At 39.1% G+C, this 144,179-nt stretch overlaps 1 protein-coding gene across 1 annotated transcript; it reads left to right on the plus strand.

The window, feature by feature from the left end:
* Nucleotides 1-23,546: 23,546 nt before the first annotated feature.
* On the plus strand, nucleotides 23,547-107,041 carry LOC137021260 (spermatogenesis-associated protein 16-like). The gene is made up of 10 exons (XM_067387540.1): nucleotides 23,547-24,065; nucleotides 25,457-25,602; nucleotides 54,535-54,624; nucleotides 80,824-80,908; nucleotides 85,151-85,298; nucleotides 94,876-95,025; nucleotides 96,593-96,705; nucleotides 101,030-101,194; nucleotides 106,153-106,236; nucleotides 106,913-107,041. The coding sequence occupies exons 1-10, from the start codon at nucleotides 23,547-23,549 to the stop codon at nucleotides 107,039-107,041; spliced, it is 1,629 nt and encodes a 542-aa protein (XP_067243641.1).
* The last annotated feature ends 37,138 nt before the right edge of the window (nucleotides 107,042-144,179 follow it).

Here is a 144,179-nt window from a genome sequence, read left to right on the forward strand (position 1 = left end):
CTTTTATTCCTCACCAAGGTCTATTAATCTGGGGAGCAGATACTTATCCTCCTCTGATTTATCCGCTTATAAATGAGCTGACATATGGATGAGATTAAGCATTGGCATGGTGTAAGGTTTATAGTTAAGGTTTATGATTTAAGCCGGGCCTATGAGATTCCAGTGGCATAATGAGAGTCCACTAGTGTAATGCGAAGCTCAGCCCAGTGGATTTTAGCCTTCAGGCCTGAATGAGGATAAACATAAGAAAGAAATAAAAGTCAGAGTTTGAATGAGCTCATGCAATTTCTTTAAACATAAAACTAACAAAATCCATGGATTTTGCATTTCATTTTTCATCCACAAACTCACACACACAACAGAGTGCATCAGTAGAAAACTCCCTCAGGGTTTATGAACTTCACCTTTAAACCAGACCATTGTGTGCAGTAATGATCTCCAGATAGTTACATAATTTATCAGTTCTTTTACATTTCCTTCTCAGGAAATATTCTTTATATTTTTTCTTTCTCCCCTCCACTACCTTCATTTATTTCTTTTATGATTTTAAAGAGTCGAGAACCCTTTAATTAACAGACACACAATGGCAAGAACGCTTTGATAGAGCAACTCTCTCTGTGAACCAACAATGTATTATGACAGTTGGCCTGTTTAACTAATGCAAATCCTAAAGCGCTTCACATCATTGGGCCGTAGCCTGGTACAGAAACAAAAACGGAATCCTGTCAGCCTGTGCATTCGACGAACAAATCATCCAATTACAAAAGCCAAATGAGACAAATACCTTGAAACTCACTGGTAGACACAGTGATGACAGTGTCAAGACTTCTCACTTAATCATAAATGTCTTTCTTCAACCCAAGCCTTATTTCAGCCACAAAACAATCTATTTATTCATGTTTTTCTTCTTTTTATTTTTTACTCCCCAGCACTGCCTCTCTATTCCATTTTCACTTTGAACCAGCCAAGAGTAAACAGGCTCTCAAGGTTCCGGAAATAATCTGGATTAATATGGATGAGACATCTCATTAACAGCGAAAGATGGGGGGAACATTAAAGCGGTCCTTAAAAACACTGGTGCAGTATCTCCATGCTTTTCCTTAAAGTGTGGTGCATGACAGCAGGACTGTTTGTAATAGCAGCCTTTCTGAAAATTCTACGTGTTCTTAAAAAGAAGAAAAAATGTGCTTAGAGAAGAGGGCTGAGTTGCTCAATGAGAGTATTTCTTACAAATGTTCCACTTTACTGTGGTCACATTGAAGCTATTCAAAACGTCCTTTAGTGGAAGACTAATAACTCAGGTCTGCGGTCTTCATAAATTGTTGACGACACCGTGTGGAATCACTGTCTGCCGAGAAAAGCAGAAGTGGTACATGATGGATAAACGAATAAGCAGCTATTTATATGCATCAAGGGTGAAAAGGAGAGAGTGTGTTTGTCATCCAGTGCTGATTGTCCAGGCCAGACGCTGAGACAACATGCACTGATGTCTGTACAGTTTATTGCAGGAGAACCCAATAAATTGAAAGGTGCTGGCTTTGCCTTAGAGTGTGCGATTGTGTGTGTGTGTGTGTGTGTGTGTGTGTGTGTGTGTGTTGGTTTTTGTGGTTTACGAGGACTTTTGACCTGAATACGCACCGGCATTACGGGGACATTTGGGTTTATGAGGACACAGGCCATGTCCTTGTAATTCCGGCAATGTAGATGCCTTTCTCTATGTCCCAGAAGCACCCTCTCCAATTTTCGCGGCATGTCCTTATATACCACAAAAACCTGATTTTATACCATACACTGTGTATCCTCTGTGTACGAGAGTGCGCCCCTGCAGCCGGGTCCTGGTACTGTACCGGCGTCATCGAAAATTTGCATTTTTCACACAAGTGTAAGTATTGAGGCCTGTGACTGGTCAGATCGGTACTGGTAGGCGGGAAATCACGAAAACAAGATGGCGCCGACGGGCGGAGCCTAATTCTGCAGCTCCTATTGGTTGCATACGCAATGAACAACAGCGAGACAAGATGGCGCCGGTGGGCGGAGCTTCATTCAGCTTCAGCTGTATAACTGCGAGTTAATGCAAAATACTAATTATTTAAGTGTTATTGCCTATAATTTTTTATTTGTGAATTAAATATATGAATAAATAGTGATCCTCGATTAAAAATATCCCTTAAATGTCATGTAATAAAGTATAAAAATAACTTGAATGCTGTTTACTCAGTATTTATACAGTTTATTTAGCTCGTTAGCATATGCTATTCATGTAAACACAACCACACATTAACTCGTGCGCTCACATCACATATATTTATTATTATTATTTTAATCCCGCGTATATTATATTAAGTATGGTTTATAATAAGAGTCTTCGCGTTCATTTCCTGTTTGGGCCGGATAGAAGCTGCACCTGAGAAGACATCTGAGCACCTGATGGAGGCTACTATTATTTTAAAGGTAAGTTGTTCTGCTTTTTAAATGCTTGTGGGTCCGTTTGGCTTGTTTGTTCATGTTTTGTAAGCTCTTTGCAGCTCGTTTTACAGTTATAAAACAGCTAGCTCGCGATGCTAACGGCGCTAGCGAGATTGTGATTGTGTTTAAAGACTGTCAGGAGGGAATCAGCGATGCTTGTCATTTAAAGCTGGTTTTCGATTAAACTATAATTGTAACTGCATCATTTTCTGATCGCATGCAATAACCTAGCCAAGCCATCATAATAAGGCGTTGTCATGACTACAGTCTGAAGGGGACGGCATTTCACCCAGTACAGTATCCTCACATACCAGCCTACTGTAAATATTACTACAGTTCTGCTTGATTTAAAGACATTAAGAAACAAAGATTTACTGGCTATGATAAGATGTATCAGAACTGTCAGTCTTATTCAGTCAAATTAATGCTGTCAGTATTATTGTCTATAATTTATCAATTGTGAAAATTTATGAAGGAATATTGATCCTCAATTATACATAATTCTTAAATATCATACAATAAAGTATGAAAATAACTTGCTGTTTACTATAATTTATCTTTTGACGTTTATACTAAAAACAGAAGATGACAGAAGACACATCAGATCATGCTGAAGTGAAACAGTGATGGAGAAAGCCCAATCTCAGGAGGAAGACATACAGTATTCACAAAGATTCATCAGTGATTTCACCTGTGTCAGGTATATTATATGTTATTTACAGTCATGATTTTACTTGCTTTATTATTAAAGGTTAAATGTTACTCAGGGAAATAGGGCTACACAATATTGCAGAAAAACTGACATTGCAATATTTAGTTTTTCTGCAATTTATATATTGCGATATGAAAACAATTCCACCAGATGAATTGAATAGCACTATTTGAAAATAATTAATCATTCTAGGATGATTGGGATCATTTTGTAGGGTAGTGCATCTGCTTAGAGAATAATAAACGAATTACAAGCTTAGATAAACACAATAAAAATAAGATACAAATTAAAATAAGCAGTGCTTTATGTTTTTCAGGTTAATCTAACTGTATTGAGGTACACACATTGAGGAAAGCATGTATGGGTCCAATATTATATGCATCCGTTTTCTTAATTGTTTACAACACAGAACCAACTGTTTTCGCTGAGAGTGTTTGTTCAAGCTCAAAGATAAGAGAAAGAGAACTGAACTCTGTGTTCACGTGCTATCTGTCTGTCAGAAAACAGCGCGAGTTCCAGTCATAGTGCGTTTGATGTTTAAATTGACAGGACTTAAAAACACAAGCAAATGACATTTGTAAAAGTCACATGCGCTCTTAACCGGGGGCAGCTGGACCGTTCGGATCAACTACGATCCCTACACTTGACATTGCACATCCTGTGATGTGACTTTTGTGGATGCACACATCGGGATACAATGCTAAAACCATACATCGTGCAGCCGTAGTCCGTATGGATCGCAGATCAACTATGATCCCTATAGCCTACTTGACTTCATTTGTACTGCAATGTCACACCCACAGATAGGTATCAGTGACAAAACTATATATTGTGCAGCCCTACATGGCTTTATATATGCATTAGGGCTGCACGATATATCGCATGCTTTTGTCACGCGCATTTCTTCAGTAAAGCCGGTTCCCTGATTACCGCTAAATCACCATCACCTGCTTTCAAATGGAGCGCCATTTAATAGACAGAGCCGTAGATCACTGAAAAGCCACGCAATATCGCGTTCATTATCGAAGGCGATTCATCTGCGATATGAACGCGATATTGCGTAGCTTGTCAGTGATCTACGGCTCTGTCTATTAAATTTGAAAGCAGGTGATGGCGATTTAGCGGCAATCAGGGAACCGGCTTTACTGACGAAATGCGCGTGACAATCACATGCGATATATCGCCCAGCCCTAATATGCATCACATTACATGCATGTTCATGGCAGTATGTGAGGTGGTGTGTAGCTTTACACCTGTTTTATGAGGACACGTGTTTTATGAGGACATCATGCGAACATGTTCTTCATGTTTGACTTGACTGAAGAATCTCTGTGTGTTGTTAGATTGACACAAGCCTGGTCTATGAGGACACTCGTTTTACCGGGACTCTGGGGTGCACCCATATGGAAGATTGGGATTGATACTGATAACCCATAATTCACAGCTCACTGTAGCAAATGTCAATATTGAAAACTCATTATTGTGTTTGTTAGATTAGATATAATCATTTTAGAAGTAGGTAAAAAGAAGCACCCTCAGTTGAAATTGACTTTCAATGAGTAATACTGCAATGAATAATTGTTTTTTTTTTTATTTTGATTTGATTTTTATTTGCTTTTCTTTCTTATTTTCAGATGGTAACTGAGAAGAATCAGATTCAGAAGAATAAGACACAGCAACAATAAAGGTATCAAATAAAAGTAAAGTAATAATTGAGTTAGTCCTTAAAGGTGGTAAAGAGGATGTTTTGTTTTATACATTTTTGCAATATTACTTGAAACTGTGTTTACTAACTGATAAAAGACTATTTATTAGGTGCACTGAAAGTAATAATATTAATATACATAATCTGTGCACGAGGTAGGGCCTTAAAAACATCAGCCAATCGCGTAAACGGTTGGCCCTCTGGCTTGTCAATCACTGCCGTGACGTTCCTTGTGAGAGACGAGCGCGGCTGCGCTCCAGTAACTTTCCAAACTCCACAGGCGCCGCATGCAATGTTTTTGTCAGAACACAGGAGTAACAGCTGCAGATTATGAGTTACCTGCGGTGAGTCCGACATAATGAATCCACTAACACGACACAGCGAATGCCGGTGGTAAACACTCGTGATCTAATACTTGTGCAGGAGTTTTGGGAGGCGTTCCCGTGAAATGAGCTGTGAAGGAGGGGGCTGTTCTTACGCATGCGCTCATTTCAAAAACTCAGTAACAGTCTTTGGTTTCTCAGTCGACGAAAAGATCCTCTTTAGCACCTTTTAAAGAATAGAACAGATTTCAGTGTTTCTAAGAAGCAGATTGTTTGCCACAGTTATCAGTCACTGAATTATGATTGTGTGTGTGAAAAGTGAGTCATGATCACTTACTGTACAACTAGCACACCTCGTTTCACCACTATCACTCTCATACATACCCCTAACCTAACCCTAACCCTAACCCTGAACTCAGGGCGCCATCCAAATGTATCTAGTTATCAGTGTCCCGTTAAAACTAGTGTCCTCATAGAACAGGCTTCTGTCAATCTAACAACACACTGAGATTCTTCAGTCAAGTCAAACATGAAGAACATGTTCTCATGATGTCCTCATAAAACACGTGTCCTCATAAAACAGGTGTAAAGCTACACACAACCTGACATACTGTGATGAACACACACACATAATGTAATGCATATATAAAGCCATGAACATTACCATGGGTTTTTAAATATTGAAATATTGATTTGAAATGGATCTATTATGTGATCTTGTATATGATCTTAAATCAATATTTCATGTGCACATATTTATTGATCGGAAGCTGTGAATGGTTGACACTGATCATCCTGTCCATGTTTAATTTGCATTAATTACTGTCTAACTGTACATTACCCCTTTGATATATTTCATATATACTGAAGGTTTGCAACTCTTAGTTGAAGTGATTGTATATAAAGCTTTATTTCTTATTTTCAGATAAGCCGTGAGACCCCGCTGTCATCAGTGACGATTGTGCTGCTCTTACTGTGGGCCTACACCAGGTAAGTGAGAGTTGTGCTGTAAGAGAATGAGCAAATGTAGCAGAGACTCTTGTGAGATCTAGGCTGTTAACATATTCAGACCAGTGTTTATGTCTAATTTGATGTTTGCAGACTCTCAGTGAGGTTGGACCCTCTGCTCTCAAAATGAACACTCTGTCCCAGTCAGAAGTCAGAGATGTACAGAAGGTATTGTTCTTTTGGAAATCAAATTAGGCATGTGCTGACAGGAAAATTTGGGCCAATTTTGATAACCAATAATTTTTTATATTTGAAAGGTGATAAATGATACATTGGCAGATAAATCTAAATCCAAATTCTAATATACTTTGAGAGCCTGATTACAAAAACAATAGACCGTGTCCCAAACACTTCAGCATAAATCAAACATATACAGTACAGCAGTCTAGTTTGATCCAGTATAAGATTCCTTTACTTTTACAATTATTTTGACACTACCATTCAAAAGTTTGGGGTCAGTAAGAATTTTTAATGTTTTAAAAGAAGTATCTTCTGCTCACCAAGTCTGCATTTATTTGATTAAAAATACAAACAAAAACAGTAATATTGTGAAATATTATTCCAATTTAAAACGGCTGTTTTCTTTGTCAGTATACAGTAAAGTGTAATTTATTCCTGTGATCAAAGCTGCATTTTCAGCATCATTACTCCAGTCTTCAATGTCACATGATCCTTCAGAAATCAATCTAATATGATGATGCGATGCTCAAGAAACATTTATTATTATTATCAATGTTGAAAACGGTTGTGTACAATTTTTTTTCAAAATTCTTCGATGAATAGAAAGTTCAAAAGAACAGCATTTATTTAAAATAGAATATTTTCTAACATTATAATTGTCTTTACTGCCACTTTTGATCAGTTTAACTTATCCTTGATGAATAAAAGTATTGATTAATTTTATTTCTATCCCCCAAAAATAAAATTAAAATTCTTACTGACCCCAAACTTTTGAACGGTAGTGTTTAATGTTACAAAAGATGTAGATTTCAGACAAATGCTGTTCTTTTGGACTTTCTATTCACCACAGCATCATAAAAAAAATGTAAATAACTGTTTTCAACATTAATAATAATCATAAATGTTTCTTGAGCAGCAAATCATCATATTAGAATGATTTCTGAAGGATCATGTGACACTGAAGACTGGAGTAACGATGCTGAAAATTCAGCTTTGATCACAGAAATAAATTACACTTTACTGTATATTGACATAGAAAACAACTGTTTTAATTTGGAATAATATTTCATAATATTACTGTTTTGTTTGTATTTTTAATCAAATAAATGCAGGCTAGGTGAGCAGAAGATACTTCTTTTAAAACATTAAAAAAAATCATACTGACCCCAAACTTTTGAACGGTAGTGTACATTCATATGGCCAATTTTCTTTATTTAAAAAAAGTGTCAACACTTTACAGTAAAGTTTATTGTTAGTATTAGTTAACATGAGCTAACAATGAATGGACAAATCCTGTCGAAGTTTTATTAATCTTAGCTAAGGTTAATCTCAACATTTCCCAAGACATTTTAGGATCCAGTGTTTTATCTGTTAACCTAAAATATGCGTGTTCATGTTAGTTCACAGTGCATTATTAACTCACATTTACAAGGGTTTTGCTCAGTTGATTCACGTTAGTTAATACAATAACAAATGAGACCTTATTGTAAAGTTGCAAAAAATATATATATTGCCTCACTACTACTACTACTAATAATAAATAAAATTAAATAAAAATGCAAACAAGTTATTGGTCAACATTACTTAGGCTACATAAAAAGAAACACAATACATGTGCTATGGATGAATAAAATGAAAGCCTGTTGGGAAATGATTTACTCAAACCATATTGTTGATGAAAATAAGAACAATACAAGTTGTAATGTTTTTGAAAAAAAAAAGTGTATATAAACATCTTTATTAAACATCTTTAGCATTACTGTTTCAAATAACACTGTTTTAGCATGAACCTGAAGAGCTGAATGAACACCCATAAACCAAAGCGCTTTGTTAGATGGTTTTCGCTCAACGGGATGCAACTTATATATGATAAAGTAGATATTTATACAAAAAAATTACAACTTATACCTGCACAAAATCATGCACAGATGTACATGAATTAAGTCACAAAGTGTTCTGGATACGCTCCCCACAACAACACACTAAAAAACGGCAACTAATCCAAAATAATTCACAGCGTTTTATTACAGTCGTGTTCTCATTATAATGTTATGTATATATGACAGTCCCAGCTATAGTTATTAATGTTATCCATTGCTGTTTGAGTGCGCATGCTGAAGAGATGATCACCGGTAGGCCTACAATGAAGCGCTTTCCTGCCGCGTTCATTAACTCAACCAAATGCATCCTATATGAGTTTAATCAGATATATACACAAAATAAAAAAATTCAACTTATAATTCCACAAAAGGCTGCGAATGCACAAGCAAACTGACTGTGCTAGTCATAAAGGTGTAACTCCGCAGATGTGCTCTTCGTGTAACAACGCTCTGATTTCACAGATTTGTGATTCACCGTAACTGTATCTTCCTTCAAGCAGTTCAATACTATCATGGAGAACAACGCACATCATATAATCCATTATTTATCAGTGTTAAAATATCGGCCTAGTTCGGACTGAGAATGATAACATTAAAATGAGCATTTATCGGCCAGTAAGATATGGTGGCTGATATATCATGAATCCCTGATTGGTTATGGCAGTATATTTATAGAGTTTTAACTATATGCATGATTTTAATGTTAACTTGTCACTGTTTTAAATGTGTAGGTCACTACTATAACGCATTAGTTTGATCACTATTAAAACGGAGTGGTTTAAAATGTACCATCATACCTGAAGACATTTGTGTTGAGCATGTGAACACAATAGCCAATCGGATGCGTTTGTTAGTCTGAGTTTTTGCTTAGCGCGAGTGCTGCATGTTGAATCCTTTCATTATAACCAACAAAGTATTGACACAATGCCAATAAAAGATGCACAACGTAGACAGACACACACACACAACTTCATTTATTATAACGGACGTTTCTGCAGAAGTACAGCTTTGTGTTTCTCGTGTTGTAATCGATAGCTTCAGTGGCTAATATGGCAGCGATCTTTGATTTCTGTAGGCCTATATAACACATTTGTTTATGCTGCTAACTACACATTGCATAGTTTCTGGATTGACAAATGTATTTATATGTGCAATTAAATCCAATTGATGCTGATAACCATAGCAATGGGTGGAACAAAATAATCTTGATGCTGTGTGTCAAATGATCTTTTTATTAAGTATTGGAGTGTAAATGTAAAAAAATAATAGACCTCCCACTTTTGCAATGTAATGTATTATTTTGTTCATTTGTTCAAACTGGCCACTCAGTGACTTTTTACTTTTAAATGTACAGATATTTAAATATAAAATTGTTCTAAGCTCTTTCTTTTGTCATCTGTCCTGACAGAATTAATTATTTCATTTGTGAATGAATAGGATATGTTAAATTCCAAACTTTTTCTTCGCATTTATTGTGGAAAACCCTGTAATGTAAAATAGTTTTCATTGTATGTTTTCAGTTGACAGTGATCAGTCAGTGTTAATCAGTGTTAAGTTTCTGTACTGCTTCATTTGGATCATCTCTGAATCCTTTGTCTGTAGTAGAATGTTTATTTTTCTTTCTTTACCTTGCTTTCAGGTGAGCCCTGAGAAGGACCAGTTATCAATGGACAATCAAGATGGTGTTAGACGGAGAAGGTAATAAAAAGAGCATTGCATCCTTTTAGAAAATGGTAGTCTAGTGAGAACTTTTTCACATAATCTTTGGGCCTGTTAACACCTGGTCATTTCATGTGTTTTTTTACTGATTTGTTCAAACAATTTCATTTACGATTGGCCACATAAATGTGTCTGTACAGAATCAGGGGCCATATTCACAAAACATCTTACGGCTAAAAGTAGCTCCTGACATGCCGATTTATGAGAAACTCTATAATCGGCGTGTCAGTCCTAATTTTTGCTCTTAAGAGTATTTCACAAAACATTTTAGTGCTAAAACTAGCTCCCAAATCTGTAAAAGGTTAGGAGTAGTCAAGAGGACTCCTAAATCACTAAGACCAAATCACAAACAATCCTAATGGCCGTTGATGCCAATCCGCCCAAAGACACTGAACACTATTGAGACAATAGCGATAGAGCCTTGGGTGCTGAACCTTTTCTTCATACATGTAATAAATATTTGGATTTATAGATTTGAATTTATGAAAAAATGCCAAAAATCTATAATAAATAAATAAATAAATAAATAAAGTCCAATTACCTGTAGCAGTTGTTTTCACAAATTCACACTTACAAATAATTGAATAGAGTAAAAAACCAAGTGTAATAAGTGTATTTGGCGTCCTGTTCAAGGCGGTCGAGGGATCAGAGTTTGAAAATTTAGCCCAAATCCATATTACTTCCTCATATCTCCACTGAGAGTAAGGAACGGGGTGGCGACGGGATGCAGAAAACGGTCGAGGAAACTATAGGTGAGATCGGCTCTAGTCAGTGTATATATACCTCCTCTCGAGCCAATTAGACTGCTTGAACACGCTCCTCCCAAATTTTGTTTATAAAACATCATTTGACGCTTGAATTCTGCAATCTCTCGAGACGCAGACATGTAAGAGGCTGACAATTAGCTGAACGTATACTAGTTTAATTGACCCTTCACCAGGAGTTTGATTGACAAACAATCTAACCAATTATAACGCTAAATCCACCATCCAACCAAAGCTGTCAGGAGTTTAAGATTAACCTCGGTGGACTTGGAAAAATGGTGTACTGATGTCTTTCTGTGTTTTAAACAACATTCCTTCTGATGTTCATTCATGTTTATTTGATGCTATAAATGAACTAGTAGGAAGAGATGATCGATTCACGAGCCGCTTGAGCGGAGGCGCTACAGCGATCTGTCTTCAATTCCCGTACTATACGCAGATTTAACAGTATTCACATCATTAAAAGCTACCGCTATGAGCTCCATTTTATTGATCATGAGCAGCATCAGCACTGGTCAAATCATTTATTCTCACATTTTTTTAATGAAGATGATTGTGTGTTGAGCGTTTTCGACTTTTTAAGTTTCATTTGAGGTATTTTGCACGTCAGCTTACTGAAGAGATACTCATCTGTTCATCTGCGCCAACGCATGCTGCAGTAATGCTGTCATATCTTTCTATAACATGCCTATAACACATTCTCACATGTTTATTATTTAGTATTTTTGGGAGGAGTAAAATGTATTATTGTATAAATGTATATACAGCTATGGAAAAAATTAAGAGACCACTTAACATTGATTTCTGAACTTGGAGTGGTCTCTTAATTTTTTCCATAGCTGTATTGTTTTAGACAACGTCCAAAGTGATTTGAGCGATCGGATTTAAATCCGTCTCGAATGCGTTTTGGAGGGCATTTACACCTGGTCTTTCTATTATTGCATAGCAATCCATTCAGAGAAAATGCATGAAGTGAACAGGTGTAAACAGGTTTAAAAAAAACGTTTAAACCAAATGAGCTGAAAATATTTTTATATGCCTCATAATAGTGCTGGGCGGTATGACCAAAAATTTATATCACAGTATTTTTCAAAATTATATCGGTTTCACAGTATATGACGGTGTGTGTGTATATATATATATATATATATATATATATATATATATATATATATATATATATATATATATATATATATATATATATATATATATGACTGGGCGTTAACCACATTTTCTACTGATTGAGAGAGGAAATACTGCAGTAGATTGACTAGAATGCCCTGTTTTACTGTCATGATGAGTGAATATTGTAGAAAAACACACGTAAGTTTAACACAGAAAGCAGTTAAATAAAGCAGTTACATTTTTTTACCATTCTTCTTTGAATTGTCAGTCTATTTCTGTGTTGCAGAATAACCCATCGTGTCATCGCGGTCGTGATCAGACGTACAGTTCAGTGTCCTTTGCATAACGTTACATTTCATTTGAAGAAGACGTGATGAAATATGTGCGAATACACGCTGCTGGCTCATGTTTAGAGCACTAGAGTATATGAAATAGGTCCATAAAAAACGTAAACAGGCTCGCTCCGGTCTATATAATATGATCCGTGTGGAGAAAGTTGTTAATCTCATCACGGCGCTCCGCGCAGAAACCGCTCTATCTCGCGCGCTGGTTGAATTCTCAGCTGTAATCAAGGGCTGAATCCGAAATCGCCCCCTATAACCTCAAATAGGGCATTATTTGAGGCGACAGCCATTTGTAGTGGCGTCCGAAACCATAGTGGACGTTATTGAGTGCACTCGTTCAATCCCACAATGCACCACAATGAGTGTACAGCCGATGCACACACAACGGCTATCCGAATTCACTCATTCGTTTTCATTCATTCTTTCAAGTGAAACGGGACGCTCTCAAACAGTGACGGGCTGCGCCGCGTTCTGAACGTTGGTTAAGCGACACATACCGGTATTGCGGTATCATCAAAATTCATATCATAACAAAAATAAATACCGGTATTCGGTATGAACCGGTATACCACCCAGCACTACCTCAAAATAAGATAAATTTTGGTCTTTGTGTTTTGTTTCATTGCTTTGGCAAAGCATTTCAAACAAACTAAAATCAACAGCACAATGTGGCTTTGTGCCCTTATCAAATTGCAAAAGTAATTTTGATAATTATATTAAGACTGTAGTCCGTTGCGCTCCCCGTTTCAAAGTGGAGATCACACTTTGTTCACTCGATCATCTTGTGATTCGGTGTTTTCCATGTCTCAGTTCACAGGGAATGAATGTAGTGAACTCTATCTCAGCAGTTTAACATGCATTTGGGAACGCAACGAGCACCAGTTACACATTTCACATTCGCATTATTTACAAAATTTGTGTGGCCAGTTGTTTCAAGTATTTCACCTGATTTGTAATAAGATGCATTTATAAACCTGTTTTCACTGAAACAGCTTAAGCGAAGAAATGAAGATAGAAGTATTGTAATGTCGTATTGTAAAATAGTTTTTCATTTACAGTAGTAGTATATTTCTGTCTTGGCAATAATTCTAATAATAGTCATCTAAAAGTATTAGTTATTATTTTTATTATTTTTATTTTTATTTTTATTTATTATTAAACAGCATAAAGTTTCATAAATTACTTTTGAAAACAGGTTAAACTGAAGATGTTCTTGTGTTTTAAAATTCTGTTTTTCTTCAAGATGAGATCAGTATGATGGATCCTAATGCCAGTGATCCTGATGAAAGCGTTTCTCAGGATGTTGTTCCTGCTGGAGCTGCGCAGGCGTCTCCAGTAATGCTGGTATGTGTTAACTAACAGGTTTATGTTTATTATTATTTTAACCCATTATTATTTTAGATTATTGTCATAAATACAATGCATAGATACAATTATATATTTATAGTTCAACTTAACATTTGTATTTTCACAAAAGAAAAATGGTTTTAAGCCAGTTATTTTTATCTATTGCTGTAGTGTGTCAGTAGGAAATATCAGTTTATATTTCCAAACATTCCTTTTGCCATTAATTGTAATAATTAATGAGCAATAATCAGTTATTATATACAGAGATTTTTGCACTTATATAGTGCAACTTTTCTATAAGAATATTATTGGAATCAGGGTTGCACCAACATTGTAAATCTGGTTGATACAAATGAGTTTATCATTTTTGTGTTGGTAAAAGACTTGGAGATTTTTAAAGGGTAGTTCACCCAAAAATGAAAATTTGATGTTTATCTGCTTACCCCCAGCACATCCAAGATGTAGGTGACTTTGTTTCTTCAGTCGAACACAAATGATGATTTTTAACTCCAACCATTGCCATCTGACAGCTGTATAATTGGTGTCAATGGGAGCACAATTTATGAGTCAAAAAACATGCACAGACAAATCCATATTAAACCCTGCGGCTCGTGACGACACATTGATGTCCTAAGACACGAAACTATCGGTTTGTGTGAGAAACCAAACAGTATTTATATCATTTCTTACCTCTAATACACCATGTCCAACTGCGTTCAGCACTCGGTTAGTGAGGTCTGATCGCGCTCTGACAGCGGCAGTGATGTCTCGAGCATATACTTCAATGAGTGCTAGACATTACTTCCACTGTTAGACCGCAATCAGACATCACTGGTGTATTAGAGGTAAAAAATGATATAAATACTGTTTGGTTTCTCGCACAAACCGATCTTTTCGTGTCTTAGGACATAAATGTGCCGTCACAAGCCACAGGGTTTCATTTGAATTTGTCTATGTATATGTTTTGACTCTTATGAATTGTTTCCATTGACACCCATTATACAGCTGACAGACGGCAACGGTTGGAGTTAAAAATCATCATTTGTGTTCGACTGAAGAAACAAAGTCACCTACATCTTGGATGCGCTGGGGGTAAGCAGATAAACATCACATTTTCATTTTGGGGTGAATTATCCCTTTAACAGGCTAATAACATTTAATCTCCAGAATAATATTTTGTGTCACTTGAAATTTTATTTTTAGATATCAGGTGTATAACCAGTTTTAAGTTCTAGGTATTTGAGAGTTAAATCTTAGTTTCCTGATCAGTATGTAACTGATTTCTTGCAGATGTTCAGAAGATGCCCATTTGGAAAACTGCTGAGTTTGTCAAGGTACCTGAGGTTTAAATTAGAGTACGACCATCATTGTAAGTACATGAGCTTTGATAGAGTAGGAGCTTAATAAAGTATGTATCTGTACAGAGAATGAGAGTTCGGCAGAAATTAAAAAACGGAAAGGAAAAGGACAAGACGGAAAGGACAAAAGGTTTGCTGGTCAGATGCTGAAGTTACAGCTGTAATTGATCATTTTAAGGCACATATGACCAAAGGAAAATTGTGGACAAAACACAAGAGATTTTGTAAGAAATCAAGGAATTAGCTTGAAAAAAAAGCACAAAATAAGTGATGTTGCATTGTGTCTCATTTGATGCTGTTGTATAAGGATTATTATTTTAGTTGTTGGTTATGTTAGTTTCATTCTAGAGCATGAATATACTAAGACTTCACTCTGTAAATCTCTAAAGTTTAACTGTTCTTTAAAGCAGTAGTTTGTCACAAAAACATGACAATTTAATATTCAACATTATTATTGATCTGACTGCATTGACACTATTGTATGAGAACTGAACTGAGCTGGACGATGACATGACTGTTGTCTCCAGAGCTGCTGCTGCTGCTGTATAGATGAAGTGAACTAAATTAATAACTGATGAGTTTTACAACGTAATTGAATCAACACTGAACTGACTCTGGCTGAACAATGACACAATACTCTTCTGCTGTACAGCCCAAACAATCTTTGTTGAACAATGTTCCTGTTATGAGGGCTGCTTTGAAACAATATGTAGTTTAAAAAGCGCTTTATAAATAAAGGTGACTTGACTTGACTCAACAATTCTGTTCACATTTTTTCAAAGTTTTGAATGGTTGCCATTTCAATATGTCAAAACATTAATATTGCTGTATGCTTTCTGATTACACAGATTACACAGTTGTCCATGTGTTATTGACCTAGTTTTTTAGTTGTGGATTTCATTTTCCCCTTAAAATGCCATTCCATGATGGTATTACATGGTTAAAACCGGAAAAACTCAATGTTTATGTTGTTATTTTAAGTCATAATTAAAGTACTTCTAATACACACTGGTCCCTGTAATGTTGGAGTGTGTCAGGTGTGTATTGTGTTTAAGATCAGGTACTCATTAATCACCTCAGTCTTGCTAATACACCATATCGTCAGGTTTGTGTGTTGTGTGTGGTCATGTACCATTAAACACACTGGTCCCTGTAATGTTGGAGTGTGTCAGGTGTGTATTGTATTGAGGAACCGGTACTCATTAATCACCTCAGTCTTGCTAATACACCTTATCGTCAGGTTTGTGTGTTGTGTGTGGTCATGTACCATTAAACACACTGGTCCCTGTAATGTTGGAGTGTGTCAGGTGTGTATTGTATTGAGGAACCGGTACTCATTAATCACCTCAGTCTTGCTAATACACCATATCGTCAGGTTTGTGTGTTGTGTGTGGTCATGTACCATTAAACACACTGGTCCCTGTAATGTTGGAGTGTGTCAGTTGTGTATTGTGTTTAAGATCAGGTACTCATTAATCACCTCAGTCTTGCTAATACACCTTATCGTCAGGTTTGTGTGTTGTGTGTGGTCATGTACCATTAAACACACTGGTCCCTGTAATGTTGGAGTGTGTCAGGTGTGTATTGTATTGAGGAACCGGTACTCATTAATCACCTCAGTCTTGCTAATACACCATATCGTCAGGTTTGTGTGTGTGTGTGGTCATGTACCTGTAAAACACACTAGTCCTTGTAATCCAGAGAAATGACATGTTTTGTGTATTGTACAATAGGTGTCCTCATAAATCAGGTTGTACCCAAAAATCACAATTATGTCATAGGCGGGAACATTTTTGGATGGGCGGGAATGTCCTTGTATACCACTGATATGTCATGTTGTCATATTTTCCGTTCTGTTGTGTGTAAAGAAACTTTAAAGCCAGATGTGTGATCTGCAGATCAAAACAAAATTTTTGATAGTTTTATCATCACTGTAGGGCATCGGGAAAGGTGTGTCCCCCTAAACCACAATCCTACTGGTTTGAGCATCAAAGTCCTCGTAAACCACAAAAACCAGTATGTGTGTGTGTGTGTGTGTGTGTGTGTGTGTGTGTGTGTGTGTGTGTGTGTGTGTGTGTGTGTGTGTGTGTGTGCTTTTGTTTATATTACATTGTGGGGACCAAATGTCCCCATGATGTAATATAAACCTGAGTTCACCTACATCGTGGGGACCAGCCAGCGGTCCCCACAATGTAAATGGGTTTATAAATCATATAGAATGAGTTTTTGTGAAAAAGTAAAAGTTTGCACAGTTTCCTGTGAGGGTTAGGTTTAGGGGTAGGGGCAGGGTAGGGGGATAGAATGTACAGTTTGTTCAGTGTAAAATGCATTGAAGTCTATGGAAAGTCCCCACAATTCACAAAAACAAACATGTGTGTGTGTGTGTGTGTGTGTGTGTGTGTGTGTGTGTGTGTGTGTGTGTGTGTGTGTGTGTGTGTGTGTGTGTGTGTGTGTGTGTGTGTGTGTGTGTGTGTGTGTGTGTGTGTGTGTGTGTGTGTGTGTGTGTGTGTGTGTGTGTGTGTGTGTATGATGGATAACGTACACAATTGCAGCAACTCAGACATGTTGGAAAATCAATGCTGGACATTCTAGATATAAAATAAACCCAATTTATACAGCAAAAGACAACTCTCAACCATTCATCTGTATAACAACAGTGAACCGCATCTAAACCTTACCTTCTCTGGGCTAACTTAATTTTTTTTTAAAAGTGCTAAATGTTTACTTAATAGTTTGTGGTGGGTACTTTTTGGTCATTTTTAATGTCAATTATCCCCCTCACATACCTGCTCAGTGCTGGGTAATAACCCTATGTTGGATAGACTTTGCCAAACCGGCTAAAACTGGAACTTAAAGGATTAGTTCACTTTCATATGAAAATCATCCCAAGATTTACTCACCCTCAAGCCATCCTAGGTGTATATGACATTCTTCTTTCTGACAAATACAATCGGAGATATATAAATAAATATCCTGACACATCCAAGCTTTATAATGGCACTGAATGAGATCATCGAGTATGAGCTGAAGAAAGTGATTCCATCCACATCCATCCATCATAAACCAGGGGCATTTCCTCAGAGGAGGCAAAGGAGGCAGTGCCTCCTAAAAAAAAAGTATGATGAGAAAATAATCAATATTACATATAAAACAACACAACTATTACAAATTATGATATTAAAAGATTAGTCCACTTTTGAATACACTTTTCCTGATAAATTTACTCACCCCCATGTCATCCAAGATGTTCATGTCTTTCTTTCGTCAGTCGAAAAGAAATTAAGGTTTTTGATGAAAACATTCCAGGATTATTCTCCTTATAGTTTATTCCAATGGCTACCAACAGATTGAAGGTCCATATTACAGTTTCCGTGCAGCTTTAAACGATACCAGATGAGAAATAAGGGTCTTATCTAGCGAAACGATCGGTCATTTTCGAAAAAAGTACAACCGTTTATGCTCTATAAACAAAATATCGCATTGAACATACTTTCCGCTTCCGCATTCTTCATAACGCTTACGCTGAATGTACTAAGCCTTCCCTATTCTACTTACGGAACGAACGCGGCGCCAGTTTCGCTTTTTCCGTAAGTTGAATAAAGACGGCGTAGGACATTCAGCGTAAGCGTTATGAAGAATGCGGAAGCGGAAAGTATGTTCAATGCGATATTTTGTTTATAGAGCATAAACGGTTGTACTTTTTTCGAAAATGACCGATCGTTTTGTTAGATAAGACCCTTATTTCTCATCAGTATCGTTTAAAGCCCTTGAAACTGCACTGAAACTGTAATATGGACCTTCAACCTGTTGGTAGCCATTGAAATACACTATAAGGAGAATAATCCTGGAACGTTTTCATCAAAAACCTTAAGTTCTTTTCGACTGACGAAAGAAAGACATGAACATCTTGGATGACATGGGGATGAGTAAATTTATCAGGAAAAGTGTATTTAAAAGTGGACTACTCCTTTAAAAAGAGCACAAGCCACTTGTATTTCTTAAAGAACACTGCCCAACAGTGACACCTGCAGGTAAAGTTACAGCAGGAGTCATGCCTCCCTTTGCTCTCATAGAAAACCATAGAAAAGTGGTTAATAAAGGTCTTCTGAAGCGAAGTGATGCGTTTGTGTGAAGAAAAACATATTTAACAAATTATGAAGTAAAATGTCTAGCTTCCAACAGACCACCTTCCATATTCAAATTACAGAAAAAACAGAACTGGCGTTGCGTCAGTTAAGCTTTTTCCGTAAGTTGAATAGAGAAGGCGTATGTGTAAGCTTGATGAACTGCAAGAGTTTTACACTTTCTTCGGAAGTAGAATATGGAAGGCGGTCTGATGAAAGAAGAAAGTCATATACACCTAGGATGGCTTGAGGATGAGTAAAGCTTGGGGTAATTTTCATTTGAAAGTGAACTAATGGTCATTTTTTGTGTTCTGAGAGAAAACCTCCTGAGTGGAAATTCCTGAATGAAATTAAGGTTTGTATTACATTGTATCCTATCAATTTATTAGAGGAAAACATCTGTAGTCTCACATTTTACCTTATTTGAATACATGCTTGGAACACTATCCTTCTACAAACGAAGCATCTACACTCAAAGCGAATGACGCACCGGCGCCACCATGGAAGTTTCACAGCCGACAAAACGAATGCGCGACCAGGGCTGAAACACAACACAACATCACTGTCAAATGTAGCCTAACAAAGTTGCCGTGAGCTCCACTGGCACTGACTATAATAGGAGCGCTGTTGATGTAATGCGCTAGCGTTGCAACTGTGGTCTTGCTATGCGTTTAATGGTTGAAACTTAAATGCCTGACAGATGAAATGGCACAAGGTAGCTATATCCTATATATAAAGCCACTATAGTCTCATTCAAATCTCAACTACAAATATATTTCTTACAGTACTTCCAACCCCTCCCCTGTTTAGTGTTCTGCTGTTTAGTTACTGTATATTTGTATGTGTATATCTATGTACTATATGATGCATACTTATGTTTGATGCGGTGTATGTGTTATCTCCTACAGCGATGCTGTGTATGTGTTATCAAGGTACAGCGACCTTGAGCTTGGGAAAGGCGCTTTATAAATAAAATGTATTATTATTATTATTATTATTATTATTATTAAAAAACTATTGGCCCAACCAACATGCAGAACAAAATATTACAAATTTGACCTTTTTGAAGTCAAGGCAAGGTCATTATTGGTTGTAAAATGTCATGTGGTGCGATGTCCATAATGGACAGTGCATTGGAGAGTGCATAATGGAGAGTGCATTTCTTAAAAAAAACGTGTGCTTTAAACTGGATCTTTAAAAAGATTTTCCCTTTTCTTTACCATTGACAACTGTAATCATATGAGCTTTGGGCTCTGTTGAATACCCTGTAAACTCTGAAATAGAAAAGCATTATGAGCATTATGTGATTTCTTTTAGCACTTCCACTCATGGTTTTTCTTTCTTTTCTTTTCTTTTGAACATATGAAGTCCCTTCTAGGTTTATCATCTTCTAGCACATCCGCAGACACAGTTTATTTCCCCCCTGGCTGTAAAAAACACACACACACACTGAAGCCCATACACACAGTCTTATTTTATAAAGTTGACATTCCAATAGGGACTGCTGTCCTCCTCACGGAGTATGAGAGACAAGTATTTTATTGTCAGAAGAAAACATTACCTCATCGTCACCTTACCAGCAATTGACATACTGTTTGAGCGATGCTCATTGTCAAGGTTAATCGAAACAGACAGTCTTATGAAGATTTAGCACAGCAAAACAAGAGCATGGCTATTCGTCTGGCCACCGGGGGAGAAAAGAAATGATTAATGATTAGGATATATATAACTATATAGTGAGTCCATACCTAACTGTAGAGGGAATCTGTGTGCAACTGTTGGTAAATTAATCACTATTTTGCTTTTATTCCAATGGCATATGTCTAGTTCATATAAGAGAAAGAAAGGAGAAAGAAAAATGAAACCCATACGGGCGATCTTATGAAAATGACACATTTTTGTAATTTAATTGGGACTAGGTGTCACAACACCTACAGTATGAGCATGTGAGCATTTGAAAGCAAACTGCTTTAAGACTATCGTTATATATTTAGTATCAACTTGGTCCTGAGGTACCAGTTCTTTTGGCATCACATTAAACATAGAAACATATTTCGTAGCTGAGAGATATTAACTGAAAAGACAACAGTAGGCACTAAATATGTCAATATACTATACTGTAAATGTAATGTATATATTAGACTATACTATAAATTAATTTATGCAACGTTTTAAGCAACTGGCGGACTATCCTTTGAGACAGCGCTCTTCATCCGTTGGCAAGCTGTCAGTGATGGTATAGAGTTGTGTTCAACTTATTATCAGTAATGAGAAATGCATGAAGTTGAGAACCATCTTCACACATCATAATAACAAGCTTCATTTTAAACTGTGCGGACATCTGTAGTTGGGCAAGAACTGATTCAAATGTTGACACTACACATATATCTGAATGTCTCTCTGGCTAATTATTTCAACCAGCCAAAGCACAAAATTTTTATGTTTATGTTACAGAGTGCAACAGTGGGGTTCCAGATGTAAAAAAAAAAAAATCCAAAGTGATTTTTAACGATAACTTATAAACCCTAAAAAGCAGACCAACTGCACTGTAAAAAAAATTATTTTCATGATTTACATTTACATTTATGGATTTGGCAGACGCTTTTATCCAAAGCGACTTACATTGCATTATACTATACATTTGTATCTGAGTATGTGCAATCCCTGGGATCAAACCCATGACCTTGGCATTGTTAGTGCCATGCTCTAACCACTGAGCTACAGGAAAGCCTTATTATTTACTTAATAAATCAGGAAAGATTTATTATCAGAACTTTTTTTTTTTCTTTTGTCAAATCAACTTAGATAATTATTGTGGTTCAGATAACATAATATTTTGAGTTTCTGTTGATTAGACCAGTTGCATTCATTGTATTACCTTAAATTTTTAATTTCAATGAACTCAACATTTTAAGGCAAACAGGTTTTTATTTTTTTTAGCTAAACCAACAATTCTTTTTTACAGTTTGTGATGTATAAAGTTGTTAATTGATTACATTTGCCATCAGCCCACATAATTTTTATCAATTGTTTATCAGTGGAATTCCTGGTAGAAAAAATACTTTACTTGTGATTCTTCAAAAAAAAAAAAAAAACTCTCCACCAATCAGAGAAGAGAACAAACAAATATTGGCCAAAGACCTCTTTCCCATGAATGACATAATATCATTCTCTACACTCTCAAACTACTTCAATATTTGTTCAAGTTGAATGATTTTTAAGGATATGAACTTTTTGATAAATAACGTGACTCTATTAGGTTAACATTTTATTAAAAGAAGCAGGTTAAGCACCATTTCAATGGAACGAAGAAGGAACTGAAGCTATTTTCAAAATGAAGTAGTATGACAAAAAAGTACTTTTTTTTCAATTAAAAAAGAATTTAAATATTTGTATGCATGCATATTTAAGATAACAAACATACATATATACATACATGATATATAGTTTCTGCATACATACTCAGCACATTTAAAATCAGTAGTTTGGTTCATGGCATATAACTCTAACAAAGGCTTTTTAAAAAATCCTAATGGAAAAAATACTTCCGAAACCAAGGCAGCTGAAAAAGTGGGCGGGCACTGTTGCACTCTATAATAACAGTCAGTCCCAATGCTCTAATCTGATTGGACAACACAGTTCCATAAGTTGTGTGGTGATGTCAGAGTGAGAATGTTTTTCTTCAAGCATTCAAAAGGACACATTTCTCTATGAAAACTGAAAGGTAAGTGTAGCTTGGCATAATCAAAGATTATTTAACAGAAATATATTTACTTTATTCTGAGATACTGTAGTTGCAGTCATCCTTATTTCCTCCAGTCGAGGCATCAAATATACAGGATGCATCAATAGTTACTGTTTAAAAATGATTTCATATATAAACTTATTTATTGCCACCTAGTGGGCACTACAGTGAATCCTTATCAAGTGCCTACATCTCATCCTTTATTTTAGCCTCTTATACCAAAAATGTATTTAAAAGAAGAAGAAGAAGAAAAAAACCTCTCTTTCTCCCCACAGTAGTAACACACACACACACACACAAAGATAGCAGAATTTGCAGTCTACTCTTAAAGCAAGAGCTCGGCCCATTGCCAACAGGTGTATATGTCACAGTGACCTTTTCCTAAGCACATCTCAAGAGTGGCAGTGAATCAGCACCCCGGCCCTCTACATTATTTAAGTGACTTCTCTAACAGTACACTAACAGCAGCGCTCTTACAGAAGAATAATAGCAGCGAATGTATTAAAGTTTCAGCCCGCTTAGAGAATTGAGAACTTGTCTGAACTCTGTCTGTATGCGGCGAGCGGGCCTTCATTGGGATGTAAAATGCATATTTCCAGGGCTGTTTGAATTCATGGGGAGTAACCCATATGAATAGGATGTCCTGCGTCTCAGGTGTCCGTTATTTCCAAATTTTCTTTGATTGCTTTTTGAATGCTTTATGAAAAGCATAGCATTAATTTGAAATCTCTTTCAGGCGCATCATGGCAAATTCAACTGGAAGCCCAGAGCTCCAGGGACTACAGCAGCCTGTTTTCCCTGAGTACACAGAACATCCAACGCCTGCCACCGTCCGGTCAAACCTGCCTGAGGAAAAGGGCCAAAACAAGAGAAAAGGGAAAAGGACAGGCAGCGGTGTCCCAAAGAGGAGCAAGAACAATGACACCCAAAGAAAAGATGGATCGCTGGATGACCGTGCAGAGGCAAATAATGAACGAAGCCCCCTTTCTGCACCCCCTCGCATTTCTCTAAGAGACCTGATGGAGGCTGAGACAAAGTTAGTGTTCGGTGACGAACAGGACATTACCCACAAGTCCCTGGCCTGCACCGCCACACAATTAATGTGTCAAGTGGCTGAAATAGGAGGGCCTCCGAGTGGACCTAATCTCAGCTTTCTGCCTCAAATTGACAAATGGCTCGATGTAGCTTTACAGGACGCCAACTCGTACTACCAACTGAAGAAATATGCCACTGCAGCCAGCCGTTTCACTGCTGCACTAGAGGTACTCGATATTCAAATTTTACCACACGTTTTCCGACCTACAGACCATTATATGTTGATTTAACACACTATAATTTTTGGAAAATGTGAGTGTGCATGCACTGTTATTGGGATCCTAAGGTGTTTTTGAAGTCATGTTTGCTATATGGAGCTGCTTGGATGTACAAGAAGCATAAATCTTAAGATTGCTTAAGAAAGTAATAGCACACCTATTTTCAACTAAATACAAGAATTGAGGTATCATTCAAAGGGCAAATTAAATGCCTAAAAACTAAACTATGAGAGTACCATAATAAATCTAATTAAGGTAATCATTCAGTACCATGGTATTTATCAAAGTACTGTGATAGTGCCATCTGGTACCATTATACTGTCCCTTTAAGTCTTGTTAAACTAGACTAGACTAGGGATATACAATATTAAAATTGGCCAAAAATGATAAATGAAAAATAAAATCAATCATTTTAAATGTTACAAGTGAATATTATAAATGTACAGACTGAAAAATGTGGTAAAAACTGTATTTAATAGTGTTCTTAATTAATAAAATGATTTAATTGAGTGTTAGATGGTGGCAAAGGTAGGACTAATCTAAATGGAAAAATAAGGGAAATATGTATGCACAATTAAATGAATTAAAATAAATTAATACAATGATTTCTGACTCTGCTGCTCTCTACAATCACCTTAACAAAATGTTATTGAAGGTATTCCGAGGCACAGAGCAGAGCTTTAATTAATGTTTACAAACTGTTGGAGCTCAGAGGCTCTTTAAATCATAATTCTAGATCTGCTACTGCCATTACCTGATCCCACATTACCAGACTCTCAATGTGTTTATGGGGATCAGCAGAATCTTAAACGTCACAAATAACCTCTCTTTTTAATTTCTCTCCACTGAGATAAATACGAATTGTTGTCATACAAAACATGAGGTCAAATGAGGTAAAGGCCAAAATATTTATGTATGCTTTGTTGTAAAGTGGAAAGTAAATAGAATGTTTTGCTTTTAATTAAGCTGTATGTTCATCACTGAGCAGACAGTACATTCAAAAAATCCAGTGCTCAAGGTGAAATTCTTTGTATTTGGATTTTTACATTGCATTCATGTTTAAACTATCTGAGCTCAGGTCACAGAAGTGCATGAGTCTTGAAATGTGACAGTGATGTTATGTGGCTGAGCTCAAATGGACTTGTGACACTTGCCACTCTCTTTCATAAAAACAAAAAAAACAAAAATCGAAAATTTAATTAGAAAATTGATCAACTATGTTATAAGCAGCATTATAACCTGTAGCACTACTCAAATATAATCTGTGCTTCATTTATTCAATTATATTTCTCAGTTAATGCAGGCTACCTTGAATTTCTACTTCCCTTTCTCTCTCTCAGCTGTGTTCCAAAGGTGCTGTGTTTGAGAAACATTTTAATGCTGATTATGAAGACATTTGTAAAGTTGCCAGCTTCATTGAGTCCAGGATTGTTGCCTGCTATCTCCAAATGAAAACGCCAAACCCAGCATTGTTACATTCGTACAGGTACATCACAGACATGACAAACCGCACACACCATGAAAATCTTTAAACCCCTGAGACTTTTTTTTAAAAAACACATTAAAATATATTTGACCCAAAACTTATGAATGGTAGTGCAAGTGTATACAGTAGTTATGTATTATTTATTTGTGTTAAACCATAGTAGTATTGATCTATTAAAAATAATATTATAAAATACAAAAAAACAGAAGTATTATAAAAAAAATACTAGGATAATAGGAATGCACAATATTGAAATTGTGGACAATATTGATGAGATTTTTTAAAATTATTTTTTGGCCAATAACCAATAAACAGCCCTTATTGCAAATCTAAACTACTTTGTTAAAAAAAAGAAAAGAAAATAATTAAAACACAATAAAAACTATCATTACATGCACACATCAACTCGTTTCGGCATTCGCTCTTAAGTAGAAACTGCTCATCAAGTGATACTACTCTTAAAAAGGACAAAACGTCTTTGGGTTACTTATGTAATCCGGTTCACAAAGAAGGGAATGAGATGCTGCATCAGTTGTTGATGCTATGGGGAAAACTTAAAGTGTGCATCTGTGTACACTCATGCCAATTCGCTACGACAGTCATAACACGTCCCTGGCGCACCATATGTCTATAAACGGGTGCTTGCTTAAAACATCATCAATTTTGATTTATCTGAATGTCTTAACCCTAAGACATTCGCTTTCAAAGAAAACTTGACACTGCATCAGTTGCTGATACTATGGGAATGTGAATACCCACAACACCATACTGAACAAATGCCTGCTCACCAGCTGTGACTTGAAAAAATTGCCACAAGCTAAGCATAGTCCAGCCCGAGACTGCTTCAGTTTGCCATACATAGACACATACCAAGGGGCAACTCTGATGTCCTTGAAAACAGAACCAGGGGCAGAGCTGACCAGGGACAACAACTTCCCTCTTGAAGAGGGGGGAGGATAACGTTCCACTAGATTAGCCATACCTCGGCTTAATGGTTACTTATTCTTATCTTGGTTCCAGTATGGAAGCATGAAGACGCTGCACCTTCATGGATTACCCATTCCTCATGAACCTCCAGGAAGTGTGCTAACAGTTACATGTCCACAGCATCACCTCCAGACTTACTGTGCTTGGAGGGGGCAACAGATAAGTAGTGGGACGCTAATAGCAATAAGTCCACTCATCTTCTCTGTCAATACCCATTCCTGGTGAGCCTTCAGGAAGTGTGCTAATGTGCATAACCATGCCTGCACTATCATCTCTAGACTCATTGTGCTGGAGGGGGAACAGAAAAGAAAGTGGGAGGCTAATGGTGATTAAGTCCACTCTTCTCCTCTGAATAATAATCCATTCCTGGTGAAACATACAAGAAGCCTACCATAGAGGGTGAATTCTCATGGCAAAACCATCTATCCCTACTTGGCTAAGCCTTCACCCCTTTACCCTCTGGAGTCTGAGGCTGATTTGGGGCTTGGAGAAGTTTTGACATGCCCTGACATTTGTGCTTTTTTCAGTTGTTCATAAACATATAAATGACAAAAGTGTCATTACACTGTATTCAGCACAAACTAGGCTACCATAATATGTGAGGAACATGTATGCATGTTTGTGTTTTGAAGGAATAACGTTTATGCGTGGTTATTGAAAAAAACAAAAAACTTAAGTCACTGAAATAAGGCCAAAAAAAAGTATATTAAATCTGTGTTCACAAGACTTCTGGGTATTGGAGGTTGTAGACTAGAGTTTTTGCTTCAGAATTATGTAAAAAAAAATATGCTGCCTACTCCTTCATATAAAACAATATATTGATTTAGTTTTTGTAAGACACTTTTTGTCAAGAAACACAGTACACGTGGAGGCGTGAATCATCATGAATAATGGGCCATTTACACCTGGGAAGGCAAAAGAATCACATAATAATGACCTGAAATGACTTGCATATTAATGAGGCCTTTCAGTCAGGTAGGCTGTGAAAAAAACCCTCTGTAATAATGTCTCAGCTCATCATAAACAGCAATATTGTGAAATATTATTACAATTTAAAATAATGGTATTCTATTATATTCTTTAAAATATAATGTGTTTCTGTGATGCAAAGTGTCTGAAGAATTATGTTACCTCTATGGCATTTCATATAGGCTTTTAGCTTAAAAGCATGCACATTTTGAGAAATATTGATGGATTCTTATATATTTATGTCAATTTTCTATACTGAAAAGTAATATTTATTGTCATCACTATGAGTGCTGGATACTGTGTTTTCAATTCATACTTGCAGCCGGAGGGCGCGCTGTACACCTTTAGGCCACAAATTCATATAAAGAAGAAAAGGAACTCGGAACTAACGGCATGTCTTCTAGAGATCGCTAACCATGGCTTTAACATCCAAATAAACACTTTTCGAGACAATGAATACACGATTGAGACGCTGTATGCATGTATTGCCTCTGAATTTGCGTCTGAATAGCGCTGGCTCCGTGGGTGTGGCCACATTACAGGGTAATGAGCTGAATAACAGACTTCTGACATGGCTCTTTTTTCATACAGATTACATAAACACAGAATGTTTGTTTTCGATTTGACTTGCACGATTTAAAACCTGACATTTCAACGTTTCTTTAGACATAAGTGTCATTTTTTTTTGTCATTAGTATTCATAAGTTACAGTTCATTTTCTGAGAACTATCAGATTGGACTTCGTTCAGAGGGAGAGGAGAGATCACGCATCATGTTAGTTTTCTTTATTTTACAAAAAGCACAACATTGTGTTTTTACTCTGAGTATACACAAATAAGAGAAGACATTCTATAGTTTCAATTGATATATTACTTATGTCTCTATGACAAGAAATGACGGTGTATTTTAAGTATGTTTTGCTGCAATGTGAAAAAAATCCTGCAAAACGTGCTGGCGCGTTTTCGGACCTCAGGGAGTTAAAGCTATTTTTCCCTCGCTCAACCACTTGTTATTCTTTTTTTTTAGCTGTAAAACTAATTCAACAGCTTAACCCTGGTCAGGGCCGAAGGCCTAAACAACCTCTTGTACCCCAACACCCTCCATAAAATGAAAAGGGGGGCTACCGTGTCTACAGCAGTGCCAAAGATGCCAGAGGGCGAGACCAGGGAATCAAGGAGGAAGGATTTCTCCTTCTTTATTCACGAGAGGTTCAACCACAGATGTCTCTCTGTGGCAAACATAGCAGCCAAGGGATGTCCAATGGTGCGGGCCATCTGCTTGGAGGAGTGGAGAGCGAGATCCATGACTCTGCAGAGCTTGAGGTCTTCCTCTGGAGGCTGTCCTCCTTGATCCAGGACCTTCAGGAGGTCAGCCTGGAAAGCCTGGAGCACAGTGTGTAGGGCTCCACCAGCCTGACCTGCTGCCATGAAGGCCTTGCCCACAGGCTTAGATGACATGGCTTAGAGGGCAGGATTGGAGCCTTCAGGGAAGACACTGCACTTTGTGAGAGATAGCTCACAAGCGCCTCTTCAACCCAAGATATCTTCTCATAACCGTGCTCACGCAGTCCTTCCACATTTTAATAATTTGAAAAAGTTGAGGTTACCATGCAAGCCAAATATGGTTTCCCTCACAATCTCGATGCCGTACCATGAAGATTGGGGAGAAACAATAGGGGGGAAGCATCAATGACAAGCCAGGAAATGCTCAACAAGTCTGCTTTGAATGACTTCCTGTTTATTCTCTGCTGATCAGTCTAGACTGTGTCTAGCTGTGGCATATCACGAGCTCGACCAGCTCCACATGCGTGGAAATATTGGAGGAGACGGGCTCATTAACAATGTCTGCCTCAACTCCTGTTACTTTCCAACTCCTCAGTGCCAGATGGCAACAACATTCTCTCTGCCAGATCGAAAGAGGTCGCAGAGCGGGCTTCCATATCCGGTGTGAGAGCACTGGAGCTAGTGGGTGAAGCCAGAGAAAGGGATGTGCCCATATCGATCTCCTCTGTGAACTCCATCTGCGACACCCACGATTGAAGTCGGCGTGATGCCTCAGGAGCAGCGGGACCCAAACTGAGAGGTCCCGCACAAGAGAGCCAGGCAGGAGCAGAGCTACCTCACTATGAACAGATCACAGTAAGCGCAGCCAGCTCCCTTGAGAGCTAACTGAGCATGCTCCTCTCCCAAAGAAAATACATAGAGATTGTGTGCATCGTCACCTGTAATAAAGCAGAGTAAAAGTGAAGCACACTTTTTAAATCTATGCATGCTCTCTTGCACTTCCATCTTATCAGATTATTTGTTATTTTGGAGTCACAAGACAATAAATAAGACTCACAAGACACTTATAGCACTTCCTGAAGTCAAAGCAGCTGATGACGTTTTATGCAGGCACCCTTTTATAGTCATTCCAGTGTGCCAGTGACGTCATATGACTGCTGTAGCCAACTGCATTGACGTGAGTGTACATGTGATTTAGACACTGCTGCATGCTGAAGGTGTCCCCATAGCTTCAGCAACTGACACAGCGTCAAGTTCCCGTGAAAGGGAACTGCTCCACAAGTAACCTCAATTAGTGCCGGATGATTATCTAAATCTTAAAATAGGCAGAGGAAATAAAGAATGTTGGCCAATGGAGCCAATAACGGGCAGTACAGATAAAGAATTGCCAATATCGGCTGAAAACTTAAATGGTGCTGAAAATATGTGCATACTTAACTATAATACTGTACTTCATAAAATACAGAACTCATGTACTGCTGAAAAAAGACATCTTAAGGTGGGTCTGTATGACAGTTTCATCTAGGTTCAATCTGCAATGTCTACAAATAATCTTCAACACTCACTCAAAGTAGATGGATGTTGATTGGTGTGTTTGAGTGTAGTGTGACAAGAGTCATTTTTTAAGTGGACGGTGAGAGTAAAGCCTCCTGACCTCCAGTTAACGGAGTCTGCTGTATCCAGTTAGACATGCCCCTGTGCTGTTCTCCTTTGCTCCTCCATTAGCGAGAGAGAAAGAGAGAGAGGGTTTGTGATTTCTCTGAGCAATAACTCATCCTGACTGCATTGTACCCTTGAAAAGTTCTGAACAGCTTAAGAAATGAAATGCAAGCCTTTGCAGCTCCCTCTGCAGACTAGAGGGCAATGAGAACAGACAACGTAAGCTGACGTAATACTAGATATTTATTTATTCTGAATTAAAGCTATTAATGTGAAATAAAAAAAATAAATAAATTGATCAAAATGTAATAATTGATTTCTCACTCATGTCAAGTAGGCAGGTAACACCCACTTTTAATCACCAAATCAATCTCCAATTATAATCAATTCCTGCCCAACATTATTTTTGAATATCCTGATTAATTTCGATATATATATGTGTGTTTGCGTGTGGTTACGGAAGAAAAAAAAGGTTGTAAAAAGAAGTTCACATTGACTTGATTGAAAAATGATTGAGAAATGATTGAAAGCATTCTTTCAATCATTGTCATTCCACACCCGTAAGACCTTTGTTCATCTTCGGAACACAAATTAAGATATTTTTCATAAAATCCGATGGCTCAGTGAGGCCTGCATTGCCAGCAAGATAATTAACACTTTCAGGTGCCCAGAAAGCTACTAAAGACATATTTAAAACAGTTCATGTGACTACAGTGGTCCAACCTTAATGTTATGAAGCAACGAGAATACTTTTTGTGCACCAAAAAAACAAAATAACGACTTTATTCAACAATATCTAGTGATGGCCGATTTCAAAACACTGCTTCATGAAGGTTCGAAGCTTTAGGAATCTTTTGTTTCAAATCAATGGTTTGGAGCATGTATCAAACTGCCAAAGTCATGCCCCCCAGTGGTGAACAATTGAAATTTCGAAACACTTATGATGTAACGAATCCTTGTTTACTGAAATCATGTGACTTTGGCAGTTTGATACACACTCCAAATCACTGATTCGAAACAAAAGATAAGTAAAGATTCAAAGCTTCATGAAGCAGTGTTTTGAAATCGCCCATCACTAGATATTGTTGAATAAAGTCATTATTTTGTTTTGTTTTTTGGCGCACAAAAAGTTTTCTAGTTGCTTCATAACATTAAGGTTCAACCATTGTAGTCACATGAACTGTTTTAAATACATCTTTAGTTCTGGGCATTGAAAGTATTAATTGTCTTGCGGTCAATGCAGACCTCAATGAGCCATCAGATTTTATGAAAAATATCATAATTTGTGTTCCGAAGATGAACTAAGGTCTTACGGGTTTGGAACGACATGAGGGTGAGTAATTAATGACAGAATTTTCATTTTTGGGTGAACTAACCCTTTAATCAAACTTTATTATCAGCAGGTTTTGTCAAGAGGTTGGAATTTGGTAACACGTGCCTGGTTAACATGGAGGCCATGCCTTAGAAATAGAAACACATGCTACAACATGTAATGTCTGCAAATCTTGTCAGCCCGTGTCCCATCTGTCAGTGTTGTTGCTAGCAGTGTGCTATTTATTATATATATAGAAATGCTTTTCAGTGACAGAGCACTGGGAACATTAAAAATAAACCTGACACTCAAAACAGCCTAGAAATGAAATCATAAGCAGGGAAGGTAGAGGCAAAATCACATGTAAAACACATGAATGCATATGTACTGTAGATATATTATTATATATAACGAGTTGAGGTAGGAAATATGATAGGAAATATGCGTTTAATAGAAGCAGATGGGTTGTCGTGGTAACATTATGAGCCATATGTAATGCAACAATTCTCTGGTTGAAATCAGGTTCTCGGTCCACAGCATATCAAAAGCACACAGTCTAAAAGCCAGTTGGAGAACAGTTTGTTGTTCGGGAAAATGTAATTTTGGAGGAAACAACAGCATACACAGCAAAATCCCCAGAGTTAAATGAAGAGTTCATTTGCAAAAACAGTTAACTCAATTTTTATTAATTCTCACAAATCATGTTTTATTGTGCATTCCAAGTAATATCAATCAAACTGCAGTTGGGTTGTTTTGATTAAGTAATAATAACTCCAAAAAATACATGTAAATTAAAATATTTAAGTTCATTGAAAGTATGTTTTTTATATATATTAAAAGTTTGTTTTTTAGCAAAAGCAGATAACTCCAACAGTCGTTTTTGGCAGAAGCAGATAACTCCATATTTCATGATTCAGAGGTAAACACTCAAACACACGTGTGCACACAAACGCACACACTAACAGATCGACACACGCATCTACTCACTGTGTACACACACACACACACACACACACACTAACAGATCAGCGTACATGTACACTCACACACATATCTTTTTGAAGTGACTAGAAGCCTTGTCACCTGACCTGAATACTGTGCACTGATTCGCTAAAACGGACATATCGTTTTCTGTACACAAACAACAAGGGCGCTTGTTGGTTTCTGCTGTAAAACGTGAACTTGCGATGCCTGACAGTGGACAATACCAGCTTTTCTGACAAAACTGATTTAGGGTACAGAATGTGCTATATGCGGAGAATAACGCACAGCAGTTGGTTCATTTTTTGCAAATGAACTCTTCAAATCAGCTCTGCTCAGAGTACATATGGTCCCTCTCTAAATAGTGTTAAAATAACAGTGAAGCAGAGTTAAATTTTATGAGATAATTAAGCAATTAATTAAGTAATGATTATGCATTAATGATGAACACCTGCTGTTAACAAGCAGAATCACTAAAGAAATAAGAAAAAACACAAGAACTACAAGTGACTTAAGTCACAGCCTTATTAATTGCTTAATTATCTCATTAACTTGCTTCAGTAACTCTGCTTTAGTGTTACTTTAACACTATTTTTAGAGAGGGACCATTATCTACTCTGAGCAGAGGTGATTTAACTCTGGGGATTTTGCGGTGTAGAAAATAAACATGTGAACATAATTTGTCCTGCCTCAAACTTGTTCCTTTCTTTTAGGGACAAAATTACTTCTTTTTTTTTCCCCCATGAGGAAAACGGCATATAAATCACACTAAAATTATGTTTTTAAAAACTGTAAAAATTCAGAAAGTTTTCTGTGATGGCTAAGTATTATACAGTTTGTACAGTAAAAAAAAAATCATTATGTCTATATCCCCATGAAAACATGGAAACCCAACATGCGTGTGTACACGTGTACGTGCGTGAAGCCAAGATATACTTAGTAAAATTAAGGTTTCTATTTTAAATCAATGCCGTTTTTTAAAAGTTTTACTTAATCCTTAAAAACAAATGCATAAATGTTAAAGCAGAACTAAGTAACTTTTTTACCTTCATAAATAGTTTTCTAAGTCCTTACAATGGTTAATTGACTTGTAGTGGTGTGTTTGAGGCGTGCACTAACCCCCTCTGGCACGTCTACGCCAGAATACAGCACTTGCAACTTGAGCTGCACCGACCCGAAACAATCTCGTCTCATGTTCACGTTCACGCGAGAGTGACAAAATGCTTTACGGTAATTCAAAAACAATGTATATATTATGTCTTTATAAGACAATTTCGAAAATTACCCACCTCCATCGAGTGTACTGTATTTGCAAATTACCCACCTCCTCTTTCTTGTACTGTATTTGCAAAACTACTGCGCTGGCGAGTGTTGTAGTCGTTGTAGTCCAGAGCTGCGCTTGGAGTATTTATGACAGTGTCATTCACTGAAGGAAACTGTAGGGGGAGCTTCGCGAATCTTGCTTAGTTCTGCTTTACAGTTTTTTTCGATTGCTAAATGACAGTGGGCACAACTGGAGTCACATGTGCAAAACTCTAACTACAGTCTGCACAGCAGCAGTTCATGTGGACCAAACTCTAGTTCGTTTTTCATTGCTTGAACACAGTTTTCAAAACTCTACATACTTATCCCATGACTTTAACCACAACCCGCACAACACTGTGGATTTACAGCACTTTGTTCAAATGCTACACTGCTGTCAAAACTGTGAACCACACAATCAAAACAGAATAGATTTCAGCCTTGTGCCTTTCAAACATTGCAATTTCAGCTGAAAGGCTAAGCAGGTGTCTTGTTTTAGACTTGTTAGTGAACACACACACACACATTATATATATATATAACTCATTACTGTAATTCCGTAAATTACTACAGACTATTGAAGCAAACTGCTAATTTTCATTTACCTTAAAGAATTATGTTCTAAAAATTTAAATAAATCATGTGAAAGAATGTCACTCTTTTCTTTGAAGAAAATATTACTTTGTATGAAGTCACTGAAATTGTTCAAACTGTAAAGATGAAAAGTTTGTATTTTCTGTGTTGGTGTTTGATGCTAGTGTTTTTTCTCTCAGTGTGTTCTGAGTGACAGTGTGTGTTATCTCAGTGAGGGTTGTGCATGTTTGGCTGCACTGAGCCTGTTTTGAGCCATGTGTTAACTGTTTAGCTCAGGTGACTGTTGGTAGTGCAGACTGTAGTTAGAGTTTTGCACATGTAGCTCCAGTTGTGCTCACTGTCGTTTAGCAATCGAAAAAAAACTGTAAAACAAAATATTATGATAAGAAACATTGATGTTAAGAAATGTTAACACCAAATCAACATATAAGAATGATTTCTGAAGGATCCTATGACTGGAGTAATAGCTATACTGAAAATTAACACTTTTGAATAACACTTAAAAAGCATGAGAATAAGATGACACCAAGTTGGAAAAACATGTGACTGTATAATACACACAAACTGTAGCTCACAAGTTTTTTGTTTGCTCATATAATTTAAATTTAATGTTTTGAAGTTATGTTTTGAAATACATAATATGTAAGATATAGACCTTCAGAAAAGGACTCAGCACAGCATTCAGCTGCCCATCCAAAGCCAAGACTGCAACATTGCTGTTTCCATACACACACAAACACTCCTTCACTGTCAACCCAGATGTTTTAGAACAATAAATAAACACATCTTGTACACCTGAATGGTTGCAGACAGGTGAGTTGAATACGGGAGGACATAATATAAAGAAATAGAAACCACGGCTGCAGCTTGCATAAAATCCAATGTTTTTAACACAACACCACATCTGTGATTTGGGCATACAACGCTTGTCAGCCATCCACTATTCTTAAAGGCCTGTGATGGTGATATCTACATATAACTGGTTTGTGGAGAGATCATGCTTACACATGTCCATATTTCAGCTACCATAGTTTATCAAACACAGTTTATGTGCACAAATTTGATTGCAACTTATCTGATCAGATGTGTTTATTCTTTAAATCTAGAATAGAGATGGATACAGGTATGTCAGACTATGTGACCAATGACACAGCAGATTATTTAAAAAACAAATTTGATGATGAAATCAGAACCATTAAACACAAATGGATAAAGCGCTTTATTCCCCCTCCTGCATCTATTCCATTAATTTCTTTTTGCTTCATTGTGTCTTATTTATTGAAAGGCCATAGTGCTCATGAAAAATGATGCGGCGCACCATTGAACAAGCATTCATAAACACATCCTGACTATGTTAGGTTCTACAGTGCAACGCCAAGTCTGCATTCTCTGTCCTGAACATCACCAAATCAAGTTCAAGTTCCATTTAGGCCCATGTTCAAAATATACAAGGGCAAGGAAAAGCTCATTTTTCTGTTCAATATCTCTTATATTTCACTTTATATTTGCATAGAAATGCAAACCTTTTAAAATTAAGTATTTACATGATATCCAAGCATTAGCAAATGTTAAATACCCCAATTATACTGTTCAGTATGTTAATATAATATAAAAAATACAACAAATACACAATTTATATACATACATACAGTATACACTGTCTGTGTCTGTGTCTGTGTCTGTGTCTGTGTGTGTGTGTGTGTGTGTGTGTGTGTGTGTGTGTGTGTGTGTGTGTGTGTGTGTGTGTGTGTGTGTGTGTGTGTGTGTGTGTGTGTGTGTGTGTGTGTGTGTGTGTCTCCCTGGACCACAAAACCGGTCATAAGAGTCAAGTTTTTGAAATTGAGATTTATACATCATATAAATAAGCTTTCCATTGATGTATGGTTTAATAATAAATATAAATAAGCTTTCCATTGGTATATGGTTTGTTAGGAGAGGATATTTGGCCGAGATACAAATATTTGAAAATCTGGAATCTGAGGGTGCAAAAAAAGAAAAAAGAAAAAAAATACTGAGAAAATCGCCTTTAAAATTGTTCAAATGAAGCCCTTAGCAATGCATATCCACTCACAAAAATATAAATATATTTTAAATATTTACAGGAAATGTACTAAATATCTTCATTTAACATGATTTTTGGCATAAAAGTAAAATCGATCATTTTGACCCATACAATGTATTGTTGGCTATGACAAATATACACTACAAATATACCCGTGCGACTTATGCCATGTTTTGTGGCCCTGGGTAATTTTATTTTATATTATATTATATTATATTATATTATATTATATTATATTATATTATATTATATTATATTATATTATATTATATTATATTATATTATATTATATTATATTATATTATATTATATTATATTATATTATATATGCACACACACACACACACACACACACACACACATAATATAAATATATTCCGAATACTTTAAAAGCCTTTTTGGATTACTCCTTGGCTTGTGCATTTATCTGCCTCTTTCAGTGAAAAAAAAATGGAGAGAATACCTTGGATGTCAATTGTTATCTCTCCATTCTCCTCATAGGAACTCGCTTTGAGTTGCCATGAGGATGTGGGTGGAATCCCATCAAAGACAGCTTTGTTGATTCCTGTCGAACAGATTTTGTATATATTAGCTCCGTGCACGACAAGCAGGAATGCAACAGCACAATTCAGATAAAAATACAAAGGTAGCGGCTTTTGTGTTCCGTGTGATGACAGTGTTTCTAAAGCGTTTAAAGTCGTAGGGCTACATGCCTCTTCCTGTCATGTTCTCAGGTTGGAGGTGCAATTTTCGAACAATGTTCCTTTTCAGTCTGTCACCATGCAAAAATAAATTTGTGATCTACAAATAATTATTGTCAGGCTTCTTGAGCAACCTCTAAAAGGAAACTAAGCTAAAGGCAGACAGAGGAACATCAAAACTGCTTCCTCTCATGACAGATTACAGTCTTTTTAACTGTCAATACTACAATGCTAATTATTAATGATGCAAAACTATATTCTATATGTTTTCCTCATTGTACCAAAGATATGTCGCATTACTTTTTGGGTTAGAACTTATTCCATACAACAGTAAAGCAATCACTCTAACCTTTTTACTTTCTTCATGTCACACTTGTGAAGTTTTAGCAGAAGGTTAATAAAGAAGGTTAATAAAGGTCAGTGTTATGCAAAAATGTAATTCAATATGGCAACAGTAGTTTTGGCATGTTAATGTATTTGGTCTAGATCTGCTATGCTGCCGCTTTAGAAAAAGTATGGACTTGCTACTGCCAGTAGATACGCAGACACACCGCTGTGAGCATGTAAGATGGTTTCTCAACTCTGGCCCTCAAGATCCAGGCTGTGTCCAAAGATTTAGGGAGCGGCCTTGTTGCCTCACAGCCTTATCAGGCAATGACTTTGTAGGAAAACCCTTTACACATAAAGGTACACTCTAAAAAATGCTGGGTTAAAAACAACCCAAGTTGGGTTAAATATGGACAAACCCAGCGGCTGGGTTAAATGTTTGCCCAATGTGCTGGGCAGTTTTATTTAACTCAACTATTGTTTAAAAATGACTATATGGCTGCTTTAAAATGAGTGCAAAATATGTTGGAAATTAAAAATCAGACACATAATTACTAGAGGCAACAATAATAATCAAAAGATGAACATTTATTAATAAGCAATTTAATAAATGTTTATTATTTAATTATCATTAATTAAACATATTAATACATGTTATTTTCCAACCTATTGTGGGTTCATTTTAAGTGATCAATAAAGTGATTTTTAAACATCAGTTGAGTTAAATAAAACTACCCAGCAGGTTGGGTTAAAGATTCAACCCAATCGCTGGGTTTGTCCACTTTTAACCCAACTTGGGTTGTTTTTAACCCAGCATTTTTTAGAGTGTACCTCACAAAACGGTTTAATGATCTACAGCAAAATAGAGCTGAAAGTTTTGGTAATAACTAAGCAAATATTTAATTACTACAATAGTAACTTCTCACTAGGAATGACATCAGAAGTGGAAAACGTTGGTTAAAAGTAAATTTTTCCACACAAACTGACCACTAACCACAACTTTCAGATGTCATCTTCATTTTTTAGCTCATCTGTCGCAGAATGGATCGGGAAAGGGTATCTCAGGTATCTCAGGAGACAGGAAGTGAAGCTAACATTGAATTCGGATGCGCCTTGATGCCTTCGGCCCGATAACCAGATTGGCCACTGACCATTACAAGATTAAATCGAGAATGATGCACAATATATCGGTGCCATATTGGTTATTTTACTGGTTGATTTTTTTTTTTATCATATAAGTTGATAGTGTATATTTAATTGTACATGCTAATTTAGATTAACTTTGGCCATGACATGTAAATAATATTATATATTACTCCAACCACTCGAAACAAAATTAGCCTAATATTATTCCTTGGAATGCATTCTCTGAAGGCAGCATTTTTAAGCTATCGGACACAGCCAAACTTTCCAGCAGAGTTTAGCTCCAACCCTAATCAAACACACCTGAACAAGTTAATCAAGGTCTTCAGGACTACTAGAAAGTTACAGGCAGGTTGGAGCCAAACTCTGTAGAAAAGTAGACCTCGAGGTCAAGAGTTGAGAACCTCTAATGTCAGATATACTGATGCTGCATGAGTCCAGTAGCAGATGTAGGCAGGTTGACCTGGGAGAGGTGGAGGATTTCAGAGGAACTCTGAACTTTAACTGTAGCACTAGCCTACAGCAAACAATACACCAGAAAATGTAAATGTTGATCAAGCATTCTCATTTGGTTGCAGAATAAACAGAGGCTAATCAGCTTGTGCCATTTGGTAATGTGTGATTGTTTGCAGAATCTATCAGACTGTGCTATCTAAAGTTTCATGACTGAACATTTGTTCAAATGCCCAAAGACGCCCATTTTATGTTAATAAAAATGGAGGAAATGCTAGAAAAGCTAATGTGAAGAGCAAAGTCAAATTGCACATTGATTGTGAAAGATAAAAGTCTAATTTTGTTTCGAGTGGTTGGAGTAATATATAATATTATTTACATGTCATGGCCAAAGTTAATCTAAATTAGCATGTACAATTAAATATACACTATCAACTTATATGATTAAAAAAAAAAAAAAATCAACCAGTAAAATAACCAATATGGTACCGATATATTGTGCATCATTCTCGATTTAATCTTGTAATGGTCAGTGGCCAATCTGGTTATCGGGTTAATCTATTCACATGATGATATCTTGATGAATATTCAATGTTATAAGAGAAAAATTTGGGTTTGGGTTTTTATAATAAATAATTTTGGTTTTAAATTTAAGAAAATTCTCAAGGTCCAAAAAAAAGTAGCACCCGGAACAAATAAAGCTTTAACCAAAAACTCACCAGTTGTAGACAAACACAACTATGGCTGCGTCCGAAAACTGAAAAATGCTGCCTTCTGAGGACACATTTCAAGGTAAGAAGGCATCAAGGCACGTCCGAATCCAGTGTTAGCTTCACTTCCTCTCTCATGAGATACCTTCCTCAGATCGATTTTTGAAGGAAGCATAGATGTATCCTTAGCTGCCTTTGATATCCCACAATCCTGTGCTTTCCATTCTGTGACAGTTGAGCTAGAAAAATAAAGATGGCATCCAAAGGTTGCGTTTGCTGCTCAGTTTGTGTATAAATGTACGATTTTGATCAACATATTTCAATTTTGATATCATTTCTATCGAGAAATTACTACTGTAGTAATTAAATATTTGTTTAGTTCTCACCAAAGATTGCGCTATATTGCTGTAGATCATTAAACTGTTACACTGCCTCAGAAGTCTGTCCGAAATCAATTTCGTGAGGTACCTTCATGCACAAATGCTGCCGTACAAGTCATTCCCTTATATGATTAGATAGCGAGGCAGCAAGACAGCTACCTAGGTTTTCGGACGCAGCCTATATTTATTAGCTAATTAGGTAACAAGCCACATGTGAATATAATCATGAGGAGCAGAGAAAAACCATACAGAAAAAAAAAAAAGACTTCAAAATTAAAGCCATAACCTGTGATTTCAAAATAGAAGACAAATATGAGACATGAAAATTAAACAAAGATCCTCAAACTTATTTTAAAGCAGCCAATGAAACAAGCACTCCACAACACAGTCCACATTGCAGTGCATCAGAACCACATTTGATATAGTCTGACCTCTCTGCCCTCTGTAACTCAAAGCTATGTTTTCTACTCTCAAAATTCATTATTAAAATAACTTTCTGTCATTGTCTCCCAGCCTTGTCTCATAGGTTGAGGTTAGAAGATCAGCCAGTGAGAAGGTCTCAAAAACAAACAATGCACTGCATTATTTTTCCACTGTCAAGCATAATGCAGGCAACAGCAAAACATTGCTGATATGATTCTGCTCAATGTCTTTTATTATTTATAGGTTCAAGTGTACGATTATGAACCTTTTATCCCCAAACAGAAACTATCTCACCCACAGTGCTCAATCTTTTCACTGACCATCTGACATAGACTATTTCTACATTAATTTTGAGTTTTTTTCCTGCAAAAACTGAGTAGTTTGAAGATGTTCACCCAAGTGGATACATTTGAAATTGTATTTGAATTGCATTGTAGTGTGGACTGTAAAAACATATATATTAGAAAATGATGAGGCATGATACATATATTGTGTCATGTGACACATATTGTACCCATAGATAGGCTATCTGGTTATATTGTCATGTAGGCTACCTCTACTATTCACCCTCAGTGTTGCTAAAGCGCTTATGCAACAACAGTGTACTACAAAATGGAAACATTTTTCCTTTGCTTTTTTCCACGTATGGGTGATAATGTTGTCAAAATTATCACACAGATCCGCAGAACTGTCTAAAACGCTGTATTATGAATGCCAGCCCAGTAGTTGTCGATGTCACAAAAAACAGCAACAACAACAACAACAAAAAAAAAAACCATTACGCACCTACACTACACACAAATTCAGAGATAATAACAGTATCATTTTCAAAAACTTGCACTTTGAATCCCTTTTTGAAAACTGTGGTTACGCCCAATGAGTGGCAGCATTGGTTTTCAGCGTGAATGCCGCGAAAAACACACAAAACACATCCACAATGGGAAAGAGCTTTGCAACCGACTGTACAAAAAGCTTTGACACACAATCTGAGATATATTTTTACAGACTGCTGAAAGCTACAGAAAAAAGAAGCAAATATAGGTCGTTGCAATTCACAGAAACAGCTGGACTCCAGGCAAAGAAACATGCAGTTATCTTTTTTTGTGTCAAAATGTTGGATTTTGGGATAAAATCATACCTTATATATTGTATTGTAATATATTGTGCTGACAACTCATCAATTAAATATTTACCATCTTATATTCTGCATAATTGGGTGTTTTTAAATAAACACTGACAAAGTTTTAGGGCTGGGCGATATGACGAAATACATAACAATAAGTGATCACTCCGACTTAGACTTACCTATTTATATTTATATAAATCGTTCGTTCACACACAGATTTGCTTTATGTATTTCCACGGCGCCGAAATCAGGCACATATAAATGTCTGGAAACACAATTCCTGGCTGCATGCCAATATCCATGGAATAGGTTCCCTTTCGATACTTCACTCGTACTGCGTATGGGGAAAAGTCTCCCTTTTTCCCTGTCACTGAAGCCTTTTTCAATAACGCAGTGTAACTGCATCGTCATTGGTTCACTCATAGACAAGTTGTTGAACCAATGACGGCGTGGCATAGCTGCGCGACCTATGGCGAGAGAGCGCGCAAACTTTCCCGCCGAAATGGGCGGGGCAAAGGGCTATATAAGCAGGCGTTTCGCCATAGGATTTCAGTCCTTTCTCCTTCAGCGACGACATCGCATCTCTTCGCTGATCTCCGCCTGAAGCCTGAGGAAGCTCGCCGCCTTCAAGAAGCTCCTCGCCTTCAAGAAGCTCCTGCCGCCGTCTGAAGAGGCCCCGCAGCGGACCCAGATGAACTCGCCGGTCGGAGACAGCGCCGGCGCCCTCGCTGACTGCCGCCCCGAGCGCCGTCCTCGAGACGCCCGCCTCCCGCTCCCGCTTCCGGCCGCCTTCTCAACGTGTCTCCTGCCGCCATCCGGCGCGCCTTTGAGAGTTTCTCCGCGGCTTATTGCCGCTCTAAAAGAGCGTTTTCCTCAGCGCTTCTACCGCTCTAAAAGAGCTTCCGCGGCCCTCGCCGCTCTAAAAGAGCCCCCCCAATCGCCGTTATAACGGCGGCGGCGTTGCTGCAAATGCCGCGCCACTCTTGTGGCACGTGCAGAGCCCCTCTGCACGATGACGACGGACAAAGCGAGTGCGTCGCGTGCCTGGGCAAGTCCCACGCCGACGGCGCGCTCGCTGGAGCCTCATGCCCGCACTGCGAGAGCATGAGCCTCGGTTCTCTGCGCTCGCGGGTCGCCTTCTTCACTGAAGGCGATCTCGCCACTCGCGCCCTCCCGTCTCCTTCCTCCCGCGAGCCGGCCAGGAAGAGACAGCGGGGTAGAGCGACTCAGCGCCCGGAGTCGTGTGAGCCCACGCCGGCCCAGCCCCCGCGTGCCTCGCCTTCTCCCACTAGAGAACAATCTCCCGTCTTGTTCTCCCGACCAGAGCAGCGTCCCTCTGCAGATGCGAGCGACCTCGTCTCGTTTGGAGGATCTGAAAAAGAGCCCGACGACTCCATGTCTCTTACGGCTTCTAAAGCGGAAGGATGGGCTGGCGAGCTGGATGAACCTGCTCCCCCGCCTCCTCTGGAGCCCATTGAACACGGCCAGGGTATGGATGCCGAGCTCTTCCGCATCCTATCCAGAGCAGTGGAAGAGCTAGACCTTGACTGGGCCCCGCCGGAGGAGCCATCACGCAGCCGCCTGGATGAGTGGTTCCTGCCAGGCCACCGCCAAGCCCCTCGCCAGCGTTCCGCTCCATTTTTTCCCGAGGAGCTTACAAAGTCGTGGCGCGCTCCGTACTCCGCCCGCCTCCACACAACGCACCGTTCTGCCCTCACTGCTGTCGACGGCGCAGAAGAAAAGGGCTATCAGCACTTGCCGCCCCTAGACGAAGCGGTGGCAGCTCACCTTTGTCCTCCCGCGGCTGTGGGGTGGAAAACCAAGAGAGCCCTGCCTTCCAAGCCCTGCAGAACCACCTCTACACTGGCTGGAAGAGCATACACCTCTGCTGGCCAAGCTGCTTCAGCGCTTCACACCATGGCGATCTTCCAGGTGTTCCAGGCCAAACTCCTCCGCTCCTTGGATGAGTCCGGCACTTATGCACCTGCCTTCAAGGATCTCCGCAGCGCCACCGATTTAGCCCTGCGGGCCATGAAGGCCACTGCCCAGGCCATTGGGCGTTCCATGGCCAGCCTGGTTGTGCTTGAGCTCCATCTTTGGCTCAACCTCACGGAAATCAAGGACCTGGATAAGACGGCCTTTCTGGACGCCCCGGTCTCCCCTTCCGGTCTCTTTGGGCCAGCGGTGGATAGCTTCACTGAGCGCTTCACAGCAGCGCAGAAGTCGTCTCAGGCCATGAGACACTTTCTGCTCTGCGTCTGCTCCTAGCCGCCCCAGGACTGCGCCGGCTCAGCAGACCAAGCCTGCCCCATCCACCTCTCAAGCAGCACCGCCTAAGGAGCATCGTCAGTGCCCTCGCCCCGCTAAGCGCCAATCCTCCTTCCCGAGACGCCAGGGAACCCGGCCCAAGATTGTGCTGGACCCGGTGACTCCGAAGACGTCCTGATCCAAAAGCAGGAAGGAAGAGGGTCGGGGAATGTCTCGTTACGACTGGACCACCCCGAAAGCTCCCTCGTGCAGTCTCCCCTCCGCCTCGTTTAAATCCGGGAGTGGGAGAAATGCTCTGTGTTGTAGCTGGGCCCACACTTGTTGCGCCCAAACAAAACGCCGTTTTCACGGCGAACACTATTTTACTTCCTCAAAAAGAGAGCAAATTTCCTCTTCCACCTCCTTCGGTGCACGGCCCCCTTCCCAGCGGCCTGTCACCCGACATCATTCAACCCCTTGTCACTCGGGCCGAGGCCTGGCAGGCCATCCCCGACGTGTCAAGTTGGATCCTCGGGATCATAAAGCAGGGCTACTCGCTCCAATTTGCGCGACGGCCCCCTCGCTTCGGAGGGGTGCTTCAAACCTTGGTGAACCCGGACGACGCCCCTGTCCTCCGGGCTGAGGTCATGACCTTACTGAAGAAAGGGGCTATAGAAATAGTTCCCCCTTCAGAAAGCGAGTCAGGCTTTTACAGCCGTTACTTTCTGGTCCCCAAAAAGGATGGTGGCCTCAGGCCCATCCTAGATCTCAGACTTTTGAATCGCTCCCTCATGAGAAGGAAGTTTAAAATGCTGACGCTGAAGCAGATCCTCGCACAGATTTGTCACGAGGACTGGTTCTGCTCGCTGGATCTAAAATATGCATATTTTCACATCCAGATAGCCCCCCTTCACAGACGATTCTTGAGATTCGCATTCGAGGGAGTGGCATACCAATACACGGTTCTGCCCTTCGGGCTGTCTCTGGCTCCTCGCACTTTCACCAAGTGCATGAACGCGGCGCTTTCCCCTCTGAGACAGATGGGAATCCGGGTTCTGAATTATCTCGACGATTGGCTCATTTTGGCCCATTCGCGAGTCGAGCTGGAACACCACAGATCCGTGCTCCTCAGCCATTTACAATGCCTGGGTCTCAGGGTCAACCTAGCCAAGAGCTCACTGCTCCCCAGCCAACACATTTCGTTTCTGGGGGCAGTCTTCGACTCAGTCCGCATGACGGCAGTAGTCTCGCCAGAGCGCGCCCTGGCGATACAGCAGCTCGCGGCTTCCGTCAAGAACAAAGCCTAACTTCCTCTGAAGCTCTTCCAGAGGCTCTTAGGGCTGATGGCTTCCGCCTCCCCGATTCTGCAGCTCGGTCTTCTTCGGATGCGGCCGGTACAGTTCTGGCTGAAATCCCGGGTCCCCCCACATGCCTGGCGGCACGGCCGCTTGTGTCTCAAGGTCAATCGGGCCTGTCTTTTAGCCCTGAAACCTTGGACGAACCCTGCTTGGTTCAGTCTTGGGGTACCCCTACAGGCGGTGTCACGAAGGACGGTGCTCTCGACGGACGCATCCAACTCAGGTTGGGGGGCTCTGTGCGAGGGCAGACCGGCCTTCGGCTCGTGGTCCCACGAGGAGAGCCATCTCTATATCAACTGCCTCAAATGTTGGCAGTGATTAAAGCCCTGCAAGCCTTCCAGGCTCACTTGACGGGACGCCACGTCTTAGTCCAATCGGACAGCATGACTGTGGTGTCATATATAAATCACCAGGGCGGTCTTTCGTCCAGCCGCCTATGCGCTCTGGCGAAACGTCTTCTGGAGTGGGCAACACCAAAGCTTTGGTCGCTCAGGGCGACTCATATACCTGGCAAAACCAACCTGGGTGCAGATATGTTATCACGGAGCAACGTCCCCTCAGACGAGTGGATGCTCCATCCCCAGATGGTTCTCAGGATTTGGGAGCTCTTCGGGAGAGCAGAGATAGACCTCTTCGCCTCAGAAGACAACTCTCATTGCCCAACATATTTCTCAAAGGAAGTCGATGCGCTGGCCCACACCTGGCCCAGCACACTCCTTTACGCATTTCCCCCGATCGCACTGATCCCGCAGGTCATCAGGCGAGTCAGGGAAGACAGACACAGAGTCCTCCTAGTGGCCCCGCTCTGGAGGAGCCAGACTTGGTCCTCAGAGCTGTTCAGGCTCTCCACGAGAGCCCCATGGCCCATTCCCCTGAGGCGGGACCTCCTCTCTCAGGCGAACAAAACAATCTGGCACCCACAGCCAGAGCTCTGGGCTCTACATCTCTGGTCCCTCGATGGGAGCCGACTAACCTTCCCAGGGACGTACTAGAGACCATATCTCAGGCGAGAGCCCCGTCCACGAGACGCCTCTACGCCCAGAAATGGTTGGTCTTTGTTGATTGGTGTTCCACACGCAACATAGATCCCGTAGAATGTCTCCGATACTGTCCTTCTTACAGGAGCGTTTGGATCTGGGGCGCGTCCCCTCAACGCTCAAGGTATACGTAGCAGCCATCTCAGCGTTTCATGCTCCTATCGCTGGCCAGTCAGTGGGTCGAAACAGCCTTGTGGTTCGTTTCCTAAGGGGTTCTAGGCGGTTAAATCCTCCTCATCCCCTTACTGTTCCCACTTGGGACCTTTCCTTGGTCCTTAGGGCTCTCAAAGGTACCCCCTTTGAGCCGCTGAGTTCAGTTGACCTCAGGCCATTAACCCTGAAAACCGCTCTGCTACTTGCACTAGCATCGGTCAAACGCGTTGGCGACTTGCAGGCCCTCTCTGTGAGCCCTGCTTGCCTCGAATTTGGGCCTAACGACTCTAAAGTCGTGCTGAAACCTAGACATGGCTACGTTCCCAAAGTGCTCTCTACTCCGTTTAGAGCCCAGGTCATTTCGCTCTCTGCTCTTCCTCCCTCCACGGATGAACAGGAGCTGGAGTTACTCTGCCCTGTCAGGGCATTGAGGACCTATGTAGAGCGATCGCAGCCTTTCAGGCAGTCGGATCAGCTCTTTGTCTGTTTTGGTGGCCGCACCAAGGGGTCCTCGGTCTCAAAACAACGTCTCTCGCGTTGGATAGTCGACGCAATTAATCTCTGTTACTCCTCCTTGGACATGCAATGCCCCTTAGGAGTTAGGGCCCATTCCACTAGAGGAATGGCTTCCTCCCGGGCTTGGTCTAATGGAGTTTCCATTAAAGACATCTGTGAGGCGGCCGGCTGGTCCTCGCCGTCCACTTTTATCAGATTTTATCATCTGGACGTTCCGGCCTTACAAGCCCGGGTCCTCTCAGTGTAACTAGGTGGCCTCTTCAAGTTCCACCTCTCACCGGTCAGGAGTTATCTCCTCCTTGTAGTGTAACAAGGGTTTACGACGGCTTTGCCTTCCTACTTGTTCTCTTGGTCCCCCTTCGGTGTCCAAAGCAAGTTATGTCGTTCCCTGCCGTGGCACGGCGCGGTTGAATTCGTTCCCCATACGCAGTACGAGTGAAGTATCGAAAGGGAACGTACTCGGTTACTAACGTAACCTCGGTTCCCTGAGATACGGAACGAGTACTGCGTTACTTGCCGTGCCACGAGGCTGCGGCTTCAGTGTCGTCGCTTCAGTCGATTGGCCTGAAATCCTATGGCGAAACGCCTGCTTATATAGCCCTTTGCCCCGCCCATTTCGGCGGGAAAGTTTGCGCGCTCTCTCGCCATAGGTCGCGCAGCTATGCCGCGCCGTCATTGGTTCAACAACTTGTCTATGAGTGAACCAATGACGATGCAGTTACACTGCGTTATTGAAAAAGGCTTCAGTGACGGGGAAAAAGGGAGACTTTTCCCCATACGCAGTACTCGTTCCGTATCTCAGGGAACCGAGGTTACGTTAGTAACCGAGTACGTTTCTTTGACATGTCGTAAGGAACACTTTCGAGCTCAACCTTTAGTGTAATCGTTAGTTTTACTCGCGTTTTCGCAGTTTCCTCTATTAAATCCAGTCATCCAGCAGGTTCTTTTGCCACTCAGTCCAGCTGAGGGAGCACGTTTCGGCAGGAAAGTGAAGTCTATGCATACCCTCCATAGGCTAGAAACACACACATATATATATATATATATATATATATATATATATATATATATATATATATATATATATATATATATATATATATAATTCTGTCATTACTTGTGCTCCCACTCATGTTGTCTATTGTTGGGAAAACATGCCAACTAAAACAAGGAGTTGGTGAATATAAGAATACTATTAGAAGAAAAGATGTTAATTATCCTGTTAATGTTTCCTCCTTATGTTTTTGTGGTATTGAAAAAGTGAATGTGCGGTTGTGTGGTTGATATAGAAATGCTTTTACAGAGATGTGAGATATTTTGGATTGTTATTCTTCAGACTTTTCACCTATTGGTATGAACAATGGAGCATTGTTCAATGTGATGCTACAAAGTGACTATTTGTGATGTTCCCTTTTTTGTCTCTTTTTATTTGTTTATGTAATATGTACATTTTTGGTGTAACCCTTTTATATGATGATTCGGATACAATGATGTATTACATCACTGATTGTGATTGGTAATGATGGATCATTGCAGTGATTGGTCATGTGTTGATTTTACACAAGATTTATGTTTGAATTATTTGTTTGTATATTGCCTGATGAGGGTCATGGGATTAAAACATTGTGAATGCTATGCTAAAGCTATTTTGATACATGTGCAAGTATTGATGGTGTGCAGGATTTTTTTAATCTGTTCAAATGGTTAAAAAAATCTTTTGAAGATGGCCCCGTCTTGTTTAAATTGACTTTCTTGACCAGAATATGTTGCAATAAGGACCAAGTCATTAACTGGGTTGGCTGTTTTAAAGTGTCATATTCTGACATTCAGACGGTTATGGAGCACAAAGAAGAAGAAAATCCAGTTTTTACAGGTTAATGGGGCTCTAGTTTAATAACTGTGATGTTTCAGCTCTGTAAATTATTAAGGAAATAGATAACAGAGAGAAAGTCTTGGCCAGAGAATGAGTAAGGCCTGGCTTTTTTCACACTCTGTCTCTGTCTGGAGGAAGCGCCGTGGCAATTCATCTGCCTCGTCAAACATACGGCGCCGGCTCTTCAATTACCAGCGACCTCGGCTGTAACCAGCACATGTAAAGCACAATGAACATGCAGTTAATTTCACTAAGCATTAAAAGGCTGAGTGAAAGAGAGCGTGTGTGCAAAGTAACACCCCGCATGTTGCGACAAGTGATGACGGAACGGCAATTAATGGAGCTTCAAAGTTGGCTATGATCGCTGGCAGGCAGCTGTTTTTTTTTTTCTTTTTCCATTTTCCCTTTTTTTAAGGAGGTGTCGCTGCTTCACTGAGGTCTCTACGCCTGTCTTCCTGTCTGTCTGTCTCTCACTGCATGGCACACCTGTCAGAGATGTCTCAGAATTTAATGAATAGTGAGGAAATACCATTTGTTTGTTCCTTAACGGTGAACGGCTGATCAGGACATGAAGCGTTTAGAACACTTATGTTTTTGGTTGTTGTTTGCGGTGCCATTCTTGATTGATTGCAAGGGCATTGGTTTGATTATGACATTGGTGAGGACATAAAAGTGATGCATGCGACATTATTTTAGCATTAAAAATGACACTTTGGGACATTACGGTTGCTGTAGTAAAGAGCAAATCTTTTGCGTGCATCTGACTGACAGATAAACCACATTCAGTGTGATTGTTAATTTTGTAGATACACTATATTGCCAAAAGTATTGGGACACCCCTCCAAATCATTGAATTCAAGTGTTCCTAGGCATGCAGACTGCTTCTACAATGAAAGAATGGGTCGGCCTCTGGAGCTCAGTGAAGCCCAGTGGATGCAGTGGTGTACCACACCACCACTGGACTCTAGAGCCGTGGAGACGTGTTCTCTGGAGTGATGAATCATGCTTCTCTGTCTAGCAATCCGAAGGACGAGTCTGGGTTTCCAGAAGAACGGTACTTGCCTGACTGCATTGTGCCAAGTGTAAAGTTTGGTGGAGGGGGGATTATGGTGTGGGGTTGTTTTTCAGGGGTTGGGCTTGACCCCTTAGTTTCAGTGAAAGGAACTCTTAATGATTCAGCATACCAAGACATTTTGGACAATTTCATGCTCCCAACTTTGTCCAACTTTTATCCATAAAGACATGGATGAGCGAGATTGCTGTGGAGGAACTTGACTGGCCTGCACAGAGTCCTGACCTCAACCCGATAGAACACCTTTGGGATAAATTAGAGTGGAGACTGTGAGCCAGGCCTTCTTGCCAACATCACTGCCTGACCTCACAAATGCACTTCTAGAAGAATGGTCCAAAATTCCCATAAACACATTCCTAAACCTTGTGGAAAGCCTTTCCAGAAGAGTTGAGGCTGTTATAGCTGCAAAGGGTGGACCAATTCTATATTAAACCCTACAGATTAACAATGGGATGTAATTAAAGTTCATGTGCATGTAAAGGCAGGCTCTTTTATTTAGAAGATGGGACTTTTTCCGCCATATAAAGCTTATTCTGCTTTCTATCCTCGTGATTATTTTCTTTTGTCCCTCTGCATGTAACTATGTAATAGTACGAAAAAGGACAACATATACTGCACATTTTTGGTCTGTTCTCCTGATATAATTTATAATATATATCCCATTAATAATTTACTGGAATGCACAAATATATCTTTTGTTCCCTTTCAGTCGGTCACGTTCGACGTACGTCTCCGTTCCCTCCTTCAGGGAACGAGAGTTACATACGTAACCGAGACGTTTTTCTCCTCAAAGCCTCACGTCTCTTTCCAGGTTTGTTTTCAAAGGTAAATACAATTTATTATCTGTAAAAATGATGGAAATCACTTTGAAATAGTATCACGCAATGTTGAAGTTCATAAACATTTTTTATTAAGGCAACGTATATTACATAATACAGATATATATAATTATAGTTCTATTTAACCCGTCCGTTATTGCTGTGGAAAGAATCACGCTTTTTCACGGCCTGTTGAAAGTACCTTGTTGATGCTTTTACACTTTTAAAGGCCCACTGAAGAGTGTTGGAACGCGCAGCATTATTCAATGTGTTGACGTAATTTCAACTGAAACCGGAAGACAGGGTGATATATCGAACAGCCCCGCCCCTTTTTTGAATAGCGAATAGCGTTTCTTTTATGTTACAGCTCGCTAGACTTGTTAGACTCTGTAAAACCTCTGTTTCCTTCTATTCTCTAACCGTTTATCCTCATTATGTCCTTTATATCGCTTATATACAGCATTCTGTGCAGAATTCAAATGGGTCCGATACCTTTTGTGGTCTGTGCCGACTCGCGCATATGATCCTCTCTGTGCTCTCGTGTCCCTGGGCCAGAGCAGACTGTGCTCGCGTTGGGGCAGTTCATGTGACACTAACATGAAAACGGACTTCATTCACGTCAAAGGAAAGCTTATTTACACTGTCTGAATCGTTCCCTATTCTCTATATAGTGCACTATGTTCAATTCACCATGTAAAAACTAGTAAATGTGTGAGCAAATGACAGATTTCAGCCGAGGCTTCAGCATCTGTTACTGTTTGTTCACACCGCCACCGGCGAGAGCATCAAAATTAGCTTTGGCTGCCCTGCCAACAACGCTGTACTTTGCGTTCAAACCGCCGCCGACGGTAGGGTCAAAGTAAATGACAAGTTGTGGCAACCAATCGGAATCGGAGCGTCATAGCTCATTACCACAAAGTTGACCTGACTTCAACTCTCCTCGATGCTATCACCGTCCAAGACACGCCGCGCTGCTCTCGCCGGAGCTCGCCACTGGCTCACATTGAAGATGAATGACTTCCTGTCACTTTGACGCTCTCGCCAGCGGCAATGCGAACGCACGGTAAGAGTGTAGGAGGAGGCTGGACTTCAGATTCTAGAGAGTATTTGATTGGACAGAAGATTTGATGAGAAACTGAAGTGCGATGTGATGTCATGAAAATCTGTGATCCATTTTAGCAGAAGTGAGAGACTAAGTTTTGGATGCTTATATCTCCTAAATGCGAATTTTGTCATTGTTTTGGAACACACCGGCTTATTCATAACCATTATATTATTACTTATTCAAAACAACATATTTAAGGGGGTCGCACACCGGCCGCGAAGCTTGGCGCAGCGCAGCGTCGCGTCCCTGACAACTCACAGGTATCGCACACCGGCCGCGCACATTATATACGCGCGAGCTCAATTTTGACTCGACTCCTGATAGAAGAGCTGCACAATGGGAGTGTTTTACATCAACAGGGAAACGTTACATGCCTATGCTTTAATATTTCGCACTGAGGTTAGTGTACATGGAAAAATGGCACAACAAAGCAAAAGGAAAGAAAATGCTACGTTTATTATACATTTTTAGACTTTATTCAAGCTGTTAAACTAAGAATGTGAAACTGATGTATCTTGCAGCACAGGGTGAAGTCAGTATGTACATTAACGACGATTTGAGAGAAATATAATATACATATAACATAAAACGTTAAATGTACATGGCGCTCTGTGGCTCGGCAGGATTTTAAACAACTTCCTGAGTCGTTGCTGGGCACCGCGGACAGGCGCCGAATGTCGCCGCCGGTGTGCGTACTCTAATAGAAAACAATGCGTTCGAATTTTAAAGACGTGGCGCGACGCTGCGCGGCGCCGAGCTACGCATCCGGTGTGCGACCCCCTTTATACTAAAAGCTAAGAAACTTAAATTTTGATTTCAGGGGGACTTTAAATGTTCTTTTAATGTTTGTTGGTTGAAGGGTGAGTAGAATAATGTCATCTCACTGTACCCAGTTTTTAAAAAAACATATTATTGCTTTCAAAGAGCGAACCTTTCACTGACTGTTTACAGCTTAAAGGTACCCTAGAACCAGTTTTTACAAGATGTAACATAAGTCTAAGGTGTCCCCTGAATGTGTCTGTGAAGTTTCAGCTCAAAATACCTCATAAATTTTTGTTAATGAATTTTTTTAACTGCCTATTTTGGGGCATCATTAACTATGCAACGATTCAGGCTGCGGCCCCTTAAAATCTCACGCTCCCTGCCCTCCGAGCTCTCGACTATAATACAGTGCATTTACAAAGTTCACACAGCTAATATAACCCTCAAATGGAGTTGTGTTTATGAATCATACAGACTGCAAGTGTTTAAAAATTAAAATAGCGACAGCTCTCTTGTCTCCGTGAGTACAGTAATAAACGATGGTAACTTTAACCACATTTAACAGTACATTAGCAACATGCTAACGAAACATTTAGAAAGACAATTTACAAATATCACTAAAAATATCATGTAATCATGGATCATGTCAGTTATTATTGCTCCATCTGCCATTTTTCGCTATTGTTCTTGCTTGCTTACTTAGTCTGTTGATTCGGCTGTGCACAGATCCAGACATTAATACTGCCTGCCCTTGTCTAATGCCTTGAACATTAGCTGGCATATGCAAATATTGGGGGCGTACATATTAATGATCCCGACTGTTACGTAACAGTCGGTGTAATGTTGAGATTTGCCTGTTCTTCAGAGGTCTTTTAAACAAATGAGAAAACAATTGTGTTTGAAACTCACTGTATGTCATTTCCGTACTTAACTCTTGTTATTCAACTATGCCAAGGTAAATTCAATTTTTCATTCTAAGGCACCTTTAACAGAAGTTACACCCATAATTCACACAAAGCGCCATGGGGCATAGGAAAGGTTTAAAAAAAAAAAAACAAGACACTGACAGACAACAGTAGTTAATTTAATTGTTTCATCGGGACAGTTGTTTGTTGCTAGGGACAATTCAGTAGTTGCTGGATATTGATAGAAACATGTCCTAAGCACCCCTATTAAATTCTATGCCCTTGATTGATTGACATTACTGTTGTTGGCTTTTGTTACTTACTATGTTTTTCATTCAAATTAAACTTCAAAACTCCATTCTGACTGATGTTATATATATATTTTTTTTTTGTTGAAGTGTATTCCTTTATTTTTTAATTCTGTTTCATCATCATTCAGAATATGCCATCCATCTCATGCATTTTAAATGACTTAAAATAGGAACAACATTCTGAGGGGATTTTTTTTTTTTGCTAATGGACATCAGTGTCTTACATTTATTATTTATTTTATTTATTTATTTATTCATAAATCCCATTATGGGATATGATTGATCTAGATGTAGTCTGGTTGCAAATTGTTCCTGGAAACATGATTTTACATTTTTCCCCATCTCTCTCCTCTTGATTTGCAGGAGTATCCAGCTAAACCCCATTCGTTTTCAGAACTACCTTCAAAAGGCTATGGCGTATCGACTGCTGGGAAACCCCTGTGAGGCAGCAAGGTAAAATTGGCATTAATGGAGGGCTCAGAAAGGGTCCTTTCCTCAAAATGAAGACAGATTCAGTAGGAGAAAAGCTCCCAGTCATTTAGACAAACCCTGCAAACATGTCTGCCCAGTGGTTTGTTACATCTCCCTCTGTTCTGTCAGCCAGTACTGGAAAAATATGTTCTTGGTGATACATAAATACTGGTGGTTTAGTGGGTTGCGTGTGGAAGAAGACAATTAGAGCTACGATTACATCCACTCCCGCCACTGCCGACTGACAACTTCCCCTGTAGCCTCCACGCATTGATGTTCCATATGTGTTTTAATGATATGGTTATCAAATGCCTATGTTCCCATCATTGGTCTTTTACAGATGACAGCTACCATTAGTTATTGGATGGCAGTGGAATAAATCGTTTAGAAGCGTCGGTTGCGCCAAATGCCATGGCCAACTGGTGGCTGCGGGGGCCATTTATTGCAAGGAAGTCATATTCTGTTTGATCATTATCAAGCCACATTAACCAAGTTGAAATAGATTAGAGCAAGAAACGGATACTTTGGTCTCTTTCTGTCTCACACACTTGTTCTTTCTTTCCACCCCCTCTTGCATTTGAGTTTCTGCAAGCAGAAATAGATCAACTCTGCCACCCTGCCTACAAATTTAGTGCTATACTGTCCCAGTGGGGGAAGAGATGTTTTCTGGGAACATTGCAGAAGTGCATTTATATGAAGTTGGTACGTTACACTGGCACTATTTGATTCAGGCTCTTTTATTGCATGGATAAGATCTGGCCAGCTTTGCTTACTATTGTGCTGGACTGTGGGACTCATTATCTAAAGAAAAATTGTTCTTATAGTGGCCCAAAGAGTATTTGGATACTACAGAACACTTAAATGTCATCGCATTTAGGTGGCAATTATTTTAAAGAAATAGAGCATAAAAATACTTCTTAAAAAAAAGATAATATCACTGTTCAAACATTTGGGGTCGCTGAAATGTTTTAATGTTTTTGAAAGAAGTGCACAAAGGCTTCATTTATTTGCTCAAATGAAGAAAAACAGAAATATTGTGAAATATGATCAAATTTTTTTTCTGTTTTAATATATTTTTAAATGTTATTTATTCCTGTGATGGGAAAGATTTTAGCAGCCATTAGTGTCACATTTACCCTTCAGAAATCATTCTTATATGCTGATTTCTTATAATCAATGTTGAAAACAGATGTCCTTATGGGTAACACTTTATAATAACTGCACGCTATGAAGCATTAGTTAAGCATTAGTAAACAGTCAATTCATCATTTATAAAGCATTAATAGACATAAATAAGTAGTTTATAAATACAGCTATAAATGATTTATTCTTGATTTATAAGCATATCTATAATGTGTTTAATAATTGCATTTTCATACTTTATTAATGATAAATTTATCATTTCTAAATTATGTATTATATTATTTAAAAACCAGTTATTTAGGAGTTGTCAGTGGTTCATAAGATCATTTAGAAAGTGTAAGTAAATGATTAATAAATGATTTAAATGTAAATTTATGCATCTTTTTATTTAGACAGTTACTCAGTGAGGACTATTTATGCCTCATGAAGCTTTTATAAAGGATATTTAAAGGATACAGAACATAGAAATATTTATTTCAAGTGAAAAAAATGAAACTTTACAACAGGTAACTTGAATTAAAATTAAAAATAAACCTCTGCAATGTCACAGAAAATAAAAATTCCTGTACACCTCCAGAAAACATAACTGTGCAGTAAAATTAAACTAAGCCTTTGCAATCTGATATAAAAATATATATAAACTTGAGTGGTCCAAAGAGACATTGGTGGGTGGAGCTAGTGTAAATAGCGTTTGCCAACAAGGGAGACTATAGAGTATCTCAGGGATGACGCATTTTTGTAGGCCAACCCGGAAGTTAGCGGCGCACGGTTGAAAGCCTATTCATTTTTCCCATAGACTTTTGGAAAATCGCAGAAAATAAGCTCTGTGTTTAACAAAGGGTTATGACACTTACACGTTTTGCAACATAAACAACATAAATACATTTTGAAGCCTAAATAAAGTCGTCAGATATAAAAAGCTAACAGTAGGCTATAAACGGACTGCAGCACACCATGGTCACGGATCAACGTCATCACCACCAAGCTTCCTCAAACTGTATTTAAAAAACAACGTTATTTAAAAACATGTTCGCTGATTATGATCTGTGCAGTGTATGAATACTTATCCACTTTTTTCATGAGAAATGCTGTCCAAATGTCCTGTTTGTCATGATGACGTCTAAAGTCCGCCAAGCAATTTGTTAGCAACCGCCGTTTTTAATACACAGTAAAGGTTTAAAAAATCACAAGCGGGTTATAATTGGTGTGTTTTATGTAGATCAAAACGTGAAAATATTTAGAGGCTTTGTCAACCACAGACCTTATTTCAGGTGATTTAGCAAAAATCCATTAAAAAAAAACATTGACTTTACGGCGTTGGAACCGGAAGCCCTAAAATGCTAACTCGCTTCCGGGTTTTGCTAAACGCGTCTTCCCTGAGGTACTCTATTTGCATTAGTGTAAATAGTCACTCCGTTACTTTTAAGCATTTTTTTTTTTTTTTGCATTTATTTCAAAATAATAACTATACCAGTAACAAATTTTAGATTAGATTAATTTTTTGTTTGTGAACTGATGTTCAGCTGTTCTTTTTAATTAAACTTATTTTAGCATCATGAAAGCTTAGTAAACACTGCATGTGTCATGATGGTCACCGATAATTTCACTAAGCTGATTGCTCACAAAAAAAAAAAAAAAAAAAAAAAAAAAAACCCTCACAAGTGTTTTCTAATCATTATAGTATATTTTGACATGACATAAAGTGGTGATGTCAAGTGGGTGAGTTGTTTGCTTACTTTTTAATTAGTCTTTCCATTAACACCATTATTTGTTAATTCAGGCTATGCCTGAAAACAAGAGGTGGGATTTGTCACATGTACAGACAATCACAGTGCAAAGGAGGCATTGCTCTCATATGACTATTCTCCATTAGCATAATTACCTCATAACTCAATTACCACCCACCAAATCCATAGCACACTTTAGTGGGTCTGTTAAAACTCAATAGGTTCAAGGGAGGCATGAGAAATGCTGTCTCCTGCTGTAACTTTAATCGCCGGTGTCGCTGTATGCTGCTTTGCAAAAATTTGTGATTTATATACTTTTTTTTTATGTCATATTTTGAAACATTGAGTTGATTTAATTTTCTCATATACTGTATAACATGTATGTTTTTATTGACTGCGAGCTTTCTCTTATTTAAAAATTAAATTTTTACCTAGTTTACTTTCTCAAAAGTCGACTATTCGATTCCTCTTTATGCTAACCAGGGACTGAAATTATCGAGGGCTTGTGGCAAAAATGCCATCAAAATGAAAAAAAATGTATGGGGAGGAAAAAAAGTAACTTACATTTTAGACACATATTGTCTTTTTCTTTTTTTTTTGCCCCTTCAATGAAAATATTTCCAAACAAAGCACCTTTGCACATCTAAGCAAAATGTTTTGTTCCTGAAATAACCGAGGTTTCTGAATCAACAAATTGATTTGAATGAATGGTTCACTTAGGAGTGCAAGTCTGTAAGGTAGGCACAAGTGTTTATTTATTTATTCATTATTGTTTATTTCCTTTTCCCGTGCAGGCTCGTTTATTGCCTGCAAAAATACCTCAATAGCCTTTTTCTGATATAGTGTATTACAGATACATTCCTTGTTGCATTACGATTGCAAGTATCACTTTGTCCTGTCAAAAATGTACTGTATGTATCCATCTATTTAAACAAGCATTTTAGGGAATTGTTTGTTATGTCTCGTGGCATTGACGTGTATTACATATAGCCTAATAATAATATAAAATCATTATTATTGTTGCATAGGGTTGGACATTTATTTTGTAAGGACAAACTTGATGACTCATGATGTTCATGCCGACTGGCACAGAATTCAAATCTTTCTACATTCCCATCAAATGAATCTCTGCTGACATTGCTCAGTATGGTCCACTCCTTAAACCCCTCATGCTATATTAAGGCAGAGTCCGAGTGCAGTTTGTCAGACCACAATGCATGGTTGTGCATTTTAAAGAAGCGAGCAATGCCATTGAAGCTGGCGCCACTCTTTAACCTAATCACATCCTCCCTCCGGCAAATGCTGCTCAGCCATTTGAGGTCTTTAAGAGGAAACTGCATCTGTGTTTTGAAGTTCACATGCCAGTAAATTTCACAGAGGCAATAGCTCTCCACCACAAAGAAACTAAATTATTCTCCACATTTTCATCATTGTTCAATTTTCTTCCTCATTCGGGTAATGGATACTTAGATCCATCCATGACTCCTTTATTGATACGTCATTTCTTTTGTGAACAGAAAAGCTGTGGCTTCCTTTTTTGTTGTTGTTGTTATTTTCATTTCTGTAAGAAGTATCAAAGTCAGATGACAACACGCACCATCAGAAAACATTAAAAAACAGTAACATCTTCTCCAGGAAATATGTGCATATAGATTCATAAGTTTAGCAGCACAGATTCCTCCCACCGCAATCTTAACTGTCAGACAGTGAGTGACACATCAAGATATTGAACTCGAAAACGGAAATTATTCTAGAAGGCAATATCGTTCCGTTTGTGCTGGAGACAAGCTTTCTCAATGCAGAAATAAAATTAACAGTGTAACCTTTGCTCTTGATGGATTCTGGCAGAATTTGCTTTAGGAAAGTTGTATCCATTGCTCACAGCGAACGCCAGTACAACAGTAAACACTCTTAAATGCGCCGTCAGCATTTAGCACTGGGAAGAAAAAAAATTAATCTTGTGGCTCATTTCCAGAAGTCAGGTTTGTTTTTCAGTCAAGTTTTTGTGCATGATTTGACTGAAAGTTTAAGGGTGTTTATTTAATTATAGGGCACTTTTAGTGACTTTTAGAAAATGAACACACTTCTCAGCTTCACTTGTTTATTTGTCTTCAATCATTGTCAAACTGTGGACACACAAACATTACAGGAGAAATCTGATGTTTTCAGAAGTCATTTTTCTAAACCAACAAATGTCATTTTCATCACATCTTAAAATATATTTTGATGTAATGGAAATTATGGAAATTGAAAAAAAAAATGTTGAAAAAATAAAATTAGCACTGAAAAAGTGTGGACAGTTATTTTTGCGGATGTTTCGCTTTCAGATGAAAAATTTATGGTAGGAGTGTGTCTAAATCAATCATGCAGGGTGATTACTAAGGTTTGCTCTAGTCAATTAACTGGTATTCGCACCATTATTTACCGCCAAAAAAACCTGTCTGAAACCATAGGCTAATTTGCACTGCTCTTGGTAGATTGCCTTGATCCTTATGGAAATCTGCCTGCGTCTGTGTTCTTTAACCTTTAAATGCATGACTGTTTCGCCAATCATTCTTACATATCCGGGTCTTTATCGACCCGGATCTATATCTAACTTGGAAGGATCTCTACCTGTCACGATAATATAAAACTCCTCTGATATTAGAGGAACAATTACAGAAGAATAAAATAAATTGTATTTTGTTACCTTTTGGAGCTTGAAAGGGCTCAGTTTGAGCAGATGTTTTATGCCATCACCACTGTCCTCGTCAAAGCTCATTTCCCAGTAAATTCAGCAAATAATGGGGTAGTTTTATGTTTGAGGTCACGAATATGAGCCCATTTGTGATCTCAAATATATTCTCAAAACTATATAAATTTTCAACCTCTTCAAAATCAATATATTGATCGCTAACAGCTTCACCAGATTCATCCTGTAACAGTTACAGTCATATTTGATTGCGTTCAGTACTTGCTCTGCAGTAAATCGCTGAGCCATTTCATGTTTTTCTTATTATTTGGTTTTCTGTCTGAATGAGTCGTCACTTCAGCATTGTGTATCAGACATCGCCACCTTGTGGAATAAAGGTGAATTGCACTTATTCTGTCATCTAAGATTCAATTATTGTTGTGCAGAAAAAAATATACGTACACTCATACAAACCTCGGGTCTTTTGCGACCCTATACAATTTTTACAAAAAATGAATACAAAAATAGGCATTCTTTTATAATTTTATGATTTTTTTCTTGTTATATTCTTTATAATGAATTGATTGAGGAATACCAAGAAGGTTGATGTCTAACTTTAAAACATGAACGAGGATGAGGGTAGTGAATGACGTCCCGGGTCACTAAAGACCCGAGGTATGGATTTAAGGGTTAATTTGCGCCCCATCTGCACTTTTTTGGAATTGCGTTTTTACGTTAATTTGCCCTGTTTAGTAAATCTGGCCCTATGTATCCTAAATAGACAACCATAAATCCATTTTAAATTTGTGAATGTGAAATTTGTGACTATACACTGCATCATTCCATTGTTCGGAAAAGAAAGTTGTGAGGATTCCAAGCTCCTGCAGTGGTCTTGAGGTCATGCCCAGATGCAGAGCGACTATGTGATGGTTTTGACATTGAGTGCGTTTCCTGTCAATAGCGCCCTATCTAGTGATTTGAATATTACAGGTTGCCACTTTAAAAGACTGAATAAGAATGTTTATTCAACCACCCCTGACAGCTCTCTGGTTAGCCAAGTTGCCTCATTCTCAGTGAAAAGTGCATTTGCGGGTGTATGTCTTTGGACAGCCAAATTAGTCCATTTTGGCTATTATGAGGCCAGATGCGTGCCGTCAGTGAGGCCGTTGACAGAGCCATCAGTCTTGAATGGGAGGTGTGCATAGAGAAAGAAGCTCAATGAGCTAATGTTCTTTTCCAGCCCCATTTACAGCAATGACATCTCCATCTCTGCAAGCTCCAATGGTGTTTATCGCTCTCAAACACGGTCAGTTGTGGCAGCCCTTTACTCAATATTTGTGCGAGACACTTACGTTTTTAATCACAATAACGTTACACACACATGGATTGTTAAAGTGTGTGGGGCTGTCGAGTGTTATGGCACATTTATGAAGCAGTCTGCACCTCTCAAAGAGCCTATACAAGACAGTATAGCCAATACATTTCAAAAGGTTGACCTTAATGCTTAGAGATGTAGAAGGTCTCTAAAGTCGGCATGAAAAGGAAGTTGCGATAGTCTTTTCTTTGCTATTGTGATGTAGCAAATCTGAGTGTAAAAATGTAGGCCAGTACTTGATTTTGTCCATCTGGAATTGATTTGATTGTTGTGGTTTGCTATTACTGTGATCTTATGATGTGAATGACCAACTCTATCTCACTACCAATCTGTACATATTTTATAAGGTGGATAATTCGTATGAATTCATCTGACCTCACTCGTACGAATTCATGTGATTTGTCTAAACCCCAGTGACGGGTAGGTTTAGGGGCAGGGTTAGGGATAGGTCATTCATACAAATTTGGCAACTCGTAAAATATGTACAATTTAGCAAAAATGTACAAATTCGTAGAAGTGAGGTCGTACGAATTCATACAGATTAGCCACCTTATGAAATACGTATGAATTGCCATGAGATTGGGTTGGAATGACAGGTTCATCCTTTAGTGTATCGGATCAATATTGCTTTGTTCTGTTGTGCGACACTTCCACAACATTTAATTTTGTGCTTTTTGTTTTGTGTTTTTTGTTATGCTGGTTGCAACTCTTTTCACATCCTGATAGCAATCAATCACAGAAGAGGTCGAAATATTAAAGGTGCCTAGAATCAAAAATTTAATTTACCTTGGCATAGTTAAATAACAAGAGTTCAGTACATGGAAATGACATACAGTAAGTCTCAAACACCATTGTTTCCTCCTTCTTATGTAAATCTCATTTGTTTAAAAGACCTCAGAAGAACAGGCGAATCTCAACATAACACAGACAGTTACGTAACAGTCGGGATCATTAATATGTACGCCCCCGATATTTGCATATGCCAGCCCATGTTCAAGGCATTACACAAGGGCAGGCAGCATTAATGTCTGGATCTGTGCACAGCTGAATCATCAGATTAGGTAAGCAAGCAAGGACAATAGTGAAAAATGGCAGATGGATTTAAAGGGGCCGCAGCCTGAATCGGTGCATAGTTAAAGATGGCCCAAAATAGGCAGTTAAAAAAATTAATTTAAAAAAATCTATGGGGTATTTTGAGCTGAAAATTCACAGAGACATTCAGGGGACACCTTAGACTTTTATTACATCTTGTAAAAACTGGTTCTAGGGCACCTTTAAAAAATTTACATATATCTTCTGTGGAAGTCTAAGGACCAAAAAACATTCGTACAGTCATTGCATGTAGTCCGAATGCATGAATAGGATGTCCTACCTGCCTGTAAACCTATATATTTGCATACCTTCACGCACTCTGTTCGCGCAGACATTACACATCATCAGCATGTTTCATGAGGCTATGCAGAGTTGTAGACAGACAATCACTGAGCAGCAGCCACCTTTTACAGTTCCTCCAGAACCCCCCCCAAAAAAACAAGCTTATGCTGCATTCATGCCATAATTACCTTAATTAAAAGGTGCCGTAGAACATCTTTTTAAAAGATGTAATATAAGTCTAAGGTGTCCCCTGAATGTGCCTGTGAAGTTTTAGCTCAAAATACCCCATAGATTCTTTTTATTCATTTTTTTAAATGCCTATTTTGGGACATCATTAAATATGAGCCAATTTAGGCTGTGGCCCCTTTAAACGCTCACGCTCCCCGCCCCCGGAGCTCGCGCTTGCCTTAAACAGCATAAGCAAAGTTCACACAGCTAATATAACACTCAAAATGGATCTTTACAAAGTGTTCATCATGCAGCATGTCTAATTGCGTAAGTACAATGTTTATTTGGATGTTTACATTTGATTCTGAATGAGTTTAATAATGCTCCGTGGCTAAAGCTAACATTACACACTGTTTGAGAGATTTATAAAGAATGAAGTTGTGTTTATGAATTATACAGACTGCAAGTGTTTAAAAAATGAAAATAATGACAGCCTTGTCTCCGTGAGTACAGTAATAAACGATGGTAACTTTAACCACATTTAACAGTACATTAGCAACATGCTAACGAAACATTTAGAAAGACAATTTACAAATATCTCTAAAAATATCATGATATCATGGATCATGTCAGTTATTATCACTCCATCTGCCATTTTTCGCTATTGATCTTGCTTGCTTACCTAGTCTGATGATTCAGCTGTGCACACCCAGACGATAATAGTGGCTGCCCTTGTCTAATGCCTTGAACATGAGCTGGCATATGCAAATATTGGGGTCATACATATTAATGATCCCGACTGTTACGTAACAGTCGGTGTAATGTTGAGATTCGCCTGTTCTTCAGAGGCCTTTTAAACAAATGAGAAAACAATTGTGTTTGAGACTCACTGTATGTCATTATTCATCTATGCCGAGGTAAATTCAGTTTTTAATTCCAGGGCACCTTTAAGACATGGCAACCTGTGACATTCTTCTCTGAGTGGTTCACAGCCTCAGACTTGGATTTATGCATGTCTGTGGCAACACTATCAATGCAGAAATGAATCTGCAGCAGTCAGGTGGTACAAGTCAGCACTCTTTAAATTGTTTACTTTCATTATTATTATGTGCTTTGAAACATGAGTTAATTTAACGCTGTCTCTTGTGACGCTTTGCAAACTCTGCTATGGCTTTGCGTGGTCATTTGGAGACGCTCTGAAGGGAGGGGGTGTCTTTTGATTTCAAAGCTAGCTTGCTATTGCTAGCCTCTCCGAAATTGCCTACCTTTAATTTTCTCATAATGTCCGTACACCGTGTACAATCAGGCTAAATGCAGAAGCGATCATGCACTTCCTACAGTATGTAGGCAAGGCTAGGTTTTAGCACAGTGTGTCCTGATGCAAATTTTTGATTATTTGGTTGTTTTTTTTTCTCCATGTGTGAAATGCATAAACAGTCTGATTTGTCAAGCTTGGACCTTTGTTGTCAGGGGGTATGAGAGGAATGAGGGAGCAGTGAACCAAACCTCACGCCGCAGAGCCAAGAATGCACTAAGTGCTGACGCTATAGGAAAACAATGCAGATTGCCTGATGCCAATCTTCAGTTTTTGCCTTACTGTGTGAATTAGGGGACATGCTGTTATTCACAGGCATAATACTCCTGCATATTTTAGCACTGCTGTTCAGCGGGAATGTGGCCTTCTAAAAGCTCAGCGTTCCCGTGAAGCTGTGAGAACACACAGGCGCTCAAAGACTATCGCCCTAGGCACGAGGGCACACAGCAGCCGGTCAGACAGGCTGTGCCCCTGTCCACTGAGGGCAACAACTGGATCTTTACCCTCCAACACTTCTCACTTTTAAGGATGTAATAGTCTGTCGGACTTGTAGGCCTCACACATCAGCCCTAATGGCATGTTTCTCTCTGTGGCAGCCACAAAGGGCCTCTATACTGCCAGACTTGTTATTATCTTGATATGAAGTGCCCTGCTTGGAAATCTTTCCACTTACTTTCCATCCTTCTATACCCCTGTTTCTTTGCTTTCATTTTTTTGTATCCCTTTGGCATAGATCTTATTGTTTGACACCCCCGTGTGGCCAAAGACGGTGAAATAACAAGGACTTTGAAATTACCTCGACTCCCGGCCTACACACTGAATGTAACTTTGTCATCGATGCCTGCTAGTGGACATAAAAGTGATTTATGTGACAGGCCCAAACATTGACAGCTGGGAAGTAGGGCTGCATGCAGAGTTTGAGAAAGCAATACACTACAGTTGTACACTGCTTCTATATATTTTTATATAGATGTTTACAAACGCTTGAGAACTGAAGTCAGAATGGGTCATGCAATACAATTTCATATCCTGTGATATTTGTGTTAATATACTGTAGTACTTTTTGTCTTGTAAATCTCACTGCTTCAAATGCCCTTTTGACACAAAACTACACAATCTAATATTATACTGGATATCATTTAGCATTATTGTTATCATCATCATTATTATTACTCTCCTCTTCTTCAATTAATATGGTCAATTTTATTTTTCACTGATTCACTTTGAAACTTGGGTTTTACCCATGGGTAAAGAAGAGATACTGTACAAAAGTAACGTTAGCTTCTTCTCCCTTTAGCGAGAAAACATGAGCTTGTTTGACAAGGGGTTTTTTTTTGGTTTTGATGGTCCTCTTTAGACATTCTATTGACATTCTAGTGACAATTCTCTCTGACCAGGGGCGTAGTTTGTGGGGGGGATGGGGGGGGAGCTCACCCCCCCAATATTCAAATGCTTCAGTTACAACCCCCCCAATATTTCAACATGAAAATCACAGCAGATCAAATGAAAAATATGTAGAATTCATTTATTTTGTAACAATAATTTTGTTTGTATTCAAATATGAGTTTGTCATAATAAATTAGACAAAAATATTCTCCCCCTCCATTGAACCGATTGGTAACGCCCAACCAACGCGCCTCGCTCTTTCACCAAAACAACGCGAGTGGAGCTGTACTGTTTGAATGAGACAGCGCGGGTAGCACCAAAAATGAAGAGAACCGCTGCCCAGCCAACTATATTAAACCGCTGGTCCGTTAAAAAGAATAAAGCATGTAAGTTACTGAGAAGGAGGTATGAGAATGTTTTGTAATACACTCATATTTTAGCTAGCTAATCCATTACAATGTAGCCATAACTATCAGTGTAACTGTAACCAGTTACCAAAACAGCCGTCTGTTTTGTTTGTTCATTTTTCAATAGTGTCTGTAATGATCAATGACAAAAATATTCACATCGGTGTTTGTTTTCTTCCTAAATTAATCTGACTTTTGAACGAATTGGCTGAATGAACGATTTAAGTGACTCACTCACTCAATAAAAAAGCGAATCGCTGCCGCCTACTGGCGGTTTCAATATTTAACATAATTTCTTTCTTTTTAGAATCACCGTTATGTTAGAATTTGATGAATGATTATACATACATTTCATAAAGTTCTGATAGATAGATAGATAGATAGATAGATAGATAGATAGATAGATAGATAGATAGATAGATAGATAGATAGATAGATAGATAGATAGATAGATAGATAGATAGATTATCCAATAACACTACACATAAAACAGGTTATTATTTTTTAATATAAAAAACAAAACAAAAAAACAAACAGGCAGCATACGTTCAACCCCCCCAATGTTGAAACCAAATCTACGCCCTTGTCTCTGACCAATCAGTGATCTGCAGTGTTTACACGTCACATATAATATCGGTACGGCACGCTTGGAACCTTCACCGAGGTGGTACTATTTAAGCAAGCCATACTGATCTGTACCACGCAGTGGAAAAGCGCCAATGAGAGTTAGCTGACATGTAGATGCAATGTTACTTATAGTCAACAGAATGTCAACAGATTTTTTTTGTTTGTGTGTGTGTATGTTTTTGTTTTTTGAATCCTAAAAAGTGTAATTTTGAAAAAAAAAAAAAAAATTATATATATATATATATATACATACACACACACACACACACACACACATATACATACATACACAATCCAGGGCAAAAGAAGAAAAAAATGGGCCAAGCCTAAAATTGCTAATAACTTTCAGTTGCTAAAATTGCTAAAGAAAATTGCTAATTTTTTTAAATGCACTACTTAAAAATCCATTACTTTCTCAGAAAAACATCAAAGATGGAAAGAAGTTTTTGGCAGAATATGGGAAGTTGTGTGTAGGGCTGGGCGATGTATCGAATGCTTTTGTCACGCGCATTTCTTCAGTAAAGCCGGTTCCCTGATTACCGCTAAATCGCCATCACCTGCTTTCAAATGAAGCGGCATTTAATAGACAGAGCCGTAGTTCACTGATAAGACACGCAATATCGCGTTCAATATCGATATGTATCGCCGTCGATATTGAGCGCGATATTGCGTGTCTTATCAGTGAACTACGGTTCTGTTTATTAAATGCCGCTTCATTTGAAAGCAGGTGATGGCGATTTAGCGGTAATCAGGGAACCGGCTTTACTGAAGAAATGCACGTGACAAAAGCATTCGATACATCGCCCAGCCCTAGTTGTGTGTCTTTGAAAATCTGCTGAGAAATAATAAATGCATCTATACCACAGTGAAGAATGGAGGAAGAGATGTCATTGTGTGGAGAGCCTTTTTAACTGCTTTTATTGGTGAGATACTTCACTGTGAAAAGTCATTTAATGCTTTGGAGTACAGGAGAATATTGCAGAATGGCTTGCTTCCCACAGTTGAAAAGTTGTTACCTAAAGACAAATGATCAGATGTTATTTTTAAGACAATGCTCCTGCCCAAATTGCAAAGGCAAGAAGTGGCTGAAGTCCATCAGGCTCATGTTTTGGCCTGGTCAGAGTCCAAATATAGTGTGTGTGTGTGTGTGTGGTGTATATATATACATACGTACATATACATATACACATACATACATACACATATATATATATATATATATATATATATATATATATATATATATATATATATATACACCATAGATATATACACACACACTAAAAACTATAACCATAATGGGTTATTTTTTGACCCAAATCCTGGGTTAAAAAGGGACCAACTAATTTCTGGGTTATTTCAACTTTTCATTCTTTTTGACCCAACTTCTGGGTTAAATACCTTACCCAAATTTTGGGTTAAAATAACCCAAAATTGTAGTTAATATAACCCACCTTCTGGGTCAAAAGAACAACCCCAATATCTGGGTTGAAATAACCCAGAAATTAGTAGGTCCCTTTTTAACCAAAGGTCAAAGGTCAAAAATAACCTAACTTGGGTTACTATGCCAGTATGCCTTATTTCAGAAAATAAAACTTCAGGCACTTACACACTTCAAGCACTTTTAAATTTGTATTGCATTGAATTAAATTAAAGTCTACATAAACTCTACACACTTGGACTTATTTATCTTAGGTCACACTGTAATAACATTAGAAAAAATAGAAAAATAAACAACTAATTTTCTCTCAAACATTTGACAACATTCAATAACTGGATTAAACTTGAGGGACAAGATTTTTGATAGTGTACTCATCTAAGAGAAGAAATGCCTCCTCATCTGTCTTCACCTGAAAACTTGACAACATGAGTATTGTTAATAAGTCGAGACAATTGTGAAACACTCACCAGACACTCTTTGATTATCAAGCTAACAAATTATCACTTTTAAGGGAATGCTGTTGTTTGTTTTTTTGTTTTATTTAAAAAAAAAGAAAAAAAAAACGTGGCCCAATTTGCTAGTTAACAACATTTTGTGTGAATGAATCTATACTGTCCATCTTTTCTTTCATTAACAAGTGTAATAATGACATTAATGCAAAGGTGAATATCTGGCCCATTATTATGCATAACAACTTAAAGACTAGGCACAAGTATCTTTTAACTATAAGGGTTATTATAGAGATGCATTCCCCACTGTCGAAGAAGTTGTGACTGTCACAAAATATTGCACTGACACATTTAAGCCATATTAAAGAAAAATATTTAGGCATAGAGAGATGGGCAGTTAAAGGGATAGTTCACCCAAAAATGAAAATTTGATGTTTATCTGCTTACCCCCAGGGCATCCAAGATGTAGGTGACTTTGTTTCTTCAGTAGAACACAAATGATGATTTTTAATTCCAACCGTTGCCGTCTGTCAATGTCCAACTGCGTTCAGCAATCACTTAGGTTTCTCGCACAAAAAACCTAATAACATAATAATACTTTCATGTTTAATAGTTTTTTTTTTTCAGACTTTTTGGTAATAAAGTATGTTTATGAGCTGTTTAATTCATAAAACTCAATAAAAATTAAAAATGAATTAAAACTAAATTAATTAACTAATGCTTGGCTCACACTACAGGAGTTTTAGGCCGATTTATGCCAGATCTTCACCCTGAGAATCAGAGAAAAAAATCTTGTCAAGGACCTCGATCAGCGACGATCAGACCTGGTAATGTGAGGCATTCACAGATCGAATCTTGCACCTCCCAATCCGCTCTCATGCAAATCGGGGCCGCACCGATCATATTAAACATGTTTAATATTTAGGATTTTAAATCTGGAAGATTACGTCAGTTCTTTAACAACAGCCAATGAGAGAAGTGAATGAGAGCGCTTTTGAAATTGCAACCGCAAAACTAGCTTCTGTAAGGGTCCGTTGGACAGTGGAGATGGGGAACGGTGCATTGAAGTGTTGCAGGTACACAACTCCTTGAATAACACACTGATTCATAACGCTCCGAAGCTTCCAGAAGCAGTGTTTTGTAATCGGCCATCACTATGTAAGTTATTTTATTTTTTTTGGCGCACCAAAAATATTCTCGTCGCTTTATAATATTAATATTGAACCACTGTACTCACATGAACCGATTTAAATATGTTTTTAGTGCATTTATGAATCTTGAGAGAGGAAATGTCATTGCTCCCTATGCAGACCTCTCTATGGAAGAGGCTTTTTTCTCGAAATTTAACAAGTTTTTTTCCCGTAAATTTAACGAGTTTATTCTCAATTCTCGTAATATATCGACTTAATTCTCAATATTTTATCTAGACTTTTTTCTTGAAATTTAATGACATTTTTCTCGTAATTTAATGACTTTATTCTCAACATTTTATCTCGACTTTTTTCTCGAAATTTAATGACATTTTTCACATAATTTAACGAATTTGTTCTCGTAATAAAATGACTTAATTCTCAATATTTTATCTTGACTTTTTTCTCGAAATTTAATGACTTTATTCTCAACATTTTATCTCGACTTTTTTCTCGAAATTTAATGACATTTTTCTCGTAATTTAATGACTTTATTCTCAACATTTTATCTCAACTTTTTTCTCGAAATTTAACGAGTTTATTCTCAACATTTTATCTCGACTTTTTTCTCGAAATTTAATGACATTTTTCACATAATTTAACGAATTTGTTCTCGTAATATAATGACTTAATTCTCAATATTTTATCTTGACTTTTTTCTCGAAATTTAATGACATTTTTCTCGTAACTTAATGAATTTATTCTCAACATTTTATCTCGACTTTTTTCTCGTAATTTAACGAGTTTATTCTCAACATTTTATCTCGACTTTTTTCTCGAAATTTAACGACATTTTTCTCGTAATTTAATGACTTTATTCTCAACATTTTATCTCAACTTTTTTCTCGTAATTTGACGAGTTTATTCTCAACATTTTATTTCGACTTTTTTCTCGAAATTTAACAAGTTTTTTCTCAAAATGTAACAACTTTAGTCTCGAGATGCTTTTAATTTTTTATTATTGCTTGGCCCTAATCCTCTTCCGTACCTCACTGAGCCATCAGATTTTAACAAAAATATTTTAATTTGCGTTCTGAAGATTAGCGAAAGGTCTTACGGGTGTGGAACGGCATGAGGGTGAGTAATAAATGACAGAATTTTCATTTTTGGGTGAACTAACCCTTTAAGGTTCTATTTAGAATCCTTTCTTCTAAGAATGTACAAGGCAGAACTCAAACTCATTTTTTTATTTTTTTAAAGCTACAGAGTTTAAAAGACCCTATTAGTAAATGGTGTCAGTTCTCAATCTTGTTACCTAAGATGCTATTGAAAGCGATTAGATGGTTAATTTACAAATCCAGCATGCTTCTTTTAAAGAAAAGGGATGGTGTCGTGCGTTGATGGCATGACAGGGTTTTAAATGGCATTTAAAGGGCGATTCAGGCCTGTTCTGGGGAGAGAAAGATAAGTGCTGCTTGTGCTCTGGAATATAATGACAAACACACACACACACAAGCATCCAGTTTCTCTGTGTGCCGGATCCCTAGTCAAGCTCACTGTGCTCCACATCATACACAGACAAAAACAATTAGCATTTAATTTGATGCTTGAGTAAGAAAACAAGGGATGAGTGACACACCATGTCTCGGCTCTCATCCAAAAATCGTCCCATTTCAAAACGAGAAAGCAGCGTCACACTCCAGGAATTCCTCTTAAAGTGAACGCCATCACAATGCAGGATTCGGCTCTTCCGTCGACGCACAACAGTGCGTGACTGTCGATTCAAAGCTTCAAATGCGGCACCTGAACAGATGCAGAAGTCGAAACAGAGCGAGAAACACTTAACCAGCCCTGCTGCGTCCTTAACTGTAAATGTCATGTTTACCCACAACAACATTTCAACCCCTGAGGGGACAAGTAGGTAGTGTGGTTAATTATTTGTAAACATTTAATTGCCATTTACACCCGAGAGAATTGCTCCGTTCACCCCAGCAGGACACTTGCACATCCTCATCAAGCATTAATCAAGCAAGCTAAATGAGGCCTCCCCATGATTCCTGGCTCAGTGCTATCGAGACAGGGGGTGATGCTGGATTGTTATTCAGTGATGCAGCTTCACGAAAGCAGAACGATTCGTTTACTGTCTGGAAATGCTCTAGATTAGCAGATCATCCAAGAGGTTTTGAGTTGAGATTAGCAAATCACCCAAGAGGCTTTGAGTGAGGTCATCTTGGGTCAATAAATGACTCAATCAATATAAACATAGCAGCTGTTTTCTAAAACAAAACCAATTGATTCCCTTCACTCAACCACCTACAAATATGTAAAGAGATCTATAGATCTGATGAAAACAGCAGTTTAAGCAACCTACACAACTGTTGACAGCTCTCTCACATGGTCATCATTAATGAAGTAAAAGATCATAACCTAACTAATTGCAATCACACTGATTGGTGTAAAGATCAGAACTGGAGTAATTATAAGGGTTATTGTCAGGTCATCTGTATGTTGGCTCTAATTGTAGATTGGCTCTCTGGAGGAAGCCAAGGAGTAGAATACATGCTTGAATTATAGAGTAGTTGGACAAACAACATGGGAAGGAAGATGTGTGTGTCCCTCTCAAGAAACATTCAATTAAAAGCCATTTTCTCTGCTTTCTCAAATCAGATTTCATTTATATCATGGTAGGAAAACAAGTTTTAATTTCCTGCCTTATATACAGTAAAATAACTGTTAATTTGGTCTGGTCAATTCTATCTCTTTCTTGATTCAGCCAGGCCAGATCATTTAATCAGCTTAGTTTATCAAATTGTGTACTGGGAAATAACATCTAATACAATCCAAGTCACACATTTTCTAATGCACTTGTGAATATGGAGGGGTCTTAATTATATTTCTTAGTGTAGTGTGATGGGGAAGGTAATAAATTATCCTTAATATTACTGTGCTGTTTTTTAACGTGTCTCTGCGATTTTGCATGCAACGCGTAACTGCATCATCAATTTGAAGTTCACACATGCATATGCATGCCACCTGATGCTCTTTACTGACACATTTAAAAGATAGCCTGAAGTTCAGTTTTAGATTTTTCCAATACTTCTATGTCCTTGCCTAAGCAAAAAGATTTGTGTATTGAGTTTCTTAAACAACACCACCACCATCCAAAACTAAAGGGTCATGTCATTATAAATAGAATATGAAGTAGCAGAAGTAAGAAATATCAGACGAGACTGCTATTGTTTCAATTAATCACAGCCATAAATAATATTCAGACCAACAGCATTGACAGTGAGTGTTGCAATATTGGTTTTATACAGTTAAATACAATTATACTGGTTTCATAACAGTTAAATAAATGAGATTACGCATTAATGTAAGGTAATGTATAAAGTAATATTAAGTAACTTATATTTTACATACAATATTGCCACTTTTTTTTTTAAACAAATCGATTGAGGAAAATATTCAGTGACTCAAAATAGTCACATTTTATTCCTGAGTGAATCAGGGTTTTTAAACAAATCGATTCAGTTGAGTTCCTGAATCTGTCACTGCCTACTAATGTAGGTCACAATAATATTACACTAGACAACTGTCAGGATTGAAAACTCGAGTTTCAATTGCAAGTGACAAAACTCCTTTATTAAGGAAATGCACCAGAAAAAGTGAACAACGTGAGTGGTCGGAAGAACAGCTGGTTCTTTGGCGGCACAGGGACTACAATGGGCTGATCCCCAAACGCAATCCAGCGCTGATCACCAGACAGATAAACATCCACTCAGAACAGAGGCTGGAACACCAGACGAGATAAACATCCACTCTGAACAGCGGCAGGAACCCAGGAAACGAAAGGCAGAACTGAAAGGAACACAGCGTGAGCACACAGAACAATCCGACAATGAACGAACAAACACAGAGACATTAAATAGCAGTGCTGACAAGCAACAGCTGCCGCTGATCACCAATCAGCGCTCGTGAGTTGCCCAGCAACCACACGTGACACTCAAGACACACACAACCACACACACACACACACACACACACACACACACAATAACAACAGAACGGAATCCACAGACCTGCGAACCGTGACAGTACCCCTCTCCCTAGGAACGCCTCCTGGCGTTCCCGTGGACCGTTACCTGTCGATTGAATTCATCGATAAGAGAGTGATCCAATATGTCTCTCGCAGGCACCCAACTTCTCTCCTCCGGACCGTAACCTTCCCAGTCCACCAAGTATTGAAATCCGCGTCCCCTCCGCCTTGAGTCCAGAATACGTTTAACCGAATAGACAGGTTCCCCATCTACGAGACGTGGCGGGGGGTGAACCGGGGCAGGCGGATTAAATGGTGAACGAAAAACAGGCTTAATTTTGGACACATGAAATACCGGATGAATTCTCTTGTACGCCGGAGGAAGTTTGAGGCGAACTGCCACTGGACTAAGGATCTTAGTGACAGAAAACGGGCCAATGAATTTAGGAGCAAGCTTATTACAAACGGTGCGAAGAGGAATGTTCTGGGTAGAAAGCCACACCTTTTGACCAACGACGTATTCGGGAGGCTTTGACCGGTGGCGATCGGCCTGAGCCTTAGTGCGCTCCCGCACCTGGAGGAGAGCCGTTCTAGCCTTCCTCCAAGTGCGAGAACACCTCTGGACAAAAGCGTGAGCGGAGGGGACCGCGACTTCGGATTCCAAACTCGGAAAAACAGGTGGCTGGTATCCTAAACTACCTTCAAACGGAGTAAGGCCCGTGGACGATACAGGTAACGAGTTATGCGCGTACTCAACCCAGGAGAGCTGTTGGCTCCAGGAGGAAGGATTCTGAGAAACCAAACGTCGCAACACTCGTTCCAAACCTTGGTTGGCCCTCTCAGTTTGACCGTTGCTCTGAGGATGGTAACCCGAGGAAAGACTAACATTCGCCCCCAGTAAGCGACAAAACTCTCTCCAAAATTTGGACACGAATTGGGGACCCCTGTCAGAAACCACGTCCTTCGGGAGGCCATGAATGCGAAAGACATGATCAATGACAGCAACCGCTCTCTCCCTGGCAGAAGGTAATTTGGGCAGGGGAATAAAATGAGCTGCCTTCGAGAACCGGTCCACCACGGTTAAAACCACCGTGTTGCCCTGGGAGGGAGGGAGGGCAGTAACGAAATCTAACGCAATATGGGACCAGGGTCTCGAAGGAACTGACAACGGCTGAAGGAACCCTGCTGGAGGTCGATTGGAAGTCTTACCAACAGCGCAAACTGAACAGGCCAAAACAAAACCACGAATATCTTGAGCCATCGAAGGCCACCAGAATCGTTGCTTAACCAAATAAGCGGTACGATTGACCCCTGGATGACAAGCGACCCTGGAACAATGACCCCAACGGATAACATCGGACCGCAAGTTCTCAGGCACAAATAAACGACTCGGTGGACAACCGGACGGAGGCGTTACCCCTTGTAAGGCACTGCGGACCTTCGATTCGATCTCCCAAATGACCGCAGAGATGACCAGTCTCTCCGGTACGATGGAATCGGGAGACGGACGCTCGGAACGATCAAAAATACGAGACAAGGCATCGGGCTTGGTGTTTTTGGAGCCCGGGCGGTACGAGATGGAAAAATCAAAACGACCGAAAAAAAGGAGCCCACCGAGCCTGCCTAGAGTTCAAGCGTTTAGCAGATCTAATGTACTCTAGGTTCTTGTGATCGGTCCAGACGATAAAAGGTACCCCGACCCCTCTAACCAATGACGCCACTGTTCCAAGGCCAACTTAACTGCCAACAGCTCTCTGTTACCAATATCGTAGTTGCGTTCGGTGGGAGTAAAACGATGGGAAAAATAAGCGCAAGGGTGCACCTTACCGTCCGCAGAAGAACGCTGGGAGAGAACCGCTCCAGTCCCAACCTCTGACGCGTCGACCTCCACCACAAACTGACGAGAGGGATCAGGGGTCACCAAAATGGGAGCCGAAACAAAGCGGCTTTTTAGGTTGGAAAAAGCAGCCTCGGCTGCACTAGACCACCTGAACGTCAGCTTGGTGGAGGTCAAGGCAGTCAAAGGAGCGGCCAGCTGGCTGTAATTGCGAATAAAACGCCGGTAAAAATTGGCAAAACCCAGAAACCTCTGTAGGGCCTTACGGGAGTCTGGAGTTGGCCAATCCACCACAGCCTGAATCTTGTCGGGATCCATACGCACTCCCTCGGACGACACGATGAACCCCAAGAACGGAACTGACTGTGCATGAAAAACGCATTTCTCCGCCTTGACAAAAAGCCCATTCTCTAGCAGCCTCTGAAGCACTCGTCTGACATGCTGAATGTGTTCCTGGAGAGACGAAGAAAAAAATCAATATGTCATCCAGGTAAACATAAATGAACTGATCAACCATGTCTCTCAGCACGTCATTGATGAGTGCTTGGAAGACCGCGGGAGTGTTGGAAAGCCCAAAAGGCATAACCAAGTATTCAAAGTGCCCCCTGGGGGTATTAAAAGCGGTCTTCCATTCATCCCCCTCCCTGATGCGAACCAAATGATAGGCGTTGCGGAGGTCCAACTTAGTAAAAAAGGAAGCTCCCTGCAACCGCTCGAAAGCTGAAGACATCAGCGGCAAAGGATACGTATTCTTTGCCGTGATGTTATTCAACCCCCGATAGTCAATGCAAGGGAACCATCCTTCTTACCCACGAAGAAAAACCCCGCGCCCGCCGGAGATGAGGAAGGCCGGATGATCTTGGCTGCTAAAGAATCAGAAATATATTTCTCCATGGCCTCCCTCTCCGGAACGGAAAGCGAGTATAACCTGCCCTTAGGCGGAGACGTACCTGGCAATAAGTCTATGGCACAGTCATAGGGACGATGTGGAGGAAGAGAGGCAGCTCGAGACTTACTGAACACTTCCTTCAGGTTCAGGTACTCCTTGGGCACGTTAGACAGGTCCATGGATTCCTCCTGCAACACAGAACACAACACAGACGAACAGGCAGACACCAAACAACACGCATGACAAAAACTGCTCCACGCACGAACAGTGTTCAGTTGCCAGTCAATGTGAGGGTTGTGACGTGACAGCCAGGGATGACCCAACACCACAGGAGCCAGAGGGGAACTGATTAAAAACAGTTTAATCTCCTCCGTATGATTACCCGAAGTGATGAGTCTTATGGAAACGGTGCTCTGGATGAGTGAGGGCATAACCTGTCCACTGAGTGCTTGCACGGTGATAGGCTGAGGTAACGGAACCACCGGAATACCCAGCTGACCCGCCAGCGAAACGTCAATAAAACTGCCCTCCGCTCCTGAGTCCACCAAGGCCTGGCAGTTATGGAAGGCGTTGGCCCATTGTAGTCTGACCGGGAGGAGAGTCGCTGAAGAGGATTTCTCAAAAGAAACTCCACCCGTCAATAGCCTCAAGTCTACTGACGGGCTCTGGCTTTTACCGGACAGTTGGAAACGACATGTCCACTTGCTCCACAGTAGAGACACAATCCATTAGTCCGTTGACGCTCTCTCTCCTCCCTGGTCAGCCGGGTTCTGCCCACCTGCATGGGTTCGTGATCTAAAACAGGGCTGACCGTGTCGCCGACGAACTCCCGCTCCGGGAAGGAACATGAACGCCTTTGTTGATTACGACGTTGCAGACGGCTATCCACTCTAATGGCTAATTCGATCAGTCCATCCAGAGTTGTGGGTAAATCCAACCCGACGATCTCCCGTTGGACACGGTCAGCCAACCCATGCAGGAAGTGGTCCCACTGTGCCTCCTCGTTCCATCCTGTCTCTGCCGCTAGGGTGCGAAAATCAATGGAATAGTCAGTAACTGAACGATCACCTTGTTGCAACTCCGTCAGTTTACGAGCCGCTTCACGTCCCGAAACGGATCGATCAAACACCCTTTTTAACTCCTCTGTGAAAGACTGGAAGGAGGCGCAGCATGATGATTGACTCTCCCACACCGCTGTTCCCCAGAGCGCAGCGCGTCCCGACAGCAACGTGATCATTAACGCCACCTTGGACTGCTCCGTAGGAAACGACGCGGGTTGAAGAGTGAAAAACAACGAGCACTTCGTCACAAAAGCTCGACATAAATGTGGCTCACCAGCATATTGGGCAGGAGGTGGAAGACGGGGCTCTGCGCGATGATCCGGCTGTGCTGCGGAGGGGGAAACAGACGGCGGGGTGGGCACAGTGGGCGCTCCGCTGATGTTCGATCTAAGTTGCTGGAGCTGGGCAGTAACCTCCGACACCTGTGCCACCAAAGCTTGTACCGCACGACCCGTAGCCAAGATCTGTTCATCCTGTTGATCCAAACGAGTATTGTTACTAACAATGAAGTTTCTCCACTCACCACTTGCTGAATCCATCGTGGTCGGATTGTTATGTCAGGATTGAAAACTCGAGATTCAATTGCAAGTGACAAAACTCCTTTATTAAGGAAATGCACCAGAAAAAGTGAACAACGTGAGTGGTCGGAAGACTGTGGTACAGCTGGTTCTTTGGCGGCACAGGGACTACAATGGGCTGATCCCCAAACGCAATCCAGCGCTGATCACCAGACAGATAAACATCCACTCAGAACAGAGGCTGGAACACCAGACGAGATAAACATCCACTCTGAACAGCGGCGAAACTCCAAACGAGATAAACATCCACTCAGAACAGCGGCAGGAACCCAGGAAACGAAAGGCAGAACTGAAAGGAACACAGCGTGAGCACACAGAACAATCCGACAATGAACGAAGAAACACAGAGACATTAAATAGCAGTGCTGACAAGCAACAGCTGCCGCTGATCACCAATCAGCGCTCGTGAGTTGCCCAGCAACCACACGTGACACTCAAGACACACACAACCACACACACACACACACACACACACACACACACACACAATAACAACAGAACGGAATCCACAGACCTGCGAACCGTGACAGACAACATTCACATTAGTTTTACTTTGTCACATGTTGTTTCCATATCTGATAGAAATGCATTACTCCGGGCAATACCGGTCACAATTTAATTCAATTCAATTTTTAATGTAATTTAACTTTTTGAAATCTTGATGCATTGCAAAATGATTGTTGAATTGCAAGCAAAACTGTAGTAAACATATAGAAAAAAAGAGCTTTAGAGTTTTGGCTTATCTAAACATAATATAATATAATATAATATAATATAATATAATATAATATAATATAATATAATATAATATAATTAATATAATATAATATAATATAATATAATATAATTAATATAATATAATATAATATAACTTTAACTTTAACTTATAATTTATAATTTAACTTCCTGTTTTGTAGCATTAATTGCATATATTAGTGCTTAGCAGAGTGTTGCATGATTTTTTTTTTTCTAGCATGTTTGATACTTTGTGGCATATTTAAATAATATTTCAGGGAGTGAATTACAGTGTAAAGCATGCTATTTCCTGTTGCCAACAGGTGGCGTTATGACTAACTGAATATTGGCATGTAGATGTCTTCAGGCTTGGACTCTAATAAAACGTGTGAAGTTTGGAGAAAATCGGACATTGTATGCCCAAGTTTCAACAACTTCCTGTTTCATGGCAAAACATCGACATTTGGCAGGCCGCCACGGACACGCCGTTCAGCAAAAACTCAAGATCTTTGCAATGTAATGTTGTCAAGTCCTTTAAATTACACTGACCAAATATGATGTTTATCTGATTAGGTTAGTTTATCTTGGTTAGTTAAAGTACATCGTCTGGAAATGTCTGGAAAAAGAGAAAATTAAAAATCTCTCACTTCCTATTGGGTTTTCAGATTTTGCTCCCAGGGCATTTTTTGTAGGTATTGGTCTGGTACATGGGTCTACGAAATTTCATACTTGTACGTGAAACGTAGTGCGAAGGGCGCTTAATTGAAATTTTGTAGGTGAATTTTGCCACTCCTAATTCTGAGACCCATAACAGATGTAAATTTTCACCACTTCTGATACATGTGCAAAGTTTCATGAATTTCCAATCATGTTTAGGCCCTCAAAAATGCAATTCATTTCGGAGAAGAAGAATATTAGACTGACCAATTATAATAGGGTCCTCACACAATTAAATTAAATTAAATTAAATTAAATTAAATTAAATTAAATTAAATTAAATTAAATTAAATTAAATTAAATTAAATTAAATTAAATTAAATTAAATTAAATTAAATTAAATTAAATTAAAATATTAATATAGGACATCAAGGAAGTATCAGTTCAATATTGTGAGAGTAGTGTAAACGTATAGTATAAAAAGTATGCCAGGTTAGACTTCTGTTTCATAGTTTTTCATATAAACATTTGTCATAATAGATCAATTTCCAGTTTCACATCTCTCTAGTCTGATGATGCAAATGTAATTTTTGTAATTTTTTATATTGATGATAATAACTGTATAACTTTTATATTGTAACAACAATGTAGCATACTACCGTTCAGAATGTTAATCATGGAAATAATAAGAACTTCTGTTTCACATGAAATGATATACTTGCTGACTGTACAGTAATGTATCCTTTAAAAAAAAAACAGTATGCGAAAATATACATAGATAATTATTTTATTTTATACCATCTAATTGTGATTGTGATATGACCTTATTACTGTATGTTTGACAACTGAATACATATGGCTTCTACTAATTATTATCATTATATCAAGATTTGTCAGCATAGGTCAATGGTTACTTTCACATCTCAAGTCTGATGATGTGATGTGTACACATTTGAGACGCTGAGAAAGAAGTGGGAGAGACATATATTTGCACCTGCAAATGCCTGATGCAAGCGCTTTCACTTTATAGAGACTGGCATGTGCACATGTGTCTGTCGAATGAATTCCCTTATCGAGTATGTGCCATGTCTCTTGTGCCGTCTCCCTCTAGACGGTGTAACATCTTGATTGAAAGTTGTCTGATACTGTCTGTCTGTTTCTGTCCTTGTCATTAGGGGCGCCATGATTGCTGACTACATTTACTGGCTGTCAGGAGGCAACAACCGGCACATAAGCAAGCTCATCAAACAGTATTGGCAGGTGAGGACGGATGGGCTATTGGGCGCCCACTGCGGCCCAGCGCCCAATCAAAAGCTCAATGAATGATTATTGCTTAAAAGAGTGCCGACTGAGGTAGATCAGCGTGTATCAATCACAAAAATGTCTGTGTGTAAAACATCAGCGACTTTGACCTGAAGGAACACTATTTAGTGTTGTGTAATGTTCTTTTCTCCTCATATACTGCACTCACACTCATTTTTCATGGTTTATAGCATAACAAACTCTTTTCATTTAAATCTGCAATGTGTACTCACTTTATTAAAAATTTGAAGATAGTGGATACTCTGGAAATATTCATACTAATATAAGTGCTCTTAACCCAGGCTGCCTCTCTCATCTGAACTCAAGGGAAAAGCACTTTTTTCTAATTTACAGCATATAAAATGAATGCATTTTGACCCTCTTAAAGTCGGTTGTATCTGCAACCGTCTCATAATTTGCATTTGCTTGAAGTGAGTTGAGTGTGGGGTAGCTCTCAGTGTGCATCAAGCCCTCTCCTTTTTCATTTATGTATTTTTTTTCTATCCATTTTCAACCCACATGGATTGCAGTACAACTTGTGTGTTTATTTTGATGGCCCAATGTAAAGTTGAGCTTATTCATCTTCCTGAACCTGCCCTGCGTTTTATTTTTTCTTTCTGAAAGGTTCACGTACAATAGAAACACATACACCACTGATGCCAGAGAAAGTATATGTTGTTTTGATCAAAGTAAATGAAAAGAAGAGCATCTTTTTGTATATTTTTTACGAGATGCCTGTGTGTATGTCTTATCTAAATCCTTGTGAACTTTGTTTCATGGTCAAACAGCATAATTCATTTCAAAATGTTGGCTGCTATGTCCCTAAATGGTCACTTTTCATGTCAGGCAGATGGTCATTTCCTGTCCTGGTCAGAATAAAGTCTAAAATGAACTGGACTTCATGGCGATCAAAACTCAGACAGCGGTGTTACTGTTAACTAAATCTATAAAAAATCTTGGTAAGACTTTATTTACACTGTAAACCCAAATAAGTTGGCAAAACTCAAAAAAAAAAAAAAAAAAAAGAGGTAATCAGTTACATCAAATTTTTTAAGTTAAGAAATTCAAAGTTTTAAGTAAGCAGAACTGTCAGATTTCAATTTTGTACTCATACATTTTAATCACTCCTAACTTGAGTATTTTGAGTATTAACCCCTTAAGCCCTGAGGGTATTTTCAGAGTTTTTTCAGATTTTTTTTTTTTTTTTTTTTTTTTTTTTTTACACAAAAGTAGACTTGTAACTCCAAAACTATAGTAAGGAGAGTCAAAAGGTTGGTATCGTTTGAAAGGAAACTTAAAAAAAAAGGACATTCTCATGCTGAAAAACTGAAAATAAACAGCAAAAAAAAAAAAAAAAAAAAAGGGAAAATTTACATATCTTTCTAACTTAAAATAGAATGAAACTCATTTTAATCATGAGAATCTGCTGCAAATAATGATGTCCAATATTCCACAACCGAAGCATATTTCACGAAGTTACGAGCCAAAATGTGACATATAGACTGCATCGGTTTATTATTTACATATGGGTCTTGCGGGGTTTCATGTACAAAAACTCGCTGAAGCTTAGTCAAAACCCATAACAACTATACTCATTGTATTCTACTCCGTGAGACCTTTCAAATGACATATAACACATGATTATCTGAGCTGTATGATGCTTTTGACACAATGGAGTACATAGTACAAAAAAAGAAAATCATAAATTATGATTTTTAAAAAAAAATATTTTTCCAGCGAATGAGTCAGCACTTAAGAGTTCATCAGAGTGGCTACATTCATTGTAAAGTTCAGACTCTAAGCTTTCAAATGACACCTATTTTGTGATGATTAAGGCAGGAGTTTTGAAAAATATGATTATTAATCTTTTTATAGCTAGGTGGCACCCGCGGGCAGTACACTTCGTTTTAGAGTGATGACTCAGCACTCGTTAAGAGGTGAACAAAATGGTTGGATGCATTAAAAAGCTGCAAACTTTCTAAGCTTTAAAATTATACCTATTTTCATGTCAGTGGTTGATTAAGTATTTGATTAGAATTTTTTTTAGTTTTAGTTTCAGGTAAATTTAAGTTTGTCTAAATTAAAAGAAACAAGTTTTAAAACTCAAAACATGAAACAATTCAGATTACTTAAAATGAGTAATAAGTTCTAAATACTCATAAAAGTTCATTTGATTGAATTTGTTTAATTTGAGTTTGCTCTACTCAAACCAATTATTTATTTTGAGCGTTAGGGTTTACAGTGTATAATGCATTATAAAAGTATTTTAATGCATTAATTATCCCTTGTAATACACCTTATAAAGCATTGTATGGTCTCATGAATAATTATAACCTCAGTTATAATACATTATAATTCTTATCTATTCATTGAACACACCATTAAAAAAGTATAATGCATTAAAACACATGACAAACAACAAGTTTCAGATGTAATCTGCAAATAGTATATTGCATGGTTACAATTATTTATGAAAATATACAGTATAAAGATATTTATAATGTACACTATAATGCATTATAATACATATAAGTGTTATCTAAATATTTTTAAATTCATTGAAATAAAACTGAAATTAAATAAAATATAAATAGGCCTAGTAGCTGAAAAACTTAAAGGAGAAATGTTGCCTTGGCAACTAACTGAAATAAAATAAGTAGGGGAGAGCGGGGTAAGTTGTCACACTTTTCACACTGTCTAACATTTACTGAGCACCATACATCACAATGGTATAAATGTCATACCAAATGAAAGAAGGAAGTCTTGGGCACATATGTTGTATTCATTACATTTTCATATCTTATCTCATTACGGAGTTGTAGACTGTTGAATAGAGAATGTGCATTTGTGACAATCTGCCCCATCGGCGGGTAAGTTGTCACACTAGATTATCTAAAAATAAGAACACAACTACTTAATTGTTATTATTGATTTTAATTTTTTAAATTCAAAGCAGAACTGGAAATATAAACAATCATGCCTAGAGAATTTGGAAAAACAATTATTTCAATCCAAACAATACATATTTCAATCAAAACACATGACCACATGGCAAGACCACTTCACTTTGAACTTTAAACTCAAACTTTCTCTAGCTTGCACATAGATCCATGATAACTGAATGGAATGCTGCAGATAATTCACTTAACTTAACATGTTTAATCTCTGAACATAGCTGACTTAACATGTTGAACCTCTTTTTTGAGCATGTTCTATGTGTTTATTTGTACTGGGGCAAGTTGTCACATATGACGACTTGCCCCAAAGTCATTGAGACAACTTGCCCAAAACTAACATGTGTGCTAATGTTGGCTAAATCAACATACCATGTCAGCTATAAGTATCAAAAGACACGTTATTGTCTCCTCTATGTTGTGCAAATTAATATTTTTTAACTTTCATATCCAACACAGTTGTATTGCATCAAGTGCAATTTTTTTACTTTTTAAGCCAAAAAATAAGAAAATTGTGCATTCTTGACCACATGTGAACAGAAAGTTGACTATAGAAGAAGAAGTCATTGAGATTTTGAGATAGAGTCTCTAGTTTTGGAGTTATGAAGAGTGTGACAACTTACCCCGCTCTCCCATACTACTGTACTACTGAAAAATTACTAAAAATAAGACTTAAATAAATACATTGAAGCTAAAAATGACAAAAAATGACTAAAACTTAAACTGAATTCAAATGAAAATATAAAATAAAAGATAATTCAAGCATATAGCATGGCATATAAAGAAAACTAAAATATCTGGTCTATGTGAGACTACATTCATACTTGAAGCTGTTCAAAGTTTTAATAAAAAAATAATTTCTGCTTGATGTATCAATACTTAAATATAATTATAATTGTATTATATTCTGAAAGGAGGTGGCTGATTATCTCAAACAGTTGCACACCAAAGGCTTGAATAAGAAATAAATCATAACTCTAGATAAGATCTGGCACACTTTTGATTAAATCACTTGTGTTTTTTAAAAGTATAATTATATTTTACTTTAAAATGATCAAAAATATGCCAGTTTAACAAAAAATGCCAGAACAACATATAAAAGCTAAATTATCATCAAGAAATATAATAAAATCGCATTGTGCATCTCAGTAACATTTCAGTAGGCCTAAGTATTTATAATCTGATTATTTGTAAATGTAAAAAGCGTATTAAAAACAAATCCCTATCTCTACTTCCTCTCACTTAGGGGCTCCTGGAGGAGGCACTCACTATTGAGGAGAATTTCTCAGTCATGTTCACTCCCTGGTTTGGAAAGCCGTCCTCAAACACTATCGAGAAAGCAGAGGAGGCCTTCCGGAAGCTTCACCCAGCCTTCACGGACTACATTTTTACCGGTACGGGGAAAATAATACACTCCGAATTCAGCGTCTGCTTATTAAATAGTGAGAAAAAAGACCTCCAACAATGAAGCACTCAAGTAGGAAGGTTTCAGGTTCACAGGCATTAGATTGTGTCTAACAAATAGGTACAGCTTTGTCTAAGGCAGGTGTTGCCCTAGCAACAGGTTGTGAATTAGTGTGGTTTGTGGTGTGCGGAGATGTGAGGCAGCTCTCTTTGTTGTTCGAACACTGAGGCTTGAGCCGCTCACACAGGCAGGTCAAGAGCGCACCTTCATGTTTCAGTTAGCCTGCTTATTTTTAACACACCCCCATTATGAACAAATCTATAATCCAGCACTCGATTTGTATATGTTATCGAAATCCTGACCTTAGACCTGAATTACTTCTAATTGTACACTTTGCTGCAACCATTTACCCAACCATTTACACAGTATACCGAATGCGTGATTATAGCTCTGGGTGATTGTATGTGTGTGTTTGGTGAGCAGAAGTTGTTCATTTAATTTGTAAATTAGTGTTGCCTTACAGAGATTGTCATTTGAGGTCATTGCATTGTAAGGCATGTAAAGCACATGCTTGTCTTTGCTACAGAGAAACTGAACAATCTGTGTGTGTGACTCAGGTAGAATAAGTGTTTTTTAAACAAATTGTTTGAGTGAATGTTTCAATGACTTATTAATAATGTTGGACGGTTTTGTTTCATACGGAGCCCCACACATGACATGCAGGAAAAAAAAAATATGCGCACGATTTACTTATTAGTTCCCTCGATTTATTATATCTGTGCAAGTGACTGTTTATAAGTGAATCACTGAAGCATTCATTCAGTTCATTCAAAAACAAGTGTGCTTCTCAGTACTCAAACTGATGCTTCCTCATTGAATCATTCATTCAACATTTCATTTAAAGTCACCGATTCATTCGGAAACTACAGAGGTTAACTAATTCGTGCGCATGATTTAGCAAATTGAGGAAATTAAATAGTAAACTGTGTGCACGATTTACTTTTTTTTCCTGCATGTCATGTCCGGAGCTCTATAGTTTCAGAATGAATCAGTGATTTTAAATGAAACGATAAATGAATGATTCAATGATTGACATATTAAGTCACTTGTTTTGTTCCTAAATGAATTAGTGTTTTTCGAACTAATCACTTGAGTGAATTATTGATTGACTCATTCATGTAATTGGTCACTTGGGGTGCTTCACATTTCTTATTTGTGTCCCCCTTAGGATGCGGGGGAAGGATACACCCGTGTATCCAGATGACTCCTTAGGTTTCCTCGCTCCTCACCTCCTCGCGGTGCGATTAGAGAATTGAGATGCCCTTCAAGATGGCTGAGTTCAATCGGTTTCCGGGTCAGGGGCTAAAGGTTGGAGGAGCGAGGAAATGAGGAAGCATCGGTTTGAGTATCGAGAAACACCTTTGTTTTGTGCCTGAATGAATCTGTTTTTGAAGGAATCAATTGAATGAATGCAGAGATTCACTTATAAATACAGTCACGTTTTGTTCCTTACTAAATCAGTATTTTTGAATTAATCGATTGAATGATTTTAAGACCCATTCAACAAATTCAATGAAACAATTGAATTAAAGGGTTAGTTCATCCCAAAATGAAAATTATGTCATTAATTACTCACCCTCATGTCATTCCAAACCTGTAAGACTTTCATTCATCTTCAGAACACAAATAAAGATCTTTTTGATGACAGATTACTGTCAGATTTCCTTCCATAGACTACCTTCGCAACGGAAACTTTAACGCTTCAAAAAGTTCATAAAGAGATCAGAAAACTAATCCATATGAATCGAGCAGTTTAACAGAAGCTTAACCGAACCTAAATGATGCACAAGAACAAACCTCAGACATGCTGTTTAACAAATAAGGTTTATTCTCGTGTGTTATTCACGCTCGATTCATTCACACATGATTCATATAGATTAGTTTTCCGATCTCTTTATGAACTTACTGAAGCGTCAAAGTGTCAATTGCGAAGGCAGTCTATGAAAGGAACTCTGACAACATTCTGTCATCAAAAAGATCTTCATTTGTGTTCTGAAGATGAACGAAAGTCTTACGGGTGTGGAACGACATGAGGGTGAGTAACAAATGGCCGATTGTTTGAGTGAATTGGTTGAATTAATGAGTCATTTGACACACTTGTTTTAACTCAGTGGTTTTGAGAAAATCGTATGATTGATGAGTGATTCAATGAATCATTCATAAAGTTGCCCACTTGTTTAATTTCTCAAAGAATTAGTGTTTTTGAATGAAGCAGGTGAATGAATCATTCAATGATTCAGACAGTCACTTGTTTCGATCGTTAAGGAATGTTTTTGAATGAATGATTTGAATGATTTAATGGCTCATTCAAAAAAAATCTAATGGAATGAATCGCTGTTTTTGAATGAAACAACTGAATGAATGTTTCAGTGATTTATTCATGAACCAAGTCACTTGTTTTGTTCCTTAAAAGTGATTCTCGTCGACTGAGAATCCAAAGACTGTTACTGAGTTTTTGAAATGAGCGCATGCGTAAGAAAAACCCCCCTCCTTTCGAGGGAACGCCTCCCAAAATTCGTGCCACGAGTATTGGAACACGAGTGTTTACCACTGGAATTCGCTGTGTCGTGTTAGTGGATTCATTATGTCGGACTCACCGCAGATAACTCATAATCTGCAGTTGTTACTCCTGTCTCCGCACAAAAACATCGCATGCGGCGCCTGTGGAGTGTGGAAAGTTACTGGAGTGTGCAGCCGCGCTCGTCTCTCACAAGGAACATCACGGCAGTGATTGACAAGCCAGAGGGCCAATCGTTTACGCGATGATCGCGTAAAAGATTGGCTGATGTTTTTAAGGCCCTACCTCGTGCACAGATGATGTATATTAATATTATTCCTTTCAGTGCACCTAATAAATAGTCTTTTATCAGTTAGTAAAGACAGTTTCAAGTAATATTGCAAAAATGTATAAAACAAAACATCCTCTTTAGCACCTTTAATGAATCAGTGTTTTTGCACAAATCTTTTAAGTGAATGCTATTGGACTAAGTATCAGAACCATTCTTAAAACAGCACTCTGCCAATCAAATTTGGGGACCATATATACAAAAATATAAAGAAATATAAAATAATTATTAAAAAAAATATATATATATAGGGCCTACAATAAATAAGATACAGTACATAGAAATATCCTGCGACTCAGGAGAGTCTCTGGGTTATGGCCACTAAATGGCCAGAATCTGAGATTATACATTTATTCTGGACAAATTCATTATGAAAAGATCAGCTATTTGAAGGCTGTTTTTGCTTTCAAAGCAATGCTCAAATACACACTGGTGACGCAAATGTTATGCTTTCCCCTGCTTGGATCAAACGATTCAAAGACGCCTCATGGAGGCACAGTGGAAAAAAAACATGTCTGAGAGCATTCCACTTTATTGAGCGTAGATTCACCATGAAAATTTCAGAACAGCCTGACACAGCAGGGTGTCTGTCCGCAGGACACAATCTTATGATGCATTCACAGACACACTCTTGAACAGGCCGCAAAAACCTGGATAAAATGAAAAGCCGCATATTGTAAGGAATTGTTCAGGTAAAAAAGAAACTTCTCTCATCATTTACTCACATCATTTATGTATTTCTTCCCAAACCACTATGATTTATTTGCATAGACCTCAAAAGAGATGTTAAACATGATGTTCACATTGAAAACAATGAAAGTGAAGAATTACAGGGAGTGCCATGTTTTAAAAATAACCCCAAGTATATTAAGTCTTCTGAAGAGCAGTGTGAACATTCTGGAAAACATCTCCTTTTGAATTCCACATGAGAAAAAAATAGTTATACAGAATTGGAATGACATGAGGATGAGTAAATAACGTCAGAATAGAATAATAGAACGCTGAGTCAGTTTGTGAAATATACAAAACGAGACATTTGTAAAGATAACATTTTTTAAGCAGAGAAGATGATGCAATCTATTTTATAATCCACAAATTCCATGGAGTTGTCATCAATCCCCTGCTGTGCTCCATTCTCATTCCTCAGGGATGCAGCCTTTTTTTTTTTTTTACCACGGATTTCTTTTTTTTTAACAAATTAAATTAGCATAATGTTCACCGTTGTGGAAAAATAATCCTGCATGACATGAATATGTGACACTGAAAGACATATTGGATTTAAAATGTAGTACCCTAGAGGAGAACAGTCACTCATCACAGGGTTGTCAACATCCATGTCAGTTCAACACTGTGTAACCAGCTCTGAAAAAATGGTTGATGTCCTTGTCTTTGACTATGTAATGCCTTTAGCCATCTGTTGATGCAATCTCTTTAAAATAAATGTACGATTTGCATTAAAATGAGGCAAGTAAAAGGAAATAATGCCTGTTTTAGCATCACATCAACTAAATTAAATTAACATCAAATCTCTGCATCTATGATCTAGTTCTATTGATGATCAACTGTGGTGTGCTAATGAAGTACCAAAATGTACAAATGTAAACAAAAAAAGAAAGATTAAATTAAATAAGCTCAACTTGGCCCAATAAGCAAAACTAGGCATTTACATTTTTTTTTTTTTTTTTTGTTAAAACATAAGTGGAAATTACCAATGCAAAAGCACTGTCATGCAGTTGCTGACATGTTCAGGGTAGTTTTTAGTGCATTGCTATGCAGTTGCTAGGATGTTCCAAGCATCGAGTTGTACAACATTTAGAACTGAAGATTTGCTTTTTCAATTCATAAGTTGGCATTTGAAATGAAATAGCCACACCTCATAGGAAGTTGAATTGGAATGGCAGAACTTCAGCACATGATGCATTGTGGGAAATGAAGTTCAACATTCATCTATCTCTTTATTTATCTGCTTAACCTTGGTTGGTTGGTTGGTTGTTAGGTACGATTCATGGTAAAATGCAGAAGCACAAACTATTTAACCATGTACTTAGTTCAGGCTGTTTTCCTGACATCTGGAGCCAAGAGCTTATTGCCTGATTCACAAAAGTGGAGACAAATTGGACCCTAATAATTTCAGAGACATTTGTGTGAGCAATAATCTGGAGAAGTTATTTAGCTGCATTTTATACAATGGAATTGTAAACATCCTCATTAAACACAAGTCAAATTGGCTTCCTTCCAAATCATACAACTACTGACCACATTAACACCCCACACACCCAAATCAATAAACACATAAAACACACCAAAAAATGAGAAATTATTTGCATGCTTTTTGCAAGCATTTGATGGCATGACAGATTATATTACAAACTTTTACAATGTGGGGCGTAAAGTTTATGACACTATAAAATCAATGTATTCAGACAATAAATGTGTAAAACAAATTGGCAATAAACATACAAAATTCTTCACCCAGAATAAAGGAGTGTGGCAAGGCTGTAGCCTGAGTCCATCACTGTTCAACATTTACATTAATGAATTAGCATTGCAGTTGGGAAAGTCTACAGCCCCTGGACTCATTCTCCAAGACAAAAACATCAAGCTTTTTTTCTGTGCTGCTGTCATCCATACCACAGGGACTACAGAAGCACCTGGACCTGCTGGAAAACCTCAAAAAGATAAATATTTCGGTCTTTCAGAAAAAGTCCAGATGTCAACAAAACAGATACCAGTTCACTCTAGGCAGCACCACCCTAACACACAATGCATTAAACTTACCGTGGCCTGATTATCACTGCATGTGCTGTGAATGCGCTCAAAACTAAAGCTTGAAGAACGCTTTAAACATTTAAGAAAAAAAATACACAGTATTCAATTACTGAATTTGGTGCAGTTTTATAGTGTAATTCAGCCCATAGCGCTCTATGGAAGTGAGGTGTGGGGTCCACTCAGTGATCAGAGCTAGCTACACTAAATGGGACAGACATCCAACAGAAGCTCTACATACAGAATTCTGCAAACTCATTCAGGAATACCCAATAAAGCTTATAGCAAAGTCCCTTTAAGACAAGTCATTTCCCTCGGCGACCATCTTTGCAACGCCTCTAGGGCATCCTGGGCTTCATGTAATCTCTTTGAATGGGGAAACATCAAATTCTCCAAAACTGTTTGCCAACCTTACGATTAAATTTCATATTTGAAATCCCCAATGAAATCTAACTACAACCGGCTCATAAATTTAGTTTCTAAACACTGGAATCATGACAAAAAAACTGTATTTTTCAGGCTGGATCAAGCTAATGCGCATGCGCCGACCTAAATGCGCGTCTCCTCGGAGGCGCGCGTCTGACTGTTTCTATAGAAACCGGTGATTCTAACGGCCGCTGAAGTGACGTGATGACTTTACCAGTCGGCGATTCGCTCTTATTTAGAAGGCAGGACTTATTCCGCCATATTGTGCATTACACTTTCTCCCATTCAAAACAATACGAGTGACACGTCTTGTGTTATTCTATAGTCTTTGCTTATCCATGGGTTACAAAGACGTCACTTCCGCTATGCCCGCCGCCATATTTGTGCCCAAGATGGCAACTAACGCAGCAGCGCTTCATTGTATTGATGATCATCTTTAGCTTCAGCGCGAGTGCTCAAACAGCAACACAAAACATTATCTACGATTATGGCTGTCATATTAATAACATTTTAATTGTTTACACTATTGTATTAAAATATTGTGAATTCTAGTTGCTGTGTTTCGGCGTGTTGTTACAAGAAGAACGCAAATACAACAGGAGCTATTCTGACTACGTTACTAGTTCAAGTTCATGCACGCATGATTTTGTGAAAATAAGTTGCAATTTTATGTTTATCTTGTATAAATATATATGAATTACCATATATAGGATGTGTTTCGTTGAGTTAATTAACCTAGTAAAGCGCTTCAGTTTACGAGTGTTCATTCAGCGTGTGTAACGTTAGCTCAATCAGTGATGTTATTATCAAAATGAGATGATTTGAGGAAAAAAATCTGTTATTGTTCGCGATCCTTATTATTAACCAAACCGAGAATCTAATCTCTGAAGAGAATCAAAACCCATAAACTGAAGTAACGTAGTCAGTAACTCCGAAACACAGCAAATAAGCCCAAAGAATTCACAACGTTATATCACAAGTGTATACGATTAAAATATCATGTATACGAAGACAGTCCCAATCATATTAATGTTTTGCCTTACTTTTTGAGCCCTCGCATCAGCTCTGCGGGTTATTTACCTCAACGAAACACATCCTTTATGAGATTAATCAGATATTTAAAATTAAACTTATTAAATTTTAAAAAATGACGCTAATGCACAAGTTAAGTTTTAACAAGTTGTGTAATCAATGTTTAACTCCAGTAGACGCACTCTTCCCACAACAACACGTTGAAACAACAACAGAGGATTCACAACGCTTTATTACAATAGTGTTCTCGTTATAATGTTATGTAAATTACAGTCCCAGCAGTTATTAATGTTGTGCGTTGCTGTTTGGCCGCCAGTGGTGTGGTCCCTTCTGATTGAAGCCAACAATTCCGCCGATCTAACTCCTTTGGGATCGAATAAAATTGTAGTTCTGGGTTTCTCTGATGACTGTTAAAACGGCTAATAACACAACATATCCCAGATATATTGTAAACTTGTTGTGAACCTTCTGAGAGCGTTTTGTTGGCCTTCCTCTGGTAGTTGTAGCTGCTGTCGCCATAGACTTCAACAGGGCGCGCAGCTGTGACCGGACACAAATATGGCGGCGATAACATACAGTGACGTCACATGAAACCCATGGATAGGCACTGAATTAGCCTGATTCACATTGATTACTAATATGCGAAAAAGATTCCATAAAATCGAGTCCCACAGAATTTTAAAGCTTTACAAACCCAAGAAATAAACTCTAAAAAAAATCCCCCTCAGTCAGCTGATCCTGAGACTTACTAACCCGATTAACATTACCAATACTAACCAGTCTCAGACCAGCACTGCTTTCCAGTCAAACATCAGAATAAATCAAATTATGAAACAATCTAATCAAATTGTGAATTGGAAGAGAAGACTATCTTCTGAATGTCAGAGATACAAAGCAGAGGCAGATTCTGAACAAGTACAGGCTCAGTAAGCACAGTCTAGACAAGAAGACATGGTTACCCAGAGAGGAAATCGTGCTCATTGTATGACAGGTGAGGTCGAGACAGAGGTGCACTTCCTCCTTCACTGCCACAAACTCAAAACAACAAGAGACATCTACATGGACAAATTCACAAACAACTTTAGAGCCATGACAAAACATGAACAAATGAAAATAATACTAGGAGAGGGACACAACAGCCAACAGCACTGGCTGTGAGATACATGTGGACATGGCACAGCCTGAGAGACAGTGGGTGATTACCCTACTGTCCACCACAATGTCCCTCAGTAGATTTGTATGTATAAATTTATGCGAATGTCATTGGTATTCTGTTTAAGGGTTAGTTTAGGTGTGTATTACTTTCTTCTTTCAGACAAATACTATCAGAGTTATATTAATAATCACCCTGATGCTCCTAAGCTTTATAATGGCAGTGAACAGAAACCACCTGTTTGAAATCTAAAAAAGTACAACCATCCATAATAAACATACTCCACACGGCCCCGGGGGGTTAATAAAGTCCTGCTGAAGTGAAGCGATACATTTGCTTCGGTGTAAGAAAAATATAATATTTATCACATTATAAAGTAAAATATCTAGCTTCCGTCACATCAGTTACTCTTGTTTCATGAGTTGGCGTAGGACATAGCATAAGTGTTTTGAACTGCAAGAGGATTTACACTTTTTGAATATGGAAGGCGGTCTGGTGGAAGCTAGATATTTTATATGTTAAAAATTGATATTTTTCTTATACAAATGGATTGCTTCACTTCATAAGGCCTTTATTAACCTCTTGGAGCCGTGTGCAGTACGTTTATGATGGATGGTTGTACTTTTTTGAATTTCAAACAGGTGGTTTCCGTTCACTGCCATTATAAAGCTTAGGAGCATCAGGGTGATTATTAATATAACTCTGACAGTATTCATCTGAAAGAAGAAAGTCATATTCACCTAGGATTGCTTGAGGGTGAGTAAATCACTAGGTAATTTTCATTTTAAAGTGAACTAATCCTTTAAATACTGTAGTTTCCAGCTTTTCACAAATGCCCTAATTTGTTATATTGTTAAACTTCAGTTTAAGTCATGTTATAAAAATAATAATATACTGTTATTCCCAGCTTTGACAATATTACGTGCAGTCATGCCAATAAAGCCAATATGGATGGATGGATGGTTGTATTACGTACAATAATAAAAAGATAGACAGACAATAATAAAAATAATAAAAAGACAATAATACAAGATAGACAAGACAAGATAGACAGACAGACATTGGCTGTTTCAGATTAAAAAAAAAAAAAAAACTGACAATTCTTCATCCCTATCTAGATAGACAGAGAAATAGACAGACAGACACTGGCTGTTTCAGATTGTAACAATTAGTGATTATTCTTCAGCCCTATCAAGATAAACAGACAGAGACACAGAAAGACAGACAGACAGACATTGGCTGTTTCAGATAACAATTAGTGACTATTCTTCATCCCTACCCAGATCCACGTGGAGGTCATTTGTTACCCCAGACAACGGACTGGAGTCAGCCTTCATCCATACAGAGTTACTTCCTCACCCTTGGCTTCAGAAGGAGTAAAAATGGAGACTTCCTAGGTAAACTGCTCCACAGGAGGTGTCCCACATTCACAGGTTGGTGTGGTCTCTGTATTAGCTGAAAGAAGTTTATAATTTGCATTCACAGAACACAGCACGGCATGTTCATAGTGTTGATAAGATGGAGGTTCTCAGAGTGTGCTGAACAGAACAGCTATAATCACGGCTACACAATACATTTGACATAACACATTCACCTGCTTAGGTGATATCGTTAGGAGCTCTCTTGTAAAAGAACATGAACGAGCATACGCTAACCTCAGGCAAGCTAAATGGATCACAAAGCTTACGGCGTCGCGAATACGCAGCACAAATAGACCTCTCAATCCTCACAACCATTACAATGACAAAAATGTTTTAATACAATCCCTGAGGGATCTTTTCTATTCTAGTCACACTTTTTCACCACAATGACTTTGTTAGGTCAACAAAAAAATGAATTATCTAGTAGTGCATGGAAATTGGTCCAATTGAAATCAAGGGCTAAGGCTGTGTCATATGTGAAATGTACGAATTTACGGACTGACCTCCAAGGTCACACTATCATCGTCTTTCAAGAATGAGAAATTCCTATTAACTCAGCCCTTTTCTGTTCTGTTTAAGCAGACAAGAGATTACAGGGACCAATCAATGTATTGACATCAATGGCATAAAATTTCTCAATTAACCTTGGTTCGTGCAAAGCCAGAGAGGCAAAGACGTCAAGGCTGTATTGCCGTCAACCAGCCTGCACAGCAGAGCTGGGGCTGTATTTGTGAGTGATCTCTATTAAGAGGAGGAAAATCTATGGCATTTGTGTAATGTCTCAAAGGTACAGCCACTGCATGGGTCGTTATACTAATCAATCATCCTCAAAATACCGTGACAACTTCAAACTTCTGTTGCAAAGGTACTATAACTGCATGATCTGCCACCTTTTTACAACTCTCGTCATACTATTTTGTAAATAGGCTGTTCTCTGTGCTGCACATGTGTTTACCTGCAGCATCACTACTGTATATAGTATGAACAACAGTGTTTATATGGAGAGGATGTTGCAGGTAAACATGCTCTGCATATAGAATAGCCCATGTGTCTATCCTCAGAGCTGTCGCTGGGGTTTTGGACCCTGGAATCATTGACCTGGGGGCCCTCGGGGGAATGTTTGTGACCTAGCTATGGGCCCCCAAGAAATAGGTCTAACATTTCCCCCAGCTAGTGATGCTCTTATCATACATAATATTATGAAGAGTTGATGAAAATTCAACTTCCCTCAATGGGTGGTAGATTACTCAGCATTATAGCACCTAAACTCTTGAACTCACTCCCACTGAGCCTTCATAACACTAACTCCAACTTTTCTTTTCTCTCAGCATTGTCTGTCTGTTTCTTTGTTGTTTTTTTGTTCCTATCTATCATCTTGAATGGCATGACAATTATTCTGTGTATTATTTTACTGAATTATAATTATTTTACTCAATCCTAAAATGTTCTCTTTAGTGTGTTAAGTGTAAATCACAGATTTTTGACGTGGTTTCAGACATTTGGTCGCTACTGTAAATGATAAAACAGTAAGACTTATTGAACATTTACTCAGTTTCGGTCTGATGGCTTTCTTTTACAGGGCAAAGATCTCCATTCACCTCTCCCAGCTATAGAGACCTGGAAAATATGTATGAGATGCAAGGAAAGAAGATTCTGCCAGTTCTAGATTTTATTAAGTGCACCAAGCTAAGTGTGGGTATATATTTATTTTCTTGTGTTATGCCTAAAGTGTTAGTTCACCCAAAAAAAAATGAAAATTCTGTCATAAATTACTCACCCTCATGTTGTTCCAAACCTGTAAGACCTCCTTCGGAACACAAATTAAGGTATTTTTGATCAAATCTGATGACTCAGTGAGGCCTGCATTGCCAGCAAGATAATTAACACTTTCAGATGCCCAGAAAGCTACTAAAGACATATTTAAAACAGTTCATGTGACTACAGTAGTTGAACCTTAATGTTATGAAGCGACGAAAATACTTTTTGTGCGCCAAAAAATTCAAAATAACAACTTTATTCAACAATACCTAGTGATGGGCAATTTCAAAACACTGCTTCATGAAGCTTCGAAGCTTACGAATCTTTTGTTTCGAATCAGTCATTCGAAGCGTGTATCAAACTGCCAAAGTCATGCCCCCCCAGTCGTGAACCATTGAAATTTTGAAACACTTATGACGTAATGAAGCCTTGTTTACTGAAATCACATGACTTTGGCAGTTTGATATACGCTCCGATCCACTGATTCGAAACAAAAGATTCATTAAGCTTCGAAGCTTCATGAAGCAGTGTTTTTAAATTGGCCATCACTAGATATTGTTGAATAAAGTCGTTATTTGGGGGGGGGGGGGGTTGCCGCACAAAAAGTATTCTCCTCGCTTCATAACATTAAGGTTGAACCACTGTAGTCACATGAACTGTTTGAAATATGTCTTTAGTAGCTTTCTGGGCATTGAAAGTGTTAATTATCTTGCTGGAAATAGAAGCCTTACTGTGTGGAACGACATGAGGATGAGTAATTAATGACAGAATTTTCCATTTTGCGTGAACTAACCCTTTAATGACTGCCAACAGGATATTTATAAGTATTATACTCCATATTATCATTATTTATTCACCTTCATGTCATTCCAAACCTGTATGATTTCCTGTCTTCTGTGGAATATGAAAGAATTTATTTTGAAGAATGTTGGTAACCATAACAGTTTGGAATTACTCAAGAGTGCGTAAATTATGACAGAACTTTCATTTTTGGGTCAACTATCCATTTATGGTGTTTTGAGAGAGTTTTAGCATAATAGGTGGTACTTAGTAGTACTTAGTACTTAGTATATGAGATTGGTTTTCTGTTTGTTGCATCGTCCACCAGATAAAAATGGTCTGAACACTTAGAAAAGTAATAGCATCAGTTCAGCAAGACTCACAATTTGATGTATCATTCATATCTGTAGCACAGAGCAGGAAGATATATGTACAAAGTTAATATATTGGGTTAGGAGTTTGTTCAAATCACTTATCCAAGTATGAGCAATAGTGTTAGTGATTCTTGCCTTAGCTAACACAACTAATTATATACACTTTCTGTCTAACAAGCCAGCGCTGTCAGTATCCCTGCCACATTCCACTAATAATTACAATCTTTCTCCAACCTCACAATGGTCTACTGGAGACACAAACATGCCCAAAGATGAAGTTTTCATTTCATTTGGAGACTGAACTCTCAGGGTGTTTATTTCAGAAGACAGAGATTGAATTAGAGCAGCAACAGCAAATGTTTGATTGGCCCAGACATAACGCTAAATTACATTAGTCAGTTATTCTCTAGCCGAGAACAGCCATCAGCTCTCGATTAAAACACAGAGTTGATTTCATCTCACTATGATGAAATTTGTTGCAACACATTTATTCTGAGAATGAAGAACTCAAGCTGTCAAACAGTACAGCGGATTTCTGTTCTGGATCCACACACACGCTCCTTTGCTGACTCTCAGAATCATACAAATATATAAATTATGAAGTACTGTACATCAATATTAAATTATCCCAGGGCATTTTAGGATTTATTTCATATATAAAAGTTTCTGAAATGACAGCTACACTGTATCCATGTCCAGAAAGAGTGTATGTACACAGTAAAATATAGGATGATATAAACATAAAATATTAGAAAATTATTTATAATTAACATCAGGAAGTTGTGGCCTAATGGTTAGAGAGTTGGACTTGTAACCCGCAGGTTTGAGTCTTCGGCAGGAAATGTAGGTGAAGGGAGTGAATGAACAGCACTCTCATTAATAATAAAATTATTATTGAATTTATTTATTTAATTTACTTAATATAAAATAAAATGTGATAATTCTACTATTGCAGTAGTTGATGCATAAATTCAAGTGAAAAAATAATTGTGATTAAATTGATTTATTGATCAGCATATCCAAAAATTACATTAAAAATTCAAAACTCCATTGTTTCCTCCTTCTTGTGTAAATCTCATTTGTTTAAAAGACCTCCGAAGAACAGGCAAATCTCAACATAACACTGACTGTTATGTAACAGCCGGGATCATTAATATGTTTGACCCCAATATTTTCATATGCCAGCCCATGATCAAGGCATTACACAAGAGCAGCCAGTATTAACGTCTGGATCTGCACAGCTGAATCATCAGACTAGGTAAGCAAGCAAGAACAATAGCGAAAAATGGCAGATGGAGCAATAATAACTGACATGATCCATGATATTTTTAGTGATATTTGTAAATTGTCTTTATGTTTCGTTAGCATGTTGCTAATGTACTGTTAAATGTGGTTAAAGTTACCATTGTTTATTACTGTATTCACAGAGACAAGAGAGCCGTCGCTATTTTCATTTTTAAACACTTGCAGTCTGTATAATTCATAAACACAACTTCATTCTTTATAAATCTCTCCAACAGTGTGTAATGTTAGCTTAAGCCACGGAGCACCATCAAACTCATTCAGAATAAAACTTTAACATCCAAATAAATACTATATTCACATGATCTGACGCATGCATGCAGCATGCATGACGAACATCTTGTAAAGATCCATTTGAGGGTTATATTAGCTGTGTGAACTTTGTAAATGCACTGTAATATCGAGAGCTCGAGGGGCAGGGAGCATGAGAATTAAAGGGGCCGCAGCCTGAATCGGTGCATAGTTAATGATGCCCCAAAATAGGCAGTTAAAAAAATTCATAAAAAAAAATCTATGGGGTATTTTGAGCTGAAACTTCCCAGACACATTCAGGGGAGACCTTAGACTATTATTACATCTTGTAAAAACTGGTTCTAGGGCACCTTTAAATAAGAGCAATGAACACACTATTCTTGTTTCCTACTTCTTTCTCTCTAACCAGCTCACTGTTTCCTCTGCTTGGCTTATGGAAAGTAAACAGTTGTGATAAAAAAATAAAAATAAAAATTCCCAAAAAACTGACAGTAGTGGTGAAAAATGATACCTGCTGGAGGATATGTGTTGGTAATAAAAATAACCATAAAGTGGATGAATGACACTAGAGTGTAACAGAGCTCACACAATATAAAAGGAGTCTAGAAAGGCATGGAGTGGAGGAGCAGCATCATTTAGTCAAGCAACCTCGACAGGCCAAAAACGGTCCGCAGGGGAAACCAGTAAAGAGGCGACCTTGGGATGGGGGGTGGAGTTGAGCGTACAACAAAATAACAGAAGAACAGCAGTTTTTCAACTTGACTTCCAACATTATGTAGCATTTTGTCAAGTTTCAGCATGAGAAGAATGTGTGTAACACATGATGCCAAAAGGTATTTGACATAATGAATCATCAGGGAACATGGAGTTGCTTTTGTAGCACTGACGCGGTGTGTGTGAAACGGCTCTGAGGGACGCTTTGGCACTGGGAGCTGTCAGTTTCAAACAAAAGCGCCGTATGCTGACACTTTTTAAAAGTGTTTGTTCTTCTTCTTTGTATTGTTACTCTCTGTGGAAAAGGTCAGCGTCCCCTTTTCAATTTATAATGACTTCATTTACATACAGCACAACTCAGGGCATCAAGGAAACATGACAGAAGCACACTTGTACACTCACAACCCAATAAAAACACATTCAGGCACCATTAATCCCTTCTGTGACATTATATACAGCTTTTCATGTGGAAGTCAAAGCGATGCATGGCATTTGTCTTGAGAGTCCTAATACGAGTTGTGTGATTTGTCTTTGGTTAGGCTGAATGAATGTAACACCTTTTCAGTCAAATGTTTTCTGTAATATAGTCACCCAAAAATGAAAAGGGGGGGGGATTTTCAAACTCTCCTCCGTCTGTCATTGGTCAAAAAGCAAGTAGTCCCGCTCCAAACTCACGCCATTGGTTGAGCCAGTGTTGGGCCTACACGGTCTACTCAAACAAGAACATTGAAATTCCATTTGGTGCCACTAGTGGCAAAAAAAATCTGTAAATGTGTTTTTATACATCTACGTTCAAATTACTTGTATAAATGAGCATGTGTTTTGTGGGTGGCTAGGTGGACTTTTCCACAGGATCTGGACTCATAGAGAGGCTTCAGTATGCTAGTGTCCTGGGACAGCTGAATAGGTTCAGAGAGCATTCACATGTACTACAGTACACACTGGCTGAGCTGGCGGTCGCACCCTATCTGCAGGACATCAGTCCTTCTGACACACAGCTGGTGAGTCAGTTACTTTTTCCTTCTCCCCTCACTGTATTAAAGTCATCATGAAACGGAAATTGAGATCTTCTTTTCTTCCCTATTGTCTCAGACAGGAAAACTGTGGGATGGGAATTTATTTTGTCCATCAGGAACTGATTAGATTGTTGGATTGTTTGCTATTTTTTCAATAATTAAAAAAAAGATGTGCACAGATAATCATTTATATTAAATACTGCAATATTCCATAAAAATATGAATTGTCAAGTGTGATTTCATGGTGACTTTAAAGATTTTTGATTTTGAAAAATGTCGATGATGGTATTTTCCATACAATGAAAGTGAATAGGGAACAGGAGCTCCAAAAGTGTCAAAAAAGCATTATAAGGCATCATAAAATTGGTGTGTGTATATATATATATATATATATATATATATATAAATTGTATATTGTATATATATATATATATATATTAATAAATTAGCTTTGATACTGAATCGCTACATTATATTACTCGGTATATATTACCAATGAGGTAAAGTCGCTGTTTATTAAAGCATTGGGTGGTTCTTTGTCTCACCATTGTGGAGTCGATTGTTAAGTATCCCTTAAATAAGTTGCAACTTCAGTGCCCATAAATATAACATTCAGTACAAACTTACAAGTATATTATTTTAATGTATATTAAGTACTCTTTTTAAAAGAATGCTAAAGTGCACTTCTCTTTCACAAGGGCATACAATGCTATATTCCAAGTCTTCTGAAGTCATACAATAACTTTGTGAGAGAAACTTAAATTTAAGCTGTTAATAACTAAAAATCTCTTTAAGCCATGGTGACCATTCACTTTCATTGTATGAACAAGAGCAGCATGAGCATTCTCCTATTAATAACTCCTTTTGTTTTCCATGAAAGAGAAAGTGATAAGAGTTTCATGTGTTTGTATCCTCTAATGGCAGGATTGTTTATTTTATTGGGGTGAAAAATTCCTGTAGCGAATTCTTGGATGCCGATTTTTACATTTCTCTTGTGCTTCTTAATGTCATTCGATGAAAGAAAAAAAAGGTTACATGAAAACAAAGCTATTCTCCTCATCTCCAACTTCAAACGAATGTTCCTCCAAAAGGCATTCATAATATGCAGATAAACTGCTGCACAGGGCCAAGCTTCCTCTCCAAGTACAGGTGGAGGAAGCAGACAGCTGGAATGAGATGCGGTGGCGATCCCTGGAGTGTGCATGCACTGAAAAATACAAGAATGAAATGAAATCAAAGGATTATAAACATCCTCTATCGGATTCAGATCAGTCTGAAGTGGGAATTTAGTCTAAATGCACATTTACATAGAGATCATTCTTTTATTTCTTTTTATTGCTATTTAAGTGTTCCCCTTGCTGTGAACAGACTGAGCTACTTATGTAGATCTCTTGATAGCTCTGGACCATCCTAGGCACATTTAACACTGATCTGAGAACAGTTTTTGATGGTAACTGCTCTCACTGGGCTCTACACAAGTTGGTAGAGCCCATGCAGAGTCCGATTCACAGACTCTCTTATGAGCTGGTTCTCTTTAGTCACTCAAAAATGTACAGTGTGACCAGTCTAGTCTGATTTCTGAAAAATGGAGGCTTCCCCACCAGAAGCCTGCTGTCAGTAAGTACTGTAAGTGGCACCTTGTGGTACCATCACAGAGAGGCACAAAATCACTTTTTATTCACTGTTTCTTGCTGGTGGAATGATCTTCCCAGCTTCCCCAGCCAAATCCCTGACAATATTCAAGAAATAGTTCTCATCTAGTACTCATCTCTTCCGTGAGCAATTTACTGTATCTTGCTAGCTTGTACTATTCTGAACAATGTCTGAAACATATTACTAACACTTCTTGGGCCCTATCATACAGTATACAGCTAGTTTCAGCCCAACGCAGTTGTCATTTTCACGTCCAGTGCCCAAATTGTTTAAATGGCCCATGGGTGTGCTGGTCTGAAAACGAGGTGTGTTTAAGGGTATTGTTGGCGTGTTGCTATTTTGAGGCAACTGAAATAGACTGCAGCATTTACTTTAGACCAGGTTTCAGTTGGTCAATGGCGCACACCCATGGGCCATTTAAACAATTTGGGCACTGGACGTGAAAATGACAACCACGTTGGGCTGAAACTAGCTGTATACTGTATGATAGGGCCCAAGAAGTGTTAGTAATATGTTTCAGACATTGTTCAGAATAGTACAAGCTAGCAGGATACAGACAATGGCTCACAGAAGAGATGAGTACTAGTATTTTTTATTTTATTTTTTTGTTATTTAAAGGGCGCGTTAGTAATATGTGCCTATATGCGGGTGCACAACGTGCACACACTCTGCTTGTTACACACACAAGGAATTATGCCCAAAACACACCCATTACTCATTAAGAGACTTTTGGACCTTGCGCCTGGCGCGTCGTCCATTTTTTCTGTTGTTATCTGCAAATACACCTACAGGTGAAGGGAATAACACTGATTATCTCTTCATCACAGCACCTGTTAGTGGGTGGCATATATTAGGCAGCAAGTGAATATTTTGTCCTCAAATTTGATGTGTTAGAAGCAGGAAAAGGATAAGACGTAAGGATTTGAGTGAGTCTGATAAGGGCCAAACTGTGATGGCTAGACAACTTGGTCAGAACGTCTCCAGAATTGCAGCTCTTCTGGGGTGTTCCTGGTCTGCAGTGGTCAGTATCTATCAAAGTGGACCAAGGAAGGAACAGTGGTGAACCGGCGAAAGGGTCATGGGCGGCTAAGGCTCATTGGGGAGCGAAGGCTGGCCTGTGGGGTCTGATCCAACAGACGAGCTACTGTAGCTCAAATTGCTCTAGAATTGAATGCTGGTTCTGATAGAAAGGTGTCAGAATACACAGTGCATCACAGTTTGTTGTGTTTTGGGCTGCATAGCCGCAGACCAGTCAGGGTGCCCACCACCAAAAGTGTCAACATTGGGCACGTGAGCATCAGAACTGGACCACGGAACAATGGAATCACGTTTTCTTTTACATCACATGGATGAATGCATCACATGTGGGGAACACATGGCACCAGGATGACTATGGGAAGAAGGCAAGTCGGCGGAGGCAGTGTGATGCTTTAGGCAATGTTCTGCTGGGAAACCTTGGGTCCTGCCATCCATGTGGATGTTACTTTAACACGTACCACCTACCTATGCATTGTTGCAGACCATGTACACTTTTTTTATGGAAATGGTATTCCCTGGTGGCTGTGGCATCTTTCAACAGGATAATGCTCCCTGCTACAAAGCAAAAATGGTTCAGGAATGGTTTGAGGAGCACAACAGTGAGTTTGAGGTGTTGACTTGGCCTCCAAATTCCCCAAATCTCAGTCCAATTGAGCATCTGAGGGATGTGCTGAACAAACAATTCCGATTCATGGAGGCCCCACCTCACAACTTCCAGGACTTAAAGGATCTGCTGCTAACATCTTGATGCCAGATACCACAAGCACACCTTCAGGGGTCTAGTGGAGTCCATGCCTTGACGGGTCATGGCTGTTTTGGCAGCAAAAGGGGGACCAACACATTAGAAAAATTGGTCATAATGTCCTGCCTGATCAGTGTATTTCAGAAATGAATCAGAATCCATTCAAATTGAACTGAGAGCTTGTGAATGAGAATTTAATTTAAATTGGGAAATCCAATTTTTTTGCAAGCAAGCAACATTTAATATTATAGCCTGAATCATTTTGGAGTGCTCGTAAAGGCATACAATATTTAGATCAGGAAATCAGTGCTAAAAATTAGTCAGGAAGTTATAGACCTCCTTTTTACCCGTGAGAAAATCTTGATGCAATGTTTTGAGGGAGCGATCATGTAACATCATACCCCAAGAGCAGAACCAGGCCAGCTTGTTTTAATAAAGTCTGGAATTATGCACGGCAATAAAACACGGCTATGTTGTGAATATTTATGAGATTGAAAGAGAAACTAGCGCAGACAATGAAGACAACCACTATTGTGTATGCAGATATAGAAGTGATGAAACAGAACAGAGAAAATGAGTGAGAAAAAAGAGAGAATAGAAGAAGGAGATGGCATAAATCTCATTCTGGCATACAGTGCTGAAGCACCATAATTGCCTCTTGACTAGATTAGCGCTCCACAGTGGTGAGATTAGCCCAGATCAATAGAGCGTGATGTATGCGAGATTGCGACCAAATCTGCCATGAATGGAGAGCCACGGGGCGTTTAGTTAGCGTGATGTTTGTATAGGTGCAATACCACACCTCCCAGAATCATACTGACAAATTACAAAGACCTAATTGAGTAGTTACTGTAAATAGAAACCTACAATATACAAGCACATATATGTAGGCTATATAAGTATATGTAAGTAACTGTTGCTTTAAAAGAGCCGGGTTTTTTGTCGTCTTGGTGAATACAGGTTCAGAGCCACATGCTGCTTCTGAAAATGGTATGTACTTATATAAATCAGAAGAAAAGAGAGTATAGAGAGCGATTATGTGAAGAGAGTGTGTGGTGTACAGTATATTGAAAGTGGATTCACTACAAAGCCATCTCACCCTACTTAACAGCACTTAGTGAAGCAGGTGACCAGCGTTCTCTGTCTCTTTAACTTACCCTTCCTTCTCTCTCTTACTCCTCCATCCTGGGCCCTCAGCTAAATGGGTCTCAGCATGCAGCACTGTGTACATTCCCATCTGCTGTGCCCTGTGATGGACGAGTGTTGTTCCTCAATTTGTCCACATTGTTTCAGTTTCTAACCACTAGCCTTGTAAAAACCCAAGACCACCCCCTCCCCCCTTTCCACTACCTAAAGGGGAACAAGAAGGAAGCCCTCATTATATGAGGAATGACTTATAAAAATCAGCTGCCAACAAATGATTTTTAATTAGCTTTTAAGGTGCAGTGTTTAGAAAAGTTATGGCGTTTGTGTGAACTGAGCTGTGATAATCTTTATCTCCTCCTGGCAGCTGCTGGCTCTAATGGCAGACACCATGGACACCCTTGAAGGCAAGCGGTCTGATCGAGAACGTGTGTGGAATGCAATAAAAAAGGTAAATAGACAGCGTAAGGGAAAAGGACAATGACAGCGTGTGTAGATTGGGCACAAATGCCACTCAGTGCCCGCGCACACGCATTGTTCCATACGCACACTCTTTAGAATTCAAAAAAGACATTTGATACACTAAATCTGAAGGATAAAATTCATTTTCCGAGGTGGTCTTCAGGGCCTGTGGAGACTTCTTGGCAGGACTGTCATCTCTATTATGGTTAACAAAGTCGTGTGAACTTCAAAATGGCACATTTGATGTGGGCAGTTCTTTAATTCTCGTCTATAAATGAATTTCCCCTGGTAATTAGCCTGGCTCAGGTTATTCAAATTGCTACTGAGAGAAGGAAATGAAGCCAGGAGCCTGGGAAGAGCAGAATTAAGCCCTAGAATCATGATTCATATTTCATAAAACACGCTGAGCCTTTTGAAATGTTGTTCTGAAGCACCATGGAAACTATTGGCAGTGTATGCTCGCCTGTTTACCGCCTTGTGCCTGAATGAATCGAATCTACCTCCCACTCTTGTGGAAGCCTGACCAGAATGAAGACTTTTAAAGGGAAGTTTGGGTAAACTTTGAAGGCTACAGTATAGTAGATTAAAAAAAAAAGTAGTTCCTCTCAGGGATTCATGGGTGTACTGAAATCTGTAGTTATTGAGTGGAATTTTTATGCTTAAAGCTGGATAATGAATCTGGTTGGTGCTTAGGAGGTGCTCAGGTTGGAGATCAGGTTCCCAGAGAAAGTTACAAAAATATCAGAATATATGCAGTAGAATATGATGCCATGCTCGAGGGCTTCTGTCTGTAATCAATAACTACATAATTTCTATATCAGAATTGAGAGGTGCAGTTATCAGATTATGGTGATGTGCAGTAAATGTTTTATTTCTATTGATGCATAACTTCCCAGTATTCTTATTGTTAACTAACTAAATTAATTGAAATAAAGTACAGTAAAGCTGAAATAAAGTAAATGTGGCAAGGGGGGCGTGGTTTAGCGAACCCTGCAGCGGGGGAGAGCGTCAAGAGAGGCTCGGTCCCTGGGCAGGACTCGGGGAGCTGCATAGTGGTTCTGGCCATTCCCGCCCCGCCCCCGACTCCAGCGACGTGGGGCGGTGGAACTGGACCCACTTGGCCGTTCTTCTAGGAAGCCGAGTGACGAATTGCTCCAGCACCACTCGATCGATGATCTCCTCCATGTAGCTTCCGTCGGCCAGCAACCATTTGCGGCAGGAGTCCGGGTACCCGCTACCTGGGACTCCCCGGAGAGCAATGGGACCAGGCGCATCGGCCACTGGTCCCGCGAACATCCGTGGACCTCGGCCGTTTTTTTGAAAAGATCAAGGAACGCCTCCGGGTCGTCCTCAGGCCCCATCTTGTTGAGCGGGAGATGGGCGGGCACAGCTTGCTGGACCGTGGCTTCCAGCCGAACCTCCAGGTCCATCCAGCTCCAGAACCTCTCGCTGTCTTCCTGCTGGGCTTGGAGGACGGCTTGAATCCGCCTCTCCTGGTCATGTCGTAGGTCCAGCAGGGCCTGGTGTTGGTCATGTTGCATGACCGCGAGGGATGTAATCAGCTCTGCAAATGGTGCAGCGGAGGGCGCAGGTGTGGTGGCGGCATCCATCTTCCCTCCCGGGTTTCGGCACCAGACGACACTCCTGGAGTGTGGCAGCCAGCAGTCCTTCTCTCACTCGCTCCTGTTTCTCCTGGCGTTGTATACCCTCTCCACGCCAATTACTGCAACAAGAGACAGGTGTTTGTTATTTGCGCTTAACCCACTTACTCACCGCGCCTCTTGACGCTCTCCCCCGCTGCAGGGTTTGCTCAACCACGCCCCCCCTTGCCACAGTAAAATATAAATATTAGATGAAAAACGTAAAAAAATAAATAAAACTGGAATAAACACTGCATTTACACTGGCACAAAAAATATTTTTTTTTGCTCACATCTGACACAGATCGGAATTTGTTGTCCATGTGTAAACACAAAAATCCACATGAGATCCGATTTTTTCACATCCAATCTGAGCCACTTCCAAATGTGGTTTTAAATCAGATACATATCCGATCTCTGGACATGCAACCTACGTCTAAACACGCATATCCGATTCCCATTGGAATTCCAAAGCCACCACAAGGCGAGGGCGACACGTTTGCTCACTAAAAGGTAGCTTTTTATGTTGTATTATGAAGCAGACGTGCCTGTATGCACTCACACTGAAAATTCACAGCTTTATTATTGAGGTGGGAACTTTATGTGTCTAAGTATTTTTCCTAGAAAGAAACTGCGTGCACGCACACACACACACACACATATTCAGCAGCTGAATATCAACCTGAATATCAAGAGACCACCGTGTTTTGTGTTTTTTTCAAAAGCTTCACTGGGTAGGCTACTCACTCTATCTCTCTCTCCCCCTTGCTCGAATTCATTCAAATAAATGTCATCTTACTTTATTTCACAGCAGAATTCTAAAACTAATGACTGTAGATAAAATAACAAATGCAAATTACCTTTATTTTCCGTTCTATATCCTTTCAGTCAGATTTCGTGCTGCAAAACAGACGATTAGAAATTACATTACAGTGACAGCTGTTAACTTATCCATTCTGACAGGTAATCGAAACATTCAAAACCTGAGGGTCAACCATGTGCATGTAAAACTATCAATGACAATCATTTTGGGGTGGGAAGTAATGTAAACACAGATATCGGATACCAGTCGTGTCTAAAGTGAATGTAAACAGCCAATAAATCGGATATGCTCAAAAGATCGGATCTGTGCAATAAGACTTCAATGTAAATGCAGCCAAAATAACTTTGTATACTAAAATTACTAAAACTGAAATAAATAAATTAAAGCTAAATATAAATATTAAAAAAAACACTATTGACAAAAGCACATAAAAAATACTAAATCCTTAACTAAAATTAAAACAAAAGCTAAAAATATAAATTTATTATAAATTAAAATTCAAAATATTAATAAATACTATAGTAATATATAAATGATACTTAAAATAACTATAAAGAGTTTCATCCTTATTTGATTCTTAGTAAATCTGTGATATTTAGGTCCTCTATTGATCTTTTCTTTATTGATCTTGGTCTTCACGCTATATGAGTTCAGAGGTTCGCCTAACCTGAAATCTAGTACACAACAATGAAAATTCAAAGTCTATAGTGAAATGCATGAAAACATTAGGTATGTTTACATGGTCACCGTGATTTTGCCAAATAAGTCATGTTCTTTGTTCAACATATTTTGTTGATCCAGGAACAACATTGCTGACCGAAAATTTAGTCCTAACCATATCTTTACCCCTAAACCATAACTTATCGCTAATATACAGAGGGAAATGATAGATGAATAACACTGACGTAGAATCACCTAACACTGGTTGTGAAGCCCTATTCGGACAGGACTAGTTTTCTAAATGATGTTTGAGGTACTATTCTTATCACTTGAGGTCTGTCATTTCATGTACTGATTCAGACAGGACTAACATCTCTGTGTTTATCACAGTTTATCTCACAGTGACACACTGCGTTTTATTACTGAATGATTCAGTGTTTTGAATGAATCGGTTCAGATAAAGATTTAATGGCCCATTCCAAAACACCTGCCTCAGTCTTGAATGGATCAGCCGTTTGAACGAATCGTTTGAATGAATGACTAGGACAGTCACTTGCCGCCACCTGCTAGTGGTTCGGTTTCATGTTTAAAATTTCCCAACATTTCTTATTTGTATATTCAAAATATTTAAAGCATATCATAACATTATTTAATTGTAATTTTTCAGTGTAACTTTTTTTATTTGATTCATAACAGCCCTGCTTTATTTTTCTTATTGAATTTATTGATCAAATGTAAAAAGAAATTGAAATAAAAGATGAAGCACGTAATAAGATTAGGGGGGGCGGAAATGCCCTTGGGGTAAATATCACAAATATGCAGATATAAATATGCAAAAGCTGATGGAACACTGTTGAGAATATAGCTTCAGAATAAATTATATTTACACCAAAATAACTCCAATTTTTTCCAGGCAAGCAACTTTTTGCTCGGACAAGTGACCAATTTACTTGTCCAAAGGACAAGCACATGACAAAGCTTAATGGCGACCCTGTATTTTGTATTGATATGCTCTCCTTTAGGCCTACAGAAAGATTTTTACTGTTATCAGATGTAGATTTGCACACTGCCAGCATCTAGAATGATTTTGACCTGCAATTTATTGTTCATAGCAGAGGGCTCTGTTGACTTATTTTTTATAGTTTGTCAATTGATAAGATTTTGTAGGCTTTGCATACACATGTGCTCTCCTCGAAAGCCTGAAACCACAGAGCCCCCCCCCCCCCCCACATAACAAATCCCAATTTAACCCCTGGTCATGCTGTTCTCTGAGAACTGAGCTGGTGTAGGTGGTCCACCAGAACTCCCACTACCCATGCTGGTTCCAGCATGCAAAACATAACTTAAAGGGGTGGTTACATGCGATTTCACTTTTTTAACTTTAGTTAGTGTGTAATTTTGCTGCTTGAGCATAAACAGTATCTGCAAAGTTACAGCGCTGAAAGTTCAATGCAAACGGAGATATTGTCTTTTAAAGTTAAAATGGGCGGTTTGGACTACAACGAGCTTCTTCCCGGGTTGGTGACATCATAAACCCTTGCTATTAACATAAACACGCCCCCAGGAACACGCAACAAAGTGGGCGAGGCCATGTGGCGCAGCATAATGGAAGCGGAAGAGTTGTTTACACCGAACGCGAGCTGCGCGACGCGACGCATCAAAAGATATAGAACCCATTATAATCTGTGATATTTTCTACACTGGATGCGGTGCTGAAGACAGATTCCTGAATCTACACGAGTTAAATGCTGGATTTACACAAAGGCTTTTACTGAAAGATGAAGCAGTTCCTACTTTAAAAGCAGAAGCTGCTGTTTATTGTCTTCAAACTGTAAGTACATTTTATTGTTTGTAACTTACATGTCTTTTAAACGTAATGTTATAGTTCTGTTGCTGTTTTTAATGCATCTAGGACATATACAAAGAGCAACTCGTTTCTGCTAGCCAGTTAGCTAAGTTCTAGTGCAACAAACACTAACAAACTTCTATGTTCATAGACAAACAGTTGTTCATGCTATAAATTAAAAGATACCTTTACAAAAATGCGACTACTCAGGCATGTATTTACTACAGGAAAGCTTTAATCAGGTTAAAACTGTATATTGAAAGCTAACAAACAGCAGTGACAGCATATCTAAACACTTTGACACAAATACTAAATGAAATACCATTCATAAACGTCCTTTAAAAGCCGCGATTGGAGAGGTTCTGCTTTATCCTCTTCATCTGGGTCTGATTCGGCTCAATTTGATGCAGCAATATAGGCGCTTTTATTTACTTTCCACCTAAGCGTGTAATAACGGATGGTAAGGGGCGTGGCGTTTCCAGACGCTTCAGCGAATCACGATAGACTGGGCCAGTTACCAACCTGCTAACCAATCTGAGCACATTGCGTATGTCGGAGGGAGTGGCTTCATAGAAGCAGGAAGTCAAACAAGCCGTTCATATGACAGTGGAAACAGAGGTGTAGAATAAAGATAAAATAGCCTATATGAAAAATACAGCGTTTTCAAAAAAACAAAGCATTAAGACATGTTATACTGTGCCCCAAAAACACAATCAAGCCTAGAAAAAAACCACGTAACCACCCCTTTAAAGGGATAGTTCACCCAAAAATGAAAATTCTGTCATCATTTACTCACCCTCAAGTAGTTCTTGTATGAATTTCTTTGTTCTGCTGAACAGAAAGAAAGATATTTGGAAGAATGACAGTAACCAAACAGATCCCGCCCCCATTGCCTACCATAGTATTTATTTTTCCTACTGTGGTATTAAATGGGGGGCGAGATCTGTTTGGTTACTGACATTTTTCCAAGTATCTTTCTTTGTGTTCAGCAGAACAAAGAAATTCATACAGGCTTGGAACTACTTGAGGGTGAGTAAATGATGACACGAGTTTCATTTTTGGTCAAACTATCCCTTTAAGCTAGTGACCAACAATTCTGAGTTTTTCAAGTGGCCAAACACACCTGATTCAGGTCATCAGCTCATTAGTAGAGGCTCCAAGGCCTGAAATGGGTGTTTCAGTTAAGCCAGGAACAGTTGTTTCAGAGGTTATTAACTATGTTGGGGTTTCATTTTAGTGGTAGAATGGAGGATGTTGTTTTCAGGACAGTGGGGTTATGGGTTGGACTCGAGGGCTCCGTTCAGTCGGGGATTTTTGGGTCTAGAAAGGGAATGTGTTGTCTGGACCACGGCGGTGATGAATTACGCTGAGGAAGAAATGATGACACTCACACAGTCAAAGACAGTGCATCAGCGGGTCACTCGCTCTCAGCCACAGCAGCGCCTGTCGCCAGGGGTTACTGATGGACCCTTATTAATCACTCCATCAGCTGCCTGCACCTCAGAGCTGATCACATCACACACTGCTGCTAAAACACACACTCTTCTTTAAAGCCCACACTCTCTGGTGGACATGACCTTTCACTCCAGATCTGTCTCATACATCATCCAGCCAGCATTAGGGACAAAGGGAGTGAGGGAGGAAGAGAGGGCAATGGGCAGAGATGAGGCCATCCTGCAGCCGGTGATGTTTAAATACTAAATCCAGGGGCAGGGGAAAGACATTTTTGGCACAGCCATGGAGTTCATCAGTGTAATTGCTCAAGGGCAAGACCTCTGGAGGGATGGCTGGTTTAGAAGAAGGTTGCAATTGTGTGTTTTCTTTCTAAGATGAAAGATACTGCTCTGTAAAAGCAACAAGCCATGTTTCCACACACTTAAAGTCATCAGACCAACATTCATGTCCACTGCAACAGAAGCCAGAACTGGTGAACTGGTGAACACATCAGGTGAACTGGATTTTAGTGCTGGGAAATAACTATAAAAATTGGGGGGAAAAAATTATATACATATTATATATATATTAGGGGTGTAACATTTCACAAACATGACGGTTCGGTACGTACCTCAGTTTCGAAGTCAAGGTTCGGTACAGCAGGGAGAGAAAACTGAACATAAAATTGCTTTTTTTATTATTAAAGTGTTTTTTTTTATTTATTTTTTTTAACAAATGTGTCTCTGTGTTTAAAAGGATAAAAAAATCTTAGCTTATGCTGTAAACTATATAGGGAGACCTTACTCCCACTTTACAATTAACAACAGAGCCCAAATTATAACACTGAGTTTCTATTTATTTTTAGAGATAATTAATCTCCAAAAAAAAAAAAACATAAATTGCACATAAGGCAGGTTTTGCTTCTAAATCTAATTATAAAGTTAATTTTTTTACTCCAATTAATTTTTTAAATATTTAATTTACACAGCAGCTGTCATAGCTTGTTTTCATGACAAATTCATTTAAACACATTAAATAATCAAGATATTATTACTAACAGTTTAAGTAAATATAATGAATAGGCTAACTATAGTTCCTTCTATAGCAAACGAAAATGCTGTTGACACTAAATAGCTACCTGAGGTAAATATAATGCTATGTGAGATATTATTCTCAAGCTCTTCCATTGATGTCTTTCCATAGTTGAAACACTGGTTGATAGACATGTAAACATATCGAGCGACTTCTTCTGCTCTATTTACTGGTAGTAAACAGCATTGCATTAACGTGTGCACCCCCTTCTGGATTGGAGTGTGAATCGCCTGTGACTGACACAATGTCTACACCAGACGCAAGCGGTGTGACACAACACGTCAAATGACAATAGAACCCATTATAATCAGTGATATTGTCTACACTGGATGCGGCACGATGCAATGCAACACAACAAATTCTCCGTTCTATTTCTGACGTAGTCCAAGTGCTTTGCAATGGTCGGTTTCTCATGTTAAGTCTAGACAGCTGTTACGGTGCAATGCGACGTGACAATGGTCGCATCTGGTGTTGACATGGTGTGACTGTATTCGTCGTGTAACTCCATGAACCGAACCATGACATCCATACCGTATGGTTTGAGATGAATACATGTACCGTTACACCCTAATATATACAGGTGCTGGTCATATAATTAGAATATTATCAAAAAGTTGATTTATTTCACTAAATCCATTCAAAAAGTGAAACTTGTATGTTATATTCATTCATTACACACAGACTGATATATTTCAAATGTTTATTTCTTTTAATTTTGATGATTATAACTGACAACTAAGGAAAATCCCAAATTTAGTATCTCAGAAAATTAGAATATTGTGAAAAGGTTCAATATTGAAGACACCTGGTGCCACACTCTAATCAGTTAATTAACTCAAAACACCTGCAAAGGGCTTTAAATGGCCTCTCAGTCTAGTTCTGTAGGCTACACAACCATGGGGAAGACTGCTGACTTGACAGTTGTCCAAAAGATGACCATTGACATCTTGCACAAGGAGGGCAAGACACAAAAGGTCATTGCAAAAGAGGCTCCAAGCACATTAATAGAGAGGTGAAGGGAAGGAAAAGATGTGGTAGAAAAGCCTGGAGAGGATTGTGAAACAAAACCCATTCAAAAATGTGGGGGAGATTCACAAAGAGTGGACTGCAGCTGGAGTCAGTGCTTCAAGAACCACTACACACAGACATATGCAAGACATGGGTTTCAGCTGTCGCATTCCTTGTGTCAAGCCACTCTTGAACAATAGACAGCTTCAGAAGCGTCTCGCCTGGGCTAAAGACAAAAAGGACTGGACTGCTGCAGAGTGGTCCAAAGTTATGTTCTCTGATGAAAGTAAATTTTGCATTTCCTTTGGAAATCAGGGTCCTAGAGTCTGGAGGAAGAGAGGAGAGGCACACAATCCAAGTTGCTTGAGGTCCAGTGTAAAGTTTCCACAGTCAGTGATGGTTTGGGGTGCCATGTCATCTGCCGGTGTTGGTCCACTATGTTTTCTGAGTTCCAAGGTCAACGCAGCCGTATACCAGGAAGTTTTAGAGCACTTCATGCTTCCTGCTGCTGACCAACTTTTTGGAGATGCAGATTTCATTTTCCAACAGGACTTGGCACCTGCACACAGTGCCAAAGCTACCAGTACCTGGTTTAAGGACCATGGTATCCCTGTTCTTAATTGGCCAGCAAACTCGCCTGACCTTACCCCCATAGAAAATCTATGGGGTATTGTGAAGAGGAAGATGCAAAATGCCAGACCCAACAATGCAAAAGAGCTGAAGGCCACTATCAGAGCAACCTGGGCTCTCATAACACCTGAGCAGTGCCACAGACTGATCGACTCCATGCACGCCGCATTGCTGCAGCAGTTCAGGCAAAAGGAGCCCCAACTAAGTATTGAGTGCTGTACATGCTCATACTTTTCATGTTCATACTTTTCAGTTGGCCAAGATTTCTAAAAATCCTTTCTTTGTATTGGTCTTAAGTAATATTCTAATTTTCTGAGATACTGAATTTGGGATTTTCCTTAGTGTCAGTTATAATCATAAAATTTAAAGAAATAAACATTTGAAATATATCAGTCTGTGTGTAATGAATTAATATAATATACAAGTTTCACTTTTTGAATGGAATTAGTGAAATAAATAAACTTTTTGATGATATTCTAATTATATGACCAGCACCTGTATACCATGGTCTGTCAGATACGCGATTCTGATTGTCCAGAAGGTGTGCATTGAAACCGCGCAACGTACATGTAGTTCAAGCTAGTTTGATTACCGTTCTTGTCAGTGTTGGCAAGTAACCATGGTATAAGCAGGATAATCCACGGCTAGGTGTGCATTAAACAATTTGAATGCACTTTGCGGAGGCAAACAATCTCCGCTTCCTCTCGGGTGGTTTCTTTACCTCCACATTATGCATTAAAATTGTGTAATGCACACCTAGCTGTGGATTATCAAGCTTTAAAATTAAAATGAAAGTTATGAATAAAAATTTTAAATATTAATAAATACTATAGTAGTATATAAATAATACTAAAAGAACTCTGCAAAACTGACAAAATGTCTATGTTTGATTCTCAGACATAAATACAAAGTGTCTTAAAAACAAATTAATATTGAATATATTATAAATCTTTAAAATCCCAGCACTATCACAGTTTCTTTTCTTTATAGAACAGATCAGAATCCCAGACAGGAATCAGAGATCAGAGGCATGTGAAAGAGACACAAATCTGTGGGTGTTGTATTTTCTCTTCTGTGTAGCATGTGGTCCTCTGCTTCAATCTCCCAATTTTGAAGTTTTTAATCTTAAACTAAACATTGTGGAACCATGTTTTTGAAATAAAGTCACTGGATAAATCTCCATCTAGGGGTTTCTAGAGAGACCAGGCCAAAAGATTAACAGTTGCCAAAACATGCCAACCCAGCGCTCAACAAGGATCCGAGCCCAAGGGGAACTTCTGTTATCAAATACTGAATGAAGACTGATATCTCAGCATACATGCATACAGTCTTGGACATGGATTCTTTTGTTAATCTCACGATGTGATCCATCTGCCCTTAGAAGATAAAAATACCATCATAGCAATAGTACCATACAGTGGCCTGACATAAATGAGAACGACTGATTTACCAGATGCAAAATTTTAGAAAAAGTAACTTGAGGATTTTTTTCATGAAATGAAAAACTGCAGTGAAAAAAAAATGAACTTCTTCACATAAAGGCATAAAAAGCCTTAATAAACTTCATATGCAGCTCAAGTGCTTCCCAGCCCTTCATTTCCTTCAAATTATTGAGTAGTTAATTTATGAAGCTCGGCAGCAGGTTCTCAGAAATACACCAGCAGCAGGTTTCATTTCCAACCCCTATTTGTTCTAAATGAATCAAAGGGGCATTAACTGATACATTCTGATGAGTGCTGGTGTTCTCATATTGTGGCCGTACATGAATTGATTTGGCTGTTTGTTTTTGGAGTCATTAGATGCTGTGTTTTGGGCTGTTTTTTTCAACCACACTAGTTTAAGTGCACTCGTTCCTGCCCCAGCACACGGGCGTCTTCACATGTATGAGCATAAGCTACATGCTTTTAGTTCATTTCATTCTCTGCCAGCTGCCATCCCATCTATTTCTGACTCCTCCCACGGGAGGGAGAACAGATATGAGTAATCGTTTCTACATTAAGTCTGCGCTTTAGTGCTTGTCGATTCACTTTGAGAGCAGAGAACAATCCTACTTCTGAAAAGACCTTGCAGACGTGTGACCTTTGACCTCACAAGATGAAAAACTTCATGCAGCCTGATCTACTTAGTATACATAGGTATTCATACATAATGTCCACACATATATTTTTGTATGTTAGGACATACTGTGAACACAAGGACAATATGGATATAAGTGGGTCACTGACAAATAAGGTTTTTAAAAAAATAAAAATAATGGAGGTATTTCATCATTAATTTTGCAGATTTATTACGCGTTAACAATGAGATTTTGTGTTTTTTATAATCAGTTAACACTGCTTTTGTCATGTTTTACAAGATTGACAAAATTTGTCATCAAAAAAGTCATTCGGTTTAACCAAAATTTCGGTTTTACCGAATGACACTTTTGGTTATACCGAATGACAATATTTTAAAAAAATGCTTAGAGGCTGATATCTAGCTGGCTATCTAGTTAGCTTGCTAGCAAAAGGACAATCAAACATTTTTATATTTAGTACAAGTTTTTAAAAGCCTTTGCAGGCGTCTGAATGATGTCGCATCCTGTCACATGATACTGACCGCATGACTTCAAAATGGTCCCTTTATATTGGTTACTCCGAATGACATCAATGAAATTTATTTTTCTGGACATTCTTTCTCATTACAAAGCAACGACTTCTACACATAATTGTAATACCATTTTGCATATATGTTGATATTTGATGTTATAAAGTCATGCCAGAATAAAAAATATATACATTTATTACATTTTAAGATATGTTAATCACAAATGAAATGGCTATATTGGCCATTGGACGGTTAAACCGAATGACCATTTGACACTTCAAAATCTTAAAAAATACCTTTATATGTAGCAAAATATTGTCAGGATTGAAACTCGAGATTCAATTGCAAGTGACAAAACTCCTTTATTAAGGAAATGCACCAGAAAAAGTGAACAACGTGAGTGGTCGGAAGACTGTGGTACAGCTGGTTCTTTGGCGGCACAGGGACTACAATGGGCTGATCCCCAAACGCAATCCAGCGCTGATCACCAGACAGATAAACATCCACTCAGAACAGAGGCTGGAACACCAGACGAGATAAACATCCACTCTGAACAGCGGCGAAACTCCAGACGAGATAAACATCCACTCAGAACAGCGGCAGGAACCCAGGAAACGAAAGGCAGAACTGAAAGGAACACAGCGTGAGCACACAGAACAATCCGACAATGAACGAACAAACACAGAGACATTAAATAGCAGTGCTGACAAGCAACAGCTGCCGCTGATCACCAATCAGCACTCGTGAGTTGCCCAGCAACCACACGTGACACTCAAGACACACACACACACACACACACAATAACAACAGAACGGAATCCACAGACCTGCGAACCGTGACAGTACCCCTCTCCCTAGGAACGCCTCCTGGCGTTCCCGTGGACCGTCACCTGTCGATTGAATTCATCGATAAGAGAGTGATCCAATATGTCTCTCGCAGGCACCCAACTTCTCTCCTCCGGACCGTAACCTTCCCAGTCCACCAAGTATTGAAATCCGCGTCCCCTCCGCCTTGAGTCCAGAATACGTTTAACCGAATAGACAGGTTCCCCATCTACGAGACGTGGCGGGGGGGGGGAACCGGGGCAGGCGGATTAAATGGTGAACGAAAAACAGGCTTAATTTTGGACACATGAAATACCGGATGAATTCTCCTGTACGCCGGAGGAAGTTTGAGGTGAACTGCCACTGGACTAAGGATCTTAGTGACAGAAAACGGGCCAATGAATTTAGGAGCAAGCTTATTACAAACGGTGCGAAGAGGAATGTTCTGGGTAGAAAGCCACACCTTTTGACCAACGACGTATTCGGGAGGCTTTGACCGGTGGCGATCGGCCTGAGCCTTAGTGCGCTCCCGCACCTGGAGGAGAGCCGTTCTAGCCTTCCTCCAAGTGCGAGAACACCTCTGGACAAAAGCGTGAGCGGAGGGGACCGCGACTTCGGATTCCAAACTCGGAAAAACAGGTGGCTGGTATCCTAAACTACCTTCAAACGGAGTAAGGCCCGTGGACGATACAGGTAACGAGTTATGCGCGTACTCAACCCAGGAGAGCTGTTGGCTCCAGGAGGAAGGATTCTGAGAAACCAAACATCGCAACACTCGTTCCAAATCTTGGTTGGCCCTCTCAGTTTGACCGTTGCTCTGAGGATGGTAACCCGAGGAAAGACTAACATTCGCCCCCAGTAAGCGACAAAACTCTCTCCAAAATTTGGACACGAATTGGGGACCCCTGTCAGAAACCACGTCCTTCGGGAGGCCATGAATGCGAAAGACATGATCAATGACAGCAACCGCTGTCTCCCTGGCAGAAGGTAATTTGGGCAGGGGAATAAAATGAGCCGCCTTCGAGAACCGGTCCACCACGGTTAAAACCACCGTGTTGCCCTGGGAGGGAGGGAGGGCAGAAACGAAATCTAACGCAATATGGGACCAGGGTCTCGAAGGAACTGACAACGGCTGAAGGAACCCTGCTGGAGGTCGATTGGAAGTCTTACCAACAGCGCAAACTGAACAGGCCAAAACAAAACCACGAATATCTTGAGCCATCGAAGGCCACCAGAATCGTTGCTTAACCAAATAAGCGGTACGATTGACCCCTGGATGACAAGCGACCCTGGAACAATGACCCCAACGGATAACATCGGACCGCAAGTTCTCAGGCACAAATAAACGACTCGGTGGACAACCGGACGGAGGCGTTACCCCTTGTAAGGCACTGCGGACCTTCGATTCGATCTCCCAAATGACCGCAGAGATGACCAGTCTCTCCGGTACGATGGAATCGGGAGACGGACGCTCGGAACGATCAAAAATACGAGACAAGGCATCGGGCTTGGTGTTTTTGGAGCCCGGGCGGTACGAGATGGAAAAATCAAAACGACCGAAAAAAAGAGCCCACCGAGCCTGCCTAGAGTTCAAGCGTTTAGCAGATCTAATGTACTCTAGGTTCTTGTGATCGGTCCAGACGATAAAAGGTACCCCCGACCCCTCTAACCAATGACGCCACTGTTCCAAGGCCAACTTAACTGCCAACAGCTCTCTGTTACCAATATCGTAGTTGCGTTCGGTGGGAGTCAAACGATGGGAAAAATAAGCGCAAGGGTGCACCTTACCGTCCGCAGAAGAACGCTGGGAGAGAACCGCTCCAGCCCCAACCTCTGACGCGTCGACCTCCACCACAAACTGACGAGAGGGATCAGGGGTCACCAAAATGGGAGCCGAAACAAAGCGGCTTTTTAGGTTGGAAAAAGCAGCCTCGGCTGCACTAGACCACCTGAACGTCAGCTTGGTGGAGGTCAAGGCAGTCAAAGGAGCGGCCAGCTGGCTGTAATTGCGAATAAAACGCCGGTAAAAATTGGCAAAACCCAGAAACCTCTGTAGGGCCTTACGGGAGTCTGGAGTTGGCCAATCCACCACAGCCTGAATCTTGTCGGGATCCATACGCACTCCCTCGGACGACACGATGAACCCCAAGAACGGAACTGACTGTGCATGAAAAACGCATTTCTCCGCCTTGACAAAAAGCCCATTCTCTAGCAGCCTCTGAAGCACTCGTCTGACATGCTGAATGTGTTCCTGGAGAGACGAAGAAAAAATCAATATGTCATCCAGGTAAACATAAATGAACTGATCAACCATGTCTCTCAGCACGTCATTGATGAGTGCTTGGAAGACCGCGGGAGCGTTGGAAAGCCCAAAAGGCATAACCAAGTATTCAAAGTGCCCCCTGGGGGTATTAAAAGCGGTCTTCCATTCATCCCCCTCCCTGATGCGAACCAAATGATAGGCGTTGCGGAGGTCCAACTTAGTAAAAAAGGAAGCTCCCTGCAACCGCTCGAAAGCTGAAGACATCAGCGGCAAAGGATACGTATTCTTTGCCGTGATGTTATTCAACCCCCGATAGTCAATGCAAGGCCGCAGGGAACCATCCTTCTTACCCACGAAGAAAAACCCCGCGCCCGCCGGAGATGAGGAAGGGCGGATGATCTTGGCTGCTAAAGAATCAGAAATATATTTCTCCATGGCCTCCCTCTCCGGAACGGAAAGCGAGTATAACCTGCCCTTAGGCGGAGACGTACCTGGCAATAAGTCTATGGCACAGTCATAGGGACGATGTGGAGGAAGAGAGGCAGCTTGAGACTTACTGAACACTTCCTTCAGGTTCAGGTACTCCTTGGGCACGTTAGACAGGTCCATGGATTCCTCCTGCAACACAGAACACAACACAGACGAACAGGCAGACACCAAACAACACGCATGACAAAAACTGCTCCACGCACGAACAGTGTTCAGTTGCCAGTCAATGTGAGGGTTGTGACGTGACAGCCAGGGATGACCCAACACCACAGGAGCCAGAGGGGAACTGATTAAAAACAGTTTAATCTCCTCCGTATGATTGCCCGAAGTGATGAGTCTTATGGAAACGGTGCTCTGGATGAGTGAGGGCATAACCTGTCCACTGAGTGCTTGCACGGTGATAGGCTGAGGTAACGGAACCACCGGAATACCCAGCTGACCCGCCAGCGAAACGTCAATAAAACTGCCCTCCGCTCCTGAGTCCACCAAGGCCTGGCAGTTATGGAAGGCGTTGGCCCATTGTAGTCTGACCGGGAGGAGAGTAGCTGACGAGGATTTCTCAAAAGAAACTCCACCCGTCAATAGCCTCAAGTCTACTGACGGGCTCTGGCTTTTACCGGACAGTTGGAAACGACATGTCCACTTGCTCCACAGTAGAGACACAATCCATTAGACCGTCGACGCTCTCTCTCCTCCCTGGTCAGCCGGGTTCTGCCCACCTGCATGGGTTCGTGATCTAAAACGGGGCTGACCGTGTCGCCGGCGAACTCCCGCTCCGGGAAGGAACATGAACGCCTTTGTTGATTACGACGTTGCAGACGGCTATCCACTCTAATGGCTAATTCGATCAGTCCATCCAGAGTTGTGGGTAAATCCAACCCGACGATCTCCCGTTGGACACGGTCAGCCAACCCATGCAGGAAGTGGTCCCACTGTGCCTCCTCGTTCCATCCTGTCTCTGCCGCTAGGGTGCGAAAATCAATGGAATAGTCAGTAACTGAACGATCACCTTGTTGCAACTCCGTCAGTTTACGAGCCGCTTCACGTCCCGAAACGGATCGATCAAACACCCTTTTTAACTCCTCTGTGAAAGACTGGAAGGAGGCGCAGCATGGTGATTGACTCTCCCACACCGCTGTTCCCCAGAGCGCAGCGCGTCCCGACAGCAACGTGATCATTAACGCCACCTTGGACTGCTCCGTAGGAAACGACGTGGGTTGAAGAGTGAAAAACAACGAGCACTTTGTCACAAAAGCTCGACATAAATGTGGCTCACCAGCATATTGGGCAGGAGGTGGAAGACGGGGCTCTGCGCGATGATCCGGCTGTGCTGCGGAGGGGGGAACAGACGGCGGGGTGGGCACAGTGGGCGCTCCGCTGATGTTCGATCTAAGTTGCTGGAGCTGGGCAGTAACCTCCGACACCTGTGCCACCAAAGCTTGTACCGCACGACCCGTAGCCAAGATCTGTTCATCCTGTTGATCCAAACGAGTATTGTTACTAACAATGAAGTTTCTCCACTCACCACTTGCTGAATCCATCGTGGTCGGATTGTTATGTCAGGATTGAAACTCGAGATTCAATTGCAAGTGACAAAACTCCTTTATTAAGGAAATGCACCAGAAAAAGTGAACAACGTGAGTGGTCGGAAGACTGTGGTACAGCTGGTTCTTTGGCGGCACAGGGACTACAATGGGCTGATCCCCAAACGCAATCCAGCGCTGATCACCAGACAGATAAACATCCACTCAGAACAGAGGCTGGAACACCAGACGAGATAAACATCCACTCTGAACAGCGGCGAAACTCCAGACGAGATAAACATCCACTCAGAACAGCGGCAGGAACCCAGGAAACGAAAGGCAGAACTGAAAGGAACACAGCGTGAGCACACAGAACAATCCGACAATGAACGAACAAACACAGAGACATTAAATAGCAGTGCTGACAAGCAACAGCTGCCGCTGATCACCAATCAGCACTCGTGAGTTGCCCAGCAACCACACGTGACACTCAAGACACACACACACACACACACACACACAATAACAACAGAACGGAATCCACAGACCTGCGAACCGTGACAAATATAATTAAAACCTTTTGAATTGGATAAAAGAGATCTAGTTGTACTACCTTACTTTGGATGTCAATTTTTTTTTTTTTATTATGTATGTATATATGTATGGATGAATGGATGGATGGATGTAATGTATGGATGTAATTATGTATGTGTGTATGTAATGTATGTAATGTATGCATGTATGTATGTATGTATGTATGTGTGGATGGATGGATGGATGGATGGATGGATGTAGTATGTAATGGATGTATATATGTAATGTATGTATGTATGTATGTATGTATGGATGGATGGATGTAATGGATGTAGTATGTAATGGATGTATGTATGTATGGATGGATGGATGTAATGGATGCATGTTATGTATGTATGGATGGATGGATGGATGTAATGGATGTATGTAATGTATGTATGGATGTAATGTATGTATGTATGTATGGACGGATGTAATGGATGTATGCATGTAATGTATGTATGTATGTATGTATGGAAATGAGTTATTTTAAACAAGTTGAATCCGGCACCACAAAACACAACAGTATATGTTGCTTTTTTATTGAAAAGGGTGAGGTGGTGACAGAAAATCTGAAGCAGCATATACTGAATCCCAAATGTGCTTTTTGAAAGGCCAGCCAATAGAGAAAATCTTTACCATTATTAGAAAGTCACTTTGGTAAAGCAATTGTCTGATTTAATTTGCTCGCGTCAGATAACAAACAGCGAGGTATTTTCATTCAGTCTATTTAAACCTGTTTCATCAAAATGGCTTGAACTGCCAAAGTCAGATTTCACTCGCACTCAGTGGATTTTCAACCTTTAGTGCAGACTGTCTAATGCACAGAAATGGCAGAAATACACCTATCACCATTGTTGCAAATAATGTATCACATGCTCAAAAGCTGATTGCTGTTTCCCGCGAAAAGCCACAGAAAAAAAACATGCAATGATTTTCTTAGCCATAACTACATCAAAAAAAAAATAATAATAATAATAATATTTTTTATATTCAAAAGCTTAAAAAGCAACAAAGCAATTTTGGCTCTGGCAACTTAGGGACTGAGTTTAGGACCCCCCCCCCAAACTTCATCTAGTGAATAAGTGTCCAACTATGTAAACAGTTAAAAGGCCAGCAAAGGCCAGCAGGACTGACAGTCTGACTGCATAATGAGCTTTACTGTATTCTGAGGGAGAGAATGGACTCTTTGATCAGGGCTCTGTTTCCTCTCTGCCAAGAAGGCCTTTTGTTTTGGGGACTGAATGATGGGTGCTGACAGGTTTGATAGGCATTTTGACAGCTCTCGTATCGCTTCTGAATGCCTGAGTGGTAGCAGAAGCAATAAGCCAAGACTTGAACATACACACACAAAACCCAACAGATATGCACAGTAATGGAGAGCTAATTGTTGCTGGGATAGAGCTGAATCTGTCTGTTTATGAGTGGGTGGCCGGTCTGTGTGCCCATTACTCACTCTGAGTCGGACACACAGACCGAGAGCGAGAAGGAAAAAGTGTATTTGAGTGAAAAAGTGAGCAAAAGGGGAGAGAGAATGCTTTTGAACGTGGAATGACTGTTCGGCCCTCTGCTGTGGAGCTTTCAGGCCGGTTCCCAGAGGAGAAAAAGGAAAAACCTTCCAAACAAACACGCTTGGACTGAATTCATAAGCAAACACGACTCACCACCTACCCATAACTGCGTGTTTCTGAACTACTGAGCCTTTGACGCTCTCTCTCTCTCTCAACCTTGCTTTTCTTTCCCATATCCTAACTCACATCCTGTATTCACTTTCATATTTCACTCCCCCTCCTTCCCATTCTCCGAGAGCAGACATAATAAATTCTCACGCCCAGCCATCTACTCAGAAATGAGAGGGCGAAAGGGGAGCCACGTCCCTTTTTGTTTTTGAGGAGGTAATTAAGTCTCTAAGGGGGGGCAGGGGTTACTTTGCAAGGTCTCAAAAACATGCTTCTGTGTTGATCTGCAACCTTCTCAAATGCAAAGGCTTGATAAAAATGATATGACATGTCCATGTCCTCTGATAGCATGCGTTCGTGTATGTCTCAAAGCAAAGGTTCACCTAAAAATTACCATTAGTTTCCCTCATGTCATTCTTATAAGCTGGTGTGTGGTGGGAATTCTTGTGCAACATGTCTAAAGTGTTTTGAGTACCCAGAAAAATGCTATATAAATGTACAAATTATTATTATTATTATTAAACCAGGGCTGTCCAAACTCAACACAAATGCCTGGAAGTTTTTAGTATGCCTGGTAAGACCTTTATTAGCTGGTTTAGGTTGTTTAATTGGGGTTGGAGCTGAACTCTGTAGGACGGTGGCCCTCCAGGAGCAGGATTAGACACCCCTGTTCTAAACTCAACGTTTTCGGTAGAACATAAAATATAAATAACCAAGCATGTGCTACATGAAATTTAAAGGGGTCATGAATTGAGAAATCAACTTTTCCTTGAGCTTATGATATATAAGAGGTCATCGTACTATAAGAATATCCTGTAAGTTTCAGAACTGAAAACTTCCTTGTCAGTCCAATAAAAGCTTTCACAACTGATCCTGGAACGTGTCTATCTATAGATAGGTGAAACACCACCTCTGCAGAAGAAACCAACACCTACTTCATCATTGCAACATAAGCCCCCCCACTGGCGTGTTAGTGAGATGAGGAGGACAGAAGAGCGATAAAGGAAAAAACACCATTACCTTTCAAAGGATCCTAATGCTAGAAATATGAATGTCTCAGTTGAGCTTTTATTTGTATTTGGTACATTGTATTTGGTAAATCATTCGCATTTTGGCACAGACTTTGCAAACTGACTTTTACGATATGGACTCGACAGTAATGCGACAACATGTAAGTAACTATGTTAATTCTAATGCCTTATCTGATAGGCTATGTAATGTTTCATGTACAGTCAGATGTTCTTTGTCTATGTGTCAGAAAATCAAACCAGTGAGTAAACAGTCAACTTCACATTGTTTCTCTTAGTAGGATGAAATGAATCTGTTTTTTAAACGGTGATTAAATTATATATAGAAAGCGATCAAAGAACGCTCCCTTTACAATCGCTAGAGCTGTCAATCAAACAGCGTGCGTTGAGCTGGTTTATCAGTGACTGAGTTCCTGACTCATGCCAAAACTCCAGTTTTATTCAACGAATCTCTTCGAGTTTGCACTTTTAGTTATGATGAAAGCATTCGTTAGTGTGCAATGACGAGATCACTGCTTTCATGCTCTTAACAACATGTCTGTGATAGGCTACAATGTTTATCACTGCAACCTTTCATGCCACGATCTAAATATATGCCTTTTATTCCTAAATTATGACAATTTTTGATGTAAAAAGCATACTAACATTATAAGTGCACCCCAGGAAACATTATAAAACATTAAAACAACACAGTTCATGACCCCTTTAAGTAAAAAGTATAGATTTTTTAAATCTGTAAATTAATCTATAAATTAAAGTATGCATTTTTTTTTATAATCAAATGCAGTACAACCCATACTGTATAAAAATGTAAAATGTAATAATATATATTTAAATTTAATTTGATAACATTTTATATTTTACAAATAAATCTTTTGGGCTGAAACATTGAATGTGCTGTAAAGAAAGCAAACCGTAAGTCCCTGGATTGGCTTCAAGCTTCAAAAAGAACCAAAAACCATCATAAAAGTGCTACAAAAGCCATGACAGCTCTCAAATCTAATTTGTGCATTCACATATTCAAACTTTGCATGTCAAGATTCCAGTTTGACATCAATGACAGCAGACACCATTGGTTTTTGCTTCATCTAATCACCATTTTGCATTTTAATTATGCAAAATGCAAATGAGATATAAGAGTTATGGAAAATAAAAAACAACTTGATACAATTTGTAAAAGCTACATTGTATGCTTTCAAAGGATGGCACATAATGAACCACCAAAAATATTTGGTGTAGAAACAATTTTCACTTAGAAATTGCTAGTTTCACAAATTATTACAAAGATATGGCAAGTAACACATTGAATTAAACATGACATTTTAAGTAGAATGACAGAAATATTTTCTTGTAAAATGTTATATTTAAAAATATTACATATTTTTACAGTGCTCTTTTTATTTTGTGTTTTGCGCTCTCTCTCTCTCTCTTTCTTTTTGTGGGTTGTGGTTGGAGACTGGGGGGAGTTTGCCTGGTCACTATATGCTTTCAAAAAGACAAGCTATATTCTTCAAAATGTCTCTCAGAGTTCCATAAAAGAAAAGCATATGGATTTGGAACAACATGAGGGTGAGCAAATCATCATGTGTGGGTGTTTTTTTTTTTTTTTTTTTTTTTTTTTTTTTTTGACAGGTGGAGGCAGTGAAGGATATGATTTATCATTTAGAGGAGACCTATCTGAACAAGAAGGCACTGAGAGCCACCAGACAGCAAAAGGCTAAAGAGAAGAAAGCCCTAAAAAAGACATCCCTCAGGAGTCCCGCCGCACCACCCCAGGGCGAACCAAAAGCAGTGGCCGATCCGCAGCCCAGTCATCCAATAAGTGAGCCCCCTTCGCCACCCCACAAACACTTATCTTCTGCCAAGAAGTAGGACACTCCAAAAGGCCATTACTCCACCCTGACGGAAATAAATGGGCTTTGTGGGCGAACCATCATTCAGATCCGTCTTTTCTCAAACCATCCCACATTCATTTTACGACTCCCTCCTTGACACAAGAAAACCCCTTCCCCACATGACTGTACCATCTCCTGGATATCTACATTGGGTTGGCATGAATAAAAGAGCATAAGTAGCACTGAAAGGGGTCTGTTTCACTTATGTAACCATTCGTATAGAATATGGATGAATCTCATGAACACATTCATGGGCTATTTCACCCCAAATTCAATAGGAAAAAAGAAAGAAATGACTGTATATTTTGTTGAAGCCTGCTTTTAGTACCATTTATATTTCATTTTTGACAATTAAGCTCATTTTCCACCCAAATTCTCTCTAACATAATGCGTTGAAATTTTACCTTTGAGTTTATTGTAATCATTCTTAATATTCTGAATGATGATCCTCGTTAAAATGTTTTATATATACAGTATATTTATAAAAAATATTTATTTTAAATAACTTTTTAAAAATTTTTTAATTACTTACACCAGGAAATGTAATATTAAAGTAACAAATTTTTTTGTTATTATAGAATTATTATAAAATTATAATGGCATTTATGTGATCAGTTGTTTTTATTAAATAATCAGTTAAAAAAACAGTTTGGTTGCCCAGAAAGAAAAACAATATGTGGTGTCGGAGGAAAAGAGTCTGGGGACTGAGGAGACAAGTTGGTCAACTTTAGGAATAGGAATGTTGTCCCATTCTTTTCTAATACAGGCTTCTAGTTGCTCAACTGTCTTAGGTCTTCTTTGTTGCATCTTCTTCTTTATGATGAACCAAATGTTTTCTATGGGTGAAAGATCTGCACTGCAGGCTTGCCATTTCAGTACCCGGATCCTTCTTCTACGCAGCCATGATGTTGTGATTGATGCAATATGTGGTCTGGCATTGTCATGTCTTCCCTGAAAGAGACGAAGTCTGGATGGAAGCATATGTTGTTCTAGAACTTGGCTATACCTTTCAGCATTGATGGTGCCTTTCCAGATGTGTAAGCTGCCCAAGCCACACGCACTCATGCAACCCCATACCGTCAGAGATGCAGGCTTCTGAACTGAGCACTGATAACAACTTGGTTTGTCTTTGTCCTCTTTAGTCCAGATGACATGGCGTCCCAGTTTTCCAAAAAGAACTTCAAATTTTGATTCGTCTGACCACAGAACAGTTTTCCACTTTGCCACAGTCCATTTTAAAAGATACACAAGTGATGAGAGCTGACGTAGTTTCCCTTGGTTTAATAATATGACTTAAACACTCATCCACATGCATAGGAATTGAGTGAGAAAAAGTATACAAATAAACTCAGGTCACAAATAGCAAGAGTAAAATAAATGGAAGAAAACAACAGTCTGCAAAGCAGTTTTTTCCTCTCTTGCTCAACATCTACATCTCTTTCAGACAAACCCTTTACGCACATGCGCAGTTGTCTAAGAAGTCCAATAGCAAAATGCACATTGTTACACAAAACAAAACTACAGTAAAACAGACCTAAGGTTAGCATGATTGAAGTCGCCTGCTACTATAATAGCAGCATCAGGATATGTAATCAGTTTTTGATTGAAAATGTCCTCCAAGCTTTGCTTATGCTTGTGGGGGCACATATACAGCCGATTTACCATGCATGTAAAATGGTCTATAGACTAATGGTCATCCAGTGGGGTTTGGTTGTGACAACCACTTCAAACTGCTGTGGGCAGAAAAAAACTGACATGCAGTCCCTCAGTGTACATTCTTATTCAAATGCCCAAATTTCCGCTAGGCACTTCTCGGGGGTAGAGTAAGCGTGTTCAGACTTGTGCAAAGCACGTCTGGCATTGGCGACTGCACAGTTTCTACCTTCCTCATCCCTCTGCATCAAAGCAGAACCCAGACCAACATCACACACATGCATGAAGAATGGAAGAAAAACTACAGCATTGGCTCTTCAGCATGTCGTGCACATTCGTTAAAAAAAATCATCATTAGTAACTAGTCAGAAAATTGACCTGAACAAGGAAAGGTGTGTTCCAGTAGGATGACGATGTGAGGTCTTTAACATGACCAAGAGAAGGCTGAGTAGCCTGAGATGAGTCAGGTAAGAGAGGCCAATTTACTGTCTCGGGGGAGGATTGCCTCTCTGAAACATCCTCCCCCTCTGTTTCCCAACCTGGGAAATAATAGCATTGATACAGTTATTAACACAGAGAGAGAATAAGCAGCATACAGTGGGTACAGAAAGTATTCAGACCCCCTTAAATTTTTCACTCTTTGTTATATTGCAGCCATTGGGAAAGATGCAACAAGTTTTTCACACCTGGATTTGGGGATCCTCTGCTATTTGTCCTTGTAGATCCTCTCCAGTTCTGTCAGGTTGGATGGTAAACGTTGGTGGACAGCCATTTTTAGGTCTCTCCAGAGATGCTCAATTGGGTTTAAGTCAGGGCTCTGGCTGGGCCATTCAAGAACAGTCACGGAGTTGTTGTGAAGCCACTCCTTTGTTATTTTAGCTGTGTGCTTAGGGTCATTGTCTTGTTGGAAGGTAAAGGTCCTGAGCACTCTGGAGAAGGTTTTCATCCATTTACTTGGCCGCATTCATCTTTCCCTCGATTGCAACCAGTTGTCCTGTCCTTGCAGCTGAAAAACACCCCCACAGCATGATGCTGCCACCACCATGCTTCACTGTTGGGACTGTATTGGACAGGTGATGAGCAGTGCCTGGTTTTCTCCACACATACCGCTTAGAATTAAGGCCAAAAGGTTCTATCTTGGTCTTATCAGACCAGAGAATCTTATTTCTCACCATCTTGGAGTGCTTCAGGTGTTTTTTCATGTGTCTTGCACTGAGGAAAGGCTTCCGTCGGGCCACTCTGCCATAAAGCCCCGACTGGTGGAGGGCTGCAGTGATGGTTGACTTTCTACAACTTTCTCCCATCTCTTCAGGCAGTTTCTTTGACCTCATGATACTCATTAGCTCTGACATGCACTGTGAGCTGTAAGGTCTTATATAGACAGGTGTGTGGCTTTCCTAATCAAGTCCAATCAGTATAATCAAACACAGCTGGACTCAAATGAAGGTGTAGAACCATCTCAAGGATGATCAGAAGAAATGGACAGCACCTGAGTTAAATATATGAGTGTCACAGCAAAGGGTCTGAATACTTAGGACCATGTGATATTTCAGTTTTTCTTTTTTAATAAATCTGCAAAAATGTCAACAATTGTGTTTTTTTCTGTCAATATGGGGTGTTGTGTGTACATTAATGAGGAAAAAAACTGTACTTAAAAGTCTAGCAAATGTCTGCAATATAACAAAGAGTGAAAAATTTAAGGGGGTCTGAATACTTTCCGTACCCACTGTATGTGAAAGAATCATGTATTTTAAGTTGCTAAACTATTTTACTGATTAATTCGTCAGAGCAGCGCTGACCAAACATTTCTCTGCGAGTGTGTGTCCGTACTATACAGTATGTGTGTACATTTGAAAGAGAGAGCGCAAGAGAGTATGCCCTTTCAGGACACAATAAAACGTATTTTGTGGCAAGAACCATGAAAAAAATGTGTTGTTTTCATCCTATTGTTTACAATATTAGTTGCTTGGACTGTGTCATTGTGGGTTTTGATTCTTTTGCGGTTGTAGGTTGTAAGGACCTACTGAAATAACTGAAAACATTTGAAGTGTTATGGAACTGCAATGCGGTCAAGACCTGCTGGAACTACTTTAGTCATGCGTTTCTCTGAAAATAATTGCACACTTTAGAATGTTGGTCAACCAAATAGATTTGAGCATTCATCGGCCACTTAGTATAAATACAAATCATATATTGCTTATTATAAATAAAAAAATACAATGTAATAATGATGATATTAATAATAATTCATTCATTCATTAAAATACTATTTGACTTTGGTCTGAAATGTGACCTGAGAGATATAACGTTCAATTCAATTTACATTTATTTGTAAAGCGCTTTTCACAATACATATCGTTTCAAAGCAGCTTTACAGAGAATGCACGTCAACATTACAATTTAAAGAATGCAGTTAGCAAATAATGTAATAATTGAGGCAATTAATTTACAATCACTGTTAGCAGTTTAACTGAAGGAAGAAGCAATGAGCTCCTAGAAAAATGAATTACATATTAACAATAATTAGGATATAGAAATTTGGGAACGTTGTTGAGCATTACAGGTGCACCTCAACCAGTAAAAGCAAAAACAGCAAGCCAAGACAGAAAACACATCACTGAAGCATGACTATATTATTGTTTGCAGGGGAGTTAATGGTATGAATTCACAGGTTACACTCGGAGGCAGAGGAGGATTGATCAGGCGCTTCAAAACACAAGGAGTAAACACACACACACACCAAAGGCTCCGTCACTCACGTGCTGGGTGAAGATTGATCGCTCGCACGCACACAACAGGGGTCCCGTGGGGGGAGCCGTTTTCAGCCATCCGGCCGTATTGACAGCTGTGGAAATCTCTATGCACACACACATATGCACAGTGCTGATTCATTTAAGTCCTTGAGCTTTGCAACATACAATAGCCGCAATCTCCGTTAGCCAGGACCCAATTATAGACTGTCCCAAACTATAGTGCTTAGCCCTGAGTTTCTGATGGGCCTGTCCAGTGTCTTTAGGCAATTAGGAGCCCTTGGTAGAGTCCGTACAGCCCCTCCAGTGTTAGGGTCAGCAATTAGTGCGTATTCATTTCAATACATTAAAGGCATTCATCGAGTGGCGTGGGAAGGGAAGACATTTGCATTGCACACTATCGGCATGTTGTAGAGATTAATTACCGCCGCGTGTTTTCTAAATGGTAAACAGTTATTGTAATCCACTCTTGCATGTAAAATTAAGAGGAATTCACTGCACGGCAGCAGCACTATAAAGAGAATATGTGATGCTGTTTTCGGTGGTGTTTAGATTGTATAATGATGTTTCTGAACGCTGTGGATTTTGATAAAGCACGATAAATGTGTACTGATCCAATTTTGAAGTATTCCCATCCACAGCTTGAGAGGAAAGATTTTAAATTAAAAGGAGATGAGTTTTGCTCTTCTCGATTCTGCTACAAAATAACTGGTGCCCTGTGGTTCATATGGTAAGCTATTAGTTTTCTATAACTAGAATGCTGTCCAATTTTATGCAGGAAAACCGATGTGGGTCTCAACACACACAGGTGCTATAAAGACATTTTTCAAGGTTTTCAAGGTTTACATTAGTTGTTTTTAAATAACATTTAGCAAATGTCTTTTGGGTGCAGAATTTGGTCTTCTTGGAGAAGGTTGTGTTTAAAAAGCTTTCTTAATTTTTAAAGGAGCATGGTACTTTTGATAAATATCAGTCTGGCTTTAGATCACAGCACAGTACAGAGTCTGCATTGCTCGAAGTATTAAATGACTCACTGCTTGCTGTTGATTCCGGAAACTGTGCTGTTCTAATTTTGCTGGACCTCAGTGCGGCCTTCGACACTCTTCATCATGGCACCTTTTCAATTGTTTACAGATCATTGGGATCCAGGGTTGTGCTTTAAATTGGTTTGCTTCATATTTAAAAGATGGGACCTTTTCTGTGGAGCTTGGAAATTATTTGTCCTCTTGTGCATCAGTTTTGTATGGGGTTCCACAGGGCTCAATTTTGGGTCCAGTTTAATTTGCATTATACTTGCTCCCTTTGTATGCCATTTTTAGGAAATATAATATTTCATACCACTGTTATGCCAGTGTTACTTCCAAAGGGAATTTCTAGTTTACAGTGTTTATTTGATTGTTTGAGGGATGTTAAACATTGGATGTTAGCCAGTTTCCTTCAGTTAAGCGAACAAAGACAGAAGTCTTATTTTTTTGGACCCTCTGCTTCCACAGAGATGGTAAATTAGGACCTTTATCTGGTTGCCTTCGTACACATGCTAGAAATGTAGGTCACTTTTGATTCTGCATTGACATTTGCTAAAACAAATAACAACAAAGTTTCCACAAAAATATTAAGCAGCACAACTGTTTTCGACATTGAAAATAAAAGAAATGTTTCTTGAGCACCAAATCAGCATTTTGTAAATTCATGTGATTTCAGCTTTACCATTGCAGAAATACATCACATTTTAAAATATGTTAAAATACATAGTTTCTGTAGCAGTAGCTGAACAGCCAATCAGAATGATCAGATGGCCTGACTGACCGACGAGCTCCAACGCTGAATCGACGTGGCCGAAAAAAGCCGATGAGGACCAAATTCAGAATTCAATTCGAATTCAAATTCGGCTTGGTGTGTTCCGGGCTTTATTGATCCCAAACTTTTGAAATGTTTTTTTTCCATGTATTATCCAGCAGACAAAAACTGTACATCCAATCACTCTGTTGTTCCTTGTTATCATTCCTCCACTGTTAGTTGAACATCTTTTAAATGCCCTTTTTTTTTTTTTTTTTTAAATCATACAATACAATACATTTTTATTTAAATTTTATGTTTAAGCAAATTCATTAAGTGGCATCCATCTGAAGATAAAGCCTCTTATGTAATAGTGTTGCTATGCACCAAATATATTGATCCATTATGGGAGCTGTGCGGGTCAAACATAAATAACACGACTTAAGTGCTGTACTGACCAACTGGCATCCAGGACCACCACTATCCACTTTATATAATAACGAAAGAACAACAAACACAATTCAATAATAACTCCATATGCTAAAAAAATGATCTTTCAGAAGCATATTATGAAATCGTTAAACACCCTGTAGAGCTTCAGCAAGGTCTGAAACCAACCGCCTGCTGTTCTGAACGCTGCCCAGCTCCTGGAGCCATGGATCAAACTGCTAAACTACTGTATATGATGAATATTTACAGGAATAAGCTAGATGTGGGTGGGATGAGCGTGTGGAGAGAGTCGCAACATGAAAATACAGAACTTTAGTATACAAGTACTGTTTGACTAGCAAATATACAGTTGTCAGAGAGAAAGAAGATGAACTTGGCTGACAGATCCCGGTGTGGAAGGAGGTGCTGGTTTTGCTGTGATTTCAGTGGAATAAACTGTTTGCTCTGAGCCCAAGAGAGCATGCAGGTAAACATCTCTCCTGCCATGTTTTTTTTTCTTCTTCTTCTTTTTTTCTCTCTCTCAAGGAAGAAGTTGGGAGATCTTTCTGATCAAATAGAGTGAACACAGAAGTGCTGCTGTAGTTAGAACTTGGGGGACCGAAGAAGTATGATTTTCATTTTTTCATCTCTCTCTCCTTCTTTCCCCATCTCTCATTTCCAAGAGGAAAGGTAGAGACAGGTGTGAATCTGTCACTAGAGTGTGGAGTACAAAATCTGATCTGAGCCCATCTCATTCCAAACTATTCCACTATCAGAACAAACAGGGTTCTTCAGAAGAACTTCACGCTTTAAAGACGACACAAGTTTCGTGAAGGCTCTGTCTGGAAATAGGCTACTCTGTGTTCTCAAGCTGTCGTGAAACATTTAAAAGGGAATGGTTTAGCAGGAGACCATTCAACATCAAACCATCAGGCCACATTTAAACTATCAGACAGATTAAAGGAATGCAAAAAAGAAACTTGTCATTTTTTGTACTCGCCCCTCATGTCATCCAATACTCGTATGACTTTCTTTCTTCTTGTGGAATTTTAAAGGAGATATTTTGAAGAAAGTTCACCCAGTCAAGCTACAAAAGACAAAAATGCACTATACTTGAAAAGTATGTTCATATGAGTCTTGTGATGTTTTCTAAGTCCTCTGAAGTCATACAAATTCTTATTTATTCAAACTTCACACAACATTACTGGTCTGGAGACCACTTGCAAGAACCAATGGCATTTGATGTTTCACATCAAGATTTTAATGACTTGCGACTTAAGCAGTTTTTGTGGACTCGCTATAAAAAGTAATGCGCTCTATCTACTCAAAATTGTGGCAACAGATTACACTCAACATATAAAAAATGAGTCATAATTAATCAAATTAATTCTGTAAAAGTGAACCATTTAAAATGTGTAAAAATAGCAAACAACATTACAAAAACCACAAACTGACATAAAAAGCAAAGGGTCAAACTGCCCAACTAAATAAAACACTGATCACCATAATGGTGACACATATTGTTAATAAAATCAACATCAACATCTAAACCTCTGTTAATTCTTGTGTTTCTCTTTTCTTCAGTGATTCTGCTTGTTATCATCAGGTGTCTTCAATGTTGGCAAAAAAAAAAAAAAGTTTTTTAAATTAAAATTTTTGTTTACATTTTACTTGTTTTTAATGGTTGACATTTAAGGAATTAATTTGATTAATTCTAATTTAATTCCATTAGTTGAATTTAATTAATAATATTGCTTGTAATCTGTTGCCAACATTTCATGGAGTAGATAAAGCATATTACTTTTTACAGTAGGGCTGGGCGATATATCGCATGCAATTGTCACACGCATTTCGTCAGTAAAGTCGGTTCCCTGATTACCGCTAAATCGCCATCACCTGCTTTCAAATGGAGCGTCATTTAATAGACAGAACCGTAGTTCACTGATAAGCCACGCAATATCGCATTCATTATCGAAGGCGATTCATCTGCAATATGAACGTGATATTGCGTGGCTTGGTAAGTGAACTACGGTTCTGTCTATTAAATGACGGTCCATTATCACGATAAAAGATCAGTGCCTTAGCAGAAATCAGACTTAAGGCCATTCTGCATGAACTTGAATGAATGAATGTGATCAGGAGACAAAATTTTTGGTAGCTTTCATACCCCATACTGCAAGGTTATGATCAAAGCACGCACTGCTGAATTATGTAAGGGACTTTCCATTAAATCTGTGGAAAGGGTAATACTTCAGTTTTACAACGCGGTTGTAGTAAATTACGGGCACTGAATGAGATTTATTAAAGTCTTGACAAATATTAACTTATAAACCTTTTTACTGCAAAATCATAAAGTCTTTAAGTCTATAAAAAAACAAAATGCCACGCAAATAGAAAAATAGGAAGCTAACGGTTATATTCAACTCTCAAGCATTTAAAGCATAAAATACGGCAATATTTATGGTTATATAGAATATTAAAGTGTGGAATGCCTCTAATTAAGATTTTCATGATACCTGCAGCGTTTATGCCGCCGTGCAAACCATCAAAAAAGCTGTTTCATGTGTGACCTTTAGCTGGTACACTTCAGTAACTGCGCTTTGTAAAAGGGATGAGGTATTTGTAGCACTGAATAGATGAACAATTACAGCTTATTACGCCTCTCCTCAGCACGAACTATTGATCTTGTGCAATTTTATACTCAGAAATGCCTGCCTGCGGAAGATCATGGAAATTAGACTTTCTAATTATTTCCCCAAACAAAAGGGACGAGTTTGAATCCTCTGCTGGAGTTTCTTCACCAAGTCTTGAAGTGGCATCTTTGAAGACACCCACAGGAGATTCAGAACACATAAACAGGCGTCTCTGGGTAATCTGAAAGCAGGCGCAGGGTGGCAGTAATTTAAATTGTCTCAGACTGTGCCAGCACTGTCAATAACGGCGAATTATCAATGCTTTATGCCAAAAGAGTGGATGGAAATCGAGGTACAAAGGTTTTGTGCATGCATATCGCACATGACACGCAGTGAGCTGCCATAGCTAACTAGTAGCTGTCTGTACTCCGGATATCAAAAGGATTTATTTAACAGTCACTCTCCAGAGGCAGCGTGTTACATCTTTATAATCCTGACGGAATTTTCAAGGTTATGTTTTTAATGCTCGTTAGACGCAGAGGAAGATTCCGAAAATATATTTAATTGGACGCATTTATGAGGCGCGCTCTGATTTTGTCTCCCGGAGACTGAACAAACTCATTCTCTGAAATGAGAAGTGCTGTCTGAATTTCAGAAGAGAGCCGTTTCGGGCTACAGTCATTATCGCAGCCTTGTGAGAGTTAACGTGGTACGCGCTCATTTGGGAATAATCAGAGTCCTTTGAACGTAACGAACACTTCAACGGACAAAGCAGTTAGCAGAGAATGAACTGGTGGAGAAAAAGTAGAAGTGCATGAGGAATATGAGCGCAAATCAGAAGGAGAAAGAAAGATATTAGCGCCTCGGCCCAACCTAAAGCTGGTTTGGCTGGTTAGCATGGACCAGTTAGCCCCTGCTGTTAGATGCTAGCTAGTATCCGTCAGCAAAAAAACAATAACAAACAAAAATAACATAATTTGACCTTTTTATAACAAAGCAAGTTTTGTTTTTTAACTAGATTTTCATGAGATCCTGCATCAGCTAAACTTGAGATGAATAGGAATGCTAACAAATTATAACCATGTTTCTCATGCTAAGCGATAAGTCCCTACATTGCCCTTCAGTCTTTTTCCATTTCCACTAGAGACTCACCTGTGATGAGATCTTCAACAGGAAGCCTGGAGCTCATTGGGATACATCATCAATAAATCATTACAGTCTTTTTGTAGAGAAAACTTGTGGCATTCTAATGAGAGACTACACAATCCGCGGTCCTACTACAAACAACCCAACAGCTTCTTATAGCTATTTGTACTCGGCTTACAACAGCAGCTGTGTACTAATACATCATTTAGCTGCACATTTCTTCATTATTGATTCCAAGCAGCAAGCAAAGGAGAAGACAAAGGGACTGTAAGAACATTAGGAACTACCTTGCTTGTCTGATGTCCTAAACAAACCCCCTAAAAGAGTCCCACTGCCTTCCCAATCTCAGTGGATCTTAGAATTGTGATATCTTGGGAAAATGCCCTTTCACAGCAAGTCTCGCATGATTAAAAAGTATAATGTATTTGCAAACAATTCAATTTCATACCAAAACTGCCAAGTCTATTTCCAGAATAAATTGTTCAGTGTCCAAACAATATAATAGATATACAGACTATATAATATAATAGATATACGAATATAATAGATATACGACACCAATATAATAGATATACAGACACCAATCACACACAATCACACACACAAAATAATATACACACACACACATACATATATACAGTATCTCACAGAAGTGAGTACACCCCTCACATTTTTGTAAATATTTTATTATATCTTTTCATGTAACAACACTGAAGAAATGACACTTTGCTACAATGTAAAGTAATGAGTGTACAGCTTGTATAACAGTGTAAATTTGCTGTCCCCTCAAAATAACTCAACACACAGACATTAATGTCTACACCGCTGGCCACAAAAGTGAGTGCACCCCTAAGTGAAAATGTCCAAATTGGGCCCAATTAGCAATTTTCTCTCCCCGGTGTCATGTGACACATTAATGTTACAAGGTCTCAGGTGTGAATGGGGAGCAGGTGTGTTAAATTTGGTGTCATCACTCTCACTCTCTCATACTGTTCATTGGAAGTTCAACATGGCACCTCATGGCAAAGAACTCTCTTGAGGATCTGAAAAAAATAATTTTTGCTCTACATAAAGATGGCGTAGGCTATAAGAAGATTGCCAAGACCCTGAAACAGTTTGCTGAAGACAGCAGAATAAGGACATGGATTACTGGAACCATGTCTTGTGGTCTGGTGAGACCAAGATAAACTTATTTGGTTCAGACGGTGTCAAGCGTGTGTGGAAGCAACCAGGTGAGGTCCATGGTGAGGAACCAGGTGTCTTGCCTACAGTCAAGCATGGTGGTGGGAGTGTCATTGGGGAGCTACAGTTCATTGAGGGAACCATGAATGAGCAGAGCATGATCCCCTCCCTTCGGAGACTGGACCGCAGGACAGTATTTCAACATGATAACGTCCCTAAACACACCTCCAAGATGACCACTGCCTTGCTAAAGAAGCCGAGGGTAAAGGTGATGGACTGGCCAAGCATGTCTCCAGACCTAAACCCTATTGAGCATCTGTGGGGCATCCTCAAAGGGAAGGTGGAGGAGCGCAAGGTCTCTAACATCCACCAGCTCCGTGTTGTCGTCATGGAGGAGTGGAAGTGGACTCCAGTGGCAACCTGTGAAGCTCTGGTGAACTCAATGCCCAAGAGGGTTAAGGCAGTGCTGTAAAATAATGGTGGCCACACAAAATATTGACACTTTGGGCCCAATTTGGACATTTTCACTTAGGGGTGTACTCACTTTTGTGGCCAGCGGTTTAGACATTAATGGCTGTGGTGAGTTATTTTGAGGGGACAGCAAATTTACACTGTCATACAAGCTGTACACTCATTACTTTACATTGTAGCAAAGTGTCATTTCTTCAATGTTGTATATATGTATATATTTTGGCACAAGACACGAAAGAAAACTCAGTTCTACCCACTGTGTGAGAAGTTTCGTGCGCACACACATCCAAAACGCACGCCTGGAAAGCCGCATTTTAGACAGCTCACAAATACTGAATTGAGTTCTTTTTCTTTTAATCTAATTCACACAAAATTATATCAAAATGCCCCTTGATGAATATCCTTGTAAACTTAGTTATGTCTTAAATGAATACAAACAGTTGAGAAATAAAACACTTGTGTATCAGTATATTGGATCCGTGCAGCTCTCAAAGTGACAGCAGCCTAATATTCCTGCTGCGAAAAAAAACCCACACAAATCGCTCACTACTCTTAACTAAATAACTTTTGTAACTTTAATAAGGATTCATGTATATTTAATTTATACAATGAAGAATATATTTTACATTGGATTACTTTAATTCTGTACCTGAAAACTACTGCAAAACCTAACTGAAAAGCACTGTTTATTTTATGCATCTTTGTTCTGTTGTATTTATGTTAGCCTGTTGAATGTTAAATGGATCCAATCAATTTTCAACTGAAATTATTTGATGCAGCAATAAACTAGCTGATATACCTTAATGCATGCATTTTTGAATTTTACTCATTTAAAATGGCTAATTTTGAGATTTTAATGACAAGTTCAAATAAGAGAGCAAGTGACAAATATCGGTATCGGAACCAGCCAATAGTTGTTTGTTAAATTAAATTTAACATCATTATTTACTACATTTTAAACATTCACAGAAATTCAAAATGCTTTATTTTGACATCAGAAATAAGGTATCTGGTCTACTGCATTTCCTTGCTTTGAGAACATTTCTACAGTAAAGGATGGTAACCGGTATTAGAAGCAGGAAAAAAAAAAAAAAAGTGTTACAAAAAGTTTTAAAGGACCTTGAGTAAAACAGACCAGGAGAGAGACGAGAGTAAGGATTTGGGGAGATGTGTGAATGGTTCCTGTAGAGAAATAATTCATGAGATATTAAATCAATGCTTGGGATCTGCAGTATCTGTTGTATTTCACATTGCGAGAATAAAATCAAAGGAAATTAATCTGCGACAGTGCTTTACATGACTAAAAGAGCTCTGGTCATTGATAAGAAGTTCTTGTGATATTAATGGTACATTAAAAACACCAAGCATCACAATATTTACAGATACAAATAAAGTATGATGGAAATTCACAACCCAGTCCATCAAAGCAATCATTATTTGTAGCGCAACCTCTGTATTCAAATTTACACCCATGTGAAATGTGGTCAGAATCCGCCAGGATGTGGCTTCAGCAATCTGAAATGATCTTAGATTCATTTGCAACTTGCTTTTAGTTTCATCAAGTGCTGCCCGATTTGCTCAACAAAACTGCAGGTGTAAATGGACCCCAAGTTACAAGTTGCCAGAAGCAGCTATTCTACAACAACTGTTAGCGTTTTTCTGCTCTCTCTGTAGAGATAAGTGCGAAATGATGAAATTTTGACATAGGAGTTTGTATCAGACACATTTCATTTTGCCATATAAAATCATGCAAGTGAAGCTCCAGAGCCTTCGTTCCACCACTAGAATGATGCAACGTTTGCTCTGTATACACCCTGTTGGCCTTGTTAGCTTGTATCCTAAAGTCATCCTGTCTTAGCAGAGATATTAGAGCAAAAAAACTGTCTCGAATCTTGATGACCAGCAAAACAGTACAAGCTAATAACCCATTACAAATGCTATTTCATATCTTTGTTCACACCTCAGGTCCGGTCATCTTTACAGTATTAAACTCTCTTTCAAACTTGCTTTGAGGAGAGAGCCAAGCTTAGGGCAGTGACCTGGTCTCGTCTATGAAACACAACCAAGAACAAAGGGCCTATTCTCGCCTATCCGACGATAAATGAGAGGCATTCATTGGCTTTGAAGTGGAAAAGAGGCAAATATAAAAAGAAAATCAAGACCTCTGTTATCGTTTTTTTTTTTTTTTTTTATATTCTTGGCCTTTCTTTGCCTCAGGGCTCCAGTGTTAGCTCAGTATCCAGGATACTATTCAACATCTATGCCTTTAGTTAGGGGAAATGAAGGCAACGAAAAACTGTAGACAACGAAAACCTGTATTGTGCTTTGAAGGAGGAAAACACAAGCACAAGTATCCAGCAAAGGCCTCCTGGTGCAATAATGAGCACCCTGGAATGGCACAACAGATTTGCTTAAGACTGGACGGAGCTGCTTAAGCCTCTAAACCTATTGTTTAAGGGGTTGAAAAGGTGTCAACGGTATACTAAAGGTACACTGCATAATGATTAGTCTATTTGATGCTTTTGTAAACAGACTCAATGGTCCATTTCGGTCTTCATGAGTTTCTTTACAAGCCCATAAATAAAGCTGCAAGTGATGCCAATCGACTTTTTCTGTCGAACAGATGTTTGGCTGCATCACAGTTATGTTTGTGAACCTTCTGTTCATCTTCCAATGAGTCAAATCACACGTTTAAAGAACAAAAAGACATTCAGATGTGACACGCATCATCCAAAACGGCTCTCAAACAATCTGGGAATGGATCCAAAAATTTTGAACTATCATTTCTGTTGACTGCGATCCAAGCCTACACTATTTTTCTGGTAAACTATTGTTCAAAATAGTCATAGGGATTTGGATGGACATGAGGGAGAATAAATTAGTATATATTGGAAGAATATGCATTTTTGGGTTAACTATCAATAGAATATATATGACTTATTTTTTGGTTTTGGATAAGAGCTTCATTGGGGACAAAGACACTTGTAATGGGCCTACAGTATACTACGTTTTTTTATGTTCACACCACAGTATACGTAAATGTCATCAGCATAGTAGAGGAGCACAAGTGTGACTTTGTTTTAAGATCATTTAGCATTTTCTAATCATGTCCATGATTTTTTTTTTTCCCCAAGAACCTTGGGAGAAATCAGGTTTAGTCAGGGGACCAGTCCTCCTCTGGCCAAATGAAGCAACCTGGTGTGCTTTAATTCCAGACTGCATCACAAGTCAGAAGGCAGATTGTGGATTAGTACCATTCAAAATATTTAATCCAGTTCCAAAAATAGATGCCCATGTTGAGTGCGTGTGTGAAGGGGTTAAAGTGATAGTTCCTCCAAAAATGAAAATGATCCCATGATTTACTCACCCTCAAGCCATCCTAGGTGTATATGACTATCTTCTTTCAGATAAACACACTCAAAACTTAAAAAATATCCTTATTAGCCCTCTAAGGTTTATAATAATTGTGAATGGGGGGCCGCGTTCTGAAGTCGAAAATAATGCATCCATCCATAAAAAAAAACTAATCCATGCAACTCCATGTGGTTAATAAAGGCCTTCTGAAGCAAAGTGATGCGTTTTTGTAAGAACGCATTTTGTATGACGCAGGATGTAGGAGTATCGCAAGCTTAGATGTATCTCGCGGTTCAAGCAAATAGAGCTGTGCAACAAAGTCAAGCTCCTCTTCTCTTATATCGACATTTGTCTTTAAAAATGATCGTTTTAGACTTATAATCCGTGACCGGTGATTTGCTTTGCTTCATCCTCTGTGCCTCCGCATTCATCAGGTCAGGTCAAAGGATACTCTTCCGCCGCAAATCGACTTGTGCAGTTTTTTACGATTTTATGAATTTATAAAGCTTTAAATATGGATAATTTTTCTTACAAAAACGCATCACT

Source organism: Chanodichthys erythropterus, chromosome 6 (genome assembly GCF_024489055.1).
Source record: "Chanodichthys erythropterus isolate Z2021 chromosome 6, ASM2448905v1, whole genome shotgun sequence".
Taxonomy (NCBI): Eukaryota; Metazoa; Chordata; class Actinopteri; order Cypriniformes; family Xenocyprididae; genus Chanodichthys; species Chanodichthys erythropterus.

Bases quoted from the DNA above. Each gene is read 5' to 3' on its own strand.
- LOC137021260 (XM_067387540.1), top strand. From the start codon at position 23,547: ATGGCAAATTCAACTGGAAGCCCAGAGCTCCAGGGACTACAGCAGCCT. The intron at 24,066-25,456 runs GTACTCGATATT...TCTCTCTCTCAG, and splicing joins GTTTCACTGCTGCACTAGAG to CTGTGTTCCAAAGGTGCTGT. The intron at 95,026-96,592 runs GTTGGTGTGGTC...TTTCTTTTACAG, and splicing joins GAGGTGTCCCACATTCACAG to GGCAAAGATCTCCATTCACC.